This window comes from Scyliorhinus torazame, chromosome 5 (genome assembly GCF_047496885.1).
Source record: "Scyliorhinus torazame isolate Kashiwa2021f chromosome 5, sScyTor2.1, whole genome shotgun sequence".
NCBI lineage: Eukaryota > Metazoa > Chordata > Chondrichthyes > Carcharhiniformes > Scyliorhinidae > Scyliorhinus > Scyliorhinus torazame.
Window position 1 is genome coordinate 108506288 of NC_092711.1, and position 121896 is coordinate 108628183.

General features: G+C 47.4%; 3 protein-coding genes, 1 long non-coding RNA gene and 1 pseudogene across 9 annotated transcripts; 1 reads left to right on the plus strand and 4 right to left on the minus strand.

Annotated features, from left to right (window-relative positions):
- Positions 1 to 5533: 5533 nt before the first annotated feature.
- On the plus strand, positions 5534 to 113029 carry LOC140419375 (uncharacterized). 6 transcript variants are annotated; one of them, XR_011945741.1, is made up of 3 exons: positions 5541 to 5939; positions 8771 to 8944; positions 12704 to 21893. XR_011945741.1 is itself a non-coding variant. In XM_072503251.1 (3 exons), the coding sequence occupies exons 2-3, from the start codon at positions 40749 to 40751 to the stop codon at positions 112880 to 112882; spliced, it is 1374 nt and encodes a 457-aa protein (XP_072359352.1). In that variant the 5' UTR covers positions 5541 to 5939; positions 40659 to 40748; the 3' UTR covers positions 112883 to 113029. The 6 variants fall into 6 exon arrangements, 1 of the variants encoding a protein (XP_072359352.1); XM_072503251.1 differs by lacking the exons at positions 8771 to 8944; positions 12704 to 21893 and adding exons at positions 40659 to 41457; positions 112218 to 113029; XR_011945739.1 differs by lacking the exon at positions 12704 to 21893 and having other exon boundaries at positions 5534 to 5578; positions 8771 to 10956.
- Positions 57862 to 61088, minus strand: LOC140419382 (uncharacterized). Its single transcript, XR_011945751.1, has 3 exons — positions 60280 to 61088; positions 59683 to 59738; positions 57862 to 59405 (listed from the first exon to the last, which is right to left on the minus strand). It is a non-coding gene; the product is annotated as an uncharacterized lncRNA (long non-coding RNA).
- LOC140419368 (uncharacterized) lies at positions 72497 to 84688 on the minus strand. The gene is made up of 2 exons (XM_072503240.1): positions 84598 to 84688; positions 72497 to 74115 (listed from the first exon to the last, which is right to left on the minus strand). Exon 2 carries the CDS (start codon positions 73997 to 73999, stop codon positions 72875 to 72877), a length of 1125 nt encoding a protein of 374 aa, XP_072359341.1. The 5' UTR covers positions 74000 to 74115; positions 84598 to 84688; the 3' UTR covers positions 72497 to 72874.
- On the minus strand, positions 94896 to 97280 carry LOC140419370 (uncharacterized). Its single transcript, XM_072503243.1, has one exon. The coding sequence runs from the start codon at positions 96694 to 96696 to the stop codon at positions 95716 to 95718; it is 981 nt and encodes a 326-aa protein (XP_072359344.1). The 5' UTR covers positions 96697 to 97280; the 3' UTR covers positions 94896 to 95715.
- Positions 113030 to 115990: 2961 nt separating the features above from the next.
- On the minus strand, positions 115991 to 118933 carry LOC140417847 (uncharacterized; annotated as a pseudogene).
- Positions 118934 to 121896: the final 2963 nt, after the last annotated feature.

A 121896-nucleotide genomic window follows, 5' to 3' on the forward strand; every position in this document is an offset into this window, starting at 1 on the left:
CACTCTGAGTCCATGGCACTTTGGGGTGGGGGTTCGTCTCCACCCATCCACTCTGAGTCACTGTCCGGTATTTCGTCTTCCCGGGTAGGGGTGTCCTGGGTAGTGCTGTCCCGGGTAGTGCTGTCCCGGGTAGTGGTGTCCCGGGTAGGGGTGTCCTGGGTAGTGCTGTCCCGGGTAGTGGTGTCCCGGGTAGGGGTGTCCTGGGTAGTGGTGTCCCGGGTAGGGGTGTCCTGGATAGTGGTGTCCTGGGTAGTGGTGTCCTGGCTCGGATGTGACGGGGGCCTGTGGCTGCCCCCCTCATCGCTGGGTGGTCGCTCCCGCACGTGACGGGGGTGTCGTCTCCCTGTTGCTCCAGGTCTCTCCGTCTCCCGTGGTCTCCGAGGGGCATCCTGCGGGCGTCGCATGCTGGAGGGTTCGGGTCTCTCCGTCTCCCGTGGTCTCCGAGGGGCATCCTGCGGGCGTCGCATGCTGGAGGGTTCGGGTCTCTCCGTCTCCCGTGGTCTCCGAGGGGCATCCTGCAGGCGTCGCATGCTGGAGGGTTCGGGTCTCTCCGTCTCCCGTGGTCTCCGAGGGGCATCCTGCGGGCGGTCTGCATCTGCGGGGATGGGTGCCTGGACGTTTGGTCCTGCGATACACAATGAAGCATGCATGGTTAGACATCAGGCAGTGATCAGGTGATACGGGAGAGGGGGATATAGGGGAGGGGGGATATGGGGACGGGCTGTTGGTGGCTCACTTGCTCGTGGGGCCCCGACCTCTGCATCAGCAACCTCCCGGTCCTCAGGTCCGCCAGCCAGTTCCAGGGCCCTTTCCTCGTGTACGGTCAGTGGCCTCTCATCAGCGGGCCCTCCTCCAGTCCTCACATGCTCCCTATTGTTGTGTGCGCGCTTCTCCTGGGGGGGGGGGGTGGTGGCAGGGGTAAAAGGCAACAGTGTTAGGCAGGTATATGAATGCACGCCATCGGTTGCGCGTGCATTGCAGAGGTTAAGGTTAGGGCTGGATTCACTTGGGGATATGGGGGATATGGGGGAGGGGGGATATGGGGGAGGGGGGATATGGGGGATATGGGGGAGGGGGGATATGGGGGATATGGGGGAGGGGGGATATGGGGGATATGGGGGAGGGGGGATATGGGGGAGGGGGGAATATGGGGGATATGGTGGAGGGGGGATATGGGGAGGGGGGATATGGGGGATATGGGGGAGGGGGGATATGGGGGATATGGGGAGGGGGGATATGTGGGAGGGGGGATATGGGGGAGGGGGGGATATGGGGAATATGGGGGAGGGGGGATATGGGGAGGGGGGATATGGGGGATATGGGGGAGGGGGGATATGGGGAGGGGGGATATGGGGGAGGAGGGATATGGGGGAGGGGGGAATATGGGGGATATGGGGGAGGGGGGATATGGGGGAGGGGGGGATATGGGGGAGGGGGGATATGGGGGATATGGGGGAGGGGGGATATGGGGAGGGGGGGATATGGGGGAGGGGGGATATGGGGGATATGGGGGAGGGGGGATATGGGGAGGGGGGGATATGGGGGAGGGGGGAATATGGGGGATATTGGGGAGGGGGGGATATGGGGGAGGGGGATATGGGGGAGGGGGGATATGGGGGAGGGGGGAATATGGGAGATATGGGGGAGGGGGGGATATGGGGGAGGGGGGATATGGGGGATATGGGGGAGGGGGATATGGGGGAGGGGGGATATGGGGGATATGGGGGAGGGGGGATATGGGGGAGGGGGGATATGGGGGAGGGGGGAATATGGGGGAGGGAGGGATATGGGGGAGGGGGATATGGGGGAGGGGGGATATGGGGGAGGGGGGAATATGGGGGATATGGGGGAGGGGGGATATGGGGAGGGGGGATATGGGGGAGGGGGGATATGGGGGAGGGGGGGATATGGGGGAGGGGGGAATATGGGGGATATGGGGGAGGGGGGGATATGGGGAGGGGGGATATGGGGGAGGGGGGATATGGGGGAGGGGGATATGGGGGAGGGGGGGATATGGGGGAGGGGGGATATGGGGGATATGGGGGAGGGGGGGATATGGGGGAGGGGGGATATGGGGGAGGGGGGATTTGGGGGAGAGGGGATATGGGGGATATGGGGGACGCTCACCCTGCCTGCTCTGACGAGGTCGTTCACCTTCTTGTGGCACTGGGTGCCTGTCCGTGGTGTTAGGGCCACAGCGGTGACGGCCTCTGCCACCTCCCTCCACAGACGCCGGCTGTGGCGTGGGGCAACTCTGCGGCCGTGCCCGGGATACAGGGCGTCCCTCCTCTGCTCCACCGCATCCAGGAGCGCCTCCACATCGCGTGACTCGAACCTCGGGGCTGAGCGACGGCCAGCCATCAAGTCGGGTGTTGCGGTCGGCTGTTCCGGTCGGGTGGGGGGGAGCTGCGCGGCCTTATGAGCCGTCACGCCGTGCAGCGCGTATGACGCTGCACGGCGTGAACCACTGCGCAAGCGTGGATCCCATTACGTCGCTGCTAGCCCATTTCGGGCCGCAGACTATCGGCCCATTTTTATGACGTGACGCAAGTGGGATTTGCGCCGTTTTTTGCGCCGATCGGCGGACTTTCCGCCGATAACGGAGAATTTCGCCCCTGGTCCACACACACAGCCTGAGTACGATGACTTCCTGATGTGGAGCCTGGCCCCCACACACACAGACTGAGTACGGTCTCTTCCTGATGTGAAACATGGTCCACACACACAGCCTGAGTACGGTCACTTCCTGATGTGAAACCTGGTCCACACACACAGCCTGAGTACGGTCACTTCCTGATGTGAAACCTGGTCCCCACACACAGCCTGAGGACGGTCACTTCCTGATGTGAAGCCTGTTCCACACACACAGCCTGAGTACGGTCACTCCAGATGTGAAACCTGGTCCACACACACAGCCTGAGTACGGTCTCTTCCTGATGTGAAGCCTGGTCCACACACACAGCCTGAGTACGGTCTCTTCCTGATGTGAAACCTGGTCCACACACACAGCCTGAGTACGGTCTCTTCCTGATGTGAAACCTGGGCCACACACACAGCCTGAGTACGGTCACTTCCTGATGTGGAGCCTGGGCCACACACACAGCCTGAGTACGGTCTCTTCCTGATGTGAAACCTGGTCCACACACTCAGCTTGAGTACGGTCACTTCCTGATGTGAAACCTGGTCCACACACACAACCTGAGTACGGTCTTTTCCTGATGTGGAGCCTGGGCCACACACACAGCCTGAGTACGGTCTCTTCCTGATGTGAAACCTTTTCCACACACACAGCCTGAGCATGGTCTCTTCCTGATGTGAAGCCTGGTCCACACACACAGCCTGAGTACGGTCTCTTCCTGATGTGGAGCCTGGGCCACACACACAGCCTGAGTACAGTCACTTCCTGATGTAAATGGTGCAATACTTTTTCAGGCTATCTGACAGGTTAAAGCTCTTTGCACAGTCAGTACGCTGGAATAATCACTCAGTGTGTATGTACCTCAGTGCTTTTCCAGTCGCACTGATGTTTAAAATCTTTTGTTTCAGGCAGACCAAAGATTTCTCCTTCCACATTGAAAGGCCGATGATTTTCAACTCCTGATGAATCGATAGACTCTGTCGGGACTTGACATGATGTTTGGTTTAAATTTCCCATCTGCAATCCTCATATTGTGTAAAAGAAGTTTACATTGAATTACTTCGATTATACAATGCACAAACTGGCCAGTTGGTCCAACGGTTCTGCTGCAGATTATCCTAGACACACATCTCCTTCCATCCCATCCACCTCATCTCAGCCTGTCAGCTGATCTTTCCATTCCCTTTTCTCATGTGCTTGTCCCATTTCCTTTTGGAAACATCCCAGCACTTTCCTCAACTCCTTCCCTGGTAACAAGTTGCACAATCTAATCCAGTGAATGAAGAAATGTGTCTATATCTCCCTCTTGGACTTATTATCATCATCGAATTTACAGTGCAGAAGGAGGCCATTTGGCCCATCGAGTCTGCACCAGCTCCTGGAAAGAGCACCCCACCCAAGGTCAGCACCTCCACTCTATCCCCATATCCCAGTAACCCCACCCAACACTAAGGGCAATTTTGGACACAAAGGGCAATTTATCATGGCCAATCCACCTAACCTGCACATCTTTGGACTGTGGGAGGAAACCGGAGCACCCGGAGGAAACCCACCCACACACGGGGAGGATGTGCAGACCCTGCACAGACAGTGACCCAAGCCGGAATCGAACCTGGGACCCTGGAGCTGTGAAGCAATTGTGCTATCCACAATGCTACCGTGCTGCCCACAAAAATATTAGTAACTGTCTTGTATTTATGACATAGTTTATAATAACTCTAATCTTTATTATTGTCACAAGTAGGCTTACATTAACATTACAATTAAGTTACTGTGAAAAGCCCCAGTCGCCACACTCCGGCGCCTGGTCGGGGACACTGAGGGAGAATTCAGAATGTCCAATTCACCGAACAAGCACATCTTTCAGGACTTGTGGGAGGAAACCCGAGCACTCGGAGAAAACCCACACCGACACGGGGAGAACAGGCAGACTCCGCACAGACAGTGACCCAAGCTGGGAATCGACTGGTGCTGTGAGGCAACAGTGCTTGTCAGCCTCCTCAATGTCAAGCAGAAAACCGGCAAATCCGGCACTATTTCTCAGTGCTAACCACAGTGCTACACAGTAGCATAGGGGCAGCATGGTTGCATAGTGGTTAGCACAGTTGCTTCACAGCTCCAGGGTCCCAGGTTCGATTCCCACCTTGTGTCACTGTCTGTGCGGAGTCTGCATGGTCGTCCCTTGTGTGCGTGGGCTGAATAGACTCCTTCCACACTGTACATTCTATGACATGTTTATTCCTGGCTCCCAGTTTTCGACTCCTTTACAATTGGCAGCATCCGCCCCACCTCTCTCCTGTCCAACAAACAGATCATTTTAAAGACTTGTATCAGGTCACTACTGAGTGATTTGTTTTCTCAAGAAAATAAGGCTCAATCTGTTTAATTTTTGTCGGATAGCTGTAATCTCTGTTTACAAAAATCTATGCATCCAGGTCACAAATTGAGGAGACGAACATTTCTTCGTTTGCGTTGGCACGTGCGCCTGCGCGGTTGCTTCCTCTGTGAAGATCCGGCACCCCGAGAGCCCCGCCCTTCATTCATTGACTGGTTGGAGGACCAGCCACTCCCGTTCGGTCCTCCAATCAATCCCCTTCTCCTCCTATTGTCTGGAGCTGCCGTCAATCATTGCCTGAAGTGTCAGGTCGGGGGGCGGGGTTTACAAATCCCGAGTGCGGTCCGAGAGCCGAAAGTGAAACAATGTTATTATTGATCAATCAGCGAGTCAGCCTGAGCCTCTCGCCGTCTGCAACCGTCACAATGCTCGGGTGATTGACGGCAGCTCCAGACCAATAAGAAGAGGGGGGCGGGACTGCAGGACCCACCCAGCCGCTGGTCCTCCAACCAATCGGAGTGAATGAGGGGTGGGTTCGCTGTGTTTGAAGCATGCGCAGTGTGGGTAATGGCGATTGAGAAGGACTGTCTTCAGATCCGAAATTGGTAATAGGCGTTTCACAATGTGGAGGAAGCGAGAGATCGCGGGAGTGGGCGGAAACGTTGTGTAACGCTTTTGCAAGTCGCAAACCTCGGAAGGTTTACGGGACCAAGTTTGTACCGAGCGGGGCTGCAGATCCTCATATTCAGCTCGAGTTAACGGCTGCCATCTTTATTGGATCTGCATCAGGGCGCATGCGCGTTTGCTGTCTTTGTCGGGGCGATGTTTCAGTGAGTGGGAGGAGCTTGTTCCCCATTGTTCAGAATGTGGAGATGCCGCGTTGGACGGGGCTGGGCTGAGTGAGAAGTCTGACAACACCAGATTTATTTGGTATCACGAACTTTTAGAGCGTAGCTCCTTCATCAGGTGGGTGAAGAGTTGGCTTACACATTCACAGCCAATGATGCAAGATGATACTTTGAATGCGAGTCTTTGCAGGTTATGAAGTCTTTACAGGTCCAGATGGTGCAACTGGAGAGAGGTATAATCACAGGTTATGAGTGATGGAAAGGGATAGGTATATACCACCGGGCAAGAGTTATAGCTGGGGGAAAGGCAATTATGATGCGGTGAGGCAAGACTTAGGATGCATAGGATGGGGAGTGAAACTGCAGCGGATGGGCACAATTGAAATATGGAGCATGTTCAAGGAACAGATACTGCGTGTCCCTGATAAGTATGTACCTGTCAGGCAGGGAGGAAGCAGTCGAGCGAAGGAACCGTGTTTACTAAAGTAGTCGAATCACTTGTCTAAAGAAGGAGGCTTCTGTAAAAATGAGACGTGAAGGTTCAGTTCGGGCGCTCGAGAGTTACAAGTTAGCTAGGATGGACCTAAAGAGAGAACTAAGAAGAGCCAGGAGGGGACATGAGAAGTCTTTGGCAGGTAGGATCAAGGATAACCCTAAAGCTTTCTACAGATATGTCAGGAATAAAAGAGTGACGAGGGTAAAAGTAAGACCAGTCAAGGACAGTAGTGGGAAGTTGTGCGTGGAGTCCGAGGAGATAGGAGAGGTGCTAAATAAATATTTCTCGTCAGTATTCACACAGGAACAAGACAATGTTGTCGAGGAGAATACTTGGAAACAGGCTACTAGACTAGAAGGGCTTGAGGTTCATAAGGAGGAGGTGTTAGCAATTCTGGGAAGTGTGAAAATAGGTAAGTCCCCTGGGCCGGATTGGATTTATCCTAGGATTCTCTGGGAAGCTAGGGAGGAGATTGCTGAGCCTTTGGCTTTGACCTTTATGTCATCATTGTCCACAGGAATAGTGCCAGAAGACTGGAGGATCGCAAATGTTGTCCCCTTGTTCAAGAAGGGGAGTAGAGACAACCCCGGTAACTATAGACCAGTGAGCCTTACTTCTGTTGTGGGCAAAGTCTTGGAAAGGTTTATGAGATAGTATGTATAATCATCTGGAAAGGAATAATTTGATTAGATAGTCAACGTGGTTTTGTGAAGGGTAGGTTCATAGAATTTACAGTGCAGAAGGAGGCCATTCGGCACATCGAGTCTGCACCGGCTCTTGGAAAGAGCACCCTACCCAAGGGCAACACCTCCCCCCTATCCCCATAACCCAGTAACCCCACCCAACACTAAGGGCAATTTTGGACACCGGGCAATTTATCATGGCCAATCCACATAACCTGCACATCTTTGGACTGTGGGAGGAAACCGGAGTACCCGGAGGAAACCCACGCACGTTGTGCCTCACAAACCTTATTGAGTTCTTTGAGAAGGTGACCAAACAGGTGGATGAGGGTAAAGCAGTTGATGTGGTGTATATGGATTTCAGGAAAGCGTTTGATAAGGTTCCCCATGGTAGGCTATTACAGCAAATACGGAGGCATGGAATTTGGGGTGATTTAGCAGTTTGGATCAGAAATTGGCTAGCTGGAAGAAGACAAAGGGTGGTGGTTGATGGGAAATGTTCAGCCTGGAGTTCAGTCACTAGTGGTGTACCACAAGGATCTGTTTTGGGGCCACTGCTGTTTGTCATTTTTATAAATGACCTGGAGGAGGGTGTAGAAGGATGGGTGAGTAAATTTGCAGATGACACTAAAGTCGGTGGAGTTGTGGACAGTGCGGAAGGATGTTACAAGCTACAGAGGGACATAGATAAGCTGCAGAACTGGGCTGAGAGGTGAAATATGGAGTTTAATGCAGAAAAGTGTAAGGTGATTCATTTTGGAAGGAATAACAGGAAGACAGAGTACTGGGCTAATGGTAAGATTCTTGGTAGTGTGGATGAGCAGAGAGATCTCCGTGTCCATGTACATAGATCCCTGAAAGTTGCCACCCAGGTTGACAGGGTTGTTAAGAAGACAAACGGTGTGTTAGCTTTTATTGGTAGAGGGATTAAGTTTCGGAGCCATGAGGCCATGTTGCAGCTGTACAAAACTCTGGTGCGGCCGCATTTGGAGTATTGCGTGCAGTTCTGGTCGCCGCATTATAGGAAGGATGTGGAAGCATTGGCAAGGGTGCAGAGGAGATTTACCAGGATGTTGCCTGGTATGGAGGGAAGATCTTACGAGGGAAGGCTGAGGGACTTGAGGCTGTTTTCGTTAGAGAGAAGAAGGTTAAGAGGAGACTTAATTGAGGCATACAAGATGATCAGAGGATTAGGTAGGGTGGACAGTGAGAGCCTTTTTCCTCGGATAGTGATGTCTAGCACGAGGGGACATAGCTTTAAATTGAGGGGGGATAGATATAGAAGAGATGTCAGAGGTAGGTTCTTTACTCGGAGTATAGTAAGGGCGTGGAATGCCCTGCCTGCAACAGTAGTGGACTCGCCAACATTAAGGGCATTTAAATGGTCATTGGATAAACATATGGATGATAAGGGAATAGTGTAGATGGGCTTTAGAGTGGTTTCACAGGTTGACGCAACATCGAGGGCCGAAGGGCCTGTACTGCGCTGTTCTATGTTCAGGTGAATTGTCTGAAGCCAGAACAGTTGGTAGGATTTCACAAGCCCAGGCCAGATGTTGGGTTAAAAGTAGTGTCAATTAACATGAATCAGGAGAATTGGGAGGGTGAATATTAGATACAGCAGAGTGAGAATGGAGGGAGATTGTTGGGATGGAGATTTACAGATTTTGGAGATCGAGAGAGGAAATAATGTTCCAGAGGAACTAGAATTGTCAGTTCTGAATTGCTATCTGTATTAACAATGATGACTTTTGTAAATTATTTTTAAAGAATATTGGAAGAGGAGGAATTGCAAACAGAGAGCTCAAATGCCATGTCTCGATATGACAAAGTCACTCATTACCTCTGACCTGAATATCATCGGGCTCTGGAAATCATCGGCGAGAAGCAGAAATGTTTGTCCAGTATGTAGGCTCAGTGTGTAGGCTTCAAAAGATTTTAAATGTGAGTGTGACTGGAAAAGCACCGAGTTCCACACAACACACACCCGAGTGAGAGTGTTCCAGTGAACTGACTGTGGAAAGAGCTTAAACCAGTTACACGGCCTGACAAAACATCACATCAATCATAGTGAGGAGAGACCGAGCATATATTCTGTGTGTAGGTAACGTTTCCACTGATTGTCAATCTGGAGAGACACGTGGAGACCCAAAACATGGAGAAACCGTGGAAATGTGGGGACTGTGGGAAGGAATACAGAGCCCCATCTCTGCTGGAGATTCATCGCCGCAGTCACACTGGGGAGAGGCCGTTCACCTGCTCTCAGTGTGGGAAGGGATTCGCACAGTTATTCAGCCTGCAGTCACACCAGCGAGTTCACACTGAGGAGAGGCCGTTTACCTGCACTCAGTGTGGGAAAGGATTCATTGATCTTTCCACCCTGCAGAAACATCAGCAACTTCACAGTGGGGAGAGGTTGTTCACCTGCTCTCACTGTGGGAAGGAATTCACTTGGTTATCTCACCTGCAGAGACATAAGCAAGTTCACACCAGGGAGAAGCCATTTACCTGTTCTCAGTGTGGGAAGGAATTCACTCAGTTATCTCACCTGCAGTTACACCAGCGAGTTCACACTGGGGAAAAGCCATTCACCTGCTCTCAGTGTGAGAAGGGATTCATTGATTTATCCACCCTGCAGAGACATCAGCGAATTCACACTGGGGAGAGGCCATTCACCTGCCCTCAATGCAGAAAAAGATTTATTGATTCATCCACCCTGTTGAGACACCAGCGAGTTCACACTGGGGAGAGGCCATTCACCTGCTCTCGGTGTGGGAAGGGATTCACTCAGTTATCCAGCCTCCAGGCTCACCAGCGAGGTCACACTGGGGAGAGGCCGTTCACCTGCTCTCAGTGTGGGAAGGGATTCACTCGGTTATTCAGCCTGCATTCACACCAGCGGGTTCACACTGGGGAGAAGCCGTTCAGCTGCTCTCAGTGTGGGAAGGGATTCACTCGGTTATTCAGCCTGCATTCACACCAGCGAGTTCACACTGGGTAGAAACATTCACCTGCTCTCGGTGTGGGAAGGGAATCATTGATTTCTTCAACCTGCAGACACACCAGCGAGTTCACACTGTGGAGCGGACGTTCACCTGCTCTCAGTGTGGGAAAGGATTCAGTCATTCATTCAACCTGCAAAAGCATTAGAGAGTTCACACTGAGGAGAGACCATTGTTAGACTCTGAATACTAAATAATAAACTCATTGTGTCTAAGGGGAAGAGTAGACGGAAGAGATGATGAACTCAAAGGGACAGGTGGTCTGTGGTGCATCTGTTTTAGTGCTAGAAGTGTAGCACGTAAGGGAGATGAACTTAGGGCTTGGATTTGTAGATGGGAATATGATGTTATTGGTATTACTGAGACTTGGTTGAGGGAAGGGCAAGATTGGCAACTAAATATCCCAATGTATAGATGCTTCAGGAGGGATAGAGAGGGAGGTAAAAAGGGTGGAGGAGTTGCATTACTGGTCAGAGATGATATCACAGCTGTGATTAAGTAGGGCACTATGGAGGATTCGAGCACTGAGGCAATATGGGTAGAGCTAAGAAATAGGAAGGGTGCAGTAATATTGTTGGGACTTTACTACAGGCCTCCCAAAAGTGAGCGTGAAGTAGAGGTACAAATATGTAGACAGATTGTAGAAAAGTCTAGGAGCAATAGGGTGGTCGTGATGGGAGATTTTAACTTCCCCAACATTGAATGGGACTCCTGTGTTGTTGGAGGCGTAGATGGAGCAGAATTTGTAAGGAGCATCCAGGAGAGTTTTTTTAGAGCAGTAGGTAAATAGTCCAACTCGGAAAGGGGCCATACTGGACCTGGTACTGGGGAATGATCCGGGCCAGGTGGTTGAAGTTCAGTCAGTGATTACTTTGGGAATAGCAATCACAATTCCTTGAGATTTAGAATACTCATGGTGAAAGCCGAGAGTGGTCCGAAAGGAAGAGTGCTAAATTGGGGAAAGGCCAAATATAACAAAATTCGCCAGGAGTTGGGGAATGTGGATTGGGCACCGCTGTTTAAGGGTAAATCCACATTTGAAATGTGGGAGTCTTTTAAGGAAAGGTTGATTAGAGTGCAGGACAGACATGTTCCTGTGAAAATGAGGGATAGAAATGGCAAGATTAGGGAACCATGGATGACGGGTGGAATTGTGAGACGAGCTAAGATGAAAAAGGAAGCATACATAAGATCTAGGCGACTTAAAACTGATGAATCTTTGGAGGAATATCGAGAAAGTAGGACAAATCTCAAACGCGCAATAAAGAGGGCTAAAAGGGATCATGAAATATCTTTGGCTAACAGGTTTAAGGAAAATCCCAAAGCCTTTTATTCGTATATAAGGAGAAAGAGTGTAACTAGAGAAAGGATTGGCCCACTCAAAGACAAAAGAGGGAATTAATGCGTGGAGTCAGAGGAAATGGGTGAGATTCTTAATGAGTACATTGCATCTGTATTCACCAGGGATCTGTTTTGGGGTCACTGCTGTTTGTCATTTTTATACATGACCTGGAGGAGGGCGTAGAAGGATGGGTGAGTAAATTTGCAGATGACACTAAAGTCGGTGGAGTTGTGGACTGTGCGGAAGGATGTTACAAGTTACAGAGGGACATAGATAAGCTGCAGCGCTGGGCTGTGAGGTGGCAAATGGAGTTTAATGCAGACAATTGTGAGGTGATTCATTTTGGAAGGAATAACAGGAAGACAGAGTACTGGGCTAATGGTAAGATTCTTGGCAGTGTGGATGAGCAGAGAGATCTCGGTGTCTATGTACATAGATCCCTGAAAGTTGCCACCCAGGTTGAGAGGGTTGTTAAGAAGGCGTACGGTGTGTTCGCTTTTATTGGTAGAGGGATTGAGTTTCAGAGCCATGAGGTCATGTTGCAGATATACAAAACTCTGGTGCGGCCGCATTTGGAGTATTGCGTGCAGTTCTGGTCGCTGCATTATAGGAAGGATGTGGAAGCATTGGAAAGGGTGCAGAGGAGGTTTACCAGGATGTTGCCTGGTATGGAGGGAAGATCTTACGAGGCAAGGCTGAGGGACTTGAGGCTGTTTTCGTTAGAGAGAAGAAGGTTAAGAGGAGACTTAATTGAGGCATACAAGATGATCAGAGGATTAGGTAGGGTGGACAGTGAGAGCCTTTTTCCTTGGATGGTGATGTCTAGCACGAGGGGACATAGCTTTAAATTGTGGCGAGATAGATATAGAAGAGATGTCAGAGGTAGGTTCTTTACTCAGAGAATAGTAAGGGCGTGGAATGCCCTGCCTGCAACAGTAGTGGACTCGCCAACATTAAGGGCATTTAAATGGTCATTGGATAAACATATGGATGATAAGGGAATAGTGTAGATGAGCTTTAGAGTGGTTTCACAGGTCGGCGCAACATCGAGGGCCAAAGGGCCTGTACTACGCTGTAAAGTTCTATGTTCAGGTGAATTGTCTGAAGCCAGAACAGTTGGTAGGATTTCACAAGCCCAGGCCAGATGTTGGGGGGTTCAAAGTAGTGTCAATCAACATGAATCAGGAGAATTGGGAATATTAGATACAGCAGAGTGAGAATGGAGGGAGATTGTGTGGGATAGAGATTTACAGATTTTGGAGAACGAGAGACGAAATAATGTTCCAGAGGAACTAGAATTGTCAGTTCTGAATTGCTACCTGTATTAACAATGATGACTTTTGTAAATTGTTTTTCAAGGATATTGGAAGAGGAGGAATTACAAACAGAGAGCTCAAATGTCATGTCTCGATATGACAAAGTCACTCGATACCTCTGACCTGAATATCATCGGACTCTGAAAATCATCGGCGAGAAGGAGAAATGTTTGTCCAGTATGTAGGCTCAGTATGTAGGCTTCAAAACATTTTACATGTGAGTGTGACTGGAAAAGCAACGAGACCTACACAACACACACCCGAGTGAGAGTGTTCCAGTGAATTGACTGTGGAAAGAGCTTACACCAGTTACACAGCCTGGAAAAACATCACATCAATCATAGTGAGGAGTAACAGAGCATACATTCTGTGTGTAGACAACATTTCCACTGATTGTCAATCTGGAGAGACACGAGGAGACCCAAAAAATGGAGAAACCGTGGAAATGTGAGGATTGTGGGAATGGATACAGCTTCCCATCTAAGCTGGAGATTCATCGACGCAGTCACACTGGGGAGAGGCCGTTCACCTGCTCTGTATGTGGGAAGGGATTCGCACAGTTATTCACCCTGCAGTCACACCAGCGAGTTCACACTGAGAGGCCGTTTACCTGCACTCCGTGTGGGAAAGGATTCATTGATCTTTCCACCCTGCAGAAACATCAGCAACTTCACAGTGGGGAGAGGTTGTTCACTTGCTCTCAGTGTGGGAAGGAATTCACTTGGTTATCTCACCTGCAGAGACATCACCAAATTCATACTGGGGTGAGGCCACTCACCTGCTCTTAGTGTGAGAAGGGATTCATTGATTCATCCGCCCTGCAGAGACAGCAGCGAATTCACACTGGGGAGAGGCCGTTCACCTGCCCTCTATGCAGAAAGAGATTTAATGATTCATCCACCCTGCGGATACACCAGCGAGTTCACACTGGGGAGAGGCCATTCACCTGTTCTCAGTGTGGGAAGGGAATCACTCGGTTATTCAGCCTGCATTCACACCAGCGAGTTCACACTGGGAGAGGCCATTCACCTGCTCTCAGTGTGGGAAGGGATTCACTCGGTTATTCAGCCTGCATTCACACCAGCGAGTTCACACTGGGTAGAAACATTCACCTGCTCTCAGTGTGGGAAGACATTCACTCGGTTATTCAACCTGCATTCACACCAGCGGGTTCACACTGGGGAGAGGCCATTCACCTGCTCTCAGTGTGGGAAGGGATTCACTCGGTTATTCAGCCTGCATTCACACCAGCGAGTTCACACTGGGAGAGGCCATTCACCTGCTCTCAGTGTGGGAAGGGATTCACTCGGTTATTCAGCCTGCATTCACACCAGCGAGTTCACACTGGGTAGAAACATTCACCTGCTCTCGGTGTGGGAAGGGAATCATTGATTTCTTCAACCTGCAGACACATCAGCGAGTTCACACTGGGGAGCGGACGTTCACCTGCTCTGTGTGGGAAAGGATTCAGTCATTCATTCAACCTGCAAAAGAGATGATGAACGCCAAGGGACAGGTGGTCTGAGGTGCATCTGTTTTTATGCGAGAAGTGTAGCATGTAAGGCAGATGAACTTAGGGCTTGGATTTGTACCTGGGAATATTTTGTTATTGGTATTACTGAGACTTGGTTGAGGGAAGGGCAAGATTGGCAACTAAATATCCCAGTGTATAGATGCTTCAGGAGGGATAGAGAGGGAGGTAAAAGGGGTTGAGGAGTTGCATTACTGGTCAGAGATGATATTACCGCTGTGATTGAAGGAGGTCACTATGGAGGATTCGAGTACTGAGGCAATATGGGTAGAGCTAAGAAATAGGAAGGGTGCAGTAACATTGTTGGGACTTAACTCCAGGCCTCCCAAAAGCGAGCGTGAAGTAGAGGTACAAATATGTAGACAGATTATAGAAAAATGTAGGAGCAATAGAGTGGTCGTGATGGGAGATTTTAACTTCCCCAACATTGAATGGGACTCGTGTAGTGTTGGAGGCGTAGATGGAGCAGTATTTCTAAGGAGCATCCAGGAGAGATTTTTTAGAGCAGTATGTAAATAGTCCAACTCGAAGGGGCCATACTGGACCTGGTATTGTGGAATCATCCCGGCCAGGTGGTTGAAGTTTCAGTCCGTGATTACTTTGGGAATAGCGATCACAATTCCGTAAGTTTTAGAATACTCATGGGCAAAGCCGAGAGTGGTCCTAAAGGAAGAGTGCTAAATTGGGGAAAGGCCAAGTGTAACAAAATTCGCCAGGAGTTAGGGAATGTGGATTGGGCGCAGCTGTTTAATGGTAAATCCACATTTGAAATGTGGGAGTCTTTTAAGGAAAGGTTGATTAGAGTGCAGGACAGACATGTCCCTGTGAAAATGAGGGATAGAAATGGCAAGATTAGGGAACCATGGATGATGGGTGGAATTGTGAGACCAGGTATGATGAAAAAGGAAGCATACATAAGATCTAGGTGACTTAAAACTGATGAAGCTTTGGAGGAATATTGGGAAAGTAGGACAAATCTCAAACGCGCAATAAAGAGGGCTAAAAGGGGTCATGAAATATATTTGGCTAACAGGGTTAAGGAAAATCCCAAAGCCTTTTATTCGTATATAAGGAGAAAGAGGGTAACTAGAGAAAGGATTGGCCCACTCAAAGACAAAAGAGGGAATTTATGCGTGGAGTCAGAGGAAATGGGTGAGATTCTTAATGAGTACATTATGGGAGATATGGACAGGGTGGATAGCAACAAGCTTTTTCCAAGAGTGGGGGTGTCAATTACAAGGGGTCACGATTTCAAGGTGAGAGGGGGAAGGTTTAAGGGAGATGTGCGTGGAAAGTTTTTTACGCAGAGGGTGGTGGGTGCCTGAAATGCTTTGCCAGTGGAGGTGGTAGAGGCGGGCACGATAGCATCATTTAAGATGCATCTAGACAGATATATGAACGGGCGGGGAACAGAGGGAAGTAGATCCTTGGAAAATAGGCGACAGGTTTAGATAGAGGATCTGGATCGGCGCAGGCTGGGAGGGCCGAAGGGCCTGTTTTGTGCTGTAATTTTCTTTGTTCTTGTTCTAGTAGAAAGGATCAAGCCTTGAATTCAGTTTGTATGATTTATTAAAGATTGCAAACACAGCCAGCAGACCAGATCTGCCTTAACCTCCATATAAGTCAAACAGAACTCGGCTCAGCCTACAGAAGTGAGGGCACAAGTTATGTACATTTTTAGACAGTCATCACTCCTCTTTAGTCCTCCCAATATTCTGTAGATTAGCACTTACCAAACAACTAATGTTTATTAAGATCGCCATAGTGACGCTGCTATCCTTAATATCTGAGGAGTCTCCCGTGATCTTTAGAATTGGTAATAGGTCACGCTTCTAGATATTTGCTAACCTGAGACTCCTTCACCTGATCGGAGAGGAATGGATGTCTGTCAGTTCGTTCCCTCTGATAACTAACTGCTAATGCCAGCAGCTTGGATTCTTCCGAAAACAGAGTCAGTCTCTCCCTTATCACCCATCTGCCTCCTATGAAGCCCCAACTAGCTTCTTACTGCAAGCTGCCCTCGACCATTTTACTTTTAATACAAAGGATAATATGGTCACCACGTCTAATTGACAGAATATTTTATAATGCTTGCTGTATTAACTTATAATACAAATTATATTAAAGATTATACAAGGTGTGCCCTTAATATAAGTGTATCCATGATTACCATTTATAAAGGTCACACTGAGTGAATTCATTTTTAAAAAATATATATATTTTATTGAAGTTTTTCAAACAAACATTTTTCCATTTTTACAACTTAGTAATAAAATATACATTAAACGTTATTTAAATAATATATTAAACGAACAACAAATGAGGAAAAAGTAATACACAAGAAGCAAATATAAACAACTAGCATAAAAACAAAAACACGAAATAAACACTTCCCCCCCCCCCCTTCCCCCCTCCCCCCTGGGTTGCTGCTGCTGTCTTTTCTGTTTTTCCATTATCGTTCCGCGAGATAGGCAAGGAACGGTTGCCACCGCCTGGTGAACCCCTGAGCCGACCCTCTTAATGCATATTTTATTCGCTCCAGTTTTATGAACCCTGCCATGTCATTTATCCAGGCCTCCACGCCCGGGGGTTTCGCTTCTTTCCACATAAGTAGAATCCTTCGCCGGGCTACTAGGGACGCAAAGGCCAAAAGGTCGGCCTCTTGCGCCTCCTGCACTACCGGTTCTTCTGCAACTCCAAATATAGCTAACCCCCAGCTTGGTTTGACCCGGACCCCCACCACCTTTGAGATCTCTCTTGCCACACCCACCCAGAACTCATGCAGTGCCGGACATGACCAGAACATGTGGGTGTGGTTCGCCGGGCTTCCCGAGCACCTCCCACACCTATCCTCCACCCCAAAAAACCTGCTCAGTCTTGCTCCCGTCATATGCGCCCTGTGTAGAACCTTGAATTGGATCAGGCTAAGCCTGGCACAAGAGGACGAGGAATTTACCCTGCTTAGGGCAACTGCCCACAGCCCTTCCTCAATCTCTTCCCCCAGCTCCTCTTCCCATTTTCCCTTCAGCTCCTCTATCATCGTCTCCCCCTCGTCTCTCATCTCCCTGTATATTTCGGACACTTTACCTTCACCAACCCATGCCCCCGAAATTACTCTATCCTAGATCCCTTGCGTCGGGAGCTGCGGAAATTCCCTCACCTGTTGCCTCGTAAATGCCCTCACTTGCATGTATCGGAAAGCATTCCCTGGTGGCAACTTATATTTTTCTTCCAATGCTCCCAAACTCGCAAACGTCCCGTCCACAAACAGGTCCTTCAGCTTCCTAATTCCTGCTCGCTGCCAACATTGAAATCCCCCATCTATCCTCCCCGGGACGAACCTGTGGTTATTCCTTATCGGGGACCACATGGAGGCACCCGTCACTCCCCTGTGTCGTCTCCACTGCCCCCAGATCTTCAAGGTCGCCACCACCACTGGGTTTGTGGTGTACCTTTTCGAGGAGAACGGCAGCGGCGCCGTCGCCAGCGCTTTTAGGCTTGTTCCCTTCCAGGATTCCATCTCCAGCCTTTTCCACGCAGCACCTTCTTCCCTCATCCACTTACAGAGCATGGACACATTGGCGGCCCAATAGTAGTCACTCAGACTCGGCAGTGCCAATCCCCCTCTGTCCCTACTGCGCTGCAGGAACCCCCTCTTTACCCTCGGGGTCTTTCCCGCCCACACAAAGCTCATAATGCTCCTGTCTATTTTTTTGAAAAAGGCCTTTGTAATCAGGATGGGGAGGCACTGAAACACGAAAAGAAACCTCGGGAGGACCACCATTTTAACCGCCTGTACTCTGCCCACCAATGACAGGGGCACTGTAGGAATCTTTAATTTGAAAGAATGTTAACTCCTGGCTGGCTCGCCAAAATGTAGGAATCTTTAATTGATGGGATCTTAACCTGCCGAACTACGCCAAGTTTGGGGGAAGCTTAGTTGATGAATCAAAGTCCTGGCGCAATACGACAAGTTGTAAGATTTGTAATATTTCTGGACTATGCCAAGTTGTTCGATCCTTGTATTATTCGACTGTGTAAAATTGAAGGAATTTATATTATTTCTGCTATTCGGTTACCAGTAACACTTTGCGAATACTGGGACTCAGCAGAAACTTCAGTTAAAACTCCTCAGGTGCCAAAAAGAATTGTTTTATTTGTAGTCGCTTGATTACAATTTGAAAGTCATTTAAAAGGCAATTCGTAGACAATTCGAAGCTTTCAGAGAATTACAGGCATTATCTTTTTTGCTTAGGCAGACAGCTCGAAAGTAACTTTTAAATGGTCAAAGTCTGGCAATGAAACATGAAAAGAGAGAGAGAGAGAGTGCTAATCTTCAGCTAAACTCAAAGTCAAAATACACTCCATCACTGACACAGACTGACAGAACTCCCAAAAGACATCTCCAACAGAGACTATTAAGGACAAAACTGACGAAACTAACAGAAAGACAACACAACACAAAGACACTACAGAAAGACACACTGACAGAATCAAAGACAGAAATTAAGGACAGACAACACTAAAATGGCGGGCGGAAACTTTTCAGTTATACACTTTCATATCTGTCTTAAGTCATCTAATCACACCCCAATATAATCCTAATTGGTTTGGGTTAGACTCAAACACATTTGATTTGATGGCAAGCTGTCCATCTTCAATGTGCAACATTAGCTTTTCTGACCCAGCTGTTATCTGCATTCTGAACAATGGTGCCTTCATGTTGCTGTGGTATTCAGTCCTTGTCCTTGACAATTAGCACAAGCAGTGTCAAATTGTCTTGCAACTGTGCTGTTTTAATGTCACACTGACTTTGAAAATATGCATTTGCCAGAACAACAGACCTCAGTAAAAGTGAATTACGCTGTATAAATGGGTATTTAAAACTGGGGGTCAATATTTATGCTTAAACAGCTATCTTTTACCTATACTAGTTGTATTCGAAATACCTGGCTTCTACAGGCACCATATCCCACCTCTTAAAGTCCTCCTCCATCTGCTCTACCAGTCGCGTCAAGTTAAGTTTATGCAGGGTTCCCCAGTTCCTGGCCACCTGAATCCCTAGGTACCGAAAATTCCTTGCTACTCTCCTCAGCGGCAGAACATCTATCCCCCTACCCTGTTCCCCGGGGTGCATCACAAAAAGTTTGCTCTTTCCCATATTTAATTTATATCCCGAGAACTCTCCAAACACCCTGAGTATCTGTATTACCTCTGGCATCCCCTCTACTGGGTCCGCCACATATAGCAGCAAATGGTCTGCATACAATGACACACGATGTTCCTCTTCCCCCTCTGAGCACCCCCCTCCACTTCTTAGAGTCCCTCAGCGTTATGGCCAATGGCTCGATTGCCAACGCGAACAGCAACGGGGACAGGGGGCATCCCTGTCTTGTGCCCCTATGTAATCGGAAGTAATCCGATCTTTGCCTATTTGTAACAACGCTTGCCACCGGGGCCCCGTGCAGGAGTCTAACCCATCTAATGAACCCCTCCCCGAACCCAAATCTCTTCAGCACCTCCCACAAATAGTCCCACTCCACTCTTATCGAATGCCTTCTCTGCATCCATCGCCACCACTATCTCTGCCTCGCCCTCCGGTGGGGGCTTCATCATCACCCCCAGCAACCTTCGTATATTGGCGTTCAATTGTCTCCCTTTAAAAAACCCTGTCTTGTCGTCATGTACCACCACTGGGACACAATCCTCTATCCTTGTCGCCATCACTTTGGCCAGCAGTTTGGCGTCTACGTTTAGGAGGGAGATGGGCCTGTATGACCCGCACTGCAGCGGGTCTTTGTCTCGTTTCAGAATCAACGATATCGTCGCCTCCGACATTGTTGGGGGTAGTGACCCCCTTTCCTTAGCCTCATTAAAGGTTCTCGTCAGAAGTGGGGCCAGCAGGTCCACATATTTCCTGTAAAATTCCACCGGGAACCCATCTGGTCCCGGGGCCTTCCCTGCTTGCATGCTCCCAATTCCTTTAATCACCTCCTCCATCTCAATCTGCGCCCCCAGACCTGCCACCTCCTGCTCCTTCACCCTCGGGAACTCCAGCTGGTCCAAAAAGTGTATCATTCCCTCTTTCCCCTCCGGGGGTTGGGACTTATACAGCCTCTCATAAAATGTCTTAAACACCTCGTTCACTTTCCCTGCTCTCTGCTCCATCTTTCCCGTTTCATCTGACTCCTCCGATCTCTCTCGCCGCCCCCCTCTTTCTAAGTTGTTGGGCCAGCAGTCGGCTCGCCTTTTCCCCATATTGTATTCCCTGTGCCTTTCTCCACTGCGTCTCCGCCTTACCCATGGTCAGCAGGTCAAACTCCGTTTGTAGTCTTCGTCTTTCCCTGTATAGCCCTTCATCTGGGGCCTCCGCATACTGCCTATCCACCCTCAGAATCTCCCCAATCAATCTCTCCCTTTCTTCACCCTCTTGTTTCCCCTTGTGGGCTCTTATGGAAATCAGCTCTCCCCTAACCACCGCCTTCAGCGCCTCCCATACTACTCCCACCTGAACCTCCCCACCATCATTGACATCCAGGTATCTTTCAATACATCCCCTCACCGTTCCACATACCCCCTCATCCGCCAGTAGTCCCATGTCTAATCTCCAAAGTGGGCGCTGCTCCTTTTCCTCTCCTAGATCTAGATCCACCCAGTGTGGGGCGTGATCTGAAACGTCTATAGCCCAGTACTCCGTTCCTGCCACTTTCGGGATCAGCGCCCTTCCCAAGACAAAAAAGTCTATCCGGGAGTATACTTTATGGACGTGGGAGAAGAAGGAAAACTCTTTACCCATCGGTCTGGCAAATCTCCATGGATCTACTCCTCCCATCTGCTCCATAAATCCCTTGAACACGTTGGCCGCTGCCGGCCTTCTCCCGGTCCTGGATCTGGACCGGTCCAGCCCTGGGTCCAGCACCGTGTTAAAGTCCCCCCCCATTAACAAGTTTCCTGCCTCCAGGTCCGGGATACGTCCCAACATACACTTCATGAATCCCGCGTCATCCCAGTTCGGGGCGTATACGTTCACCAGCACCACCACCACACCTTGCAATCTGCCACTCACCATCACGTACCTGCCCCCACTATCCGCCACTATGGTCTTAGCCTCAAACAATACCCGTTTCCCCACCAGTATTGCCACCCCTCTATTTTTTGCATCTAACCCTGAGTGGAATACCTGTCCCACCCATCCTTTCCTTAGTCTAACCTGATCCGCCAGTTTCAGGTGCGTCTCCTGGAGCATGACCACGTCCGCCTTCAGTCTCTTTAAGTGCGCAAATACCCTTGCCCTCTTAATTGGCCCATTCAAACCTCTCACATTCCACGTGATCAGCCGGGTTGGGGGGCCCTTTACCCCCCCCCCTCATCGACTAGCCATCCCCTTTTTTAAGCCAGCTCCTCACCCGGGTCCCACGCACCCGTCTGTCCCCCAGACGGCGCCCTCCAGTCCCGACCACCTCATCTCGTATCAGCTTCCCCTCACCCTCAGCAGCAGCAACCCAGTTAGTCCCACGTCCGTCCCCCCGCTAGATTCCCCTCTAGCTTGATTGCTCCCCCATATTTTGCAGAAAATACGGAGGCTGGGGATTGAGGGTGATTTAGAGATGTGGATCAGAAATTGGCTAGCTGTGTTGAATCCCAAATTTCTTTATCCGTCAGTCTGGCCTCAATAAAAGTCGAGATGGATTTGCAAGTATAACGTTAGTTATTTTATTCAGCTTGCAAGCTAAACTTAGTCCACAGTGATACAGATAACATGTTGCTCTCTGCAGCTCCGGGACTAAGTGAATGTCCCAGACAGAGAGATCAGTACTGATACACTCAAATGGCATCAAGTTTCACATACTCGACACCCATAGGTCATCCTATGTCCCTCCTGACCTGTTTGATCTATTCTGATTGGCTCACTTCCAATCCCTTTCTCCGGCCCCTATCAATTCAGCATCACTCTCATAGACACACCTCTTCCTGCTTTTTTCCATGCGGTCTAAAATCCTTTGTCTCTACTTGCCAGAATCAAAGTGGCTTATTTCTACATTACATTAACTAATATCTCTAAAGTAACTATTTTATATCACATTCGTCATTCCCTCCTTTTATCATTCCATGATAACCGGACTATCCAATCCATAGCTGCGGTTCCCCATCTAAAAAGATCCGTCGCTGCATTTCCAATTCCTGTCTTAGCCCCCCCTCATCTGCTTCACCCTCATGGATTTTAACAGTTAAATTTTTTGGGGCATTGATCTGATCCAGTGCACCCCGCATTCTACCCATCACACATTTAAGGATGGCCAGGCCCACAAAGATGCAGCCGATAGCTACCACTAGATACATGGCCATATTTATCAACCTGTCCTTCCAACCTCCAAATCCCCAGTTACCACAAGAGCCAGGATCCTGCATCCCGTCCAAGTGATCCCATATGCGATCCATAAATTTAGTGATGTTAGCGGTCAAGTCCTGAACTCCCATGATACACTTGCCCTGCACTATGGCGCATACCCCACCCCCACGGGCCAGAAGATAGTCAAGAGCATACCGGTTCTGCATTGCAAACAACCGTAGCTGAGACAACTCCTTGGTTATTGCCTCGAGGGCTCCCAAGGTTTACTACCCGGGTTTTCCTCAGTTTGGCCTTTAACTAACTTAAGTGTATCTCCCGGTAACCTACGTTCTAGCTGTTCTATGTTCTCCCTTCTCATACGCCCCATCCTCTCTCTAGTCCCTTTCACTTTCTCATAGCCTCTTCCTACGCTCTTGACAGCCTGATTTTACCTTTATTGTACCACTCTTAACACATCCAAAATCGAATTTACATGTATTCCAAAAACAAGGCAATGTCCATATAATGTTCCCTTCCCATCGCCGGGACCGGTGCAACTGCTTCATGACTCCTGCATTCTCCTTAACTTTGATGACCTTCCATGAGTCGATACCATGTCCTCGTATATGGGGGCAGCGAAGAACATCACCTTTGCAGAGGTGATGTAACCTTGTAGATTGGTTGGGGCTACACAGATACATAATATTCCCCTTTTCCATGTCCATCGCCAACAACACACCAAGCGAAGTGGGGCCAAATATCATACAGACGATGCGTAGCCACTCCAACATGCTCCACACCTTCTTTTCCCGTGACTGTGGCTGTAACCTTGACTGGCCATTCGGTCTCAAGTAATGGCCGGTATTTGTCCTCCAACTCCCTGTTTTGTCCAGTTCTGTCATAGGCCAGGGTAACGTGATGCAGTGACTGTTCAACGTCTAACGTCCACCACTGGGGGGTGATAGAAATATAGCACTGTTGTCTCATCCTCCATGATGTAACCGTTACCCCCTCATCTCCGCATTCTAGCTGTAGCTGGAAGATACACAGTAAATCTCAGGCCAACAAGTTACAGTCCAATCCAGTAGTCACTACAAACTGATGCTCTGCAGACTTATTCTCGTAAGTGACTGTCACAGGTTCAGAAATAGGATACTCACACACCTGTCCTGTCTTTTAAAGGGGCATTCCTGTTGCCAGTGATCTGCACGGCCGCAATTAAAACATGCATTGCTCCCTCTATTTCTGCCCCGTCCTCTTCTTCCAGTAGACCAATGGCCCCTCAGAGGGGGCTGCGGTTGTAAAGCTGTCGATGCGTTCGGTGGGCCATAAAAAGGGGGTGAGGGTCCCTTTGGGTGGGTTTGGTATCCTCCTCTTCGCTGATCCACCCACCCAAAGTCACAATATTGGGGCTCCTGCTGATAAACTACCATTTCTGCCGCTTGTTGGGATCGCCAATCATCCTTTTTCATTACATACTCAGTCTTAACCTTTGTAACTGAGCCTCCTTCTTGGCCTACACCCTCCTTCCAATAAAATCTGACTGCTCTTGCCATCTGGGAAGGGTCGTTCTCTGTCCAATTCATGTTATTACATTTCACAGCAGTAACCACAGAAGGTGGTAAGCAATGCATTAACATAGCACAATATTGAGGGGAATTCTGACCATTTTGATACAGCAAATCGCCTGACTGCCCACGGTAGATTTCATTAAAACGCTCCAGAAATTCCTCTGGCTCTTCAGTCTTCTTAGGTTTTAGGTCTAAGATAACAGAAAGATTTATGGGCCTTTGAAATGTGCTATTCAACGCATTCAAGATCTGTGTCCTTCTATCGTCGTCTAACGCATAGGCCTGCTGAAGTGCGGCATGACTTGCATAATTCAGGTGGTTAAGATAATTGCGGTACTCTGCTGGGGTTAAAATCTGCTGGACTAGGGCCCAGAGGTCCCTTGAATCAGCTTGATAAATTGAGATGGTAGTCCTCAAGGAATCCATGAAGGCAGCAGGATATTTTTTTCTATCTGGGATTGTAGACATAATAGCCATCATCTCACTGGGTGTCCATGGGAAGTAAACGTCTATCGTGGGGTTCGCTCCCGCAGTCACTGCGTCGGGGTTTCGCATCTTCCTAATCCGTAACTGTCTCCGAATGTCACCAGGGGGCACTCTAGCTATTTCCCCTGGTTGTTCCAAGACTTCAACGTCTCTCCCTGTCACTAGGGGGAGTTCTTTCTCTTCAAAAGAAGTTGTTTCAGCTTCCTTTGTTCCCGAATCTTGTGGTTTCTCCTTAGTTTGGAGAGACTTAGGTGATATGCTTAATTGTTTCTGGTGAGGGTCAAGCCCCTCTCTCGCTGTCCGAGATCTTGTCCTAGAGCTAACTGGGCTAGTGGGACAGAGTTCCTTTTGCTCTTCTGGTCGTGAAGTTGGTAAATCAGGTTCCACACTATCACCCAAAAGGGCTTGAGTTTCTGGCATATTTGGAATCTGGGGAGCAATGACTGGGTATATATTATTGTACTCTGGTGGTTCTGGAATGAGCGCAGACCATGCTATGGGTGCAGACGGAACTTTTACTGACTTTTCCAAATTATTGAATTTTTCTTTTTCTGTCAATTCAAGGCCAGCCATTGAACTACGTAGCTCATCTCTTGTTTGACCCGTGTCTTTCCTGTCTCTACTTGCGCTTTTTTTTTTAAACTTAAAAATGTTTGAAAATTCAAATTGAATTACTGCAACTTGCAAGCTTAGCTCTGATCTCAACTCAGAACCAAATTTACAATTTGCTTAACACAAACTTGTATAACATTTACAACTTAATTATTTCTTTATCTTAACAATTTTTCTTTTAACAAGTTTTTTTCTCCTTTTACATTCACATAAGTGTTGGCAAAATCAACTATCATCTCCAGATTTACACTTTTTTTTAAAAAATGCTGTCCGTTACCTCCTTTAAGTTTCTATTAATCTCCTGATAAAATGAGATAAACATTATTTCAAGTAAGTAAAACTTAAGATTCTGGCAATTTCAATCAATTGCTTTCGAAAATAATAACTTTTATCAAAGAGGTGGAGAAACCCACTGGTTTCCTTTAATTAATTCAAAACGTAACTTTGCTGGTGTTCACTGACTCAAAGGAAAGGTATCCGATTACACTACAGGCTGCTGATGTTATCTCAAAGCCTGAGTGAGAAGCACTGTCTGTCTTTTGATTTTGCCTGCTGCTGTTAACCCTTTGAGAGACTTCTGCTTCAACCAATATGCAGCATTCCCCACAATCTCAACTAGTCCTCGGAACTGCGTTTTTCGCCAATACAGTCCAAGGAGACAATTTTAGCTTAATCAACTATATATTTAAAACACTCACACATAGAGTTGAACCATCTTCAGATTTAAAAACAGTTATACTGGACTGAACCTTCACTACTGAAGTCCCATCAGCCCCTGAACCCATATAATAGACTGAACCTTCACTACTGAAGTCCCATCAGCCTCTGAACCCTTATACTTGGAATTGAATCATCATTTGAGATGTCACATCAACCCAAAACCCTAACCCAAGCCGAATCAACAATATGAAATCCCATCAATTAAATTGCTAATCCCCAGACTGACCTATGATTTCGTCGAGGCGGTCTTTCTGTGCCAACCGCGAGTGACCAGACTAATCAGACGATAAGAAGAGGGGAACAATCAATGTGCGGTCATTTTCCAGTTCTACATTGAGGGCCCCTTGTTCCCCATCCTCCTGTTCATAATCAGTCTAATTCTGATTTTGCAGTTGGATCAGGATCGCCCTGAGAAATCCTGGGTTTCGGCACCAAATGTTGAATCCCAAATTTCTTTATCCGTCAGTCTGGCCTCAATAAAAGTCGAGATGGATTTGCAAGTATAACGTTAGTTATTTTATTCAGCTTGCAAGCTAAACTTAGTCCACAGTGATACAGATAACATGTTGCTCTCTGCAGCTCCGGGACTAAGTGAATGTCCCAGACAGAGAGATCAGTACTGATACACTCAAATGGCATCAAGTTTCACATACTCGACACCCATAGGTCATCCTATGTCCCTCCTGACCTGTTTGATCTATTCTGATTGGCTCACTTCCAATCCCTTTCTCCGGCCCCTATCAATTCAGCATCACTCTCATAGACACACCTCTTCCTGCTTTTTTCCATGCGGTCTAAAATCCTTTGTCTCTACTTGCCAGAATCAAAGTGGCTTATTTCTACATTACATTAACTAATATCTCTAAAGTAACTATTTTATATCACATTCGTCAGCTGAAAGAAGACAGAGGGTGGTGGTTGATGGGAAATGTTCAGAATGGAGTACAGTCACAAGTGGAGTACCACAAGGATCTGTTCTGGGGCCGTTGCTGTTTGTCATTTTTATCAATGACCTAGAGGAAGGCGCAGAAGGGTGGGTGAGTAAATTTGCAGACGATACTAAAGTCGGTGGTGTTGTCGATAGTGTGGAAGGATGTAGCAGGTTACAGAGGGATATAGATAAGCTGCAGAGCTGGGCTGAGAGGTGGCAAATGGAGTTTAATGTAGAGAAGTGTGAGGTGATTCACTTTGGAAGGAATAACAGGAATGCGGAATATTTGGCTAATGGTAAAGTTCTTGAAAGTGTGGATGAGCAGAGGGATCTAGGTGTCCATGTACATAGATCCCTGAAAGTTGCCACCCAGGTTGATAGGGTTGTGAAGAAGGCCTATGGAGTGTTGGCCTTTATTGGTAGAGGGATTGAGTTCCGGAGTCGGGAGGTCATGTTGCAGCTGTACAGAACTCTGGTACGGCCGCATTTGGAGTATTGCGTACAGTTCTGGTCACCGCATTATAGGAAGGACGTGGAGGCTTTGGAGCGGGTGCAGAGGAGATTTACCAGGATGTTGCCTGGTATGGAGGGAAAATCTTATGAGGAAAGGCTGATGGACTTGAGGTTGTTTTCGTTGGAGAGAAGAAGGTTAAGAGGAGACTTAATAGAGGCATACAAAATGATCAGGGGGTTGGATAGGGTGGACAGTGAGAGCCTTCTCCCGCGGATGGAAATGGCTGGCACGAGGGGACATAACTTTAAACTGAGGGGTAATAGATATAGGACAGAGGTCAGAGGTAGGTTCTTTACGCAAAGAGTAGTGAGGTCGTGGAATGCCCTACCTGCTACAGTAGTGAACTCGCCAACATTGAGGGCATTTAAAAGTTTATTGGATAAACATATGGATGATAATGGCATAGTGCAAAGTTAGATGGCTTTTGTTTCGGTGCAACATCGTGGGCCGAAGGGCCTGTACTGCGCTGTATTGTTCTATGTTCTATATTGCTTCCGGGAGTCAGCAAACTCTGGCTGACCTCGGCTTCTCCCGTATATCCTTTGACCTCCCTGCGTGTGAGGCCTTCTTCCTTCCTGCGCCCATTTTTCCTGCCACAATTTCCATAGCGCGGGGAAAAACCCGCGCTTCCCTCTCGGCCCCGCCCCTAATGGCACAGTTCCCTCATTCCCCTTCCCTTTCCCACCGGCGCCCACATTTCTTCGCGTCCCCCCCCCCCCCCTCGGGGGTGGGGTGGGGGGGGGGGGATTTTTCCCCGTCCAACATTATTACAAATTAGCCCTCCCCTCTCCCCACTTTACATACCTGTGCCACTACCTCGCTACCTCTCTCCAAACATCAATTTCTCAAGTCTAGTCCAATTTCTCTTCCTGTATGAATGTCCATGCCTCCTCCGCCGTCTCGAAGTAGTGGTGTTTGCCCTGATGTGTGACCCACAATCTTGCTGGCTGCAGCATTCCAAATTTTACTTTCTTCCTATGGAGCACCGCCTTGGCCCGGTTGAAACTCGCCCTCCTTCTCGCCACCTCCGCACTCCAACCTTGATATACGCGTATCACCGCGTTCTCCCACTTGCTACTCCGTGTCTTCTTAGCCCATCCCAGGACCATCTCCCTGTCCCTGTAGCGGTGGAACCTCACCACTATTGCTCTTGGTGTTTCCCCTGCCTTTGGTCTTCTCACGAGGACCCGGTACGCTCCCTCCACTTCCAAGGGGCCCGTTGGGGCCTCAGCTCCCATTAGAGTATGGAGCATCGTACTCACATACGCCCCAGCATCAGCTCCCCCTGTCCCTTCGGGAAGACCTAAAATCCTTAGATTCTTCCTCCTCGAGCTGTTCTCCACGACTTCCAGCCTTTCTGTGCACCTCTTATGTAGGGCCTCGTGCGTGTCCGTTTTTACCACCAGGCCCTGTATCTCGTCTTCGTTCTCAGCTGCCTTTGCCTTCACTCCATGGAGCTCCATCGCCTGGACCTTTTGTGTTTCCTTTAATCCCTCGATTGCCAGTAACATCGGCGCCAGCACCTCTTTCTTGAGCTCCTCCACACATCGGAGGAACTCCTGCTGTTCCGGGCCCCATACCATCTGAGCTCCCTCCGCCGCCATCTTGCTTCTCCCTTCTCTCCTCTGCCGCTGCTCCAAGGGATCCTCCGCAATCTGGCCACTACTATCGCTTCTTTCCATTCACACCTGGGGGGACTCCTTTCTTTGTCACCTCACACTGGTTTGGCCGTAAAGAATTTCCGTTGGGGCTCCCGATAAGAGCCCAAAAGTCCGTTAAAACGGGAGGTGCCGAAACGTGCAGTTTAGCTGGTCATCGCCGCAACCGGAAGTCACTGAATGAATTCATAACATAAATGTGTGGCATTAATCACAGTTTAGAATGTGACATTCTACACTAGTCCCTACATATGTTTTAGTTAATACATGTTGTCAAATAATAACAATAGATAATTATTTCAATGCACAAATTAAAGTTTACAAAATAAAACAAAAAAAAGCAGGTGCCCAGTGTGTGCATACCGATGATTGACAAACGTGTTCATTACAGTTAACCATATACTTGGGGGGGGCACGGTAGCACAGTGGTTAGCAATGTTTCACAACTCCAGGGTCCCAGTATTGATTCCTGGCTTGGGTCACTGTTTGTGTGCAGTTTGCACTTTCTCCCTGTGTCTGCGTGGGTTTCCTCCGGGTGCTCCAGTTTCCTCCCACAATCCAAAGCTGTGCAGGTTACGTGAATTGGCCCAGTTAAATTGCCCTTTGTGTCCAAAATGGTTGGGTGGGTTAACTGGGTTATGGGGATAGGGTGGGGGTGTGGGCTTAGGTAGGGTGCTCTTTCCAAGGGCCGGTGCAGACTCGATGGGCCGTATGGCCTCCTTCTGCACTGTAAATACTGTACTGTGTACGCTGTTCCAGAGTTCAAGACAGAGTCAAAAATAATTACTTCTTTGTAACACTTATAAGACAGATCATTTTGTTACATCTGTGATTCTATTTCAGGTCTCTGATATCACAGTCCTCCATTAATTACTGTTTCTGCTGATTGCAAAAGCGGAACAGTCCAGTTGCCTTGACGGATTAACACTCCTGTGATAATTTTCTGTCCCTCGTTAGCCTGATCCCAGACTCTAAATCAATGGGTATCACAAACAGCATGGTGGTTTAATGAAGACTTCATCCCACTAGGCCATTTGGATAACACATGTCCTGCAAATGCTACAAGTTGTTATCTTAAGCGGAGGCCCCTGTCTGTTGTCTCTGAGTTATATCCACTGACCAACCGGAAAAATGTTGCTGAGGCAAAAGTTAATGAAGTTTCTGCCAGAAAACCATGAGTTATTTCTGAAGGCAAATAGAACACCAACTTTTTTTTAAAAAAATAATTTTTATTCAGGTTTTCACAAAATATCATCAACAGAATGAAAAAGGAACCAAATAGAATTAAATACAGAACAAAGTAAAACGACCCCCGTGCCCCCCTCCCCCCCTGTACACCAATAATAAATTAACAACCCGAATTAACACCAAGCAAACATGGCAAATATATACACCCCCTCAGATTCCCCAGTGTAAACGCAAAAAAACTAAAATAGAACCCGCCCCCCGGGTTGCTGCTGCTGCTGACCATTGTCTACCGTTCTGCCAGCAAGTCCAGGAACGGTTGCCACCGCCTGAAGAACCCTTGTACCGATCCCCTTCAGGCGAATTTCACACTCAAATTTAATAAACCCCGCCATATCGTTGATCCAGGATTCCACGCTTGGGGGCCTCGCATCCTTCCACAGAAGAAGAATCCTGCGCCGGGCTACCAGGGACGCAAAGGCCAGAATACCGGCCCCTCCCCCCCCCCCCCCCCCCCCCCCCGCACTCCCGGCTCCCCTGCAACCCCAAATATTGCGACGCTCAAGCCAGGCTTGACCCTGGATCCTACCACCCCCGACACCATCCTCGCTACGCCGTTCCAAAATTCCTCCAGCACTGGGCATGCCCAGAACATATGGGTGTGATTTGCTGGGCTCCCTGAGCACCTAACACACCTGTACTCACCCCCAAAGAACTGGCTCATCCTTGTCCCGGTCATGTGTGCCCTGTGCAGCACCTTAAACTGTATGAGGCTGAGCCTCGCGCACGAAGAGGAAGAGTTCACCCTCCCTAGGGCATCTGCCCACGTCCCCTCTTCGATCTCCTCTCTCAACTCCTCTTCCCACTTACCTTTCAACTTCACCACTGAGGCCTCCTCCTCCTGCTGCATAACCTGGTAATTTTCTGAGATCTTCCCCACTCCAACACCCCCCCCCCCCCCCCCCCCCGAGCACCCTGTCCTGTACTGTGCGTGGCAGCAGCCGCGGGAATTCCACCACTTGCCGCCTGGCAAATGCCCATACCTGTAAATATCTAAAGGTGTTCCCCGGGGGGGGAGCCCATACTTCTCCTTCGGCTCGCGAACGTCCCGTCCACAAACATGTCCCTCAACCTTCTTATCCCTGCCCTGTGCCACTCCGAAAACCCAATCTATTCTCCCTGGGACAAACCGGTGGTTCCCCCGTATTGGGGTCCACACCGAGGCCCCAACTTCCCCCCGTGACGCCTCCACTGGCGGGCTCGTGGTATACCTCATTGGAGGGAGCGGCAGCGGCGCTGTTCCCAACGCCCCCAGACTCGTACCCTCACAAGACGCCGACTCCAGCCTCTTCCATGCAGTCCCCTCCCTCTCCATCACCCACTTGTGCACCATCGCTGCATTGGCGGCGCAGTAGTACCCACAGAGGTTGGGCAGCGCCAGTCCCCCCCTATCTCTACTCCGCTCCAGGAACACCCTTCTCACCCTCTGAGTCCCTCGCACCCACACAAACCCCGTTATGCTCCTATTGACCCACCTAAAGAAGGCCTTCGGGATAAACATGGGGAGGCACTGGAACAGGAACAAGAACCTTAGGAGCACCGTCATCTTAACTGACTGCACCCTACCCGCCAGGGACAGCGGCAGTGCATCCCACCTCTTGAACTCCTCCTCCATTTGCTCCACCAGCCTCGTGTAATTAAGCCTATGGAGGGCCCCCCAGCTCTTGGCCACCTGGACCCCCAAATACCTGAAGCTCCTCTCCGCCCTTTTTAGTGGGAGCTCAGCAATCCCCCTCTCCTGGTCCCCTGGGTGAACCACGAACAACTCGCTCTTCCCCATGTTGAGCTTGTACCCTGAGAAATCCCCAAACTCCCTAAGGATCCTCATTACCTCCGGCATTCCCCTCATCGGGTCCGCCACATATAGCAGCAAGTCGTCCTCATAGAGCGACACCCTATGCTCCTCCCCACCCCGCACCAACCCCCTCCAGTGCCTCGGCACCCTCAGTGCCATAGCCAGGGGTTCAATCGCCAGTGCAAAGAGCAGGGGGGACAGGGGACACCCCTGCCTCATCCCTCGATGCAACCGAAAGTACTCAGACCTCCTCTTGTTCATGGCCACACTCGCCATCGGGGTCTCGTACAACGGCCTAACCCACCTGACAAATCCCTCCCCAAACCCAAACCTCTTCAGCACCTCCCACAAGTACCCCCACTCTACCCTATCGAAGGCCTTCTCAGCGAGCATCCCCACTAATATCTTCGCTTTCCCCTTCCCTCACCGGCATTATAATAACGTTCAGGAGCCTCCGCACATTCGCGTTCGACTGCCTCCCCTTCACGAACCCCGTCTGGTCTTCGTGGATCACCTGCGGCACACAATCCTCAATCCTCGTGGCTAAGACCTTCGCCAGCACCTTGACATCTACATTTAACAACAAAATCGGCCTGTAAGACCCACACTGCAGGGGATCCTTGTCCCGCTTCAGGATCAAGGAGATCAGTGCTCGGGACATCGTCGGGGGCAAAGCCCACCCCCCCTTGCCTCATTGAAGGCCCTAACTAGCAACGGGCCCAACAGGTCCACATATTTCTTGTAAAACTCGACCGGGAAACCATCCGGCCCCGCCTGCATGCTCCCTATCCCTTTGGCCTGCTCCTCCAGCACAATCGAGGCCCCCAATCCCACCACCAGTCCCTCCTCCACCTTCAGAAATCTCAATTGGTCCAGAAAGCAGCCCATCCCTCCCTCCTCCAGTGGGGGCTCGGACCAGTACAGTTCCTAATAAATTTTCCTAAAGACCCCATTGATGCCAACTCCACTCCGATCCACGCTCCCTCCCCTGTCCTTAACACCCCCGATCTCCCTAGCTGTGTCCCGCTTCCGAAGCTGATGCGCCAGCATCCGGCTTGCCTTTTCCCCATACTCATAAATCGCCCCCTGGGCCTTCCTCCACTGCACCTCCGCCTTCCTGGTGGTCAACAGGTCGAATTCGGCCTGGAGGCTACGCCTCTTCCTCAACCGTCCCTCCTCAGGCACCTCTGCATACCTCCTGTCTACCCTCACCATCTCCCCCACCAGCCTCTCCCTCTCCCTCTGCTCACACCTTTCCTTGTGGGCCTAATGGAGATCAGTTCTCCCCTAACCACCGCCTTCAGCGCCTCCCAGGCCATCCCCACTCGGACCTCCCCGTTATCGTTGGTCTCCAGGTATCTCTCTATGCTTCCTCGGACCCGCTCACTCACCTCCTTGTCCGCCAACAGCCCCACCTCCAAGCGCCACAACGGGCGCTGGTCCCTCTCCTCCACCAGCTCTAAGTCCACCCAATGCGGGGCGTGGTCCGAAATGACTATCGCCAAGTACTCGGTATCCTCTACTCTCGCCCTACTCATGATAAAAAAGTTGATCCGGGAGTAAGCCTTATGAACATGCGAGAAGAATGAAAATTCCCTCGTCCCCGGCCTTGCAAATCTCCAAGGGTCCACCCCTCCATCTGGTCCATAAACCCCCTCAGCACTTTAGCTGCCGCCGGCTTCCTACCCGTTCTAGACCTGGAGCAATCCAGTGCCGATCCAGCACCGTGTTAAAGTCCCCCACTCCCCCATTATCAAGCCCCCCCACATCCAAGTCCGGAATCCGACCCAACATGCGCCGCATAAAACCCGCATCGTCCCAGTTCAGGGCGTACACATTGACCAGCACCACCAGAACACCAACTGTTAATGAGCAGGAACCAATAGCCATGAGATACTCCTGGGAGCGAGCGTAGCAGACAAAAGCAGCCACTCTCCTTAGGTTATGTCTGGTTAGCATGTTTGGTCCAAAATGAAGTTCAGCTGAAATTTAAAAAAAAAAAAATTTAGAGTACCCAATTAATTTTTTCCAATTAAGGGACAATTTAACGTGGCCAATCCACGTACCCTGCACATCTTTGGGTTGCAGGGGTGGAACCCACGCAAACACGGGGGAGAAGGTGCAAACTCCACACGGACAGTCACCCAGAGCCAGGATCGAACCTGGGACCTCGGCGGCGTGATGCAGCCGTGCTATCCAAAGACGTGCAGGATAGGTGGATTGGCTATTCTCAATTGCCCTTAGTGTCCAAAAAGTTTAGGTGGGGTTACTTGGTTAGGGGGATGGGGTGGAGTTGTGGGGCTTAGGTAAGGTGCTCTTTCTAAGGGCTGGTGCAGACTCGATGGGCTGAATGGCCTCCTGCACTGTAAATTCTCTGATCCACTGCGCCACCATGCTGCCCCAAGTTCTTTGAATTAACAGACACTCTGTTCTGTTCTGACTGACACAAAATGGAGGAAAATCCAAATTCCGAATCCTTCCATCCCTCCTTCCAACTCCCATTCGCACAGTGGGGATTGGACCCATTGGACCAGAAGGAAAGGTGCACATGGTTTGGCATTGACAACCTCATCCACGATTTGACGGTCGTCACAGGGCGTGTTGCGCAGAAGAGTGGCTTGTAGGGCGCTGATGTGCTTTGTGCAACTGGCTTTGGGGACACGGGTCACAGTGCGTACTACTGAACATCAGCCGATGCACACAGCAAGGAGGATGAGTAGGGTCCCGTCAAGGTCAAAAGGACACAGCCTGCATAATTGAGGATGGTCAGCAGACCACAAGATACCCACCCACCCACTGTGTTGATATGTGGCTAACCTTCCTGCTCGAACCCCTCCAGCAACATGCGCTAACACGATAGCAGCCGATTTGAGCCCTCCCCAGTGTGACTGGTCAGGAGGCGGGTGACCCGGTCCATTGGCAACAGTCATTCCTTTGTAAGCAGGGAGGTAGAGAAACAAGGGTCCCCTTCATGTATCCTGTGACTGGCTCATTCACTTAGCTTATTTGTCTAAAATCACAAAATGTGCTGTTAAGTCAAATGGAGCCTGGGGGGGGGAATTAAACTCTGAATCTTTCATTCCCCCTTCACATAACTTGTGGTAAATTCCATTTTATTCCATCATCTATTGAAAATTGTGTGCTCTCTGAATAACTGGATTGATACCCCTGCTCTCAGACAGTCCTCCCACCCCCCCCCCCCCCCCCCCCGCCCCTTGCAAATCACCTACTTCAATATCATGCAAAATAACAACATGCATGGACTTAAAACATTCTCCAGCTCTCCATTCATCTCTATCCACCTGGTGGATACTTTGCACTCGGTTGATTTGCTAACAGGCCCATAATTATTCCTATGCAAGTGATTTACGCTTTCACATCAATTTTACTCATCCTGGACAGGTATCAATGTGTGTGCGTCAAGTCCAATTGTTATAAAATCAGTTTCTCTATGGAGTATGTAAAGAGAAAACGATTGATTAAAAAGTAATGTCTGCCGCTTGCAGTCAGAAACGGAGGAATTCAAACGGAACAAAGAAATGGCGGAGGAACAAATTTTGTACTTTGCTTCTGTCTTCACAAAGGAAGACATGAATAATGTACCAGAAGTTTTGGCAAACAGTTTTAGTGAGGAGCTGAAGAAATAGTTTTGGGGAAATTAATGGGAATGATGGGGGACAAATTTCCAGGACCTGATAATCTTCATCACAGAGAGGGCGGCATGTGGCGCAGTGGTTAGCACTGGGCCTGCGGCGCTTAGGACCAGGGTTCGAAACCCAGCCCTGGGTCACTGTCCGTGTGGAGTTTGCACATTCTCCCCATGTCTGCGTGGGTTTCACCCACACAACCCAAAGATGCGCAGGTCAGGTGGATTGGCCACACTAAATTGCCCCTTAATTGGAAAAAATGAATTGGGTACACTAAAGTTATAAAAATAAAAAAATAAAAATCTTTTATTTGAATAGGCTGAGTGAGTGGGCATAAGCATGCAAATCCCACTGAAGTATCTCTGCATCCTCCTCCCAGCTCACCTTCCCATCCAACTTTGTATCATCTACACATTTAGAGATAATATATATAGTGCCCTCGTCCAAATCATTAATATAGAATGTGAACCATTGGGGTCCCAGCACAGATCCCTGCGGCATCCCATTAGTCACTGCCCAACGATCAGAAAAAGACCCAATTATTCCAACTTTTGCTTAGTTTTTGAGAACCATCTCTCCTCAAGACACTACCCGTAATCCCATGTGCTAATGTGAGATTTCAACTTCGGTAGCAAAAATAGGAAGGCGGATTATTATTTGAATGGATATAAATTGAGAAAGGTGGATACTCTTTTTAAAAAAAATTTTTTTTACATTTTCTCCCACATTTACATCCATCAACAATGCACAATAATCAGCGAGATATGTCAATCCCCATAATAACAACGATCCCATCTACCCACCAACCCCCAAACCTCAACCCGCATGTTTACATAAACAAATGACAAAAAGGAATCAGGGATTACCCGTAGCCACCCTTAATCTTTCACAGCTCCCCCTCCCCCCCCCACCCCCCCAGCTCTCCAGCTCATCCCGTCCACTGCCTCTTGTAAAACTCCTCCTCCCAACCTCGGTTCCTTCCCCCCATTTTCCTTGGATTTCCTCCATTTCCAAAATGCCGTTGCCGAACAGGAGCTCTCCATTGTGCGGCCGCCTCCCGCCCACCGTCACCGGAAGTCACCCAGAAAGGTGGATACTCAGCAAGACCTTGATGTCTTTGTTCATCAGTCACTGAAAGTAAGCACACAGATACAAAAGGCAGTAAAGAAAGCAAATGGTATGTTGGCCTTCATAGCGAGAGGATTTGAGTACAGGAATAGAGATGCTTTACTGCAATTGTATAGGGCATTGGTGAGGCCAGACCTGGAGTATTGTGTGCAGTTTTGGTGTCTTTATCTGAGGAAGGATGTTCTTGCTATGGAGGTGTGTTTGTTTTTATTGTTATCTTCTTAAAATCTCTTTAAATGTCCGTTTCCTTTCCATCATCGGTTTCATTGCCCATCAGGTAGATTCCACTTTTAGGTTTGTTCTTGTTCTGCCTTGTTCAACCATCATCCATCCTGTTCTTTGCTCCTCGTGCACTCCGCCGTAACCTGTCGACAAACAGGGTCAGGTCACAATTGCCTCCTCTAATCACTCTTATCCGACTCTATCACTTCCTCAACTTCCCTTGAGCCCTTCTAGCACCTGATTTTTTTCAAATGTTCCGAATCTGCACTAACCTGTTTGGATTTCCTGTATCCAGCAGCAACTGCTGATTGCCTGTTGGAGTAACGGACTACAAGTCACATATTAGCTCTATTTTGTTGGGTCGGTACAGCAATGTTGTAATTCCCATTATTATGGCCATATATGTTGAAGGGGGCAAAGCAAGTTGTCGAAAACTGATGAATGTGACCTCGGACTTCTCCATCTATTCTGATTTTTTTGTATTACTTCTCACTCAGTGCCACCCCCTTGTCACTACATTTTAAATTGGGCCGACTATTGCTGCAAAATTGAAAGTCGTCCGGGGGGGGGGGGGGGGGGGGGGGGGAGAGGGGGGCAGGGGATGCGTGGCCAAATGGGCTTTTATGATGCAGATGGAATTTAACCCTGAAAAGTGTGAGCTGATACACTTTGGAAGGAGTAATTTGACAAGGAAATATATTACGAAGTCATATATAAAAGAACAAAGAGACCTTGGCGTTTGTCCATAGATCTCTGAAGGCAGAAGGGCAGGTTAATAGAGTGGTGAAAAAGGCATACGGTTCACTCGCTTTTATCAATCAGGGCATAGATTACAAAAGCAGGAAGGTCATGATGAAGCTGTATAGAACTTTGGTGAGGCCACAGCTGGAGTACTGTGTGCAATTCTGCTCACCACATTATAGGAAGGGTGAGATAGCATTGGACAGGGTGCAGAAGAGATTCACCAGGATGTTGCCTAGGGTGGAACATTTAAGTTATGAACAGAGGTTGGATAGGCTTGGGTTGTTTTTGTTGGAGGTGAGAAGACTGAGAGGCAACATGATTAAGGTGAACATGATTATGAGGAACATGGGTGGATAGGGAGCAGCTGTTCCCCTCAGTTGAAGGGTCAGTCACCAGTTAAAGGTCTGGAGCAGGAGGTTTTGGGGGAAATTGAGGAGAAATTAGTTTACCCAAAGGGTGGTGACGGGCTGGAATGCACTGCCTGGGAAGGTGGTAGAGGCTGGTTGCCTCACATCTTCAAAAAGTACCTGGATGAGCACTTGGCATGTCATAACATTTAAAGCTATGGGCCAAGTGCAGGTAAATGGGATTAGGTAGACAGTTCAGGTGTTCTGTCTGTGTCAGTGCAGACTTGATGGCCCAAAGAGCTTCTTCTGCACTGTGTGATTCTGATTCTGGCAGCTCAATTCTGAAGAAGTCATATTGGGTTCAAAACACTTGTAATTTCCACAGGTGCTGGCAGACCTGCTGAGATTTTGCAGCACATTTTGCCTATACTTGAGTCAGCCTTTAATCTCTGTTTAGTGCACTGTTCAACCACAGGGGTGCGTGTGTCTGAGAAGTAACAAGCTGGAAACCCCTTTCCCTTCACCTCCTGCAGCACTACAGCAGATACACCTTGTTTTGACTCAGACAGCAGGACTGTGGAATTAATTGGATAGATCTTCCAAAGAGCCAGTACAGGCATAATGGGCCGAATGGTTTCCATCTGTGCTCGATCTTTCTATAAAACCAGTGATTATTCAGATAGAGAGAGAAAGCAAGAAGAATCAGTGACGGTGGAATTAAACACAACCAGAGCCAACATCTCTTGAGGAGGAGAGTGGGAAAAGCTTGAAAAGCTGAGTGTCTTCCAACAGATGGTTTAAATCACTTTGAGAAATTAAATATAGCAAATTCACTAGGATTTATATGTATGTGTATTCAATTAATGCATTTCGAACGGTTAATAAAATAATCTTCTATTTCCTTTTTGGACATTCAATGGCGCTGCCGCTACCCAACATTCCTTGCGGGTGTGAAAATGTCCTATTCAGACTATAGGAAGTGAATGCGCACGCGCGGTTCTGGAGGGTCTGTGGAGCATGCGCAGTGTCATTTTGCTCAGCCCTGCGCGAGAGGGTTTCTGTCGCGGGTGAGAGTCGGTCAGGCGGAGGGAGGAATGGGCTCACCGGGGGGAGCGGAGAATTGGGGCCGCATTTAGGCTGGGAAGGCTTCAGAAAGACTTTGGGCGCGATTCTGCACTTCCGCGCCGGTTGGGAGAATTGCCTGGGCCACCAAAATTTCCCACAACGCCGGTCCGACGCCCTCCCGCGATTCTCCCAAGCGGCGGGAATGGCCCCGTCGAGTTCCGCGGGCTGCAGAATCACCCGAGACACCCAAAATGGCGATTCTCCGGCACCCCTGCTATTCTCAGGCCTGGATGGGCCGAGTGGCCAGCCCAAAACGGCGGGTTCCCCCCGGCGCCGTCCACACCTGGTCACTGCCGTCGGGAACAGCGCGGGAACGCTGGGGGGGGCGGCCTGCGGGGCGGGGGGGGGAGGGGGATCCTGCACCGGGGGGTACCTCAAATGTGGGCTGGCCCGTGATCGGTGCCCACCGATCATCGGGCCGTCCTCTCTGAAGGAGGACCTCCTTCCTCCCGCGGCCCCGCAAGATCCGTCCGCCATCTTCTTGCGGGGCGGACTCGGAGAGGGCGGCAACCACGCATGCGCGGGTTGGCGCCGGCCAACCCACGCATGCGCGGGTGACGCCAGTTATGCGGCGCTGGCCGCGTCATGTATGCGGCGCTGCCTTTACGCGGCGACAAGGCCTGGCGCGTGTAGATGACGCGGCCCCGCTCCTAGCCCAATATTGGGCCCTGAATCAGTCGGCATAGGGGCCGTTTCGCGCCGTTGTGAACCTCAACAGCGTTCACGACGGTGTGGGCACTTCGGCGCGGGAGTGGAGAATCCTGCCCGCAGTTTCGGCCTCAAGCTCCGAATAAGAGCCCGCAGGTCTTGAGTTAGCAGCTCCGGGCCTTTTCCCAGGAACAGGTCAACGGTGAACGGCCTCCACCTTATTTCAGCGGTAAGTGTATCGAATGTGAAGCCACGTTGGTGATGCCACAGAGTGGGCGGGACTTCAGGGTCCCTGTGACCAGGAGAGAAAATCATTCACAATTGATTTCATTCTCATTCCACCCACACAGGAGCAGGAGACCGGCCTGGTTTTCTATCAATTCATTTTACCAGATGGGGGGGTCATTGGTTAGGCCAACATTTACTGCCCATTCCTAGTTGCCTTTCAGAAGATGCTGGTGAGCTGCCTTCTTGAACTGCTGCAGTTCCAAGAGGTGTAGGTGCACCCATGTAGGTACACCCACATTTCTGTTAGGGAGGGAGTTAATGACTGCCATCTTTAGAAGGACAGGGAGCTGCGAATCCAGTTGGGTTTTTATGACAATTCAACAGTTTTCACCCTCACGTTTTCCCAGAGCCGGCCCCACCAATGACCAGATTCATTCAGCTCAATTTCACAACCTGCCTTTGTGTTTTTGTGGGTTCTCTCTCACTCCCTTTTTTCTCTTTTAAATCAATTTCACAGGATATTAGAAGGGGAGGATTTGGAGTCAGAAAACTGAAGTCAAACATCACACCAGGATCAGGTGGAGCCTCCCACGTACGGATTCTGAACATGGAAGGAAAAAGCACCATTCACAGTGGGGAGAAACCATACACGTGTTCTGTGTGTGGGCGAGGCTACAGCCGATCATCTGGCCTGTCAAAACACCAACGTTTATCACACGTGAAGAAACCGTGGAAATGTGGGGACTGTGGGAAGGGATTAAGATCCCCATCTGACCTGGAAACTCATCGGCGCAGTCACACCGGAGAGAAACCGTTCACCTGCTCCGTGTGTGGAAAAGGATTCTCCCAGTTCTGCCACCTGCTGACACACCAGCGAGTTCACACTGGAGAGAGGCCATTCATTTGCTCCAAGTGTGGAAAGGGATTCACTCAGTCATCCCACCTGCTGACACACCAGAGAGTTCACACTGATGAGAGACCTTTTAAATGCTCAGACTGTGGGAAGTGCTTTAAAAGTTCCAGGGAGCTGATGTACCATCAGCGTCTTCACACTGACGAGAAACCGTTCCGGTGCTCTTACTGCGGGACTGGGTTCAAACAATCATCTGTCCTCATTATACATCAGCGAATTCACACTGGGGAGAGGCCATTCACCTGCTCTGTGTGTGGGAAGGGATTCACTCAGTCATCTGACCTGCTGTCACACAGATGGGTTCACTCTGGGGAGAAGCCATTTACCTGCGATGAGTGTGGGAAGGGATTCACTCGTTCATCCATCCTGCTGCAACACCAGCGCCTTCACAGTGGGGAGAGACCGCTCTCGTTCTCCAAATGAGGGAATGAATTCATTCACCCATCCTTCTGGAATACTATGTTCACACTGAGGAGAGACCTGTTCAATGGCCAGATTGAAGGACGTGTTGTAGGTTCCCAGGAACTGATGTGCCATCAACATGTTCACACTAATGAGAGATCAATCACCTACCTGCACTGTGGGACTGGGTCACTATTCACCTCACTGTACATCAGCAAATTCACAGCAGGGTGAGGTGGTGCAACCGGTCTGAAAGTGGGAATGGATTTAGTTAGTTATCCCATGTCCGGAGTCACCAGTGAGTTCACCGCTAACTACACTGATTGGATTTTACTGATAATCAGATCTCGAACTGAACTGGGTCTGTCTCTGCTAATAATAATCTCTAGCCCAGTTATAGTGTTTAATATTCTGGATAAAAGTTAAATCAATCATCTTTGTGTTCAATACAGTCAATCCGGGAAACGTAAGGGCGGGGGTGGCTGCATTTTTGCGAGCGCTGGCACCACTCGTCCATTAATCCTCTTCTTTATCCAGATGCACAACCCATAATTATTTGATCCTGACCTGTATGATCTCTGTTATGTTCCTGGGAGATCCTGGTAAAACTTTGGTGGCAGGGAGCAGAGTTCAGTCAAGACAATCATTGGCTGAATGATGCGGTCAGAGGCCGGACTGGGGTCCAGTCACAGTGGTGGATTCCTTGGTGGACGGAGACGGCCGGACTGGGGTGCAGTCGCAGTGGTGGTTTCCCGAATGGACGTAGGCGGTCAGAGGCCGGACTGGGGTCCAGTCATAGTGGTGGTTTCCCTGGTGGACGGAGACGGCCGGACTGGGGTGCAGTCGCAGTGGTGGTTTCCCTGGTGGACGGAGACGGCCGGACTGGGGTGCAGTCGCAGTGGTGGTTTCCCGAATGGACGTAGGCGGTCAGAGGCCTGGCTGGGGTCCAGTCGCAGTGGTGGTTTCCTTGGTGGACAGAGACGGCCGGACTGGGGTCCAGTCGCAGTGGTGGTTTCCCGAATGGACGTAGGCGGTCAGAGGCCTGGCTGGGGTCCAGTCGCAGTGGTGGTTTCCTTGGTGGACAGAGACGGCCGGACTGGGGTCCAGTCGCAGTGGTGGTTTCCCGAATGGACGTAGGCGGTCAGAGGCCTGGGCTGGGGTGCAGTCGCAGTGGTGGTTTCCCGAGTGGACGTAGGCGGTCAGAGGCCTGGCTGGGGTGCAGTCGCAGTGGTGGTTTCCCGAGTGGACGGAGACGGCTGGACTGGGATCCAGTCGCAGTGGTGGTTTCCCTGGTGGATGGAGGCGGCCGCGCTGGGTCTAGTTACAGGGGTGGTTTCCCTGGTGGACGGAGGCGGCCGTGCTGGGTCTAGTTACAGGGGTGGTTTCCCTGGTGGACGGAGGTGGCCAGATTGGGGTCCAGTCGCAGGGGTGGTTTCCCTGGTGGATGGAGGCGGCCGCGCTGGGTCTAGTTACAGGGGTGGTTTCCCTGGTGGACGGGCCTAAAGGATGGCTGCCATTGTGAGCTGTTGTGGATGTTGGTTCTGGCTCCTCAGCCCAAATTATTTATGAATTGTGGGATGTCCCAAAGGTATTGGATGAAACAGAGAAGAGAATCCTGTCAGTCGATAGAGCAGCTTCCTGAGTGAGGCCTCGCCTTCAGTCCTTAAATATCCTGCTGCATGGGGTGTTGATCATCCTGGTTGATTCGGGGAGATGGGGCTGCAGAAGGAATATCCGTGTGCCCTGTCTCCCGAGGGGAGCTGGGAATAAATTCCCGGCTGAATTTGAGAACAGGCTGCTATGCTTTCACAATCTCGATTTGCAGGTTCAGTGGTTTGAGTTTGACGGAAAAAATTGTATCCTCTCTTCGAGGCCTGGGGTCGGTCGGGGACCCCGACCACTGGTCTTATTTTGTATCCTCGCTGTTTTTTGGGAAGCGTTGGAGGCACCAGAAATGGCGGTTCCTCTGTATTTCTTTACGGGCGTTTCGGGGGGACGACATGGCGGAGGTGCAGGGACTTCGGGGGACCTCTGGATGGATCCAGATTGTTGCTCCATGATCCTTGGAGGCTGTGGCCTTTCCAATCTCCCTGGATGGTTATGTTATTCTGCAGTTCATCATTAAACCTAACCTTTGTCCTTCTGTGACTTTACTCCTGATTTTGTGTTATTGCCTTTTATCCCGGCAAGGGTGTATGATATATGAGCAGTGAGGTGTTGTTGCCTGTTACCCTGTGAAAACAGCACTGAGATGGTTGTATGACATGAGGGCTGTGCAGTATTTACCTGTGTTTTTTACGTACTACAATTCTTGCTTTTACACTGAGGAGTGAGGTCAGTTGTGTCGTGAGCCTTGGCAGGGTGGAGAATCCTTGGTTGCTTTATGGAGCAGAGCATGCACCATAGGGCCATGTTCATGGCTTTACCCTGGGATCCCCACACTTTACAATATCCTTTATTTTCCGTGTGAAGGGATGCACTGACCATGTCAATTATAATCTGAACCGATTGTATGAATGTTTGCTGTGTGTGTGTATATAATATATATATTATATGGAATAATGATCACTCTACTGAACTTGATTTGGGGGATTTGCTGCATCTTGTGGTTGAATGTAAGATATCCCCCTTCGGACAAAAGGTTTTGTGAATTATTTCTATACTTTTCTTTATTTTGGGGTTAAAGAATGTTGATTGGATCCTGTAAAGATGCAGACAGGTCCCTGATCCGGGAAAAATACATCACAAAGTGTCCCTGGCACCTCATTATGATTGGAATTGGGGAAAGGTCTGTTTTGGAGCAAACCTCAGTAGGGTATGGAAATCTTATCCTATATTTTCTTTAGGTGTGTGAGCGATCGCTACATGTGAAGGTGTGCACCATTTTACCCTGTTTTCATGCGTTATCCTCTTCTCCCTCTTTCTCCAGTTTATCCATTCACCGTTTTCCCCAGTATAAACTGAGGCACCAAGTTTAATCTTCTACTTTTCTGTATTCATGCACACGGGAGGATTTCTGCCGTACTGTACCAGTTAAGGATTTGTGGTGTTATTTGTAAAAACGGGAAAAACTCTCAAAAATATATATTAAAAAAGTGACCCAGTTCAAGTTTCTTCAACAGGAGGGAACATCCTCTCTGATTCCACCCCTTAGGATCTTACATGTTTCAATCTTACTTAAGCTCCACAGGATACAAGCCTAGCCTGTCCAACCTTTCCTCACAAGCCCATTCCTTAAAGGCTGCACCTCGACAGGATTGGGTCAGATTGGTGAAGATCACCTCCTGGTGAAGAACGACACAAGGGTCAGGGAGTAAGAAAGCTCTCCATGTTTCAGTTTGGTGATGTCAAGACATTGAAGTCACTAAAATAATGTTGATTTGATGTAAAATAGCTGGAGTAAGGCGGTTTACTGGGACCGGTGTCTGGTGAAATACCCTTTCTGTTGCGTAAACCTTCCATGAACAAAGTACAAATGCAACTGGACATGGAACAAGATAAGGCAATTGTTTTTAGAAAGTCAATGCATCTGAAGTTTACTCCATCAGAACATTATCATATCCCCTTAATAATACCTGACGTTTCTGATCAGAGTGTTTGAGAAGGATGAATAGCATCAGCTGATAAGAATCAGAGAAAATAAATTGTCTCAAAGCTGCAGACAAACTGCTCAACCTCTCCGTCAAAGATGAAAAATCCTGCTAAAAGGTACCGGGTTGGTTGATGCAAAGACAAGGCTCTGGCACAGCGGCACAGTGGTTAGCACAGCTGTCTCATAGCGCCAGGGACCCTGGTTCAATTCTGGCCTTGGGTGACTGCGTGGAGTTTGCACTTTCTCTCCATGTCTGTATGGATTTCCTCCGGATGCTCCCGTTTCCTCCCACAGCCCAAATATGTGCAGGTTAGGTGCATTGGCTTTGCTAAATTGTCCCTTAGTGTTCAAAAGGTGAAGTGGGGTTACAGGGATAGGGCGGGGGAGTATTCCTAGGTAAGGTCCCTTTCAAAGACTCTGGTGCACTGCAGGAATTTTATTCTACGTTCTATGCAAAGTGTGAAATCTGTAAAAAGAATCGGAGCACGCCATCACAGCCTATTATAAACCTTCCCTTTGTCCGTGATTTTAACGAGGCAGTTGCCATGAATCTAAAGGTATGGGACAAAGACAGAAATATTTTCATTCTAAACTTTAGACATGGTAACTAAATGGTAACCCGATTTAGTCTTTCTCCAATAATACATGGCAAGGATAAAAGGGTGATTCTCGACAAGTCATGGAGAAATGGACAGGGACTGGACCTGGGGCAATAGCTCAGTGTCTGACTGATGATGGAGGCAAATTTATTAATGACGAGTTTGGAGACGTGCGAGAAAATATGGACATTTTGGTCATGAACATTGCAGCTGAAAGTCCTTTCAGCGACGGACTCTGTGAAAGGAATCACACGGTGATCAATGAAATGCTGCAGAAACTCTTGAGCTGATCAGCCTAACTGCAAGTTGACAACTGCACTGGCCGGGATGATTCATGTAGAGAATTCACTTCAGATGGTTGGAGGGTATAATCCCTGTCAATTAGTCTACGGGAAAATCCCTAATGACCCTCTGTGCTGGGAGATAGCCCTCCTGCTTTCGAAGGGACGACAATTAGTTCAATTTTTAGTAATCAATTCTCTTTTTGTTTCACAAAACGATTTGCTCACTAATAAATTATTGGGTATCCGTGGAGAGGGGTAACAGATAAAGTAAGGAAAACCATATTTTTTCTTCAATTTATTTTGAAACATTATCCATATTGTTATGATCCTGGTCAGGACGGTTAATGTTTAAAGAGAAACACGCAGTGATTAACTGAAAGAATGGAGTCATAAAATGTCATGTTTTTAAACAAAAACAAACTTTACTAGATATTTAAAATAAAATGAAAAACCAGCACTATGAACTTAACACTATAGTTAACAATGATTTACGCTGTAATCCCAGTTCAACTTTTTAAACTCTTCCCACCCAACCTATCCCCAAATAATTCCCCTACATTTAACAATATCTTGAAGGTTTACTCACATGTTCCTGGGACCATCCAAAGGTATGTCAAAGCTCTCCACAATTCACTTTAATTCTCCTTAGTATTCTGGCCAATCTCCAAGATTTTACAGGGGTCCTTCCATTGGCTTTTGGTTCAGCAACTTTCATATTGAACACCTCAAAATTGTGGACTCCATAAGAAACTACAGAAAGTCGTGAATGCAGCCCAGACCAACACACAAACACGCCTCCCATCCATTGACTCTGCCTACACCTCCTGCTGCCTTGGGAAAGCGGGCAGCATAATCAAAGACCCCTCCCACCCGGGTTATTGTCTCTTCCAACCTTTTCCATTGGGCAGAAGAAACAAAAGTCTGAGAAAAATGGTTAAAGGATGGTCACGACTGGGAGTTAAATATCTGAGGGTATCAAACTTTTTGGAAGGACAGAGTGGATGGTAAGGGAGGTGGTGGAACTCTGTTATTTAAGGATGACATCCGGGCAACAGTAAGGGATGACATTGGGGCTATGGAGGATAAGGTTGAATCCATTTGGGTGGAAATCAGGAATAGTAAGGCAAAAAAGTCACTGATAGGAGTAATCTATAGGCCACCAAATAGTAACATTATGATGGGGCAGGCAATAAACAAAGAAATAACTGATGCATGTCGAAATGGTACAGCAGTTATCATGGGGGATTTTAATCTACATGTTGATTGGTTTAACCAGGTCGGTCAAGGCAGCCTTGAGGAGGAGTTTATAGAATGTATCCGCGATAGTTTCCTAGAACAGTATGGAATGGAACCTACGAGGGAACAAGCGGTCCTAGATCTGGTCCTGTGTAATGAGACAGGATTGATTCAGTATCTCATAGTTAGGGATCCTCTTGGAAGGAGCGATCACAATATGGTGGAATTTAAAATACAGATGGAGGGTGAGAAGGTAAAATCAAGCACTAGTGTTTTGTGCTTAAACAAAGGAGATTACAATGGGATGAGAGAAGAACTAGCTAAGGTAGACTGGGAGCAAAGACTTTATAGTGAAACAGTTGAGGAACAGTGGAGAACCTTCCAAGTGATTTTTCACAGTGCCCAGCAAAGGTTTATACCAACAAAAAGGAAGGACGGTAAAAAGAGGGAAAATCGACCGTGGATATCTAAGAAAATAAGGGAGAGTATCAAATTGAAGGAAAAAACATACAAAGTAGCAAAGATCAGTGGGAGACTAGAGGACTGGGAAATCTTTAGGGGGCAACAGAAAGCTACTAAAAAAGCTATAAAGAAGAGTAAAATAGATTACGAGAGTAAACTTGCTCAGAATATAAAAACAGATAGTAAAAGTTTCTACAAATACATAAAACAAAAAAGAGTGGCTAAGGTAAATATTGGTCCTTTAGAGGATGAGAAGGGAGATTTAATAATGGGAGATGAGGAAATGGCTGAGGAACTGAACAGGTTTTTTGGGTCGGTCTTCACAGTGGAAGACACAAATAACATGCCAGTGACTGATGGAAATGAGGCTATGACAGGTGAGGACCTTGAGAGGATTGTTATCACCAAGGAGGTAGTGATGGGCAGGTTAATGGGGCTAAAGGTAGACAAGTCTCCTGGACCTGATGGAATCCATCCCAGAGTGCTAAAAGAGATGGCTAGGGAAATTGCAAATGCACTAGTGATAATTTACCAAAATTCACTAGACTCTGGGGTGGTCCGGGCGGATTGGAAATTAGCAAACGTGACACCACTGTTTAAAAAAGGAGGTAGGCAGAAAGCGGGTAATTATAGGCCAGTGAGCTTAACTTCGGTAGTAGGGAAGATGCTGGAATCTATCATCAAGGAAGAAATAGCGAGACATCTGGATGGAAATTGTCCCATTGGGCAGACGCAGCATGGGTTCATAAACGGCAGGTCGTACCTAACTAATTTAGTGGAATTTTTTGAGGACATTAACAGTGCGGTAGATAACGGGGAGCCAATGGATGTGGTATATCTGGATTTCCAGAAAGCCTTTGACAAGGTGCCACACAAAAGGTTGTTGCATAAGATAAAGATGCATGGCATTCAGGGGAAAGTAGTAGCATGGATAGAGGATTGGTTAATTAATAGAAAGCAAAGAGTGGGGATTAATGGGTGTTTCTCTGGTTGGCAATCAGTAGGTAGTGGTGTCCCTCAGGGATCAGTGTTGGGCCCACAACTGTTCACAATTTACATGGATGATTTGGAGTTGGGGACCAAGGGCAATGTGTCCAAGTTTGCAGACGGCACTAAGATAAATGGTAAAGCAAAAAGTGCAGTGGATACTGGAAGTCTGCAGAGGGATTTGGATAGGCTAAGTGAATGGGCTAGGGTCTGGCAGATGGAATACAATGTTGACAAATGTGAGGTTATCCATTCTGGTAGGAATAACAGCAAAAGGGATTATTATTTAAATGATAAAATATTAAAACATGCTGCTGTGCAGAGAGACCTGGGTGTGCTAGTGCATGAGCCGCAAAAAGTTGGTTTACAGGTGCAACAGGTGATTAAGGCAAATGGAATTTTGTCCTTCATTGCTAGCGGGATGGAGTTTAAGACTAGGGAGGTTCTGCTGCAATTGTATAAGGTGTTACTGAGGCAACACCTGGAGAGTTGTGTTCAGTTTTGGTCTCCTTACTTGAGAAAGGACGTACTGGCCCTGGAGGATGTGCAGAGGAGATTCACTAGGTTAATCCCAGAGCTGAAGGGGTTGGATTACGAGGAGAGGTTGAGTAGACTGGGACTGTACTCATTGGAATTTAGAAGGATGAGGGGGGATCTTATAGAAACATATAAGATTATGAAGGGAATAGATAGGATAGATGCGGGCAGGTTGTTTCCACTGACGGGTGAAAGCAGAACTAGGGGGCATAGCCTCAAAATAAGGGGAAGTAGATTTAGGACTGAGTTTAGGAGGAACTTCTTCACCCAAAGGGTTGTGAATCTATGGAATTCCTTGCCCAGTGAAGCAGTAGAGGCTCCTTCATTAAATGTTTTTAAGATAAAGATAGATAGCTTTTTGAAGAATAAAGGGATTAAGGGTTATGGTGTTCGGGCCGGAAAGTGGAGCTGAGTCCACAAAAGATCAGCCATGATCTCATTGAATGTTGGAGCAGGCTCGAGGGGCCAGATGGCCTACTCCTGCTCCTAGTTCTTATGTTCTTATAAAACGCACTAACAGATTCAAAAACAGCTTCTCCCCGCTGTTAACAGACACCTGAATGCCCCTCTTATGGACTGAACTGATCTCTTTACGCATCTTCTCTACAGTTGTAGCACTAGCCTCCATATGCTTCACCCGATGTCTATGTATTTACACAGTGAAATTATTATCCATCCCATCTGTTTTACGTATGGAGCGATCTGCCTGGACTCCATGCAGAACAATACTTTTCACTGTACCTCGGTACACATGACAAATCTAAATCGAAGCTTGGGCTTTACTATCTTCATCCTGAGGGATTTAAATATTGAGAACGCTCTGGTTCATAATGGACCTCTAGGCTTTTAGTCCCACAGTTCCTGCAGATTGTCCACACAGCCTGCAAACTGCCTCTGTGAGGAAATAAAAGTCATGACAGATCATACATTGTTTAACTGTTCACACCAGTGATTCTGACCTTATTAAATCAACAACGGCTACCTCTTCACTGTAATTAACCCAGGCTTGTTTCACTTGCATTTACATCAGAGTTCTGTTAATTTCTATCTATCTACATTTAAAGGAATTCCAATTCCCAAAACTGCAATTTATTTTCTGAAATATATATGATATGAAACAACATGTTTGCAACAGCCAGCAGGAGCACGATGGGCTGAATTACCTCCTGTGCTCTATGAGCCTCATTGAAAGGCAGAGCTTGTCTTCCATTGTGGGTGACATTAAAGGGAGCAGAGTCTGCTCTTCTCTGTATAGTTTAACTCTTACATCTCTGCGAACATTCTCTGAAGTGGCAGATGGAGTTTAATATGGAGAATGTGAGTTGGCAGATGGGATATGGAGAGGCAATGTAGACTGAATGACACACTTCTAAAGAGTGAATAGGGACAAATAAAGATGGGAATTGTGCAGAGATATTGAAGGTGACAGGACAGAGTGAGGGAGGAATTAGTAAAGCAAATGGGATCTTGGGCTTCAGTAATAGAGGTATTGAGCACAAAGACAGGGAAGTTATGCGGAACATTTCTAAAGCTCTGGTTAGGCCACAACTAGAATATTGAGTCTAGTTCTAGTCAGCACACTTTAGGAAGGATGTGAGGGTCATTGAGAGGGTAGAGAGATTAACCAGAATGGTTCCAGGGATGAGGAATCACAGAATTGTTACTGTGCAGAAGGGGCTCAGTGCCATTCCCCAGCCTTTTCCCCATAACCCTGCAGATTGGAGAAAGGGGGCTTGTTCTCCTTGGAGAAAAGGGCATTGAGGGGGGGGGGGGGGGGGTTTGATCGAGCTGGACACGTTTATGATGTGTTTGGACAAGGTGAATAAAGAAAAGGTATTCCCATTCGCTGATGGTGCAAGGAGGAGGGGACACAGATTGGACCTTTTGGTCAAGAAAGGTGGGGGTGGGGAATGTGAGGAAGAATATTTTGATGCAGCCAGTGGTAATGACCCGGCACTCTCAGCACGAGGGTAGCAGAGGCAGAGAAATCAAACGTTTTTGAAATGAAATTGGATTGGCACTTGTGGGAGATTAGATTTCAGGGTTACAGGGCAATGGGATTGAATGGTTTGGTCTCCAGAGAACTGGTATGGACATGACCAGATTCATGGCTCATTTCCTACCCGAGTGACTGATCTGAAATTTCAGCTGCTCCAGTCTCTGCAACTAACTGAAGTCCCCCATCCCTGGTGCCAATCTCATCAATCCACTCTCCAGCCTCGGTAAGAACCTTAACTCCTCCTTCGATAGAGATCCCTTTTTTTGGCATCCATTCCAGGGATTGACTTGGAAATCAGGGAACTTATGATCAACTTGTTTAGAATCAGGGTTAGACTACACTGATCTTTTCGAAAAAGGGAACAGAGACACTGGAGAAGATACAAAGAATCTCAAGAATAACGCCAGAACTGAGAGCATTGAAACCTCAGGAAAGGCTGGGTGCTTTTCTCTCAAAAAGAGAAAGCTGACCGGATGAAATCTTTTCAGATCATGGAGAGGTCAATAATACCACAGGAATTTCAATAGAAACCTCTTTACCGAGCGAGTGGTGAGAATGTGGAATTCACTCCCACTGCGAGTGGTTGACGTGAACAACATGAATACGTTGAAGGAGAGGGCGAGTGGTGAGGATGACACAAAGAGTTGACAGAGAGATATAGACAGGTTAGGTGAGCGGCAAAAGACTTGGCAAATGGAATATAATGGAGGAAAATGTGAAGTTATGTACTTTGGCAGGAAGAATAAAGGAGCTGAATGTTGTTTAAATGGAGAAAGACTGCAAAAAGCTGCAACACCGAGAGACTTGGGGTCCTCATGGATAAATCGCAAAAAGCTAGCTGAAGTCTCTTGCAAGTTTCGATTTGATTTATTATTGTCACATGTATTAGTATACAGTGAAAAGTATTGTTTTTTGCATGCTGTACAAACAATGCATACCGTACATAGGGAAGGAAGGAGAGACTGCAGAATGTAATGTTACAGTCATAACTGGGATGTAGAGAAAAGAACTTAATACGAGGTAGGTCCATTCAAAAGTCTGATGGTAGTAGGGAGGAAACTGTTCCTGAGTCGGTTGGTACGTGACCTAAAATTTTGTAACTTTTTCCTGACGGAAGAATGTGGAAGAGAGTCTGTTCAGGGTGCGTGGGGTCCTTAATTATGCTGGTTGCCTTTCCGAAGCAGCGGGAATTATAGATAGAGTCAATAGATGGGAGGCTGGTTTGCGTGATGGACTGGGCTATAGTAAGTGAGAAGCAAAGATTAGATTATAGTTGTATAAGAAAGTTGGAAGAATAATGTATTTAAAAATTGTAGGTATTGTTGTGTTGGGGTTATGGATTTAGGTTATGTCTAATATCTTAAGTGAAAAACCGTATGTCGGACCTACATCCAATTAAAATCTATTAAGTTATATGATTTTTTAAAAAAAAATTTAATTTTTTTTTTTGAACAGATTCAATGTCCGAACTTGTAGTAAAGAAGGTGTGCAGAAAAGAGGTCACCCTTTAAGGGGTTAGGGTTAGGGTTAAGGGTTTAGGGTTAGGGTTTAGAGTTTAGGGGTTAGGGTTAGGGTTAGGGTTAGTGTTAGGGTTTCGGGTAAGGGAATGTATGGGATTTTACGTTTTCTTTTTGACTACAGTTTTATTAAGGAAAAGGTGAGGAACCAAATATATTATAAATGTGTAAGGGTGTTGGGTTAAGGTTTTGGATAAGAGTTAGGACTAATATCCCAAGAAAAATGTGTTTCAATGAATTTAAATATTTATTAAGTTCCATGATTCTTCTGAACCGCTTAAATGTCCAAGTATGTAGGTGGGAAGGCTTTGCAGCGAGGAGACCACCCTTGTTGGGGTTGAAGCACAACCAAGAACGCGTGTCTTACACCAGCTTACCCGACCATTTGTTGTTTGTACAGAAATATCTGTTAATTTATTCAATTTAGAGAATGATTTTTCTAATATGGGATAGTAGTGGGTTGGTTAGGGTTAAGTTGTAGTGTTATTGGTTTCTGAGCGTTAAGGGTTGTTGGATAAGGGTTAAAACTTGTATCCCAAGAAAAATATGCTTCATTTACTTAAAATATATTAAGTTTTATAATTTTACTAAATAGCTTAAATGTCTGAGCGTGTGGCTGGGAAGGCTTTGCAGCGAGGAGACCACCCTTGTTGGGGTTGAAGTAGCACCAAGAACGCGTGCCTTACACCAGTTCACCCTACACATTGCCGTAGATACAGAAATGTCTGTTCATTTATTAAATTTAGAGGATGATTTTTCTAATATGGGATAGTGGTGGGGTGGGGTTAGGTTGTAGTGTATTGGTTTCTGAGGTTGAGACAATGGTTAATTTTTGAGAGGTATGTTCCTGGAAAATGTTCCTATTAAGGGACTTGGGGTTAGCGTATAGAGTGTGGATTGATGGTCCAAGGAGTATTGTAATTGTAACCTAGGGTTTGGATCTGAATAATGTAGCCATAAAAGGACTTAAGGTTAGGTTTTAGAGTGTGGGTAGGTGATGTAAGGGTGATAGTTGTAACTTAGGGTAGGTGTTTGGATACAAGTGTCGCTTAGGGGGCTTAGGATTAGGTATTTCGGTGTGGATAGGTAATGTGAAAGTTGTTGTATTAGTGTTAGGGTAAGCCATATACTATATGAATGAATATACATACTGGTGTTATGAAAAAAATCATAATTAATTTTTATTTTTGTTCCCTACCCCCTACCTGTAGCTACAATTTCAAGCCAGCAGGTTTCTTTGGGGGGGGGTTTTGGGATAGATTTGTGTTTATTATACCCTAGTTAGGGTTAGGATCAAGGATAGAGTTAGGGTTAAGATCCAGGTGAGGCCATAGGACCAAGGTACAAAACTCCAGGCCCGAGGTATTAAAGTGGGCATGCAGGATAGGATCCCGTGTCGGAGTTTAAGGTTAAGGTCTGTATGCAGGGTCAGGGTGTGTGATTAGAGTGTAATGAAAGACTAAATAAGTGTTGTTTTTTGTGTTGAAAATTCTGTTATTTTTTAATTCAGACAATTAGGGGACTTTGTTCCCAGATTTATAATCCAATGTCTCTCACGTCTTTTTCTTCGTGGAGTTGACCATTTGCTATTTGCTTCCAATCCTATGATCTGTAATGCATCGAGGCCATGTTCCATAAAATGTATGTTAATTAATTTATGCCTTTTGTGAGTACGGATCTCACTGCAATGTCCCGTGAGTCTGGTTCGTAAGGTGTTACCTGTTTCGCCAATGTACAGAATGTCACACCTTTTACATCGTATAACATAGACCAAATTTTTATGTTGGCATGTTATCTTTTGTTTTATTGTAGCTACTTTTCCTGATCTAGAATTGTGAATTATAGATGTGATTTTTAAAAATTTGCAGCTTGTGCAGTTGGTACGACCACAATTATATTTCTCTTCCAAGGGAAGTTTGGTCTTGACCAAAAGGTCTTTTAAGTTCTTGTTTCTCTTGTAGGCAGTGACTATATTCCATTGGGTTAATAGAACAACGTCTTGTTTGAGTTTCTCAAAATGTTTTTTGATGAGTTTATTTATTTGTGTGGTTTTACTGTTGTACTGTATTACAAAAGGTATTTTTGAGGATAGATTTTTATTGCCGGAGGGGTTCTGTAATTCTGTTAGAAAGTTTGATTTGATATATCTAAGAAATCTTTTTGTGTAACCTCTATGTTGTAAGGCTGTGAATAAAGTATGTACTGCAGTCTCAAAATCTGAGTTTTCTGAGCAAATACGGTGGAACCTTGTCAATTGTGATTTAATGAGGCCTCGGAAGACGTGTTTTGGGTGATGGCTGTTGGTGTGTAGGAGTGCATGGGTGTCTGTAGGTTTAAAGAAAACTTTAGTAGCTAATTTGTATTCTCCATTACCCTTTATAACTTTGTATACCGTGGTGTCCAAAAAATCTATTGTGTGTTCATGTGTAATGACTTTAATTTTAATAGATGCGTGATGGTTGTTGAGGATGTGTACAAATTGTTCAAACTCAATTGTGTGTGTGTCCAAACACCCCATATATCATCAAGATATCTATAGTAGCATAATGGTGTCTTGGGGCACTTTTTGAAGACCGTTTGTTCCCATTCGGCCATGGAGATATTGGCATAGGCCGGTGCAAATTTTTTCCCATTGCTGTCCCCTTAATCTGTAGATAATGTTCATTGTTAAATTGAAAGTCATTTCTCGTTAGACCTAAGTGTAATAATTGAACGAGGATTGCATCTGGTCTATTGGGTTGCCAATGTTTTTAAAAAATATTCCTCACCGCCTCAATTCCTCTATCCGTCTCAATGTTGGTGTAGAGGTTATCAACGTCCATAGTGAATAGCATTGTTTTAGAAGTGATATTTAGGGATCTAACAATTTCAATGAAATGAAAGGTGTCTTTAATGTAGCTCGGATGTTTTTGGGCTAGAAGGGGTTTAGAAACGAGTGTATGTACTCTGCAATTCTATAGGATTCGCTCCCACAGTCTGAAACTATGGGTCTACCCGGGGGAATTTTATGTGGTACCGTCCATGTTTCCGGATTTTTATGTATTTTTGGGAGGAGATAAAATATCCGTGGTAAAGGTTGAAATTGTGTAAAATAGTCCATTTGTTTTTCAGTAATATACTGTAAACTGTGTAATTGTACTAACAAGCCTGTAATCTGGTCATATGTTTGATGGTATATTGGTGTTGATAATTTAGTGTAATACTCAGTGTTGTTAAGTTGTCGATAAGCTTCAAAAAGATACTGTTGTCAATCCATAATAACAATATTATTTCCTTTGTCCGCTGGCTTTATGATGATATCTAAGTTAGATTTAAGCTGCATGATTGCTTGTCGCTCCATTCTCATTAAGTTTTGTTTATCTTTTACTTGTTTGATTTTTGTGATGTCTGAATTGATTTTTTGGATAAAGCTTTTTATTTCTGGGTCTATTTTCTGTTCCGGTGGGTTCCAATCTGATTGGGGTAGGAAGGGTTGTTTGTCATCTGATGTTGCATATTCAAAAAACTGAGAATTTTAATTCTTCTGTAAAATCTTTCAAGATCTATTTGTATTTGTGTATTGTCTGGCTTTTGTACTGGGACAAAGGTTAATCCTTTGTTTAAAATCTTTTCTTGTATCATGGTAAGTTTGAATGTGTTTGATATGTTAACTATTGTATTGTTGAGATTAAGTGGTTCTTCTTGCAGGCTCGTTTTGTTGCCGTGTAAGTGTGTTAACCAATTATTTAGTATAGCTATAGCTGTTTCGTCCGTCCAATGACTGTTATCTAACTGGACTTGGAAAAATTTATTTGGAATTGCTGGGATGAAAGAATGCTGGTTAATGTATTGGTTTAAGGCTGCGATAGTTTTTTTCTGTTCTTGTGGGAGACTTGTACTGTAATTGAGTTCAATTATAAAAATCTCTGCTTTAGGGAATTTTTGTTTTGTTGTATTTAATAGAACTTCGAGTTGTTTGATTGCGGTGGAAGGATTTTGTGTGCGGTTATTAATGCCAATTGATAACGTTACTTTTTGTATTTTTAGAAAGGGTTGTAATTTGTTTAGAACGGTACTGATGTGAGAAAACTTTGCTCCAGGAAAACAGTCGAATTGTATGTTTGGATCCGGACAATGTTTGATTTTCATGAGGTTGGAATCTCCTATAATTAATATAGATTTTTGTGGCAAAAATGACCAATCTTTATTTTTGTCACTTGTGTGAAGATGTTGTGTCATAGACATTGTAGTTACTTTTTGTATCATGGTGAGTGTTGTGTCCGGTGAGGATGAGTGTGTCTGGAATGACTGTGTGGGGTTATGTCTATCCACCTCTGGGCTCCCAGCTCTGTAGGACCAGGTAAGTGATTGGATAGGGGCTTTTAAAAGACCGAGATGGCTAGAACACGTGGGTGTAGGTGATGGGGTGAAATTATGTGTTCCATAATTAAATTCTTAGAAGTACTTGGCACTGTTTGTGTTGGTATTTGCTGTTTTCTGTGTAATGGTATCGGTGTTGAGATGTCTGTATGTTTGGGAAGTGGTCCTGCAATTTGTCGATTGTCCTGTTGTTGTTTTGTAGAAGTAGTCGTTTTTAATCCTTTCAATGTTAAGTCTTTTTGTAAATTAAAGATGTATTCTTTTGTTTTTTGGATTGTTTTAGTTCTGAATTTATTCTTGAGCTTTGTTTTGTGCCATTGTACAGCTTTTGAAAAAGCTTCCTCGCATCTATTTATAGCGATAATTTTTTGTAATTTATTAAATAATGTTTTCAGGTTTGTTTTATAATGTTCAATTAATAAAACTTTAGTGTTATAAACCCAATTGTTTGCATTGATTGTTAATCTATTTGTTGTTGTAGTAGTTAAACCTGCTGGTTTGATTGAGTCTATTAGTGACTTTGATAATTGTACAATGTGTGAAGGGGTGTCCGCTTCGAGAATAGATAACTGGTGCATACTTTGTAACATCTTTAAAATTATTTTAACGGTTGGGATAAATGTATTTGTCCGGATATAAATGGGATTCATTGTATTGTTGTTCATTTCGTGATGACAGTCACATCAAGGTAACCTTTAAAAAAAATTTTTGTAAATTAAAATATTTAAGTTAGAAATACTTATAATTAGGAAAGTCCAAGTACATGACAGTTAAGAATATTAGACAATTTTAAATAAAATATTTAAGGAAAAGTAATTATTTTTATTCACACTTTTACTAAATTATCAATAAGCACTTATATTTGCGGAAACAAAATGTAATATACATATCAATACATATTTTAATGTTTTCATAAGAAAAAAAAAATTTTTTATACTCTTTTATTCCCCGTTTGTTTTTTTCCCTGGGGGATGCTTTCTATATTAATGTTACTTAATTGACGTAATACAAAATGGTTGTTATTAAACTATTGGATACTGTAGTATATTTCTATACTTGTGTGTAATATTGTTATTGTAAAGATTGTGTCTAAAAGGTGGTAGAAAAGGATGGTGGTTGGTTTTAAAGTGCAGTTCGGGTGAAAAAAAATTGTTGTATGTTAATTAATTTAAATATATTGTAACCAATTGTGAAGGATGGCCGTGGCAGTGTCTTCTGTGCAGGTTATATTATTGTGTGAAACAGTAAAAACTTTATTTGATATGCTTGGGATGAAACATTCTTTTCTAATAAAATCATTTAAGGTGATAATTGTCCGAATTTGTTTTTCTGGAAGTCTCTGGCTAAAATTAATTTCTGTGATGAAGATTTTAGTTCTGGGGAATTTATGTGCGGCTATTTTTAAAAGGATTTGTAGCTGTTTGATAGCAGTGGTAGATGTTTGTGTACGGTTGAAAATGCCTATGGAAAATATTCTTGTATTTATTATGGGATGGGATTTTAATTTATGTAGAACGGAGGTAATGTGGATGAATTTTGTGCGGGGGAAACTGTCAAATTGAATATTAGGGTTGGGACAATTCTTAATAGTGGACAGATTGGAGTCACCTATAATTAGAATAGACTTTGTTGGGACTAAGAGCCATTTTTTCTTTTTGTAAAATGTATGGGGTGTAGCAATATGATATATTTGGTCTCGTCATTCGTGGTAGTGGGTAAGGTTTTATTTGGTATGTGTCGAACGTTGGTTGTGTTTATAATTGGACTGTCAGTTGCGTTGACACATGATTGTGCCTGGACTGGGGTTGTCAGTAGATTGAGGTGTGTGGTACAAGTTGGGAATTGTGGTAAAGGTGTAAAACTGTTATTGTGACTTGGCGCTGCATATTGGAAATCCGAATCTATGTCCTGTGTTTCCGGCGGGTTAATGACGTTTGTGTCTGTGGGTGAAATGTTAATATTTGAGTTAAAAATGTAGTTCTGAGTTTTTTCAATTATCTTGAATCTTGCATTTTGTCTAAAGTTTTTGTTATACCACCTTTTTGCCATATCAAATGCCTCTTGTGGTCGCTCCTTCTTAACATCTTTTTCTAATTTATTAAGTAATCTTTTTAAATGTGTTACGTAATGGTCTATAAGAATTGTTTGAGTAGTTTGAACCCAATTATTTGCATTTGTTATCAATTTTGAACTAATTTGCGGGGTAACTCCTATGGGTCGAATCAAATTGATTAATGTTTTGGATAATTTTTTAATATACTTGGGGATATTTCCTTCTATTATAGTCAGGTGATGCATATATTGCAGCATTTTGTACATTATTTTGGTTGCTGGTAAACAGAAATTTTCTTCAGTGAAAAGGATGGTGGTATTCATCCTTAAAATAAAACAGAAAGAGTTAATTTCTTATATAATTCTAAATACTTTATATGTAAGCAACATTAGTTATCGATAAAAAAATTGAGAGAGGAAAAGCCGAATTAATGTAAACTAAAATACAAACAATTTAAAATTGTTATTTTTATATTAATTTAATTATTATTGTATTTCAAACTATGTTAATGTGATAAAGATAGAGGGCACGAGATCGATCAGACGCGAGACTGGAAAATAGCTTTAAAATTTTTGGGAGTTATTCCCAAATTGTAACGTACCTGAAAGTGGTCTTGCTGAGATTTTGCAATTCGAATGTAGTCTAATAGTGGACTATCTAGTGGAAGGAATCATTCCTTGTTAGACTTTATATTTATTTTTATTAAAAATATTTGTATTAAAAAATGCTACCTGAAGAGTTGTGCAGAGATTTCAAATTGGTTGGTAGACTAGCCCTCCGTTAAATCACGATGGGAATCTTCCTTTGTAGATATTACAAAATGTTAAAGAATTTAAAAAAAAATTATTTTTTAAAAATGAGGAAAAAAGTTGTTATGAAAAAAAATATATATTTTTTTTTAAATGTGCTATCTGCATCGAAGTAGAGAGTACAGATCTTTATGTAGGCTACTAAAACCTATTTTGTAGGCAAACAATGGTCCCGACATGTTTCGCAGTCATTACTGCTCATCAGGGGACTGTTTTTCGTCCACTAAGAGCCTTCCTCTCACTAAATGTGTAGCACAAATTTCCAAATTAAAAATCTTTCTTTTTTAAAAAAAATTGAAAAAAATTCCGTTTCAAAAAAAATCTTCATTAAAAAAATTCAAAAAATGTTTCAACTATGCAAAAGTAATTAATTATTGAAGTAGTTTTACCTCAGAATAATCAAAAATAGTAGAATTGTTCTCTGAAACGCTGCAAAATGTGGAGGATTTGGTAAAGCAACCTACTCCGGAGTGAGTCTGGAAGCTTCTGACCAACTGTCAATCAGTAACAGCTGCAGAAAACCGTTAGTTAAAAAAACTGATGTCAGCAAACATCAACACACCTGAAAGAATTAGCATATTTCAATTAGGAACTGCACACTTTGCAATGTTAATATGGAACTATTAATTGTTTTAAAATGTTTTTTTTCTTTTTGATCTCCTTTGATTGTCATTTAAATTGTCATGTAAACCATTTAAATTATTGTTGGTTCACATGTGATTTAATTTGGCAAACGCATTAGCCAAAGAAAATCATTCCAAATCACACATCCCATCGATACCCAGCTCTCCATCTTCAGCACATATTTATGTATTACATTTTAACCCTATCTATATTAACAAATAAATATACTAATAGCCTAAAATCTTTTTTAGGCTATTAAAGAGGGGGGGCCTGTGAGGTTGAGTTGTGGGGAGGAGGAGGGCCCTGTGAGGTTGAGTTGTGGGGAGGAAGGGGGGGCCTGTGCGGTTGAGTTGTGGGGAGGAGAGGGGGCCTGTAAGGTTGAATTGTTGGGAGGAGGGGGGGCCTGTGAGGTTGAGTTGTGGGGAGGAGGGGGGGCCAGTGAGGTTGAGTTGTGGGGAGGATAGAGGACCTGCGAGGTTGAGTTTTGGGGAGGAGAGGGGGCCTGTGAGGTTGAGTTATGGGGATGAGGGGGTCCTGTGAGGTTGAGTTGTGGGGAGGAGGTGGTCCTGTGAGGTTGAGTTATGGGGAGGAGGGGGTGCCTGTGAAGCTGAGTTGTGGGAAGGAGGGGGGCGCTGTGAGATTGAATTGTGGGGAGAAGGGGGGTCTGTGAGATTGAATTGTGGGGAGAAGGGGGGTCTGTGAGGTTGCGTTGTGGGGTAAAGGGGGGGCCTGTGAGGTTGAGGAGGGGGTCCTGTGAGGTTGAGTTGTGGGGAGGAGGGGGGCCTGTGAGGTTGACTTCTGGGGAGAAGGGGGGCTGTGAGGTTGAGTTGTGGGGAGGAGGGGGGGCCTGTGAGGTTGAGTTGTGGGGAGGGGACCTGTGAGGTTGAGTTGTGGGGAAGGGAGGGGGCCTGTGAGGTTGAGTTGTGGGGAGGGAAGGGGGCCTGTGAGGTTGAGTTGTGGGGAGGGGGCCTGTGAGGTTGAGTTGTGGGGGAGGGGAGGGGGCCTCTGTGGTTGAGTTGTGGGGAGGAGGGGGGGTCCTGTGAGGGTGAGTTATGTGGAGGAGGGGGGGCCTGTGAGGTTGAGTTGTGGGTAGGAGGGGGGGGGTCTGTGCGGTTAAGTTGTGGGCAGGAGGGGGGGGCCTGTGAGGTTGAGTTGTGGGGAGGGGAGGGGGCCTGTGAGGTTGAGTTGTGGGGAGGGGAGGGGGCCTGTGAGGTTGAGTTGTGGGGAAGGGAGGGGGCCTGTGAGGTTGAGTTGTGGGGAAAGGAGGGGGCCTGTGAGGTTGAGTTGTGGGGAGGGAAGGGGGCCTGTGAGGTTGAGTTGTGGGCATGGGAGGGGGCCTTTGAGGTTGAGTTGTGGGGGAGGGGAGGAGGCCTGTGAGGTTGAGTTGTGGGGAGGATAGAGGACCTGTGAGGTTGAGTTGTGGGGTGGAGGGGGGCCTGTAAGGTTGAGTTGTGGGGAGGAGGGGGTCCTGTGAGGTTGAGTTGTGGGGAGGAGGGGGGTCTGTGAGGTTGACTTGTGGGGAGAAGGGGGGGCCTGTGAGGTTGAGTTGTGGGGAGGAAGGGGACCTGTGAGGTTGAGTTGTGGGGAGGAGGCGGGCCTGTGAGGTTGAGGAGGGGGGAGGGGGCCTGTGAGGTTAAGTTGTGGGGAGGGGAGGGGGCCTGTGAGGTTGAGTTGTGGGGGAGGGGAGGGGGCCTGTGAGGTTGAGTTGTAGGGAAAAAAAGGGGGCCTTTGTGAGGGGGACAGGGGAGTTGTTGGGGGGGAGAAGGGACCTTTTTGAGGGCGACGGGAGTTGTGGGGGGGGAGAGAGTGGGGACCTTTGTGAGGTGGACAAGGGAGTTGTGGGGGGGACAGGGTGTGTGTGTGTGAGGAGGGCAGGGGGTGTGTGAGGTGGGCAGGGTGTGTGTGAGGAGGGCAGGGTGTGTGTGAGGAGGGCAGGAGGTGTGTGTGAGGGGGGCAGGGGGTGTGTGTGTGAGGAGGGCAGGGGGTGTGTGTGTGAGGAGGGCAGGGGGTGTGTGAGGAGGGCAGGAGGTGTGTGAGGAGGGCAGGGGGTGTGTGAGGAGGGCAGGGGGTGTGTGAGGAGGGCAGGGGGAGTGAGGAGGGCGGGGGGTGTGAGGAGGGAAGGAGGGGTGTGAGGAGGGCAGGGGTGTGTGAGGAGGGCGGGGTGTGTGTGAGGAGGGCAGGGGGTGTGTGAGGAGGGCAGGGGGTGTGTGAGGAGGGCAGGGAGGGGTGTGAGGAGGGCAGGGGGGTGAGAGGAGGGCAGGGGGGGGTGAGAGGAGGGCAGGGGGGGTGTGAGGAGGGCAGGGGGTGTGTGAGGAGGGCAGGGGGTGTGTGAGGAGGGCAGGGGGGTGTGAGGAGGGCAGGGGGGGTGTGAGGAGGGCAGGGGGGGTGTGAGGAGGGCAGGGGGGTGTGAGGAGGGCAGGGGGGTGTGAGGAGGGCAGGGGTTGTGTGAGGAGGGCAGGGGGGGTGTGTGAGGAGGGCGGCGGGGGGGGGGGTGTGAGGAGGGCGGCAGGGTGTGTGTGTGAGGAGGGCGGCAGGGTGTGTGTGTGTGAGGAGGGCGGCAGGATGTGTGTGTGAGGAGGGCGGCAGGGTGTGTGTGTGAGGAGGGCGGCAGGGTGTGTGTGTGAGGAGGGCGGCAGGGTGTGTGTGTGAGGAGGGCGGCAGGGTGTGTGTGTGAGGAGGGCGGCAGGGTGTGTGTGTGAGGAGGGCGGCAGGGTGTGTGTGTGAGGAGGGCGGCAGGGTGTGTGTGTGAGGAGGGCGGCAGGGTGTGTGTGTGAGGAGGGCGGCAGGGTGTGTGTGTGTGAGGAGGGCGGCAGGGTGTGTGTGTGAGGAGGGTGGCAGGGGGTGTGTGTGAGGAGGGCGGCAGGGTGTGTGTGTGAGGAGGGCGGCAGGGGGTGTGTGTGTGAGGAGCGCGGCAGGGGGTGTGTGTGTGAGGAGGGCGGCGGGGGGGGGTGTGAGGAGGGCGCCGGGGGGGGTGTGTGTGGAGGGTAGGGGGTTTCTGAGGGGGACAAAAAGTTGGAAGATAGTACGTGGGAAGCAAAGATTCGATTGTAGTTGTATAAGGAGGAGGTTGGGAGAATAGTTTATTTAAAAATTATAAATGTGTTGTGTTAGGGTTATGGATTAAGGTTTTAACTAATATCACAGATGAATAAACATATGTAGGACATCCAATTAAAATATCTATTAAGTTATATAATCTTTTGCACCAATTCAATGTCCGGACGTGTAACTAAGAAAACTTTTTAGATCTAGAGTGTTGAGTCCTAAAGAGATAAAGGGGGACATAATAACCGGGAAGATAATACAGGGAAAGATTATGGAAAGGAAGGAGATATGAACAATTGTAGTATAGAAATAAGAAACAGAGAAATAGATACGTGTATTATGACACTACTTGGAACAAGTTAATGTTATACGTGGCACTCGTCAAGGTTAGGATTCCGGGTTCCGGACAGATGGGTGGTTTCCCTTTTTTCTGCACCCAGTAAGGGATACAGCGCCGAAGCGTCTGCCACTTTACTGGCGCACGTTCAACATACTTTTCCGCATCGGATTTTACGTCATCTTGTTTCACGGAACTGAGCACGTATTTAGAAATTTAAGGTAAATGAAAGTTGGAAAATAGTACGTGAGCAGCGAAGATTAGATTGTAGTTATATAAGAAGGTTGGGATGAAAGTTTATTTAAAAATTGTAAATGTGTTATGTTAGGGTTATGGATTAAAGTTTCAACTATTATCTCAAATGAAGGAACCTATGTAAGTCATTGAATTAAAATATCTATTAAGTTATATAGTTTTTTGAACAGATTCAATGTTCGAACGTGTAACTAAGAAGGCTTATTAGATATAGAGTCAGGGTTCTAAACAGATATGGGGGACATTATAAAAGTGAGGATAATCCCAGGGAAGATTATGGATAGGGCGGAGATATGAAGAATTGTAGGATAGATATAAGAATCAGAGAAAAACAGATACGTGTATTATGACACTACTTGGAACAATTTAATGTTATACGTGGCACTCGTCAAGGTTAGGATTCCGGGTTAGGGTTAGATAGAGTCAATGGATGGGAGGCTGGTTTGCGTGATGGACTGGGCTACATTCACAACCTTGGGCAGAGCAGGATCCATACCAAGCTATAATACAACCAGAAAGAATGCTTTCAATAGTGCATCTGTAAAAGTTGGAGAGAGTCGTAGCTGACATGTCAAATTTCCTCCGGCTTCTGAGAAAGTAGAGTCGTTGGTGGGCTCTCTTAACAATATTGTCAGCATGGGGGACCAGGACAGGTTGTTGGTAATCTGGACACCTAAAAACCTGAAGCTCTCAGTTCAGCAGGTAATTGGGATGACAAATGGAATGTTGGTCTTTATTTCAAATGGAATGGGATGTAAAAATAGGGAAGTCCTGCTAAAACGATCCTGTGAATAGTTACATAGAAACATAGAAAATAGGAGCAGGAGGAGGTCATTCGACCCTTTGGGCCTGCTCCGCTTTCATTATGACCATGGCTGATCATCCGATTCAATATCCTGATCCCGCCTCCCTCCTCTCACCCTCCCTCCCCCTCCTTATCTGTCGAGGCTGGGTCATTAAGTATGTTCAAGTTTAAGATAGACAGATTTTTAATGAAAATGAAATGAAAATCGCTTATTGTCACAAGTAGGCTTCAAATGAAGTTACTGTGACTTTACTGTAAATTAAGTTTACTATCCAGAATAAAATAAATGTACTACATCTGCTTTTGTGAATCACTTCTGTCAAGACGTGCAGTCCCCATCACAAAACCGGCCCACTGGAAGCAAAGTCGGAAGACTGGCCAGTCCAGTAGAAAGAAACTCTCTGACTCTCCAACCGTCAGAATGAACATGGTTCATTCCTGGATGTGATTCACAGCAGCAATAACAGCAGAATCCAACCCCTGTCATCACTTATGGACTTGCTGGTGTCTCAGCAGGTTGGATACTTGGGTGAATCCTTTACCACAGTCAAAGCAGATGAATGGCCTTTCTCCGGTGTGAACTCGCTGATGCAGGCGCAGGGTCTATGAATCACGGAATCGCTTCTCACACTGACAGCAGATGAATGACCTGTCCCTGCTGCCAACTCGCTGGTGTCTCAGCAGATTAGATAAATGACTGAATCCCTTCCCACACTCTGAGCAAGTGAAAGGCCTCTCCCCAGTGTGAAGTCGCTGGTGTGTGTGCAGGTTGGATGAATTGGTGAATCCCTTTCCACAGTCAGAGCAGGTGAACGGTCTGTCCCCAGTGTGAACTCGCTGGTGTCTCAGCAGATTGGATGACTGTGTGAATCCCTTCCCACAGTCAGAACAAATGAACGGCCTCTCTCCAATGTGACTGCGTTGATGAGTTTCCAGTGTAGAGGGCGTACAGAATCCCTTCCCACAGTCCCCACATTTCCATGGTTTCTCCACAGTGCAAGTGTCCAATGCCTCTCCAAATTCAATGATCAGTTAAAGCCTCATCAATGCACAAAACCCTTGTATGGTCTCTCCTCAATGTGAATGATGCAAAGTTTTAACAGGCTATGTCAAGGTAAAACTCTTCCGCACTCAGTTTGCTGGAACACTCTCACTCGGGGGGAGAGGGGGGTTGTCTGATTGCCTTTCTAGTCACACCGATTTTGAAAACCTTTTGAAGCAGACAAACATTTCTCTTTTGAGAGTCAAAGGCCAATGATATCCATGTCCCAGTCAACTCAGGACTCTCAGATCCTGACGTGATGATTAATTCAAGATTTCTGTCTCCAAATTCTCTACTTCTAACGTCCTGTAAGAGGAGTTTAGAAAAGTTATCACCGTCAGTCCAGGATAGACATTCAGAACAGATAATTCTAGTTCCAATGCAACATTCTTTCCTCTCTTATTTTAAAGAAAGCTGTAAATCTCCATCCACACACACACTGTTCTCAATCTGCTGTACACCCTCCCAATTCTCCTGTAGGTGACAATTTGTGCGACTCCTCTACAGATCCATGCTCACCATTTCCTGTCGAGTACAGCACTAAACATCTTGATGCAGATGCTAGACTAAAAACATACACGTTTAAATCCCGGATTAAAAATCTGTTTCACCTACAGTACTGTATTGCTTGATCAGAGTTTAATGAGCCATAGCAGTAGAAATAGATTAAGATAATGATTGTTTATGAACACAAACACGCTGCCTACAAGGGTGGTGAATGCAGAGACATTCAACTACATCAAACAGGAATTCAATGGGTAATTGAAAGAAATATACTTGAAGGACTATGGGGATATGGACAGTGAATAGGACTGACTGGATTCCTTGACTGAAAGACAACATGGACTCGAGTTGTCAAATGGGACTCCTGTGCTGTAATGGTTCTATGACTGGAAATATACAACACAGCTACAGTAACAGACAGAAGTAATAATGAATGTATTTCATGAGGGGAGCACGGTAGCACAGTGGTTAGCACAGTTGCTTCACAGCTCCAGGGTCCCAGGTTCGATTCCTGACTTGGGTCTCTGCAGAGTCCGTATGTTCTCCCAGTGTCTGCGTGGGTTTCCTCCAGGTGCTCCGGTTTCCTCCCACAGTCCAAAGATGTGCCAGTTAGGTGGATTGCCCATGATAAATTGCCCTTTGTGTCCAAAAAGGTTGGGTTGGGTTACGGGGATAGGGTGGAGGCGTGTGCTTAGGTGGGGTGCAGTTTCCAAGGGCTGGTGCAGACTCGATGGGCCGAATGGCCTCCTTCTGCACGGCAAATTTTGAAAAATGACAGACTTTATAACAACACGAGACATATCTCTGTCTTATATTAATTCATTATGTCAGCCACAAAACCCTTTAGTTGTGAACATCAGAAAAGAGACCATCCTTTAAGTCAGACAAATAAATGGACCAAGTTGATGGAGCAAAGGATGTCACTGTCTTCGAGAGAGAGAGAACTGGGCCAACCTTTCCAGAGTCTGCACCCTCCCTGGATTCACTTCCTTTCCCTCCAGTTCCTGCAGGTCAATCATTTAAGGTCAGAATGAGAAAAGAAGTGGAAAGGGGACGAAAAGAATTGAAAAGGGGACGAAAAGACGTGTTTTACTCACAGGTGTGGGACAGAGGATGAAACTTTAGCTTGTGTTAATCTTAATCTTCAGTCACAGATGGAGGAGCAGCAGCTTTGCTGGGCAGGAATGAGCAGATTCACAAGCTCCAGACTCAGACAATAGAGGAAGCTCCTTGTCGCCATTAGTACAAAGCTCGTATATTGATTGGCTGCAATCACCAGAAGAGCACTTCCGGTGTGCCAGGTCTTCCCATTGGTTAAGCTCAGCTCCGACCACTATGAGAGGGCGGAACCTGAGCCCACGTGGTGCTGGGAGGCACTTTGACCTCCAGACGCGCTGAGCTGTTGTCCAATCTGCTGTATCTTGCTTCTGCAACCAGTGATATCCTCCCGCTGGCTGGGAATGCATTGTGATGTCACAATGGACCCCGGCCTGAATCAGCCAATAGGAATCACTGTTGTTCGCAGGGACATCTTCAGCACCACCCTCCCCATCATCTCATGGAGCCAAGTTTTCCAGGGAAACGGTCCGGCCAATGGGGTGGCTCTTGAAAACCGGAAGGACTCTGATCCTCCAGCTTGTGAATGAAGGTTGAGTTTAAATACAGACTGAAACCTCCTGTATCCAACATCTGTGAATAAAACACTTTCTTTTCTCCCATTTCCAATTCTTTTCTAATTCTAGGTTCAAATTTGAACTGGCCATTTAAAAAGGATGCCTTGACTTGCTGACTTGAATCACCCCCTTTTCCCCTTGTGTAACACTGTCTGAAAATAGACATCAGGCTGATCAATGTACTGAAAGTACCTCTGCCACAGAAGATGAGCAGAGATAATGTTCACCGCCCTATAATTCTGCTGTAAATAATTTATCTCACAAACTAATGGACAGATATCACCAAACATTGGTACACCGACAGAGTATGACCCATGCAAGAGCTGATCTATTTTTTGTTAAGACCAGGATCTCGATTTTTTTTTTTTTTTAAAGTATCCGTTCACAATGGAAGATCAGACAAATTGACCCTTTCTTTGAGATTGTTGTGATTTGTTTTGAATGTTAATTGTTTGAGAATGTTTGTCGATTATCTTCACTGCTGGGAAAGAATTTGAAATGAAATGAAAATCACTCGTCACAAGTAGGCTTCAAATGAAGTTACTGTGAAAAGCCCCTAGTCGCCACATTCCGGCGCCTGTTCGGGGAGGCTGGTATGGGAATTGAATCGTGCTGCTGGCCTGCTTTAAAAGCCAGTGATTTAGCCCAGTGTGCTAAACTGAATTTGTCACAGCTGTCCAAATATCAGCAGAGTTTTCAGAGCAGTTTTTGGATCAGGATTTTCCTGAAACCTCATTGTGAGACAGTACCCTTAATAAGTAAATGTACTGTTTTTAAGGTTCAGAGTTCCAAAACCTGATTTCATTCCTGTCGGTAACAATAGATCTCAAAAACTAATGGAAGGGGTTGAACAAAACATGGCACACAAATAGGCTATGGCCAAAGGAAGAAATAATTGAATTTGTTAAGAATGTGGACTATACAAAGATTATAAATAAATAAAAGTACAGCACAGGGACAGGCCCTTCGGCCCTCCAAACCTGTGCCGACCATGTTGCCCATGTAACCTAAAACCTTCAACACATCCAGGGTCCGTAGCCCTGTTTCCCCACCCGATTCATGTATTTGTCAAAACACCCCTTAAACATCACTATCGTACCTGCTTCCACCACCTTCTCCGGCAGCAAGTTCCAGGCACCCAATATCCTCTGTGAAAAAAACTTCTCTCACGCATCTCCTCTAAACTTTCCCCTTGCACCTTAAACCTTTGTCCCTGAGTAATTGACTCTTCCACCCTGGGAAAAAGCTCCTAACTATCCACTCTGTTCATGACTAGATCCAGATCTTGGAATTTTTCATATTCAAATGGAGGGCTAGACATCTGCGCACAAAAGAATTTGTCCTGGTGCTGCATCTTTTCAATTAAACGAAAGATTGGAGGCCAAATGTTCCCTGACGCAGACTCCATGCCAACACATCAAGCAATCAGAATCCACTTGATATTTTGGCATTTAAACAAAAGCTTTAGGTAGTTTTTCCCTGGTGCACTCTTCATGGCAGCCCCTCAATCAATCAGAGTCCACTTACCAACCAATTTATACACAGTCAGTATCAATTGCCCCCTTTTAAATTTGGTATTCTTGCATCTATGCTGATGAGTATAAGAGGAAAAGCTTTGACAGCAATATTCAAATATTTTTAAAGGATTTGTTCCGGTGTGAATTCACTGGTGTTTCTGCAGCGTGAATGAATGAGAGAATCCCTTCCCACACTTGGAACAGGTGACTGGCCTCTTCCCGGTGTGAATTCAGTCGTGTTTCTGCAGGGTGGATGACTGAGTGAATCCCTTCCCACTCTCGGAGCAGTGAACGGTCTCTCTCCAGTGTGAGCGCGTTGGTGAGTCAGCAGATCCATTTTGCTTCTCAAGCTCTTCTCACAATCAGAACACATAAAATGTCTTGTGTCAGAGTGAACATGTTGGTGTGAAGTGAGATGGGTTTGAGTTCTAGAGTTTTACAGCACAAAACACGGCCCTTTGTCCACTGTGTCTGTGCCGGCTGTCAAACACCAATCTATTCTATTCTCAGTTTCAGGGATTATTAACATTAACTCAAACAAACTCCAGCTGTCAGAATGAACATGGTTCTGTCCTGGATGTGATTTCGGTTCAGTCCTGGATGTGATTAACATCAATAACAGCAGTCGTGGAGGCACTTGTGAACTCTCTGGTGTGTCTGCAGGGTGGATGACCGAATGAATCCCTTCCCACATGGGGAACAGATGAACGCTCCCTCCCTGGTGTGAATGCGCTGGTGTTTCAGCCGGAGGGACTGCTAAGTGAATCCCTTCCCACACACTGAGCAGGCGAACGGCCTCTCTCCAGTGTGACTGCGCTGGTGAATCAGCAGATCCATTTTGCCTTTGAAGCTCATCTCACAGGCAGAACATTTAAAAGGTCTCGTGTCAGAGTGAACACGTTGGTGTGAAGTGAGGTGGGCAGACTGAGTGAATCCCTTCCCACACTCAAGGCAGGTGAATGGTTTCTCCCCAGTGTGAACGTGCTATAAATTGCCCTTCAGTGTGCAAAGGGGAAGTGGAGATACGGGGACAGGGCAGGGGAAGTGCGCCTGGGCGGGATGCTCTTTTTTAGGGGTGGTGCAAACTCAATGGGCCGAATGGCCTCCTACTGCACTGGAGGGATTCTATGATGCTGCCAGACCTGTTGAGTTAATCTGGCATTTTCAGTTTGAACTCTAAATTACATACATTTTTAATCCACTAATTATATTAATTGAACCACCATAACATCAACTATGAGAAGCAGTGTGTTGATGTTTCAGCTATTGCAGCCTTGGGAAACTTTGTGGAGTTTGCACATTCTCCCCGTGTCTGCGTGGGTTCTCTCCGGGTCCTCCAGTTTTCTCCCACAGCCCAAAGATGTGCAGGTTCGGTGGATTGGCCACGCTAAATTGCCCCTTAGTGTCCAAACAAAGGTTAGGTGGGTGGAGGCATGGGCTTAAGTAGGGTGCCGTTTCCGAGGGCCGGTGCAGGCTCGATGGGCTGAATGGCCTCCTTCTGCACTGTAAATTCTATCATTATGTTGGATTTTCTCTCTGTCTGACCCGATGGATGTGCCTGGTGGTATTTCCCTGATGGTAGCACAGTGGGTAGCACAGTTGATTCACAGTGCCAGGGTTCCGAGTTCAATTCCCACTTGGGGCACTGTCTGTGTGGAGTCTGCACGTTCTCTCCGTGTCTGCATGGGTTCTCTCCGGGTGCTCCGGTTTCCTCCCACAAGTCCCGAAAGACGTGCTTGTTAGCTGAATTGGACATTTTAAATTCTCCCTCTGTGTACCTGAACAGGCACCGGACTGTGGTGACTCGGGGCTTTTCACAGTAACTTCATTGCCGTGTTAATGTAAGCCTACCTGTGACACTAATAAAGATTGTGTTTGTGTATTTTAGGGAACAGGTAGAACTTCCTTGGTTCTACCTGTTGTACCTCAGATATTCCATCTGTTTTTGGTTAATGTGTCTGGAGTCTGAGTTCTTCCAGTCTGTCTCCAATTCTCCTTCCTGTCTCGGGTATATGGGTATAGGTAGCTTGGTGTTGCGATTAGTGTTGTTTAGTTGTCTGCTGTCTCCAGCAGGTATTGTTGTCTCTCGATAATGGTGCTGCTACTCTTGTCTTCTGGACATTTCCGTGTTGGATCCAAGCTCCCGGATTGTCTGTCTTTCTCTCTGGGTAAGATTCTGTTTGTCTCCTGTATTTCACTGTGACAGGGCAGAGACCTGATTGAAGGGAATCAAACATGGGAGTTCTGGGAAAGATGGGCAAGGATTTGGGAGGTGACAACATGTTCAAAGAGTTTGGAGAGGAGAGGGAGGTTGAAGATGGGGCAGTAATTTGTAAGGATGGCAGGATCAAGGGTTTGTTGTACTGAGGAGGGGGTGATGATGGCAGAATTGAAGGACTGAGGGACAGTACCTGAAGAGAGAGAAATGTTGACAATATCCATGGACACAGGGCAGTTGGCTGATCAGTAGCTGAGTGGGAATAGGGTTGATGGAGCAGGAGCTGGGTCTCATGGACAAGATGAGCTCTGAGAGGGCATGAGGGGAGATGGGAGAGAAACTAGAGAAAGATGTGGGTTCAAGCTCGGGAAAGGATGAAATTTAGAGACAGTTTGGTCCGGTGGGCTCGTGGAAGGGAGGGAAGCAGCAGAGGCAGCTGATCAGATTTACTCAATCTCAGTCACAAAGAAGCTCCACAAGCTCCTTACACTTCATGTTGGAGGTGAGGATGGAAGAGACAGGGGACAGCGAGAGTACTTCAAAAGGAACTTGTGTCAGATATTAAAAAGTTTTAATACACTGCGTATTTAACACAAATCTAATTTATTTGACTGTTAGCCAGAATATTAGCCCCTGTAAATGGGCTGGAGTTTGTTATCAGCAGAAAGAGACCCAAATGAACATGGTTCAGCCCTGAATGTGAGTAACAGAAAAATCCAATTACTGCACAGAGATCAAAGAACAATACAGCACAGGAACAGGCCCTTCGGTCCTCCAAGCTTGCTCCGGTCATGACACCAACCATGGCCAAAACTCTTGAACCATATCCCTCTGTATCCATCTTATCCATGTGTTTGTCAAGATGATTTTTGAACGCCGTTAATGTATCTGCTCTGTGGCCTCGTTGGTGTGTCAGCAGCTGGGATGAAGCGGGAAATCCCTTCCCACAATTGGAGGTGAACGGTCACTCTCCAGTGTGAACTCGCTGGTGCTTCTGCAGGTCAGATGACTGAGTGAATCCCTTCCCACACTTGGAGCAGGTGAATGGCCTCTCCCCAGTGTGAACTCGCTGATGCCTCTGCAGGTCAGATGACTGAGCGAATCCCTTCCCACACCAGGAGCAGGCGAATGGTCTCTCCCCAGTGTGAACTCGCTGGTGGTACCACAGGGCCGATGACTGAGTGAATCCCTTCCCACACCAGCAGGCGAATGGCTTCTCCCCAGTGTGAATTCGCTGGTGTGTCAGCAGGTTGGATGACTGAGTGAATCTCTTCCCACATTGGGCGCAGGTGAATGGTCTCTCCCCAGTGTGAACTCGCTGGTGTGTCAGCAGGTTGGATGACTGAGTGAATCTCTTCCCACATTGGGCGCAGGTGAATGGTCTCTCCCCAGTGTGAATGCGCTGATGTACAGTGAGGCGAGATGAGTGTCTGAACCCAGTCCCGCAGTCAGAGCACCTAAACGGTTTCTCATCAGTGTGAACACGTTGATGGCTCATCAGATCCCCAGAACTTTTATAGTACTTCCCGCAGTCTGGACATTGGAACGGTCTCGCATCAGTGTGAACTCGCTGGTGACTCAGCAGATCAGATGACTGAGTAAATCCCTTCCCACACTCAGAGCAGACGAATGGCTTCTCCCCAGAGTGAATTCGCTGATGTACAGTGAGATGAGATGATTGTCTGAACCCAGTCCCACAGTGAGAGCACCTGAACGGTTTCTCGTCAGTGCGTACACGTTGATGGCGTATCAGACTCCCAGAACTTTTATAGCTCTTCCCACAGTCTGGACATTGAAATGGTCTCTCCCCAGTGTGAACTCGCTGGTGTTTCTCCAGGTCAGATGACTGAGTGAATCCCTTCCCACACTTGGAGCAGGCGAATGGTCTCTCCCCAGTGTGACTGTGTCGATGAGTTTCCAGCTTGGATGGGGCAGTGAATCCTTTCCCACAGTCCCCACATTTCCATGGTTTCTCCTCTGTGTGACTGCATTTGTGGTTTATGAGGTCTGATGATTGACTGAATCCTCGTCCACACACACAACACGTGTACGGCTTCTCCCCACTGTGAACGATGCTTTTTCCTTCCATGTTCAAAGTACGATGATATTGAGGATATGATAAATTGAGGACTCTGTCAGATCCTGATGTGATGCTTGGTTTGAGGTTCCGGACTTTGAAGCTTCCCCTTCGAACACCCTGTGAAACTGATTTAAAACAAAAAATAGGCAGTGAGAGAGAACCCACAAAACACGAAGGCAGGTTGTGAAATTGAGCTGAATGAATCTGGTCATTTGTGGGGCCAACACTAAAAAAAAGTGACCATGAGAAACTGCTGGATAGTCACAAAAACCCAACTGACCTCTTTGGGAGGAGAGAGAAAGAGGTGAAGAGGGAATTTGTATATCTACAAGACAAATTAAAGAGGATAGATGGCATAGCAAACTCGATCTTCAGCTTCATAAACAGTAATATTGATACCAAAACTATGCTTCTGGTGGCACAGTGGTTAGCACTGCTGCCTCACAGCGCCAGGGACCTGGGTTCAATTCCGGCCTTGGTGACTGTGTGTCTGGAGTTTGCACTTTCTCCCCGTAACTGCGTGGGTTTCCACCCGGTGCTCAGGTTTCCTCCAACAGACCAAAGAAGGGCACGTTAGGTGGATTGGCCTTGATAAATTGCCCCTTAGTGTCCAGGGATGTACAGGTTCGGTGGGGCTATGGGGTTACGGGGACAGGGTAGGGGTGTGGGCCTCGGCAGGGTGCCCTTTCAGAGAATCAGTGGCGACCTGATGGGCCGAATGGCCCCCTTCTGCACTGTAGTAATTCTATGGTTCTAATTCTATTCTATGAATCTTTATAAAGCTCTGGTCACCACTCTTCAGGAAGGATGTGAAGGTTCTTGGAGAAGGTGCAGGGGAGATTTACCAGAATGGTTCCAGCAAAGGAGGTTGAGGGGAGATTTGATTCAGGGACACAAGATTATGCCAGGTTTCCACCAGGTGGACAAAGAAACTGTTTTCATTCACTGATCGTACAAGCAGTCGGGACACAGATTTAAAGTTTTGGGTAAAACCTGGATTGAACTATCTAAGATCCTGAGGGGTCTTGACAGGGTGGATGTGTTGACCTTGGGTAGGGCGCTCTTTCCAGGAGCCGGTGCAGACTCGATGGGCCAAATGGCCTCCTTCTGCACTGTAAATTCAATGATAATCTATGATGTGGAGAAGATGTTTCCTCTTGTGGGAGAATCTGGAACGAGGGCATCACTGTTGCAAAATAAGGGGTCTCCCATTTCCGATGGCGATGAGGATTTTTTATTCTCTTGAGGGTTGTAAGACTTTGGAACTCATGTTCTTAAAAGGCAGTGGAAGCAGAGACCTTGAATATTTTTAAGGCAGAGCTGGATAGATTCTTGATGAGCAAGGGGGTGAAAGGTCATCAGGGGTAGGCAGGAATGTAGAGTTGGGGTGGAATGAGATCAGCCGCAATCTTATTGAATGCTGAGCAGGCTCGAGGGGCCGAAAATAGACACAATGAATGATTTCACACAGACATAGGAGACTGTTAAATAGGTTAAGAGCCCATGGTGTTAAGGGCAAGATCCTGGCATGGATAGAGGATTGTCTGACTGGCAGAAGGCAGAGAGTGGGGATAAAGGGGTCTTTTTCAGGATGGCAGCCGGTGACTAGTGGTGTCCCTCAGGGGTCGGTGCTGGGACCACAACATTTTACAATATACATTAATGATCTGGAAGAAGGAACTGAAGGCACTGTTGCTAAGTTTGCACATGATACAAAGATCTGTAGAGGGGCAGGTAGTATTGAGGAAGCAGGCAGGCTGCAGAAGGACTTCGACAGGCTAGGAGAGTGGGCAAAGAAGTGGCAGATGGAATACAAGTGTGAGGTTATGCACTTTGGAAGGAAAAATAGAGGCATCGACTATTTTCTAAATGGAAAGATGCTTCGGAAATCAGAAGCACAACGGGACTTGGGAGTCCTTGTTCAAGATTCTCTTCAGGTTAACGTGCAGGATCAGTCGGCAGTTAGGAAGGCAAATGCAATGTTAGCATTCATGTCGAGAGGACTAGAATACAAGACCAGGGATGTACTTTTGAGGTTATATAAGGCTCTGGTCAGACCCCACTTGGAGTATTGTGAGCTGTTTTGTGCCCCGTATCCAAGGAAGGATGTGCTGGCCTTGGAAAGGGACTAGAGGAGGTTCACAAGTATGATCCCTGGCATGAAGAGCTTGTCTATGAGGAATGGTTGGGGACTCTAGGTCTGCACTCGTTGGAGTTTCGAAGGATGGGGGAGGGTGGGGGGGCGGAATCTTATTGAAACTTACACGATACTGCGAGGCCTGGGTAGAGTGGACAAGGAGAGGATGTTTCCACTTGCAGGAAAAACTAGAAGCAGAGGATACCATCTCAGACTAAAGGGACGATCCTTTAAAACAGAGATGAGGAGGAATTTCTTCAGCCAGAGGGTGGTGAATCTGTGGAACTCTTTGCTGCAGAAGGCTGTGGGGGCCAAATCACTGAATGTCTTTAAGACAGAGATAGATAGGTTCTTGCTTAATAAGGGGATCAGTGGTTATGGGGAAAAGGCAGGAGAATAGGGATGAGCAACATATCAGCCATGATTGAATGGCGGAGCAGACCCGATGGGCCGAGTGGCCTAATTATGCTCCGATGTCTTATGGTCTAATTTGAGGGAAATAAACCTGCGAGGATACAGGGAAAGAGCAGGATAATGGGACTGACTGGATTGCTCCAGAAAGCTAGCACGGACTCAAAGGGCCGAATGCCCTTCTCTGTCTCTGACTCTTCTGTGTAATCTAGTTTTGTAATTTAACTCCGGGGGTTCAGATATCACTCGGGTAAATCTACGCTACACTCCCTCTGAGGCCATTCTATCCTTCCTCAGGTTTGTTGCCCAGAACTGAACACAGTTCTCCAGGTTTGGTCTAACCAGGGTTTGTGAATCTCGGGGCTTTTCCAGTTACACTGAGACCTGAAATCTTCCCTCACAGACAGAACAGACAAACCTTTTACCTTCCACACCCAGATGCTGCTGATATTCAGGCTCTGGTGAATCGAGTGACTCTGTCAGATTGCGATGTGACGTTTGGTTTGCGTTTCCCGTCTGTTAAACGTCCTCTTCCAGTATCCTTAAATTTACAGAAACCTCACTGTCAGTTTAGGATAGAAATTCACAACATTCTCTCCCTGCCAACTTTGATTAAATGTATTCCTGGAGGTTTGATGACATGACCTGCCTGCCGCATCCTCCAGCCATTACTCGGCCAACACATCCATCCTTGTGACACACTGCCTTCCTCGGCCAATTGGGAAGCAAAATGACTCATTACCTCACAGGACAGTTACTGTCCTAATGATTTTCCAGACACCCAGGTATGAACCTCACCAACGCAGGGAGCGGAGTTGGTGTGAACTCGGGGAGAGGAGCTTCGGAACAGTAAGTAAAAATAACTTATCTCGGGAATTCATGGCCTAGTCGGCAGGGAGTGGAGTTGGTGCGAATCCGGGGAGGATGAGCTTTGGAACAGTCAGTATAAATAACTTACCTGTTGGGTATCGGGAACTGGGAATAAAAACCGAAATGTGATTTTGTAAGGGCCATGAAGAATCCAGCACGAGTTTTAAGGATACAAAGTAATAACGTTTATTCACGATAACAATATATACATAACAGTAGCAGTAACTTCCCTTGCTACCTCCTCCTTCCTGCTGGTTCCTGAACTGGCCAGCTTATTTATACTAGGAGTTTCTCCACCCCCCTCATTGGGGGAAGTTCATACTCCCATAGGATTGTGGGATAGTCATTAGTCCCCAGCCAATCGTAAGTAGGCAGGTTATAACACGTGACATCAGAGTAAAGCTGATTGGCTGGTTGGGAATCGGTTCCTAAATTTGAAAAACTGGAGCAATTAACTAATTAGGGGAGTAACGAGGAGATTAGTAACTAGGAGATTGCTGTTTGTATCTATATCAGCGATTTGGATGAGAATGTACAAGGCATACAAAAGAACAAAGAACAAAGAAATGTACAGCACAGGAACAGGCCCTTCGGCCCTCCAAGCCCGTGCCGACCATGCTGCCCGACTAAACTACAATCTTCTACACTTCCTGGGTCCGTATCCCTCTCTTCCCATCCTATTCATGTATTTGTCAAGATGCCCCTTAAATGTCACTATCGTCCCTGCTTCCACCAGCTCCTCTGGTAGCGAGTTCCAGGCACCCACTACCCTCTGTGTAAAAAACTTGCCTCGTACATCTACTCTAAACCTTGCCCCTCTCACCTTAAACCTATGCCTACTAGTAATTGACCCCTCTATTCTGGGGAAAAGCCTCTGACTATCCACTCCGTCTATGCCCCTCATAATTTTGTAGACCTCTATCAGGTCGCCCCTTAAATTCCGTCATTCCAGTGAGGACAAACCGAGTTTATTCAACCGCTCCTCATAGCTAATGCCCTCCATACCATGCAACATTCTGGTAAATCGCTTCTGCACCCTCTCTAAAGCCTCCACATCCTTCTGGTAGTGTGGCGACCAGAATTGAACACTATACTCCAAGTGTGGCCTAACTAAGGTTCTATACAGCTGCAACATGACTTGCCAATTCTTATACTCAATGCCCCGGCCAATGAAGGCAAGCATGCCGTATGCCTTCTTGACTACCTTCTCCACCTGTGTTGCCCCTTTCAGTGACCTGTGGACCTGTACACCTAGATCTCTCTGACTTTCAATACTCTTGAGGGTTCTACCATTCACTGTATATTCCCCACCTGCATTAGATCTTCCAAAATGCATTACCTCACATTTGTCCGGATTAAACTCCATCTGCCATCTCTCCGCCCAAGTCTCCAAACAATCTAAATCCTGCTGTATCCTCTGACAGTCCTCATCGCTATCCGCAATTCCACTAACCTTTGTGTCGTCTGCAAACTTACTAATCAGACCAGTTACATTTTCCTCCAAATCATTTATATATACTACAAACAGCAAAGGTCCCAGCACTGATCCCTGCGGAACACCACTGGTCACAGCCCTCCAATTAGAGAAGCATCCTTCCATTGCTACTCTCTGCCTTCTATGACCTAGCCAGTTCTGTATCTACCTTGCCAGCTCAGCCCTAGATCCCGTGTGACTTCACCTTTTGTACTAGTCTACCATGAGAGACCTTGTCAAAGGCCTTACTGAAGTCCATGTGGACAACATCCACTGCCCTACCTGCATCAATCATCTTTGTGACCTCCTCGAAAAACTCTATCAAGTTAGTGAGACACGACCTCCGCTTCACAAAACCGTGCTGCCTCTCACTAATACGTCCATTTGCTTCCAAATAGGAGTAGATCCTGTCTCGAAGAATTCTCTCCAGTAATTTCCCTACCACTGAAGTAAGACTCACCGGCCTGTAGTTCCCTGGATTATCCTTGCTACCCTTCTTAAACAGAGGAACAACATTGGCTATTCTCCAGTCCTCCGGGACATCACCTTAAGACAGTGAGGATTGAAAGATTTCTGTCAAGGCCTCAGCAATTTCCTCTCCAGCCTCCTTCAGAATTCTGGGGTAGATCCCATCAGGCCCTGGGGACTTGTCTACCGTAATATTTTTTAAGACGCCCAACACCTCGTCTTTTTGGATCTCAATGTGACCCAGGCTATCTACACACCCTTCTCCAGACTCAACATCTACCAATTTCTTCTCTTTGGTGAATACTGATGCAAAGTTTTCATTTAGTACCTCGCCCATTTCCTCTGGCTCCACACATAGATTCCCTTGCCTATCCTTCAGTGGACCAACCCTTTCCCTGGCTACCCTCTTGCTTTTTATGTACGGATAAAGAGCCTTGGGATTTTCCTTAACCCTATTTGCCAATGACTTTTCATGACCCCTTCGAGCCATCCTGACTCCTTGCTTAAGTTCCTTCCTACTTTCCTTATATTCCACACAGGCTTCGTCTGTTCCCAGCCTTTTAGTCCTGACAAATGCCTCCTTTTTCTTTTTGACGAGGCGTACAATATCTCTCGTTATCCAAGGTTCCCGAAAATTGCCGTATTTATCCTTCTTCCTCGCAGGAACATGCCGGTCCTGAATTCCTTTCAACTGACACTTGAAAGCCTCCCACATGTCAGATGTTGATTTGCCCTCAAACATCCACCCCCAATCTAGGTTCTTCAGTTCCCGCCTAATATTGTTATAATTAGCCTTCTCCCAATTTAGCACATTCACCCGAGGACCACTCTTATCCTTGTCCACCAGCACTTTAAAACTTACTGAATTGTGGTCACTGTTCCCGAAATGCTCCCCTACTGAAACTTCTACCACCTGGCCGGGCTCATTCCCCAATACCAGGTCCAGTACCACCCCTTCCCTAGTTGGACTATCTACATATTGTTTTAAAAAGCCCTCCTGGATGCTCCTTACAAACTCTGCCCCGTCTAAGCCCCTGGCACGAAGTGAGTCCCAGTCAATATTGGGGAAGTTGAAGTCTCCCATCACCACAACCCTGTTGTTTTTACTCTTTTCCAAAATCTGTCTACCTATCTGCTCCTCTATATCCCGCTGGCTGTTGGGAGGCCTGTAGTCAACCCCCAACATTGTGACTGCACCCTTCTTATTCCTGATCTCTACCCATATAGCCTCACTGCCCTCTGGGGTGTCCTCCCGTAGTACAGCTGTGATATCCTCCCTAACCAGTAGCGCAACTCCGCCACCCCTTTTACATCCCCCTCTATCCCGCCTGAAACATCTAAATCCTGGAACGTCTAGCTGCCAATCCTGCCCTTCCCTCAACCAGGTCTCTGTAATGGCAACAACATCATAGTTCCAAGTACTAATCCAAGCTCTAAGTTCATCTGCCTTACCCGTAATACTTATTGCATTAAAACATATGCACTTCAGGCCACCAGACCCGCTGTGTTCAGCATCTTCTCCCCGTCTGCTCTGCCTCAGAGCCACACTGTCCCTATTCCCTAGTTCTCCCTCAATGCTCTCACCTTCTGACCTATTGCTCCCATGCCCACCCCCCTGCCATACTAGTTTAAACCCTCCCGTGTGACACTAGCAAACCTCGCGGCCAGGATATTTATGCCTCTCCAGTTTAGATGCATCCCGTCCTTCTTATATAGGTCACACCTGCCCCGGAAGAGCTCCCAGTGCTCCAGATAACGGAAACCCTCCCTCCCACACCAGCTGTTTAGCCACGTGTTTAGCTGCTCTATCTTCCTATTTCTAGCCTCACTGGCACGTGGTACAGGGAGTAATCCCGAGATTACAACCCTAGAGGTCCTGTCTTTTAACTTTCTGCCTAGCTCCCTGAACTCCTGCTGCAGGACCTCATGCCCCTTCCTGCCTATGTCGTTAGTACCAATATGTACAACGACCTCTGCCTGTTTTCCCTCCCCCTTCAGGATGCCCTCTACCTGTTCGGAGACATCCTGGACCCTGGCACCAGGGAGGCAACATACCATCCTGGAGTCTCCTTCACGTCCACAGAAGCACCTATCTGTGCCCCTGACTATAGAGTCCCCTATTACTATTGCTCTTCTGCGCTTTGACCCTGCCTTCTGAACATCAGAGCCGGCCGTGGTGCCACTGCTCTGGCTGCTGCTGTTTTCCCCTGATAGGCTATCCCCCCCCCCGACAGTATCCAAAGGGGTATACCTGTTCGAGAGGGGGACAACCACAGGGGATTCCTGCCTGACTGCATGATCAGTAAGTTTGCAGATGACACTAAAATAGGTGGTATTGTCGGCAGTGAGGAAGGTTATCAAAAATTGCAGCAGGCTCTTGATCAACTAGGGAAGTGGGCCGAGAAATGGCAAATGGAGTTCAGTACAGATAAGTGTGAGGAGTTGCATTTCAGAAAGTCAAATCAAGGTCGGACTTTCACAGTGAATGGTCGGGCCTTAGGGTGTATCATGGAACAGAGGGATCTTGCGGTTCAGGTGCACGGTTCTCTAAAGGTGGAGTCACAGGTAGATAGGGCAGCACGGTAGCATATGGTTAGCACAGTTGCTTCACAGCTCCAGGATCCCAGGTTAGATTCCCCGATGGGTCACTGTCTGTGCAGAGTCTGCACCTTCTCCCTGTGTCTGCGTGTGTTCTCTGGTTTCCTCCTTCAGTCTAAAGATGTGCGGGTCGACTGGCCATGCTAAATTGCCCTTAGTGTCCCCAAAAAAAGGTTAATTGGGGGTTACTGGGTTACGGAGATAGGGTAGATAAGTGGGCTTGAGTAGGGTGCTCTTTGTAAGGGCCGGTGCAGATTCGATGGGCCGAATAGCCTCCTTCTGCACTGTAAATTCTCTGAAGAAGGCTTTTGGCATGCTGGACTTCATCAGTCAGGGCACTGAGTATAGAAGTTGGGAAGTTATGTTGCAGTTGTACAGGACGTTGGTGAGGTCGCACCTGGAGTATTGTGTTCAGTTTTGGTTGCTTTGCTGTCGGAAAGATGTTATTAAACTGGAGAGAGCGCAGAAGAGATTTACAAGGATGTTGCCAGGACTCAAGGGACTGAGTTCTAGGGAGAGATTCGACAGGCCAGGACCTTTTTCTTTGGAGCGTAGGAGACTGAGGGGTGATCTTATCGAGGTGTATAAGATCATGAGAGGCATGGATAGGGTGAATGCACTCGCTCTTTTTCTCAGGGTTGGGGAATCGAGGACCAGAGGGCATCGGTTTAAGTTAAGAGGGGAAAGAATTAATGGGAATCTGAGGAGCAACGGTTTTACACCGAGGATAGTACGGAATGAGCTGCCGGAGAAAATGGTTGAGGCAGGGACATTGACAACATTGAAAAGCATTTGGACAGATACATGGATAGGAAAGGTTCAGAGGATATGGGCCAAACACAGGCAAATGGGAGTGGCTTAGATGAGCTTTTTGGTTGGCATGGACCAGTTTGGGCCGAAGGGCCGGTCTCCGTGCTGTAGATTCTATGAACCCGAAGTCTCTTTGGACACCCACTGTACTTAACCTCTTTCCATTTAAAAAGTACTCAGTTCGATCCATTTTTGGTTCAAAACAGATAACCTCACACATGTTTACATTGCCAGTCTTGCCCATTGACCTTGTCTGTCAATATCTTCTTGCAATTTTATGCTATCATGTATGCTGTCTGAGATGCCACCAAACTTTCATCAGCAACAGTGCAGAAGAGGCCCTTCGGTCCATCGAGTTTGCACCGACACATGATAAACCTGACCCACCTACCTAATCCCATTTGTCAGCACTTAGCTCATTGCCTTCAATGTTATGACGTGCCAGTCTTCATCCAGGTACTTTTTTTAGAGGATGTGAGGCAACCCATCTCTACCACCCTCCTAGGCAGTGCATTCCAGACCGTCACCACCCTCTGCATAAAAATATTTTTCTTCAGTACATGTGTCAATAAATCTAATCCCCACTCTCTGCTGTCTGTTGGTTAGCCAATCCTCTATCCAAGCTAATATATCATCTCTCAACCCCCTGGGATTTTACCTTATTACCTTTTGTGTGACACCTTGTCAAATGTATTTTGGAAATCCAAATACATCTACAGGACCCCATTATCCACTTAGCCTGATACATCTTCCAAGAACTGCAAGAAATGAGTCAAACACGATTTACCCTTCACAAAACCACACTGACTCTGATGGTTTGACTTTCCAAATGTCCAGTTATTACTTCCTCAATAATGGATTCCAACAGTTTCCCAACAACAGGTTTTAAACTAACTAGTTTCCTACTTTCTGCCTTTTTGACCTAATCCAGCGACATTGGAGATTTTCTCAGTGGAGCCTCAGTCACAATCACGGAGACTAACTTTAAATTCCAGATTTTATTAATTTAATGGATTGGAGCCCATGTCCCCTGAACATTTTCCTGTCTCTCTGCGTGACTAATGCAGTGACATTGTCACTGGGTCAGTGTCACCCCCCCCCACCCCCCTGGGCTCTGTGAGGTTGTTTGTGGAGAGAAGCCGGAAGCGGCAGATAGTGAGCGTGGAGAATATTCATTGTTTTACACAGAACATACAGTGCAGAAGGGGGCCATTTGGCCCATAGAGACTGCACCGACCCACTCAAGCCCTCACTTCCACCCTATCTCCGTAACCCCTCCTAACCTTTTTGGTCACGAAGGGCAATTTATCATGGCCAATCCACCTCACCTGCACGTCTTTGGACTGTGGGAGGAAACCCACGCAGACACGGGGAGAACGTGCAGATTCCGCGCAGACAGTGACCCAACCGGGAATCGACCCTGGCACTGTGAAGCCACAGTGCTATCCAATGACTTGTGCTACCGTACTGCACATTCGGTTCTGGGGCCCTGGGGTTTGTAAACCCCACCCCCAACACTGACCTCTCACCTGACACCTCACAACGCCCGGGCAATGATTGACGGCATCGCGCGACCAGTAGGAGAAAAGTGGGCGGGTCCGGCAGACCAGGCGGGAGTGATTGGTCCTCCAACCAATCGGAGTGAATGTGGGCAGGACTGGCCGAGTGAAGCATGCGCAGTGTGATTAATGGCGATGCAGAAAAGGATCTTTCTCGGATGCACAACTCGTGAAGGTGGGAATGGCGGGACGGAGGGAGAGCTGGATCATGCGGGTCGTTAGGCACGCTTCGTAAACATGTTATATAAACCGAAAATCCGGAAAAATAAACCACCGGTACCTGGGGATCTGAGCGGGGCCTGGAGCTTTCTCACAGAGAGGACTATGCGGTCGCCATCTTTATTTGGTACTGGCAGCGGTGCGCATGCGCCGTCTCAAATTGGGTTCCTCGCAGCAATGCACATGCGCCCTCGGCACCTTATATGGATCACTGGCAGCTCACTGCGCACGCGCACCCACCATCTTTATTGGGGCACGAGCAGCAGAGCGCAGGCTCAGTGGCCATCATTGTTGGGGGCAACGTTTTTGAAATGTGTCTTCATGACAGAATGTCCAGCAAACTGCTTCACTCTGAGTTACAAATTCCTATTTATGGGGCAGAATATTTGTCCAGGGCAGTGACAATAATTCGAATTTATATTGTGACTTGAACAGAATAAAACTTTTTCGACTTTCAGAAAAACGTTACAAAATAACAATTGACACTGAGCCACATGAGGAGATATTAGATTTTCTTTTTAAAATGTTTTTCAATAATTTTTACAAAACAGTCCAAATAGGAAAATAATACAAAGAAAACGTGGCAATATGCCAACAAAACAAAACAACTTAACCCTCTAAACGATTAACAATTTAACACCCATCTCAAAGGAGAATGGGGCATACGCCCCTTACAAAAAGGCGCAAGATGAAGAGGAATTGACCCTTCCAGGGCGTCAGCCCACAGGCCCCCATCCAGCTCTTCGTCTAGCTCCTCCTCCCACTTGCCCTTCTGCTCCTCCGCCGAGGCTTCCTCCACCTCCTGCAGCTACTGGTATATCGCCGAGACCTTACCCTCTTTGACCCACACGCCCGAAATCACCCTGTTCTGTATCCTTCGGGTAGGCAGCAGCGGGAATTCCCCTACCTGCTTTCTCACGAACGCCCGAACATGCATATACCTGAAGGCATTTCCCGGAGATAACCTAAATTTCTCCTCCAGCGCCCTCAGACTGGCAAAAGTCACATCGATGAATAAATCCCCCATCCTTTTAATTCCCGCCCGGTGCCAGCTTAGGAACCCACCATCTATCCTACCTGGAACAAACCTATGGTTGTCCCGTATCGGAACCCAGACTTAGGCCTCTACATCCCTCTTATGCCATCTCCACTGCCCCCCAAATCCTCAATGTCACTGCCACCACCGGGCTCGTGGTATTCGGCGTCGACGGAAGCGGTGCCGTCACCAGTGCCCCCAGGCTAGTAACTATACAGGATGCCTCCTCTAACCTTTTCCATGCCGCCCCCTCTCCCTCCATTACCCACTTCCGAATCATAGACACATTCGCTGCCCAGTAATAGCTGCACAGGTTCGGCAACGCCACCCCCCCCCCCCCCCCCCCCTCAAACTGCGCTCCAAGAACATCCGCTTAACCCTCGGGGTCTTATTTGCCCACACAAATCCCATAATGCTCCTGTTTACCCGCTTAAAGAAGCCCTTGGGGATGAGAATGGGCAGGCATTGAAAGACGAATTGGAACCTGGGGAGGACCGTCATCCTAACGGATTGCACCCTACCCGCCAAGGAGAGTGGCAACATGTCCCACCTCCTGAAGTGCTCCTCCATCTGGTCCACCAGCCGTGCCAGATTGAGCTTATGCAAGACCCCCCAACTCTTAGCCACCTGGATACCCAAATACCGAAAACTCCTCTCCACCATCTTGAGCAGTAGCTCCTCCAACCTCCTTTCCTGGCCCCTCGCATGCACCACAAACAGCTCACTCTTCCCCACGTTGAGCTTATATCCCGAGAAGTCTCCAAACTCCCGAAGGGTCTACATGACCTCCCCCATCCCCTCCAGCGGATCCGCAATGTACAGAAGCAGGTCATCTGCGTATTGTGAGACATGGTGCTCCTCCCCTCCCCCCCCCCTCCCCGCCAGACCAAACCCCTCTAGTTTCTGGACTCCCTCAACGCCATAGCCAGAGGCTCAATCACCATGACAAAGGGCACCCCTGCCTCGTTCCATGGTACAACCTAAAATACCCTGACTGCAGCCGGTTCGTCGATACACTTGCCACTGGTGTCTGGTACAACAATTCAACCCACCCTATGAACACCTCCCCGAACCCAAACCTGCCTAACATCTCCCACAGATACTCCCACTCCACCCGGTCAAAGGCTTTCTCCGCGTCCATTGCCGCTACCACTTCTGCATCACCCCCCTCTGTGGGCATCATAATCACATTCAGGAGCCTCCTCACATTCGTGTTCAGCTGCCTGCCTTTCACAAACCCCGTCTGATCCTCATGTATCACTCCTGGGACACAATCCTCAATCCTGGTGGCCAAGACCTCCACCAACAACTTGGCATCTACATTGAGGAGCAAAATCGGCCTATACGAGCCACTGCAGCGGGTGCTTGTCCCGCTTGAGGATAAGCGAGGTCAAAGCCTGCGACATCGTCGGGAGAAGAATTCCCTTTTCCTTCGTCTCATTAAAGGTTCTCAGCAGCAATGGGGCCAACAGTTCAAAGAACTTCCTGTAGAACTCAACCGGGAACACATCCGGTCCCGGGGCCTTGCCCGCCTGCATACTCCCCAACCCCTTAACTAGCTCCTCCATCTCGATCGGGGCCCCAAAACCCTCTACTCGCCCCTCCTCCACCCTTGGAAACCTCAGTTGGACCAGGAACTGCCGCATCCCCCTGCCCCCCCTCCCCCCTCAAGGGGGTTCTGACTTGTACAAGTTACCATAAAAGTCCCTAAAGACCTCGTTTATTTTAGCTGGACTCCACACCATGTTCCCCCCCCCATCCCTGATTCCCCCAATCTCCCTAGCCGCCTCCCTCCTCCGCAGCTGATGTGCCAACATCCGACCCGACTTCCCCCCATACTCATACACTGCTCCCTGTACCCTCCTCCACTGGACGTCAGCTTTCTCCGTGGTCAGCAAGTCAAACTCCATTTGGAGGCTCCGGCGCTCCTTCAACAGCCCCTCCTCGGGGGATTCCGCATACCTCCTATCCACCCTCAGTATCTCCCCTACCAGTCTCTCCCTCTCCATCCGCTCCCTCCTCCCTGTGGGCCTTGATTGAAATTAGCTCCCCCCTGACCACTGCCTTCAGCGCCTCCCAGACCACACTCACCGAATCCTCCCCATTATCATTGGCCTCCACATATCTTTGGATGCACCCCCGAACCCGCCCACAAACCTCCTCGCCTGCCAGCAGTCCCACATCCATGCGCCACTCTGGCCCCTCGCCCACCCCAACTACAGCTCCACCCAGTGCGGGACATGATCCGAAATCGCAATGGCCGAATACTCCGTCCCCTCCACTCTCGGGATCGGCGCCCTGCTTACCACGAAAAAGTCTATTCGCGAGTAGGCCTTGTGCACATGAGAGAACAAGGAGTTTGACCTGGCAAACCACCACGGATCCACTCCCCCCACCTGATCCATAAACCCCTTCAGGACCTTGGCCGCAGCCGGCCTCTTACCCGACCTCTACCTAGACCGATCCAGTGCCGGGTCCAGTACCGTGTTGAAGTCCCCCCCATTACCAGATTACCTGCCTCCAGATCTGGAATCCGGCTCAGCATGCGCTTCATGAACCCTGCATCGTCCCAGTTCGGAGCATACACATTCACCAGCACCACCCGAGCCCCCTGCAGCCTACCACTCACCATCACATATCGGCCCCCCTTATTCGCCACAATACCCGCCGCCTCAAAAGTCACCCATTTGCTCACCAAGATTGCGACCCCCCCTGTTCTTCGCATCCAGCCCAGAATGAAAGACCTGCCCCACCCATCCCTTCCTCAGCCTGGTCTGATCCGCAACCTTCAGGTGCATCTCCTGTAACATGGCTACGTCTGCCTTTAGTCCCTTTAAGTGCGCAAACACCCGGGCCCTCTTGACCGGCCCATTCAAGCCTCTCACGTTCCACGTGATCAGTCGGATCGGGGGACTACCCCCCTCGGATGACCACCACCCCCCCCCCCCCTGCCAACTAGCCATCTCCTCTTTTAGGCCGGCCACGTGCCCACGCCTCCGGCACTCTTCAGCCCCCCCAGGCGGAGGCTCCCTGCCCCGACTCTCCCTCTTACCTCCAGCTCGCCCTCAGTCAGTACAGCAGCAACCCAGTCACCCCCCCCACCAACCGCCCCCATCCCCCAGCCAAGCAATTGCTTAACCCCCCTGCTCCCCCCACTGCACTCCCATAAGTCAGCTGACTCCTGCTGACCCCGGCCACTCACGCCTCTGCCACCGATCCTCCTGTTGGATTCCCCCTCAAAGTCCCCCACCAAAGGGGCGGCCCAAGTCCCCCCCTCCACTCCCCCTACAAACCAATGTGTACTCCAGTCCAGTGACGCCCCCCCGCATCAGGCCCCGCCCCCCCTTTCCGTGGGTAAAAGCCTACGATCCCTGCCTGGGCCGACCTCGCCCCCTATGGCGCAGCTCCTTTCTCTTGCAACCTCGCCCCATTCCCCAAAGGCCCAGGGCCTCCAGCACACACTCCCCCCCCCACCCCCATCGAACGCGGGGAACGCCCCCTCCCGATTGAACGCGGGGAACAACCCTTCCCAAACCAGCACACATACAGAAAAAACACAAATATCGCCACCTCCCACTCCCCAACATCCCCCATAGCATGCTACAAACCACTAATTTGAGTCCAGCTTCTCATCTTTGATAAAGGTCCACGCCTCGACCGGTGTATCAAAGTAGTGGTGTCGGTCCTGATACGTGACCCATAGCTGCGCTGGCTGCAACAGGCTGAACTTCACCCCCTTTCCGTGGAGAACCGCCTTGGCCCGGTTGAATCCTGCCCTGTTCTTGGCCAGCTCTGCACTCCAGTCCTGGTAAATGCGGATTTCAGCATTCTCCCACCTGCTGCTCCGCTCCTTCTTCGCCCATCTCAAGACACACTCCCTGTCGGTGAAACGGTGAAACCTCACCACCACAGCCCTCGGCGGCTCATTCACCCTCGGCCTCCTCGCCAGGACTCTGTGCGCCCCATCCAGCTCCAGGGGCCTCGGGAAGGCTCCCGCACCCATCAGCGTACCCAGCATCGTAGCCACATACGCCCCAGCATCCAACCCCTCCACACCTTCAGGGAGACCCAGAATCCGCAGATTCTTCCTCCTCGACCTGTTCTCCAGATCCTCAAATTTCTCCTGCCATTTTTTTATGCAACGCCTCGTGCGCCTCCACTTTCACCGCCAGGCCCAGGATCTCGTCCTCGGAGGCCTTTTGCTGCACCTCCTTAATCGCTGTCCCCTGCATCCTCTGGGTCTCCACCAGCCTTTCAATCGACAACCTCATCGGGGCCAACATCTCCGCCTTCAATTCCGCAAAGCAGCTTCTCCGAAACTCTTGCGGCTCCCGAGACCACTGAGCCCATGCTGCCTGGTCTCCGCCCGCCACCATCTTGCTTTTTCTCACCCGTTCTCCTCTCTTCTCGAATGCCACTTTTTTGACCACTCCGCTCCTGGTCCACTCCATACAGTGCTGGGGGAACCTCACTGCTGCCTTCCCACACCGGGAATCGTCGTCCAAGTGCCGCTGGGGCTCCATAGAAGGGCCCAAAAGTCCGTTCACGGCGGGAGCTGCCGAACGTGCGACCTACCCAGGCATAGCCCCAACCGGAAGACCCATCTCTGGTCAGATATGACACCAAGGCTCTCAACCATTCTATTCAGCTTCAGAAAGTTGCTGGGGAAAGGGATGGAGTTGGCAGCCAGGGTTGAAGCAGGAACTGAAGACAATGGCTTCAGTCTTTCCAATATTTAATTGGAGGAAATTTCTGTTCATGCAGCACTAGATATCAGAGAAGTCAGGACAGTGTATGAGTTGGGGGGGAACTTGGAGATTATGTTATTCTCATAAACCTGCTACTCTGGTCCTGGCCTGGTTCCACTTCAGATAGAGAATTGAATCCTTTCCCACAGTCCCCACATTTCCACGGTTTCTCCATGGTGCCGGTGTCCTTCTGTCTGTCTGTGTTGGATGGTGAGTTGAAGCCTGGTCCACACACACAGCCTGAGTACGGTCTCTTCCTGATGTGAAGCCTGGTCCACACACACAGCCTGAGTACGGTCACTTCCTGATGTGAAACCTGGTCCACACACATAGCCTGAGTACGGTCACTTCCTGATGTGAAACCTGGTCCACACACAGCCTGAGTACGGTCACGTCCTCATGTGAAACCTGGTCCTCACACACAGCCTGAGTACGGTCTCTTCCTGATGTGAAGCCTGGTCCACACACACAGCCTGAGTACGGTCACTTCCTGATGTGAAACCTGGTCCACACACACAGCCTGAGTACGGTCTCTTCCTGATGTGAAGCCTGGTCCACACACACAGCCTGAGTACGGTCACTTCCTGATGTGAAACCTGGTCCACACACACAGCCTGAGTACGGTCACTTCCTGATGTGAAACCTGGTCTCTACACACAGCCTGAGTACGGCCTCTTCCTGATGTGAAACCTGGTCCACACACACAGCCTGAGTACGGTCACGTCCTCATGTGAAACCTGGTCCTCACTAACAGCCTGAGTACGGTCCCTTCCTGATGTGGAGCCTGGTCCACACACACAGCCTGAGTACGGTCACTTCCTGATGTGGAGCCTGGTCCACACACACAGCCTGAGTACGGTCACTTCCTGATGTGAAACCTGGTCCACACACACAGCCCGAGTACGGTCTCTTCCTGATGTGAAACCTGGTCCACACACACAGCCCGAGTACAGTCTCTTCCTGATGTGAAGCCTGGTCCACACACACAGCCTGAGCACGGTCACTTCCTGCTGTGAAACCTGGTCCACACACACAGCCTGAGTACGGTCTCTTCCTGATGTGAAACCTGGTCCACACACACAGCCTGAGTAGGGTCACTTCCTGATGTAGAGCCTGGGCCACACACACAGCCTGAGTACGGTCTCTTCCTGGTGTGAAACCTGGTCCACACACACAGCCTGAGTACGGTCTCTTCCTGATGTGAAGCCTGGTCCACACACACAGCCTGAGTACGGTCACTTCCTGATGTGGAGCCTGGTCCACACACACAGCCTGAGTACGGTCTCTTCCTGATGTGAAACCTGGTCCACACACACAGCCTGAGTACGGTCTCTTCCTGATGTGGAGCCTGGTCCCCACACACACAGCCTGAGTACGGTCTCTTCCTGATGTGGAGCCTGGTCCACACACACAGCCTGGGTACAGTCACTTCCTGATGTGAAACCTGGTCCACACACACAGCCTGAGTACGGTCTCTTCCTGATGTGGAGCCTGGGCCACACACACAGCCTGAGTACGGTCTCTTCCTGATGTGAAACCTGGTCCACACACACAGCCTGAGTACGGTCACTTCCTGGTGTGAAACCTGGTCCACACACACAGCCTGAGTACGGTCTCTTCCAGATGTGAAGCCTGGTCCACACACACAGCCTGAGTACGGTCACTTCCTGATGTGAAGCCTGGTCCACACACACAGCCTGAGTACAGTCACTTCCTGATGTGAAACCTGGTCCACACACACAGCCTGAGTACGGTCTCTTCCTGATGTGGAGCCTGGGCCACACACACAGCCTGAGTACGGTCTCTTCCTGATGTGAAACCTGGTCCACACACACAGCCTGAGTACGGTCACTTCCTGATGTGAAACCTGGTCCACACACACAGCCTGAGTACGGTCTCTTCCTGATGTGAAGCCTGGTCCACACACACAGCCTGAGTACGGTCACTTCCTGATGTGGAGCCTGGTCCACACACACAGCCTGAGTACGGTCTCTTCCTGATGTGAAACCTGATCCACACACACAGCCTGAGTACGGTCTCTTCCTGAGTGAAACCTGGTCCACACACACAGCCTGAGTACGGTCACTTCCTGATGTGGAGCCTGGGCCACACACACAGCCTGAGTACGGTCTCTTCCTGATGTGAAACCTGGTCCACACACACAGCCTGAGTACGGTCTCTTCCTGATGTGAAGCCTGGTCCACACACACAGCCTGAGTACGGTCACTTCCTGATGTGAAGCCTGGTCCACACACAGCCTGAGTACGGTCTCTTCCTGATGTAAATGGTGCAATATGTTTTCAGACTCTGTGGCTGGTTAAAGTTCTTTGCACAGTCAGTTCGCTGGAATAATCACTCAGTGTGTATGTGCCTCAGTGCTTTTCCAGTCGCACTGATGTTTGCAATCTTTTCTTTTAGTCAGGACAAACATTTCTCCTTCCACATTGAAAGGCCGTGATTTTCAACTCCTGATGAATCGATAGACTGTCAGGACTTACATGATGTTTGGTTTGAATTTCCCATCTGCAATCCTCATATTGTGTAAATGAAGTTTACATTGAATTACTTAGACTCTACAATGAACAGGCCAGTTGGTCCAACTGTTCTGCTGCTGATTATACTCGACACATCTCCTTCCATTCTATCCACCTCATCTCAGCCTGTCAGCTGATCTTTCCATTCCCTTTTCTCATGTGCTTGTCCCATTTCCTTTTGGAAATATCCCAGCACTTTCCACAACTCCTTCCCTGGTAACAAGTTGCACATTCTAATCCAGTGAATGAAGAAATGTGTCTATATCTCCCTCTTGGACTTATTAGTAACTCTCTTGTATTTATGACCTAGTTTACAATAATAATAATCTTTATTATCACAAGTAGGCTTATGCAATGAAGTGACTGTGAAAAACCCCTAGTCACCACACTCCGGCACCTGTTCAGGTTCACAGAGGGAAAATTCACAATGTCCAATTCATCCAACAAACACATCTTTCAGGACTTGTGAGAGGAAACCCGAGCATTCGGAGGAAACCCACACCGACACGGGGAGAACATGCAGACTCCACACAGTGACCCAAGCAGGAATTTAACCTGGGACCCTGGCGCTGTGAAGCAACAGTGCTTGTCAGCCTCCTCGGTGTTAAGCACGAAACCGACGAATCCCGCACCGTTTCTCAGTGCTAACCACTGTGCCGCCCATGTTTATTCCTGGCTCCCAGTTTGCGACTCCTTTACAATTGGCAGCATCCGCTCCACCTCTCCCCTGTCCAACTCACAGATCGTTTTAAAGCTTTGTATCAGGTCACTACTCAATTATTTGTTTTTTCAAGAAAATAAGGCCCAATCTGTTTAATTTTTACCCAATAGCTGTAATCTCGGTTTACAAAAATCATTACGATGCATCCAGGTTAGAAATTGAGGGGAGAAACCTTTTTTTGAGTTGGCACGTGCGCCTGTGTGGTCGCTTCTCTGCAGATCTGGTACCCTGAGAGCCCCGCCCCTCATTCACTGATTGGTTGGAGGACAAGCTGTTTCCGTTAGTCATTTTGCTACCCCCTATTGGTCAGGAGCTGCCGTCAATCATTGCCTGGGCATTGTGAGGTGTCAGGTGAGAGGTCAGTGTTAGCACTGGGACTGCGGCGCCGAGGACCCGGGTTCGATCCGTGTGGAGTTTGCATATTCTCCCCGTGTCTGTGTGGGTCTGACCCCCACAACCCAAAAAGATGTGCAAGGTAGGTGAATTGGCCATGTTAAATTGCCCCTTAATTGGAAAACTTTGGGTTCTCCAAAGTTATTTTTTTAAAGCGCAATAAAAATTGCCATTGATCTGAACAATCCTAAGTGCGCTAATAGCTACACTGACAATCAATTTAAGATAATCAGTCCAGCTCGTAACAGGACTAATTTTATTTTGCTAAAAGCGACATACTTTCATATGCAGGCACCAGTTCTCTGGAATATGATCAAGACTTGCAACTTTTTTTGAATTACTCGGAAGCTCAAGGAACCTGTAGTTTTCTGTTGATTTCTCAACATCAATGTTTCAGCCAATCAGAGTGCACTTGCAAACCAATCAGCCCTCTTGACGCCTGTTGTATTAATTGTGATCATTTGAAATTTGGCATTTTTCTGTTTGTCCTGATAAGTACAAAATGAAAAGCTTCAGCAACATTTCTCTTTTCAGCAATTTTAATTTCAGTGCTCATAAGTGACTTTAAGTTCTTTTAAGTTCCTTGAGAATTTACTTTGATAGTGGAGGTGTCACTGTGAAGAATGTGTCAGTCAGTAAGAATTGTCAGCAAGGATTAATCACCAGTTTCGAATTGATGATGTTAATCAGTGGAATCTTAGCCATAGTATTGCTAGTTTAGCTCACTTGGCTAGACAGCTGGTCTGTAATGCAGAGCAAGGGCATCAGTCAAGGCTATTCATGAAGGCCTGCCTTCTCAACCTTGCTCCTCGCCAGAGGTGTGCCTCAGGTTAAATCACAACCAGTCAGCCTGTGGTCATTTGCTCAACTTTACCCAGAGACAGTGAATTGTAGAGTTTGCACTAAAGATCCATTTTGTGCTGAAGGAAAAGTTCATAAATTTATTATCAACAAGTTCCTGAATTAAAGCAAAAAAATCACAGATGGTGCTCTTTAAATGGAACTTTGCAGCCCTGAAAATCAGGGCTTATAGCCAAGGGTCAGACCCACGCAGACACGGGGAGAATATGCAAACTCCACACGGATCGAACCTGGGTCCTCGGCGCCGCAGTCCCAGTGCTAACACTGACCTCTCACCTGACACCTCACAATGCCCAGGCAATGATTGACGGCAGCTCCTGACCAATAGGGGGTAGCAAAATGACTAACGGAAACAGCTTGTCCTCCAACCAATCAGTGAATGAGGGGCGGGGCTCTCAGGGTACCAGGAACTTATAGCCAAGTTCCGCACACATGAGTGCGGCCTCAACCGGGACCTGGGATTCATGTCGCATTACATTCATCCCCCACCATCTGGCCTGCAAAATCCTACCAACTGTCCTGGCTTGAGACAATTCACACCTCTTTAACCTGGGGTTACCCCATCTCTGGATCTGTAAAGATTTAATCACCTGCTAATGCTCGCATTCCTAGCATTGTTTGGCATCTTTGAATTTGTCTATATATGTGTTTCTGGAACAGACCTCTTCATTCACCGGAGGAAGGAGCAGCGCTCCGAAAGCTAGTGACATCGAAACAAACCTGTTGGACTTTAACCTGGTGTTGTAAGACTTCGTACTGTGCTCACCCCAGTCCAACGCCGGCATCTCCACATCCTGAAAATCAGTGACAGATCCAGAATATTAAACTCCAGCCAGTTATAGGGATTGTTAATGTCAGCAGAAACAAACCAAATATTGTCAGATTATCAATCCTGGATGTGCTTAACAGCAGAATCTAAACCCTGCAGACAGTTGTGAACTCGCTGGTGTGTCAGCAGGTGGGATGACCGAGTGTATCCCTTCCCACACTCAGAGCAGGTGAACGGCCTTTCCCCGGTGTGAGTGCGCTTGTGTAAATGCAGGCTGCCAGACTGAGTAAATCCCTTCCCACACTCGGAGCAAGTGAATGGTCTCTCTCCAGTGTGAGTGCACTGATGTGCAGTGAGGATTGATAACTGCCTGAAACTCTTTCCACAGTATGTGCAAATGAATGGCTTCTCCTCTGTGTGAATTCGCTGGTGTGACTGGAGGCTGGATGAATTAGTGAATTCATTCCCACACATGGAGCAGGTGAATGGCCTCTCTCCAGTGTGAACCCGCTTGTGTGCATGGAGGTTGGATGAAGACCTGAACCTCTTTCCACAGGAAGTGCAACTGAACGGCCTCTCCTCAGTATGAATTCTCTGGTGTGACAGCAGGTTGGATGACAGAGTGAAGCCCTTCCCACACACAGAACAGGTGAACGGCTTCACCCCTCTGTGAATTTGCTGGTGTGACCAAAGACCGGATGGACCAGCGAAATTCTTCCCACACAAGGAACAGGTGAACGACTTCCCCCCAGTGTGAACTCGTTGATGTGCATTGAGGTTGGATGAACATGAGAACCTCGTTCCACAGGTAAAGCAGCTGAACGGTCTCTCCTCTGTGTGAATACGCTGGTGTGACAGCAGGTGGGATGATGTTGTGAATCCCTTCCCACACTCGGAACAGATGAATGGCTTCTTCCCAGTGTGACTCTGTCGATGGTATTCCAGCAGGTATGGATAATTGAATCCTTTACCACAATCATCGCATATCCATGGTTTCTTCATTTTGTTAGCCCTAACGTGACTGCGTCGATGAGTTTCCAGCCGGGATGGATAATTGAATCCCTTCCCACAGTCCCCACATTTCCAATGTTTCTCCATGGTGTTGGTATCCTTGTGTCTCTCCAGTTTGTACAATCAGTTGAAGCTTCATTCACACACAGAGCTCATGTACGGTTTCTCCCCACTGTGAATGGTGATGTTTTTTCAGGCTGTGAGAGCTCTTTCCACAGTCAGTTCACTGAAACACTCTCACTCAATGTGTGTGTGTCTTGGTGCTTTCCCAGTCACACTGAGGTTTGAAATTTTCATTCAAAGACAGAACAAACATTTCTCCTCCCACTGTAAATGACAACAGTATTTATGTCCTGATGAATCAGGTGGCTGTGTCAGATCTTGATGTGAATTTCAGTCTGTAAATCCTCCTCTTCTAATACCCTGGAAAAGCAAAACTATTCTGAACAGACAATTCTCGTTTCTCTGGAACATTTTTCCTTCTCTTGTTCCCCGAAATCTGTCAATCCCCGTCCCACACACTCTCCCTCCTTCCTGGGCTGAAATCCAAACCCTTCTCACTATCCCCACCATTTCATGTCTCCACTCTCAGCACAGACAATGATTGTGAAGGGTTTGCGGATCCACAAAGTCCAATTCCTCCCACCCGCTGACTCCACATCTTAGGCACAAACAAGGCCCGAGGCATCAATCGCACTGCGCATACTCCAAGCTCTTTGACGCTGCGCCTGCGCGCTAATATTGAGCCCCGCAGCCGGACTGCGCATGCTCTCGCTCTCAATGCCCCGGAGGTGATTGACGGCAGCTCCGAACCAATAGGGAGAGCGGGCGGGAGTGGCCGGTCCTCCAACCAATCAGAGTGAATGAGGGACGCAACTAAAGCATGCGCACTGCAAGTAATGGCGATTAACAGGCACTTCTCTGGCGAATCCGCAGACGCGAAGAGAGAATATTGGTACGGAAGGTGAGAAGGATCGGAGATTTCTCAAACATGTTGTGTAAACCGAAAGGCAAAAAAGCGGACAAACCGGGTCCATTTACCACGAACGGGGCCGCAGCGCCTCATGTTCAGCCTGCGTTAACGGTCACCATCTTTATTGGGGACAACATGCAACAAGACGCATGCGCGATCGCCATCTTTCTTGGGGGCAATGTTTTGAATGACTGGGCGGAGCTTGTTACCCATTGTTCAGAATACAGACAACCTGTCCATCAAAGTGCATTACCCTTTGAGACCCAAGGTCTTATTTGTGAAGCAGAGAAAGAAAGAAAAATAAACAAATCCTGCCCTCCGGATCCACGACCTCACGGGACGCCCTGCCCCTTGTGTTTAAAGATCTGTTCAGTCACATGAATACCAGGGCAGACACCACAATCCAGAACAAAGAAAAGTACAGCACAGGGACAGGTCCTTCGGCACTCCAAGCCTGTGCCAATCATGATGCCCTAACTAAAAAATATGCTTCTGCCCTTACCTGATTTTGTCCCTTATCCTGAGCGGGATTCTTCCAGCCCTGGGCCAGACCGGAGAATCCCCACGACCGGGCCACGCCCCCCCCCCCCCCCCCCACGAACGCCAGCACGTGATTCTCCGCAGAGCCGATAATCGGCGCCATTGGCACCGGCGTGGTTCGACATTAGCACCGGCTCTACGCGGTCGGCCTGCCGATTCTCAGCCCGGGATGGGCCGAGCAGCCGTAGTGAAAACGCTGAATCCCACCAGTGCTGTCCACATCTGCTCACAGCCGGTGGAGCTCAGTGTGGAGGGTGGAGAGGGGCTCATTTCTTCCATGCCAGCCCCTGTACTCCTGTGCCATGTTGCGTCGGGACCACAGCATTGAAAGAGGCCACCGCGGGGCACAGTTCGCACCGGGACCGGCAGCTGGAGCGGCGTGAACCACTCCAGCGCTGGGCTGGCCACCTGTCGGGGCCAGAATTACTCCTGGCAACGGCCCGTTCACGCCGCCGTAAAACACAACGGTGTTTACGACGGCGTGGACACTCTGCCGCGGGATGGGAGAATCCCGCCCCATGTATCCATCCAGATGCCTCTTCATAAATTCATTACATACAGGAGCAGAATTAGGCCATTCGCCCATTACCAATTAAAAATCTGTCTAACTCTTCCTTAAATTTACTCACTGTCCCTGCATCCACTGCCCACGGCACTCTGGGGTAGCAAATTCCACAGATTCACAACCCTTTGGGAGAAGTAGTTTCTCCTCAAATCTGTTTGAAATTTGCTACCTCTTATTCTAAGATTATGACCTCTCGTTTTAGAATGCCCCACAAGAGGAACCATCTGCTCCACATCTACTTTATCCATATTTTTAGCATCTTGTACACCTCGATTTGATCTCCCCTCATTATTCTAAACTCTAGAGAGTATAGGCCTAAACTGTTCAATTTCTCTTCATACGACATCCCCCTCGTCTCTGGAATAAATCTAGTGAACCTCCTCTGAACTGCCTCCAATGCCACTACATCTTTCCAAAAAATAAGGGGACCAAAATTATGCACAATGCTCCAGGTGTGGTCATACCAATGCCTTGCATAGTTGCAACAACACTTCCTTACCTTTGGACTCAATTCCTTTTGCTATAAATGCCAACATTCCATTTGCTTTCCTTAATATCTGCTGCACCTACATGTTCGTTTTCTGTGACTCATGCACAAGGACACCCAGATCTGTCTGCATTGGAGCACCCCAACGTCTCTAACCATTTAGATAATAAGTTGCCTTTCCATTTTTTCGACCTAAATGCATGACCTCACACTTATCTATGTTAAACTCCACCTGCCACATTTTGGCCTATTCTCCTAACCTATCTATGTCCATTTGTAAGGTTCTTATTTCCTTATTAAAACTTACTGTCTCACCTATTTGGGCAGCACTGTAGCACAAGTGGATAGCACTGTGGCTTCACAGCGCCAGGGTCCCAGGTTCGATTCCCTGCTGGGTCACTGTCTGTGCGGAGTCTGCGCGTTCTCCCTGTGTCTGCGTGGGTTTCCTCTGTGTGCTCTAGTTTTCTCCCACAGTCCAAAGATGTGCAGGTTAGGGGGATTGGCCATGATAAATTGCCCTTGGTGTCCAAAAAGGTTAGATGGGGTTATTGGGTTACGGGGATAGGGTGGAAGTGAGGGCTTAATGAGGGTCGGTGCAGACTTGATGGGCCGAATGGCCTCCTTCTGCACTGTATGTTCTATGTTCTATTTTTGTGTCATCTGCAAATTTGGCTTTAGAACCTTCTATCTAAGTTGTTAATATAGATTGTGAATAGTTGGGGCCCAAGGACCAAACTCAGTGGCACCCCACTAGTTACATCTTGCCATCCAGAAAAAGACCCATTTATCCTGACTCTCTGTCTCCTGTCCGTTAGCCAGTCTTCTATCTAAGCTAATAAATTACCCCAAATCCCATGTGATCTCTCCTTGTGAATTAACCTTCTGTGCAGCATCTTATCAAATGCCTTCCAGAAGTCCAGATTTACGACATCTACAAGATCTAAATATACAAATGCTTGTTACATCTTCGAAGATCGGATTGTCTCAGTCTTTGTGAGAAGAAACTCTATGAGCTCCTCGCAGTTGTTGGATTTGAGGATGTAGGAGACAGGGAGATGCGAGCTCTTCAAAAGGAGCTAACTTGTTTGAGATATTAGAAACACCAGACACACTGTATATTTCACTAAAACCTGGTTTATTTGACTTTTTTTCCACAATAGCAAGACCTGAGAATGGGATGGAGCTTATGAACATCAGCAGAAATGCAATCAAATGAACATGTGGAGTCTGGGATGTAATTATCAGCAAAATCCAATCATTGTAGTTTATTGTGGACTCGTTGGTGTCTTAGCAGAGTGGATGACTGAGTGAAACTCTTCCCACACACACAGCAGGTGAACGGCCTCTCCCCAGTGTGAACCTGCTGGTGTGTCAGCAGGTGGGGTGAAGTAATGAATCCCTTCCCACATTTGGAGCAGGTGAATGGCCTCTCCCCTTTGTGGACCCGCTGGTGTGTCTGCAGGTGGGATGAATTAATGAAGCCCTTTCCACAATCGTAGCAAGTGAACGGCCTCTCCCCAGTGTGGACACGCTGGTGTGTCAGCAGGTTGGATGCATTGATGAATCCCTTCCCACACTCGAAACAGGTGAATGCCTTCACTCCAGTGTGGATTCGCTGGTGTGCAGTGAGATGACAGGCTTGCCTGAACCCAGTCCCGCAGTGAGAGCACCTGAACGGTCTCTCGTCAGTGTGAACACGTTGATGGCGCACCAGTTCCCATTGAACTTTTAAAGCACTTCCCGCAATCTGGACATTTAAAAGGTCTCTCATCAGTGTGAACTAGCTGGTGTGACTGCAGATCAGTTGACTGAGTAAACCCCTTCCCACACTCAGAACAGGTGAATGTCCTCTCCCCAGTGTGAGTGTGCTGGTGTGTGAGCAGGTGGGATGACCGAGCGAACCGCTTCCCACATTGGGAGCAGGTGAATAGCCTCTCAATCGTGTGAACTTGCTGGTGTACAGTGAGGTGACATGCTTGTCTGAATCCAGCCCCACAATGAACGCATGTGAACTGCCTCACGTCAGTGTGAACACTTTGATGGGTTATCAGGTTCCCAGAACTTTTAAAGCATTTACCACAGTCTGGGCATTTAAAATGTCTCTCATCAGTGTGAACTTGCTCATGTTTCAGCAGGGTGGATGACTGAGTGAATCCCTTCCCACACTGGGAGCAAGTAAATGGTTTTTCTCCAGTGTGATTGTGCTGATGAGTTTCCAGCTCTGATGGGTAATTAAATCCTTTCCCGCAATCCTCACATTTCCATGGCTTCTCCCCAGTGTGACTGAGTTTATGTTCCGACAGGCCAGATGCTTGGCTGCAACTTTGTCGATACTCCGAGTGAACAATACTTTTTCCTTCCATGTTCAAATTTCGATATTCAGGTTGCGATAAATTGGGTGACTGTCAGATCCTGATGTGATGTTTGGTTTGAGTTGCACGACTTCAAATCCTCCCCTTCGAACACCCTGTGAAATTGATTTAAAACTAAAGAGAGTGAGAGAGAACCTACAAAAACACAAAGGCAGGTTGTGAAAAGGAACTGACTGAATCAACTCAGTTTAAAATTCTCAGTTCTGGGAAGGGACTTATGGACTCGAAACATTAAGCGTGTTTTTCGTTTCACAGATGCTGTCGGATCTGCTGAGTTTATCTCGAGTTTTCTATTTTTATTTGAATTCTCATTGTTCTTTTCAAATCACTCCATGACATTGTTGTTCCCTATTTCATAGAACATACAGTGCAGAAGGAGACCATTTGGTGCATCGAGTCTGCACCGACCCACTTAAGCCCTCACTTCCACCCTATCCCCGTAACCCAATAACCCCTGAATTTCCTTCAAATTCCGCTCTTCTGATGTCCCATAAAAAAAGGAATATCTGTCAATCCAGGAATAAAAATTGAGAAGAGACAAACATTTCTCTTGGTTTATGTTTGCTGTGTGTAAATCTTCCCCTTCTAATCCCCTGTAAAAGGCGTTTCCACAATCCTTCACTGTCAGTCCAGGATAGAATTCCACAACATACTCTTTTAAAAAAAATTTTTTTTTATTCTCCTCCATTTTCACATTTTCTCCCACATTTACATCCATCAACAATAAACAATAATCAGCGAGATATGTCAATCCCCATAATAACAACAACGATCCCATCTACCCACCAACCCCCAAACCTCAACCCGCATGTTTACATAAACAAATGACAAAACCGGCACACACCGGCCAGTGTGGAGGCCCCCGCCCGGGTCCCTTTCCCACTTGCCCGGCCCCAGGAAAGCCCAAAGATCCCCTTTTAGCTCACAAACCCCGCCTATCCATCTACACCCCAAAGAACTCTCATTTCGAGTGAAAGTCCCGTCCCTTCCCTTGTCCAAATATATACCACCTTGGCTCCTTTAATCTCTACACCCGCGCGCAGTGATACAAAAATGAAGAAAATACAGTCATGAGGTTACATCGGCACATGGCCATTCCTCAATTTGTCAGTTCTGCCACAGTCCTTCTGCTTTCGCAAACTCCTCCGCTGCTTCTGCCGTTCCAAAATAAAAGTCCCTGAGCTTGTAAGTCACCCTCAGCTTCGCTGGATGTACAATACCGCACCGCACCTTGCTAATGTACAGTGCCCTCTTCACCCGGTTGAAGGCAGCCCGCCTCCTTGCCAGCTCCACCGTAAAGTCCTGGTATACACGTATACCAGCTCCAGCCCACTGCACCACCTGCTTGTGCTTGGCCCAGCTCAGGACCTTCTCCTTCACCCTGTACCTACGGAAGCACAGAGTCACTGTCATTGGCGGCTCACTCACCTTTGGTACAGGCCTCCATGACCGATGAGCCCGATCCAGTTCATATCGGGAGGGGTCCTCCCCCTCCCCCAGTAGTTTTGCCAGCATCGCGGCAAAATACTCAGTCGGCTTCGGTCCTTCAACTCCTTCGGGCAGCCCCACAATCCTCAAGTTCTGTCGCCTGGATCTATTTTCCAGGTCTTCCATTTTTCCTCGCAGATCCTTGTTAGTATCCATCACCTTCCGCATCGAGGCAAGTTGATCACCGTGCTGCAATAACGTCTCCTTCACTTCCTTCAGCGCCTCCCCTTGCTCTCGCACCTCCGCCACTGCGCTCACCACCTCCGTCCTCACCGGGGAAACCGCCTCCTCCACCAGCACACTCAAAACCTCCCTCATCTCCTTCCTCACCGTCTCCATGCATTTCGCAAGCTGCGCCAACTGCTTTTCAAATTCCGCAGCCATCACCTTGGTTATTTCTTCAGCCGTAAGCAGTGCGGCCTCCCCTGGTGCTCCAGCCTCCATTTTTCCTGGTGACCCCGCGGTGACCTTTCCACTCCCCGACGGACCTCCAGCTGGTTTTTTTTCGGCCGTTTTTTTGCTCATCCTCGACATTTTTCTTTGGGGTTTTTTTCCCTCCTGTGTCTTTTCAGTGCCTCCTCCGTGCCTTCTCCCTGCTTCTGCCGCCTCCGTGGACCCTGGGACCGGGCTTAAAGCCCCGAAATTGCCGTTCCCGAGCGGGAGCTCTCCATTGTGCGGCCGCCTCCCGCCCGCCGTCTCCGGAAGTCCCATTCCACAACATTCTCGCCGCGCACGCGCACTGCTGCTCGTTGCCCTGGTTAAAGATGGCGGGCGCGCATGCGCCATTGTTCCCCTTGGCCCACATAAACATGGCGCCCATTAACTGGGGCCTTGCAGGGGAAATGCAGCACCAAAATTACTTCCCAACGATGCAAAATCAGGACCGGGATGGTCTTACTATGGGTTGAACGTTTCCACTGTGAAATTACAAAGCCTTCCCACCCACTCTTCCGCCTCCATTACCTTCCCAAAACTTGCCGTTTCTCATCATTTGTGGAGACCTCATCACTATCTCTCCACAGCTGCGATGTGGAGATGCAGGCGTTGGACTGGGCTGAGCACAGTAAGAAGTCTTACAACACCAGGTTAAAGTCCAACAGGTTTGTTTCGATGTCACTAGCTTTCGGTGAGGAAGGAGCAGTGCTCCAAAAGCTAGTGATTCGAAACAAACCTGTTGGACTTTAACCTGGTGTTGTAAGACTTCTTACTGTCTCCACAGCTGCAGCACAGCCCAGGGCAGCACAGCACATGCTCAATTCACAATTTGCTACTGCGCTTGCGCACGCCATTTCTCTGGCGAGGATAGAGCACATTCTGCACAGTAATGAATGCTGGGTTGTTTCTGATTCAATTTTGATTGAAACACCACACCAAGATATCCAATTATTAGATCAATTGATATTTGAACCGAAGACCACAGTCCTTGAACCATATTTTTTCACACATCGGGTGGTAAATACAATAATAATAATAATCTTTATTGTCATAAGTAGGCTTACATTAACACTGTAATGAAGTAACTGTGAAAAGCCCCTAGTCGCCACATTCCGGCGCCTGTTCGGGTTCCCGGAAGGAGAATTCAGAATGTCCAAATTACCTAACAGCGCATCTTTCAGGACCTGTGGGAGGAAACTGGAGCACCTGGAGGAAACCCGCGCAAACACGGGGAGAACGTACAAACTCCGCACAGAGAGTCCCCAAGCCGGGAATCGAACCTTGGACCCTGGAGCTGTGAAGCAACAGTGAGAGAAACAAGTATGAAGTTGAACTAGAAAGTTAAGTTTGAAAGAGTATGACAAGTGTTTGAAGTGGCTACCAGGAAGCGTCATGAAAATATGTGGGCTGGCACATATTTTGTTAAGAACACGGGCAAGAACACGGTAGCACAAGTGGATAGCACTGTGGCTTCACAGCGCCAGGGTCCCAGGTTCGATTCCCTGCTTGGTCACTGTCTGTGCGGAGTCTGCACATTCTCCCTGTGTCTACGTGGGTTTACTCTGGGTGCTCCTTTTTCCTCCCACAGTCCAAAGACGTGTAGGTTAGGTGGATTGGCCATGGTAAATTTCCCTCAGTGACCAAAAAATGTTAGGAGGGGTTATTGGGTTATGGGGATAGGGTGGAAGAAAGGGCTTCAGTGGGTCGGTACAGACTCGATGGGCCAAATGGCCTCCATCTGCACTGTATGTTCTATGTTCTAAGATGTTTCATAGTGGAAAGATTAGGTTGTGACATATAAATCATGTTTCACCTTCAGAGGTTCATGAAGAGAAGGAAGTTGGGAAGAATCAAATGAGTCTGATGAGTTGTATAGTTGGAATACGAGTAGGGAACCTATAGTTATAGTTACTCCGGTACTATATGGAATGCACTGCCCGGGTAGGTGGTAGGAGCAGGTATGATAGCAGCATTTGAGGGGCATCTAGACAAAGATATGAATAGGGTGGGAATGGAAGGATACAGACTTCGTAAGTGCAAAGGGTTTTAGTTTAGGCGGGTACCATGGTTGGTGCAGGCTTGAAGGGCCGAAGGGCCTGTTTTGTTCTTTGTTCTTTGTTCTAGTTCTATCCCGGGTGTGATTAACAAATGAAAAGTCAAGAAAGTTACATATGAACTCACTGGAGACTCAGCAGTGGAGTGAACAAGGAGTTCCTTCCCCATACACATTTGAACCATGTCTTGCCAGTAAGAATGCACAGATTGTATTTTAAATCCTTGGAAATGTTGAAACTGGGGACAGGTGGGAGAACTGAGGAAATCCCTGTTCCTGGGTCACACCTAACTACACACCCGTGAAGTATCTGAATGGTCTCTACAGGTGTGGCTCTGCTACTGCATCAGTAAATGGTATGACAATGTGAATCCCTTTCCACTCTCAATGGTGACGATAATTTAATGCTGTTACTTTACTAATCGGTTTCCTGCTCAAACATGACCTTTTGTCACGAGTTCCACATTCTCAACACACTTCAGTTAAACTAAACAAATTATTGCAGATGATTGATATCTGCAAAAAAAAAATTAGAAATTGATGGAATTTTTCGGCAGTCTGGTTTTATCTTGAAGCGTGAAACATCATTAACATTTCAAGACTGTGAACTTTCATCCAAACTGCATCGCGTCTGTGCACAACTCTGTCAAATGTTTTTCAATCCACTGAAGCTGTCAATAAATCTGCCCTCCACTTCACTGGAAGTGCGAGGGACACAACTGCTCAGAATTACAGAAATAAAATGAACACTTCCTATGGGACTGCTGGTGGCTGACATCGAACAGGCTCCCAACAAGAATTATCTCAATCATAGGATCAGGGAAGAGAAATTAGGGAACATTCCCTGAACCTCATTCACACCAAAATGAACTGTGAGGAAACACTGGAGAGGATGGATTTGATGTTTGTTAAAAACAGAGGAGGCTAAGTAGAGATTTAATTGACGTCGAGAACTCATGAGGGCTCGAGATAGAGTGGATGGAAAGGAACTATTTCCGTGAACAGAGAGATCGATAATCAGGGACATATATTCAGAGATAAATAAATTCTCATTTATTTATTTAAATTTAGAGTATCTAATTAATTTTTTCCAAATAAGGGGCAATTTAGTGTGGCCAATCCACCTATCGTGCACATCTTTTGGTTCGTGGGGACAAAACCCATGCAAACAGGAGAATGTGCAAACTCCACACGGACAGTAACCCAAAGCCGGAATCGAACCTGGGACCTCGGCGCCGTGAGGCAGCAGTGCTAACCACTGCGCGACCATTTATATCACTCTTTTCATCAGCACCAGAATCCCAAAGTGCTTTTGAAGTTGATTTACTGTTTTAATGTACGAAAATCAGCAACTCCCACGAACAACATAATCATCTGATAATTGTTGTGATGTTGATGGGGGGGGAGGGTGGGGGGCACACATATTGAACATGATAGGGGACCTTGTTGTTTGCTGAAATAGTGATATGGGACTTTTACAGATAATGAGGCAGACAATGCCTCGGTTTAATATCTTATCCAAAAGCCAGCAGCTCTGACAGTGCAGTATTCTGCTGGACTCTCAGCCTAGATTGTGGTGCTGAGTCCTGCATTTGGAGTTAAATTCATAATGTTCTCACTTAGAGGTGAGAGTGTTATCAACTGAAACATTAGATATTGGAATATTAGATATTCCAATATTGGAATTGATGGAAGGATTAGAGAGAATTGTGGAGATATCTATTTCACCCAAAGGGTGGAAGGATCTGAAATCCACGGCCTAAGTTGATGGTTGAAGCAGAAAACCCACTGAAGCAAAGAAAAGCATCTGAAGTGTTACAATATACAGAACAACTGTGCAAGAGCTAGACTGTGGGATGAGAATGGATTGCTTGTTTTCTGCCAAAATGGGCATGATGGACCAAATGGCCTCTTTCTGGCCAGTATATATCATTATGATCCTAGTACGGACTGTCAATGTTTAAAGAGAAATTCAAACACAATGATTAACTGAAAGAAATAACACCACAGGATTCCATGGTTCAAAACAAATACACTTCACGATGAAAGGAACAACGAAAGCAAATACTACGAATTGAACATTGTCTCAGATGAAATTTTATACTTTATATCGAAAAGCATAATCACAAAAACCTTAAATGAAAATTCTCAATGGAACCTCCTACTTTCTCTGATTATTTCCTCAGAAAGGTTTTGGCTAATTATTGGGCTCTGTAATTTTCTTTTACTTCCTGAGACCAAACCAAAGTGCCACAGCTCTCAGGAATTCACAGTGTTCCTGCTATGCTCTGATGTATGAGCTTTCCTGAGAATTTCCCACTATGCTCCAGCGAAACAATCTTCCACTGCCTCTTCAGCACCTCACAATTGTGAACAGTCCAGCTCAAGTGTGGGCCTTACTGTAGTGACCTCAGAAATACTTTCGAAGGGCAGCACGGTGGCACAGTCGTTAGCACTGCTGCCTCACAACGCCGAGGTCCCAGGTTCGATCCCGGCCCTCGGTCACTGTCGTGTGGAGTTTGAACATTCTCCCCGTGTTTGTGTGGGTTTGGCCCCCACAACCCAAAGATGTGCAGGGTGGATGGATTGGCCACACTAAATTGCCCCTTAATTGGAAAAAATGAATTGGGTACTCTATATTTATTTAAAAAAAGAAATACTGTTGATTTCTTATAGGCCTTTTGGTCCTGGTCTGGAACTATATTTCAGCTCTTGGCAGATTCTCTCCTTCTTCACCTGCTGAACTCAGGCTTATAGACACTACTTGTGTGCTTTCAGCTTCAACCCCAGGGAGAAAACTGATCCATGGTGACACAAAATACTGCAGATGCTGGAAATCCACATTTTAAACAGAAAATGTTGGAAACACCAAGCAGATGGAGAGATAGAAAACAGAATTAATGTCTCAGGTAAGTGATCCTTTTTGAAAACTGGGAGAACTTAGAGATTTAATGGTTTAAACACAAATACGAAGTAAGGAAAAACGAGAATGAGAACAGAAATGAACGTTGCCATCGGATGGAAGGCTGGAATTATGAAATGATTGGGAATGATGGTGCAAGGCAAAACTTATAGATAATGAGACAATTAAATTAACTAAGGGGAAATGGGTGGATACAAAAGACAGATCCAGAGGAAGTATACTTGGTAAAAGCAGAACAATTACCAACACCTATTAGATGAAAAAGGGAGTTCTGGTTCTGAATTGTAATCATTAATATGAATGTTGCATCTAGAGGGTTGTAAAGTGCCTGATTAAATATAAGGTTCTGTTCTCTGAGCTTCCGTTGAGATCCAAATGAGTAGTTTGGGATGCCAAAGACAGAGAAGTCAGACTGAGAGCGGGGCAAAGAATCAAAATAGCAGACAACTCAATGCTCTGGATCACGGTTCCAGAGGTGATGTTCCTCGAAGAATACACTCAATTTGGATTTAGTCTCCACTGTGCAGTGGATTTAGTCTCCTCAGTGTAGAGGAGATCACACTGCAAGCAGCAAAAACAGAAAACTAAACTGCAAACAGCACAAGTTAATCACTGTCATCTGGAAATTGTCATTTCATTTCATTTCATTTTCATTTCATTTCATTTTTCAATTGGATTTGGGGCACTGCAATGTGGGAAAGGAGGAGGTGAAAGGGCAGAGGCTGTATCTGCTGCTTACATCAAAATGTACTGGAATGAAACAAGACCTTGAAGGTTAATTCCTGTGGATAAAGTTGAGCAGGCTGAACATGTTTTCTTTGGAAAATAGTGAGGGATGACCAGATTGAGATTTTTGAGATTATTAAAGCTTTTAACAGGATAGATAGGTGGACCATGTTTCTACTTGTGGAGGGATGAAAATAGCAATACGTTAGTCAGAATAACTTCTAATGAGAAAGAAACACGGAAGGCTTCAAATATACATAACATCTGGCAGCATCTGTGGGCTGAGAAAGGGTGAACATAAAATGTGCACTGATACGGTGCAGTTCTGATGAAAGTTCACACCTGAAATGTAAACCATATGTATCTTTCCACAAACACTGCCAGATCTACTGTGTAGTTTTGACATGTTCTACTTCTACTTCAGATATCCAGCATCTGCAGGATTTTGCATTTCAGCAACCGAAGGCTGTGGGAAATTGAAACTTGTAACATAAATTTTTTTTGCAGTCATACCAAAAATATATGATCTAAATATTTGATGAAGGAAAACAAAACACCTGTTCTTTTTACCTGCTAGCGAAGGAAATCTGCCACCTTTACCTGGTCTGGCGTAATAATAATAATCTTTATACATGTGACTCCAGACACACTGCAATGTGGTTGACTCTTAACTGTCTCCCAAGGGCAATCAGGGATTGGCAATAAATGTTGGCACAGCCTGCGACACCCATGCCCCATGAACAAATAAAATAAGGCCCGAGTCAGTTCACATCTAATTGTGGGATTTTATTTTGCTGTTAATTACACACAAGACAGACCCATGCTGGAGGGTTCGTGCACCTTTTTCTTGCAGTATTAATTGATTTATAATTGTGTATAGTGTCTCTCGGGTTCCAAGCGTAATCGGATCACATAACCTTATATTCCATAGCGACACATCGCCCTCCAATGTCGGAAGAATTACCCAGCTTTCAGAGCGAATCAGAATGTGCCCTATCCACCCTTGACAAGAGGTCTGCGCAGACGCAATTGCAGATTGGAAATGGTACATGCGCAGTGTGGGCTCCGGCAGCCGCATGCGCAGTGTGGGTGCTGCCGCCGCCGCCGGGAGGAGATCATTTGGATTCCGCGAATCGAGAGAAACAGCCGCTTGTGGCCGGGTAATGGAGGTGGCGGAGTGGGTGCTGAGGCTTCATAAACACCCAGTGCAGGACTCAAAACCATAATAAGAACCGATCGGTCCCGCGTTCGCACCAAATGGGGCCGCGGCAGCTGCTGCCGAAAGGCCCGAAACCATGTCCACCAAATTTAATAATGTGCAGCAGGGCGCATGCGCGGTTCTCCCTGTCCTGTCAGCAGGAGGAGAGAATGTTGTGCATTTCTCTCCTGGACTGACAGGGATCGATTCTGCAAACTCCTTTTACAGGGGGTTGGGATGGCTGGATTTACACACAGCAAACTCAAACCAAGAGAAATGTTTGCCTCTTCTCAATGTTTATATTTGGACTGACAGTGATTGATTGTGGAAACTCCTTTTACAGGGGGTTCACAGAGTAGAATAGAATCATAGACCACCTGCAGTGCAAAGAGACCATTCGGCACATCGAATATACACCAACCCTCTGAAAGAGCACCCTACCTAGGCCCATTCCCCCACCTGATCCCCATATCTATCCCCATAATGGGAGGATTTACACACAGCAAACTTGAACCATAACATCTCTTCTCAATTTTTATTCCTGGACTGACAGTGATGACTTTTGCTTTACAGGACGTTGGAAGAGCAGAATTTGAAGGTGGAAAAGTCAAACCAAATAGCAGATCAAAATCTGACAGTCACTCCATTCATCAGAACATAAATGTAAGTGTGTCTTTCTTGGATAGTCAAGTCTTAGAGGTAATAAAGGAATGTGCGTGAGCATCAGAAACATGAGACAAGACTAAGTCGGGTGATGTGAACGAGATAGAAACTCATTCTAGGCCGTGGCAGTGATATGTGGTCAGAAACCGAGCTGTGGTTTCTGAAGAGTCATCTTCCTCCACAGATGCTGCCAGACCTGGTGAGTTTATCCAGCATTTTCTGTTTGTATTTCAGATTTCCACAGTATTTACTTTTATTTCAGTGAAATATTTTTCCATGGTATGTGAATAGTCTGGTTGAGCCTCGCACTGTTGTCAGGGATGGGGATGGAGTCAATGCTCCGGGTGTGGAACTTGTAGCAGGGACTGAAGACCATGATTTCAAACTTCTCAATATTTCATTGGAGGAAATTTCTGTTCATCCAGTACAGGATGTCAGTCAGATCAGGACAGTGTACGACTTGGATTGGAACTTGGAGGTGGTGTGGTTCACATACACCTGCTTTCCTGATTCTTCTCCGTGGTGAAGGTGCAATGAAAATCGCTTATTATCTCAAGTAGGATTCAAATGAAGTTCCTGTGAAAAGCTCCTAGTCGCCACATTCTGGCACCTGTTGGGAGGCTGGTACAGGAATTGAACCGTGCTGCTGGCCTTGTTCTGCATTACAAGCCAGCTGTTTAGCCCACTGTGCTAAACCAGCCCCAACTGGGGTTGAGGGTCTGGGAGATTCTGTCAAAGCTCTGGCTGAGTTTTAGATACACACAGTCCATTACCTTCACCCATTCTGCTCCCAGCTCTCTCTCTCCTCCGAAAGAGGCCAGTGTTTTATCAATGCTCAGACCAGTTGACAGGTTCCCTCTCCTGAAGGACATTAATGAACCAGTTGGGTTTTTATGACAATCCAGTAGTTTTTATGGTCACTTTTCCCCAGTGCCGGCCCCACAAATGACCAGATTCATTCAGCTCAATTTCACAAGCTGCCTTTGTGTTTTTGTGGGTTCTCTCTCACTCCCTATTTTCTGTTTTGAAACAATTTCACAGGATATGAGAACAGGAGGATTTCCAGTGGGGAAACTGAAACCATTCATCACATCAGGATCTGACAGATGCCCAATTGATCATAACGTCAATTTGATTGGAATTTGAAGATGGAAGAAAAAAACACTGTTCACATTGTGGAGAAATCGTGGAAATGTGGAGACTGTGGGAAGGGATTCATTTACCCATCTGCACTGGAAACCCATCGACGCTCTCACACTGGAGAGAGGCCGTTCATCTGCTCCGAGTGTGAAAAAGGATTCACTGATTCATCTACCCTGCTGACACACCAGCAAATTCACACTGACAAGACATCATTTAAATGTCCAGACTGCGGGAAGTGCTTCAAAAGTTCCAGGAATCTGATGCTGCATCAACGTGTTCACACTGACGAGAGACCATTCAGGTGCTCTCACTGTGGGACTGGGTTCAGGCGATCATCACAACTGACTGTACACCGGCGAATTCACACTGGGGAGAGGCCGTTCACCTGCTCCGAGTGTGGGAAGGGATTCACTCAGTCGTCGGATCTGCTGAGACACCAGCGGGTTCACACTGGGGAGAAACCATTTAAATGCCCAGTCTGCAGGAAGTGTTCTAAAAGTTCTGAGGATCTAATGTACCATCAGCGCGTTCACACTGACGAGAGACCGTTCAGCTGCTCTCACTGTGCGACTAGATTCAGGCAATCGTTTGAGCTCACAGCACACCAGCGAATTCACACTGGGGAGAGGCCATTCACCTGCTCCGATTGTGGAAAGAGATTCACTCAGTCATCCAACCTACTGAGACACCACCGAGTTCACAAGTAACGACAGTGATTGAATTTTGTTGTGACATCCAGGATTCAACAATGTTCATTGGGGTCTGTTTCTGCTGATGTTGTTAAACTCCAGCCCAGTTAACAGCCAAGTTACTATTCTAGATAAATGTTAAATAAATCAACTTTATGTTAAGCACACTGCATTGCATCTTTTTAATATCTCTAACTCACATTAATCCCTTTTGAAGGGCTCTCATTCTTCCCTGTTTCCCATTCTCACTTCCAACAACAAGTGTGAGGAGCTCATGGAGCTACATAGACAATCCGATCAGCTGCCTCTGCTGCTTTCCTCCCTTCCACGAGCCCACTGGGGCCAGACTTTTGTTTCTGAGCTCTGAACTCACACCTTTCTCCAGTTTCTCTGCCGTCTTCTCTCGTGCCCTCTCAGTGCTCCTGTTGTCCATGAGACCCACCTTCTGCTGTATTGACCCTATTCTCACTGAACGACCGATCACCCAACTTCCCCTTGTTAGCTGATTATGTCAACAGGTCTCTCTCTTCTGGTACTGTCCCTCTCACCTTTAAATCCACCGTCATCACCCATCTTAAAAAAGGGTCTATCCTCGGCCCCTCCTATTTCTCATCTACAAGCTGCCACTCGGTGACATAATCCAAAAACACCATGTTAGTTTTCACATGTACACTGACAACACCCAGCTCTACCTCACCACCTTCCCTCTCCATTCCTCCACTGTTACTAAATGATCAAATTGCTTATCCCACATCCAGTACTGGATGAGCAGAAATTTTGATTAAAAATTGTGAAGGCCAAAGTCATTGTCTTCAGCTACCACTATAAATTCAGTTCCCTAACTGGGCAGTACGGTAGCATTGTGGCTAGCACAATTGCTTCACAGCTCCAGGGTCCAGGTTCACGGTCTGTGCGGAGTCTGCACATCCTCCCCGTGTGTGCGTGGGTTTCCTCCGGGTTCTCCGGTTTCCTCCCACAGTCCAAAGATGTGCAGGTTAGGTGGATTGGCCATGATAAATTGCCCTTAGTGTCCAAAATTGACCTTAGTGTTGGGTGGGGTTACTGAGTTATGAGGCTAGGGTGGAGGTGTTGACCTTGGGTAGGGTGCTCTTTCCAAGAGCCGGTGCAGACTCGATGGGCCGAATGACCTCCTTCTGCACTGTAAATTCTATGAATTCTAACTACCGTGTCCATCCGCATGAGGTAATATTGGAATACATTTTCCTGTGTTTGTCAAGCCAGGAATCTTTATTTCGAAGCAAGAGAGACACACACACAGCTATTCCGATAATCAATACATTTCTGAAGATTTTATTGGGTTCCAAGATAGTGATTTCTTACAGATCTTCCCACCTTCAAGAGGGAATATCCTTATTGACGTCTCACAATCTGATTTCTGATTAACCCAGCTATTTCTAAACTACAAGCTTCTTTTCCGAATTTCTTGTTACATTCCATAGATAATATTCTAAAGTTGCTGGAATGATCAGAATCAGCAACACAAACGCTTGAGCTGCCACCGTGAATACATATAAAATCTTTTCCAGTAAAATGTGATCATTATTGACTGAGATTTATTTTCCCCACCTGCACACCATCTCTCACAATTCTAAATTATTGGCATCGTAAACACATCTGGTTCAAACAAAGGTTCAGGCACAAACTTCAAAGATTCTCCAGCTCCCTGTTCACCTGCATCCACCTTGTGGATATTTTCTGAATCCAGATCCTAGATCTCTCTTCACTTTAATTTTACTATTTTACTCCCTCTGAATGATTCCAGTGAGTTTAATTCTGTCCTGATTGTTTTAAAGTCCGATTCTCTGCGCATGGTACGTCTATGTCTTGATAATTTAAAATGCTCTCTCATTCTATGTTAATTACTCCATGTTGTTCTGTAGTCGAATAGCTCAAAAAATTCTGGGACGTGTTCTCCTGTGAAGGGTCACCATGTGTTTCCACATGTAACATCACATCTGCACACACATCTGTATCCCAAAAGGATGTTCCATGTACCATCTGAAACAGCGCACTCATGGATTTTCAAGTGATCTTATTAAAAGATGAAGGTCTCTTAAAAGATGAAGGAACCACTCCGTATGGTCCCAATGCTTTCAGGTAGTGACCAGACTTGTCAGATTCCATTATTGTTAAGTTCTGAAGCAAGGCTACAATCATCTCCAATTGAAAACTATCAATCACTTGTCTCATCTACACTTTCCTGACTTCCACTAGAATGTACGTGGAAATCCAGTTTGTCTATTCCGTTGAATTAGACCCACAGAATTATTCCAATTCCCAATCGCTGGTGTGATTTTATTTTCTTTGATTAAAAATGGGGCTTCCAGGGCGGCACGGTGGTGCAGTGCTTAGCACTGCTGCCTCATGCCGCCGAGGACCCGGGTTCGATCGCAGCCCCGGTCCACCGTCCGTGTGGAGTTTGCACATTCTCCCCGTGTCTGCATGGATCTTGCCCCCACAACCCAAAGATGTGCAGGGTAGGTGGATTGGCCACGCTAAATTGCCCCTTAATTGGAAAAACACAATTGGGTACTCTAAATTTATTAAGAAAAAAGAAAATGGGCTTCCCATTCTGTCTGTTTCAGGAGAGTGCGGAAAACTTACTGTCTGTCCGGAGTCTGCACATCCTCCCCGTGTGTGCGTGGGTTTCCTCCATCCTCCCCGTGTGTGCGTGGGTTTCCTCCGGGTGCTCGGGTTTCCTCCCACAGTCCAAAGATGTGCAGGTTAGGTGGATTGGCCATGCTAAATTGCTCTTAGAGTGTCCAAAATTGCCCTTAGTGTTGGGTGGGGTTACTGGGTTATGGGGATAGGGTGGTGGTGTGGACCTTGGGTAGGGTGCTCTGTCCAAGAGCTGATGCAGACTCGATGGGCCGAATGGCCTCCTTCTGCAGTGTAAATACTATGATTCAGTATTTTTAGATCCGAGACAGAGATACAGATCGGTTTGAGGGAAACTCTCATATCTCCCATTTTCAGGCACTTTGTCTTGAACGATATCAAATGGGCTGAAGCCAAATCTTTAAAAAACCTTTAAACTTTAGTTTAAATTCTCACCGCGTTGCTTGATTGTAAAAGGGTGAAGCAAACATTCACAAATGGGCACAATTGTCAACTTTACGTAACTTTATTTCCAGATTAAAGATGAACAAGACACCATTTTGATCTTTGTTTTTCCAATTATTTTGATATTTTTTCTCAGTCTTGCCAAGATGTTGTTTTCTTTCTTCAGGAGTCTTTCCCCATCGCTGTATTATAACTCAGGAAAAATCAAACTAAAAAAGTTAGCTTTCATGGCTAAACAAATGCTTCAACCTTCTTGGACCAAAAATAGTTAAAGAGGGTGGAGCTTCCCACAGCTTGTGAGCTCCGAAATATAACTTCAAGGCTGAAGTTTATCTTCAGAGATTGAAACGTTTTGGTGCCTTTTCCAATTGTACCAGTAAATTGTGATTCACACTGAAAGGTTTACTTTCACTCAGTAATTAGAACATTTCACTTTCTCAGCACTGACACTTTAGATCAAATCCCAATTGTTCACTTCTCTTGCAGCTGGTGTGTGGAGAAGATCATGTTCACTGTAGATCTGTCAGCACAGAAACCGCACTGTGCTTCTGGATACACTCAGTCTGCAAGTAGATGAATCTTTAAACATGACCTGAGTGAAGGTCTTCCCAGTGATGCTGAGGAGATGTCCCTGAAGTTACTGCAATCTCCTCTGTCACTGCTGTTTTTGTAGATTTTGATGATATTTGTGTCACACGTTTCCTGTGAAATGGATCCTACCTCCCAACAGAGGAGGAGATTATGAAGGTGTGGCAGGCGATGGGAATTTCCGTGTTTGAGCAGTTCAGCTGGAATTCAAGCCTTTCTCGGTGCCTTTCTGCTTGCTCAGCAATCAATGGCTTTTTCCAGCTCAAGTGATGACATTTTGTCCAACTCAACCATGACAGAAGCTGCAGGAGAGTCAAACAGAGACAGGGAGATGTCCGTCTCACAGGGGTACAGCTCACAGTCATGTTCAACGCAGCAGGTAATCTGTTTAGATCCGTCAGTGAGAACTTCAGCATCTGCCGATTTCAGTTGGGCAATGTTGGTGAAGGAAGAACCAAGTGTCCTCTTAATCCCATCAAACACAGTAGGTTTCAGAGGCAATTCACATTTTGTGATGTCAGCTGATCCAGTGATTATTTCACACATTCTCCCTGGCTTTTACACAACTGTCTTTTGCAACTTTCACATGATGCAGTGTTCTCGGTGTTGGGTTTATGTTGTACATCAGGTCGGCTTTGCTTTTTGCTTCAATGACAGATGTCATCTCTGCTGAGTGGCTCTCAAACCAGTCTTTGTTGTGGGTTCCACCTTTACCAAATGTTGCTGCTGTGTGTCAGAAATGATTCAACTCAGCGACTTCCAAACCATCAATAACAATGTTAATGGACGTCAGCAAGAATTGTCAGCAAGGATTAATCAGCACTTTCTAATTGGCGATGTGGAGAATTGGAACAAGGAGTAATTTCAATGGGGGAGGTGGGCAAATTCTGCCCATCAAAACCCCCAACATGCTAATTAAAATTCACCACTGGGGTTACCATTGAAAGTTAACTTTCTCCTGAATGTGGGGGAGACAGAATGTGTGAGAAACAGCTCCTCCAATCAGATTCAGTCTCTCCCAATCTGGCTGCTCCTCCAGTCTAGGCCTGGATGTGATTTACAGGAAAGTCCACTCACTGCAGTTACTTGTGAACTCGCTGGTGTCTCAGCAGAGTGGACGACCGACCAAACCTCTTCCCACACACCGAACAGGTGAATGGCCTCTCCCCAGTGTGAACTTGCTGGTGTCTCTGAAGGGTACATGTCTGATTGAATCGCTTCCCACACACGGAGCATGAGAACGGCTGCTCCCCAGTGTGCGTGCGCTGGTGTACAGTGAGGTCAGATGAGTGCCTGAACCCAGTCCCGCAGAGAGAGCACCTGAATGGTTTCTCGTCAGTGTGAACACGTTGATGGCATATCAGTTCCCCAGAACTTTTATAGCCTTTCCCACAGTCTGGGCATCTGAAAGGTCTCTCGTCAGAGTGAACTCACTGGTGTCTCAGCAGGTGGGCTGAAATGGTGAATCCCTTCCCACACTCGGAGCAGATGAATGGTCTCTCCCCAGCGTGCATTCGCTGGTGTGTCAGCAGGTTGGATGACTGAGTGAATCCCTTCCCACACTCAGAGCAGGTGAGCGGCCTCTCCCCAGTATGAACTCGCTGGTGTGTCAGCAGGTGGGATGACTGAGTGAATCCCTTGCCACACTCAGAGCAGGTGAGCGGCCTCTCCCCGGTGTGAACTCGCTGGTGTGTCAGCAGGTTGGATGACTGAGTGAATCCCTTCCCACACTCAGAGCAGGTGAGTGGCCTCTCCCCGGTGTGAACTCGCTGGTGTGTCAGCAGGTGGGATGAGGTACTGAATCCCTTCCCACACTTGGGACAGGTGAACGGTTGCTCCTCAGTGTGAATTCGCCGATGAATTTCCAGCCTAACTGGATAATCAAAACCCTTCCCACAGTCTCCACATTTCCACAGTTTCTCCTCAGTGTGACGATGCTTGTGGTTCGACCGGCCGGATTGGCTGAAGTCTCGTCCACACACAGAACACGTGGACGGTTTCTCCTCACTGTGATCGGTGCTTTTTCCTTCCATGTTCAAAATCCGATCATATTCCGGTTGTGATAAATTAGGCGACTCTGTCAGATCCTGATGTGATGTTTGGTTTCAGTTTCCTGACAGAAAGTCCTCCCCTTCCAATACCCTGTGAAATTGAGTTAAAACAGAAATAAGGGAGTGAGAACTCACAAAAACACAAAGGCAGCTTGTGAAATTGAGCTGAACCTGGTCATTTGGTGGGTTCGAGGCAGTGGGCAGGGATACAGATTTTACATATCTACAATTGACCAGAACTTGGCAACACCTCCCAAACTCTCATCCTCCACCACCTCGATGGACTGGGATAGCAGGTTTATGTGAACATCTTCACCTCCAAATTCCTCTCCAGGTCACACACCATTCTGACTTGTCTGACATTCAGACTGGATGAACAGAACCTTCCTCCATTTAAATATGTAGAATGAAGCCATTGTTTTCAATCCCCTTTATAAACTCCATTCCCTACCCACTGATTCCATCCCTCTTCAATCCCCACTACAAACTCCATTCCCTACCCACTGACTCCATCCCTCTTCAATCCCCTCTACAAACTCCCCTCTACAAACTCCATTTCCTACCCACTGACTCCATCCCACGGTAGCATTGTGGATAGCACAATTGCTTCACAACTCCAGGGTCCCAGGTTCGATTCCGGCTTGGGTCACTGTCTGTGCGGAGTCTGCACATCCCCGTGTGTGCGTGGGTTTCCTCCGAGTGCTCCGGGTTCTCCCAAAGATGTACAGGTTAGGTGGATTGGCCAGAATAATTGGCCTTAGTGTCCAAAATTGCCCTTAGTGTTGGGTGGGGTTACTGGGTTATGGGGATAGGGTGGAGGTGTTCACCTTTGGTTGGATGCGCTTTCCAAGAGCCGGTGCAGACTCGATGGGCTGAATGGCCTCCTTCTGCACTGTAAATTCTATGATAATCCCTCTTCAATCCCGTCTACAAACTCTATTCCCTACACACTGACTCCATCCCGATCCCTGGGAATTGTCTGAGGCTGAACCCTGGTTCACACCCAACAAAAAATGTTTCACCCCAAGCTGACTTTTCAACTATATATCCACAAGACTATTTTCACCTCAGTAACATTGGCCGACTCCATTTAATGCGATAGGACAGAAACCATGTTTAAACTGGACTTTTTGGGTGAAAAACGACCAATAAAACGGCTGACCCTCTGCCTATGAGTCAGCAGAACAAAAGGATTCACGTCTCCGATTCAGGTAATCTGAAGAGCTTCTATCAGACCATCCGTGAACTGCACTGTCCAACTGCAGAGGGAGCTACCGGAAGGCCATTTGACAAACTCTTGCTAACGGAGTCTGTGTCTTCCCAAACACCAAACCCTGAACAGATAGCACCTCTTTCTACCTATAATGTCAGGGAGGATATCAGCCTGGAACAGAAAGGCAATTGCCAGACACTTGAGATGTTTATACACATTGAACTGGATTCTCCACCATCCGCAGCGGGGTCCCTGATGCAGTGGAGAATCGTAAAATTGGTATTGGCGCCAGGCGTCGATCCAAACGCGATGCTCTGACACCCGCCCCCCGCTGGGATCAGGGTTCGAGCACACACCAACAAGAGGAGAAAATAATACAAATGGGTCTTAATGACCCATTAGGGTCAATGGCTGACACTCAGTCAGCAAGAAGATGGAATCTTGTAAACATGACCACAGTGAAGATCTTCCCAGTGATGTTAAGAAGTGAGAAGTCCCTGTAGTTGTTGCAATCTCCTCTGTCACTGCTGTTTTAAAAAAATTGTGATGATGTTTGCATCACGCATATGGAATGGGTCCTGTCATCCATCAGAGATGGAGCAGGTCATAAAGGTGTGGAAGTCGATGGGACTATCCGTGTTTGAGCATTTCAGAAAGCCAGGTGCCTTTCTGCTGGCTCAGCAATCAATGGCCTTTTCCAGCTCAAGTGATGAGTGTTCCTCGTCCAACTCAACCATATCAGGAAGCAGCGAGAGAGTCATACGGAGACTGGGAGATGTCTGCTTTTACAGGAGTGCAGCTCTCAGTCATGTTCAACCCAGCGGGACATGTTTACTTCTGTCGGTGAGAACTTCACTATCTTGCGATTTCAGCCGGGCAGCTTTGGTGATGGTCGGATGAAGCGCCATCTTCATCCAATCACACAGAGATTTCCATTGTCACAGGCAGTCTGGAATCATTGACAGAGGCTGATCCAATGTTTCTTCACAGAGTATGTCCCTGATTTTTACACAACTGTCTTGGCTACTTTCACGTGATGCAATTTAATTCCCTAATGGACAGAAGTCAGCAAGAACTGTCAAGAAGGATTAATCTGCACTTTCTAATTGAAGTTGACAACCAGTGGAACATTTGCAGACACTGATTTGCATCAGAAGATCAATTTAGGATTGAAGTACAAGTTCATAATTTTACTGTAAAGGTGTTCCTGTTGACAGTTCTTGAATTAAGGAGAAAGATCACAGGCGCTACTTTTAAAAAGGGACATTTTTAAAATCAGTAACATCTCCAGAATATTAAACTGCAGCCAGTTAAAGTGTTTGTTAACATCAGCAGAATCTGATGCACTAAGCGTCAAGAACCACAAAGACATGTGAGACTTTAACCAAGGCTTTAATACACTACATAGGAAGCTTACCCGACACAGACGACCCCAGACAAAAGGGTCCGGTCTCAGAATCTGGGTCTTATACCTAACTCCCGGGGGAGTGGCCAAGGCGGAGCTCTCCGTGGCCAGGTCAGGTTACATACAGGTGACCGAACCTCTACAGAGCTATAGTACAATACACAGTACAATACACAGGATTACAGGGCCACGTTACACACAACTATTATATAACTATGTACAATGCTAGGGAAGTACAGTGGTGTATCACCACATTCACCCCTTGTTTAGAAGGAAGTCCGGGGTGAAAATATGGAGTAGCAACACGGTGAACAAACAGGGAGTAACGAACAGAGTCCATCAGGAGGTTCCGTGTCGTCAGAGGTCGAGACGAGCGATGGGTTTGGTCGATCTCTTTGAACGTCGGAGCTGCGGCGCTGAGGTAGTGTCCGGCGGTATCCGTGCGGTCAGTGGTGCTGGGTCGCGAGGCGGCATGACGTCCCCAACCGCTTTGGCTGGCTCGAGGCGAAACTGCGGGATGACAGCGGCTGGCACGGAGTAGTAACAGGCTGAGGGATCGACGGGAGCAGAGAGGGAGCGGGGTGGAGGTTGCGGGGCGGGGGCCCCTGAGGGGGCCAGGTCCTTGATGGAGAGGGCCTCCTCACGCCCGTTGGGGTACGCTATGTACGCGTATTGTGGGTTGGCGTGGAGG

Bases quoted from the DNA above. Each gene is read 5' to 3' on its own strand.
- LOC140419370 (XM_072503243.1), bottom strand. From the start codon at position 96,696: ATGGAGAAACATTGGAAATGTGGGGACTGTGGGAAGGGATTCAATTAT.
- LOC140419368 (XM_072503240.1), bottom strand. From the start codon at position 73,999: ATGGAAGGAAAAAGCATCGTTCACAGTGGGGAGAAGCCGTACACGTGT.
- LOC140419375 (XM_072503251.1), top strand. From the start codon at position 40,749: ATGGAAGGAAAAAGCACCATTCACAGTGGGGAGAAACCATACACGTGT. The intron at 41,458-112,217 runs CGCTCTCGTTCT...TTGTGGAGAAAT, and splicing joins CCTTCACAGTGGGGAGAGAC to CGTGGAAATGTGGAGACTGT.